This window comes from Salvelinus namaycush, chromosome 22 (genome assembly GCF_016432855.1).
Source record: "Salvelinus namaycush isolate Seneca chromosome 22, SaNama_1.0, whole genome shotgun sequence".
NCBI lineage: Eukaryota > Metazoa > Chordata > Actinopteri > Salmoniformes > Salmonidae > Salvelinus > Salvelinus namaycush.
In genome coordinates, this window is record NC_052328.1 from 17184935 (window position 1) to 17302318 (window position 117384).

Consider the following 117384-nt stretch of genomic DNA (forward strand, 5'->3'; position numbering starts at 1 on the left):
GCCTAACACTAGCACATCTTTACCACCTAACACTAGCACATCTTTACCACCTAACACTAGCACATCTTTACCGCCTGACACTAGCACATCTTTACTGCCTAACACTAGCACATCTTTACCACCTAACACTAGCACATCTTTACCACCTAACACTAGCACATCTTTACCACCTAACACTAGCACATCTTTACCGCCTGACACTAGCACATCTTTACTGCCTAACACTAGCACATCTTTACCGCCTAACACTAGCACATCTTTACCGCCTAACAGTAGCACATCTTTACCGCCTGACACTAGCACATCTTTACTGCCTAACACTAGCACATCTTTACCGCCTAACACTAGCACATCTTTACCGCCTAACACTAGCACATCTTTACCACCTAACACTAGCACATCTTTACCACCTAACACTAGCACATCTTTACCGCCTGACACTAGCACATCTTTACTGCCTAACACTAGCACATCTTTACCACCTGACACTAGCACATCTTTACCACCTAACACTAGCACATCTTTACCACCTAACACTAGCACATCTTTACCACCTAACACTAGCACATCTTTACCGCCTGACACTAGCACATCTTTACCGCCTAACACTAGCACATCTTTACCGCCTAACACTAGCACATCTTTACCGCCTAACACTAGCACATCTTTACCGCCTAACACTAGCACATCTTTACCGCCTAACACTAGCACATCTTTACCACCTAACACTAGCACATCTTTACCGCCTAACACTAGCACATCTTTACCGCCTAACACTAGCACATCTTTACCGCCTAACACTAGCACATCTTTACCACCTAACACTAGCACATCTTTACCGCCTAACACTAGCACATCTCCTCTCGCGTTCCTTTCCTCTTCCTCGCTCCTCTTCTCTCCCTCTCCTTTCCTCTTCCTCGCTCCTCTTCTCTCCCTCTCCTTTCCTCTTCCTCACTCCTCTTCTCTCCCTCTCCTTTCCCAGCCCCACAATCTTACTGTAGCTTGTTCCCCTCGCACAAAAGCTAATTCATCGAACCAACGGCCTTAATTCAATAGTATAATTTATTACAGCCAAGGCAGTCTGGTTGAGAGGGGCTGGCAGCAAGTGAATATGGTATATTCTGAGAGAGGGAGAGACGGGCTGGGAAGGCAAGTTTCCAGGGACAGTTCCTGAGCACCAGTCTGGAAATGTCTTCAATTAGTGGATCTGTTAGCACAGCTGATTGTGGTCTCAGTTGCAAACACCAACGCCCAACCGACGGCACACACAATGAAGAGGAGAGTACTGTAACACAGAACTGTTTGTTGATGGAGTTTTTCTCTAAGCCTCTCCGGGTTTCATCTCATTAAAGCGTTGAGTTGGCCTCACCTTTCCAGAAACATGAAGAGTAGAGACTGTTTGAATACTGGAAATTGAGTAGTATTGGTGTTCCTTCAGCTTTAGTGGCGAAGTAACAGCATTTTTACATTGTTATCTCAATAGCAAGAGATTAACTAAAAATGTCTCTGTGGTTATCTCTGTGGCTGTCTCTGTGGTTATCTCTGTGGCTGTCTCTGTGGTTATCTCTGTGGCTGTCTCTGTGGTTATCTCTGTGGCTGTCTCTGTGGTTATCTCTGTGGCTGTCTCTGTGGTTATCTCTGTGGCTGTCTCTGTGGTTATCTCTGTGGCTGTCTCTGTGGCTGTCTCTGTGGTTATCTCTGTGGCTGTCTCTCTGGTTATCTCTGTGGCTGTCTCTGGTTATCTCTGTGGCTGTCTCTGTGGTTATCTCTGTGGCTGTCTCTCTGGTTATCTCTGTGGCTGTCTCTGTGGTTATCTCTGTGGCTGTCTCTCTGGTTATCTCTGTGGCTGTCTCTCTGGTTATCTCTGTGGCTGTCTCTCTGGTTATCTCTGTGGCTGTCTCTCTGGTTATCTCTGTGGCTGTGTGGGCTGTTATTAACACTCTGTTGTCCTCTCCCTCCCAGATGCAGATGAGTGTGCGTTGTTTGGCCAGGAGATCTGTAAGGATGGCTTCTGCTTCAACAGCCCAGGAAGCTACGAGTGTTACTGTAAGAATGGCCTGTACTACGACGAGGTCAAGTTGCAGTGCAGAGGTCAGTGGGAAGGTCATTCACATTAGTTAGTATTAATTCAACCCAAACATAATTGATTTACTCACAACATGATGCCATTTTTTGCGACAATCAAAAGATTGGAATCAATAGCCCTCAGTCTACTAATATAACATTTCCACAGCTCTATGTCATTAAACTGTCCACACACATTAAAAGTAGTTAGTCCTACTGTACCACAGCCTGTGTGTTGGCTGGCTGGGCAGGGGTGTGTAGGTTGGGGCCCCTCCCTGGGTTACGTAGGGTCAGGGCCTGGTGAGAGGCAGGGCGGGGACACGGGACACTCTGGGGGTGACGCAGAGCCAGACTGCGGTGACCTATGTGCCAAACCCAGCAGGCCCAGGCAGCAAGTCGCAAACCACCAACCGGCCCACACTGGAGGGACCCTGGCCCTCTGCCGGGCCCCACACCGCATCCTTGGCCCCGGGACACAAGCGCAGGATGCCTGTGGTCCGCCTGCGGAGTTCCGCCACATTTGTGTTGGATTATTTGGACAGGCTGGGACTGGGCGGAGGCTCCAGCAGAGGTTTGGCCTGTACCCCAGACGGTCCTGGTTTTACCCTGTTACGCGTGGACTAACCAACCACTACAACCACTAGTCCTATGGCCGTGTTCTATTTGGGATATGTGGATATTTCTTAAAAGGGATGGAGGGGTATTTTTGAAAGTGTAGAATATTGAGTGGATGTGTATTTCAGTTGTATCTCTGGATGGATATGATCGTCAAAGTAGTTTTTTTCCCATTCATTTCCTCAGCAATTATGAAACCACAGGCCTGATGTGTATCTAATGCGTTTGCTGTGGCTGCACATTTCAGAAATACATGTCTTTCCTTTTGGGGCTGACATACAATCCAAATACTAGGTTTATTTTTCACAACACCTGCAAATAATCCCCTTGAAGCTGTATTAGTTGAGCTATCATTCACAAAAACAGGTTTACTGTCTCTGCCACCTACTTTTCTTTACTAACACAGGGAAAACGGATTTGCCCTCTCATCAATAGGAAATAGAAAATGATGTTTATTAGCCTGATTCCTAAATTGAAGTCAGCCTTACCTGAGTGTTTTTGTGTGAGCAAGCATTTTTGTCTCTGTTCTATGTAAGTGGATGCTTAATTAGATAGGTTAATGAGTGTAAATGGCTGTGTGTTTGTGCGGCATGCCTGCGGACTGCGTTTCATTAAGAGAATCGGGCTGAGACGACAGAACTCCCAACAGCACCTTTTCAAATATTTGTCTCCGTCTCTCTCGCTCTCTAACTTGCTCCCTCTCTCCCCTCTTTCTCTTCCCCCCCCCCCCCCCCCCGGCAGATATTGATGAGTGTCAGGAGGAGTCTAGCTGTGTGGAGGGAGAGTGTTTGAACACACAGGGCTCCTACATGTGTTTCTGTACACACCCGCTGGTGTTGGACTCTGACAACAAGAGCTGTGTGATCGCCTCTGAAGTGGCAGGTAAGAACCCTTGTGGAGGATGCTAATATAAGCATGGTGTAAGGTTAGCATGCTCTTATATTGTCTCTGTTGTCGTAAACATGTTTTTAAAAATGTCTTTCTCGCGGAGATTGTATAACTTGTCACACCACATGGTGTGTTTCATAGTGAGATAACGATTGTGATTGAGATGTACTGTGTCTGTTGCAGAGCAACATGGTGAGCAGACTGGCTACCAGGGTGTTTGCTGGCAGACGGTAACAGACAATCTGACAGACACTCTGACAGACACTCTGACCTGCACCAAGCCCCTTGCCAACAGAAAGACCACATACACAGAGTGCTGCTGTCTGTTTGGAGAGGCCTGGGGCATGGACTGTACCCTCTGCCCCCTCAAGAACACAGGTACTACAAACCTTCCACACCAGCATTCATGTCCATCTATCAACGCTACTGTTATAATGACTTTATCCATTGTGAATAGAGCTAACTTTTAGGTAAATGCTTCTTCATCCAGTCTCGTGTGAGGTATATTATAGAACCCCATACAGCTGGTCTGAGAGTGATTATGGTGGTCAGTGCTTGAACCAGACGTGGTCCTTCCTGTGGTGGACCAGGCCCTTTCAGACCTCATACCCAGGACTAGTGACACCTCATTAGGCTTGGCCTCTGCCAGCTGCCTGCTAATGCTCCTGTCCCCTGGAGGCTTCGAGGTCTAGCCTGCCCTGGGGCCTATCCTCTACCACTCCCCCTTTCCTGTTTAACCCCCCCCCCGATCCAATACCCAGAGTGTGTCTAGGCAGGGCTGGTTGCTAATGCATGTCCCCACTACGCTGCCAGGGTGGAGGGCTGCGATGTGTAGTATGGGGACTTGCGGACTGGGACATGTGGGGACTTCCCTCTGATTAAACATGACTGCTATTCCAGCCCACTGGAAGATGGAACTGGTAGATATGGGGATTTTTAAATGTGATTTTTGAGTGATTTCCCAGCAGTTTGTCTTGGAATTCGTATCTTCATGTGAGAATGATGTTGAACCGACAGTTTAGTAAGTGCAGTTGATAAGTCACAAGAGCTAGGTTTGAACATTGTAGCTGTGCGACATTGTGGTCTACAGCTGCTCTTTCTGCCGGTTGCACGCTTTACAGAAGCTGTTTATATCTCATTCAGAAACATTGACAGAATCCAGAATTAGACATTTGCGAAACACCCTTTGGTATGTAAGACTTCTCGTCCAACATCCGATCCCACTCGGATCTTTACTGAATAACTCTGATGCAGGTGTGTGAGGTGAGTGAGCCCACCGCTGCTCTCCATAGAGAGACCAGAACAGAACACACACTCGTTTGTTCTCATCAGGTCCATCCAGATCTCTCTGCGGTCCCTCTCTGATGCGTCTCCTGTGTAGACGTTCCTGTGGGAGAGAGCGGAGGCAGGCAGGTGCGTGGGATTAGCAGGGGACTGTAGGGGCTGGCTGGCCGGGGTGTGCAGATGAAAGACTCTGGGTTAGGTTCCCACAGTACAGTAACCAGGAAGGAGGGAGCTCAGAGCAGGTGCTGTGCTGTGTGTTGAAAGACACATTCAGGAGGGAAGTGGGCCGCTAGCCACAAACCAGAGTATTCACTTTAGTCAAATATCCCTCTGCCTTCTAAGCCAAGTGATAATGGCAATGTAATTACTTGGAAGAACCATGGAAGTGTTGACATTTTGGATGTCCTGCAGTTCTTAGAATGACAGAAAAGAGTTGTATTTATCAAACGTATTAGCTATTTGTCATGTATTCTCTCTTTGCGTTGGAATAGAAGTGCCGGCTGCAGATATTCTTCTCTGGCTCCTCATATCTACTGTGGTCAGAAGGCTACGCAGTCTCTCTCTTCTCCTATCTCTCTTTGTTTCAGATAGCTATGCCTCGATCTCTTTCCATCTCTTTTTTTCTTTTTCTTTTTCTTTCTCTCTCTCAGAGGATATGTATGTCTCTCTCGTTTCCGTCAGATTGGTCATGTCTCAGTCTCTCTCTCCATTATCTCACAGAGGACTATGCCTCCATGTGTAACGTGGCAATGAGTGGAGGACAGGGGCATCCGTATGGTCGCGATGCCCTCGTGGCCGGCCCTGTCCAGGAGTACGAGGTCAGCCTGGACTACGAGCCTCACCCCGACCAGCCTGGTGCCCTGCCCCTGTACGAGGACGAGGAGAGTGAGTGAACCAGTCCCCACCACACTAAACGCACTGATGAAGCTCAAACAGGCAGAGAAAATAAGGAGCTGATGGAGATGTTGGGACAAGCTGCCTATTCTCTCAATGATAGCTCGTTGCTGCCATCATGTGTCCATATGAATTACTACATGTCATGACCACAATCATTTTTCTGTAGGTAGGCAGAAATAGTAGTCATGTTAGTCTGTATTTTCAGTGTAACCAAGGTCTTCCAAGATCATAAATACATTATTAATAATGATCAATTATTGTATCTAATCAAGCAAGTTAAATCTCGATATTTTACTTAAAATGAAGACATTTCTGTCATACTAATGTGAGTATACATTTTTAAGTAATTTCACTGCATTCACATCTTACATAAGTCAAATCAAATCAAATGGTATTTATCACATGTGCCGAATACAACGTATTATCAAACAGTGAAATGCTTAAGTATAAGCCCTTAACCAACAATGCAGTTTTAAGAAAAATAAGTGTTAAGTAAAAAATAGCTAAGTAAAAAATGTAAGTAACAAATATTTTAAAAGCAGCAATAAAATAACAATAGCGAGGCTATATGCAGGGGGTACCGGTACCACTTGCCGTGCGTTAGCAGAGAGAACAGTCTATGACTAGGGTTTCTGGAGTCTTTGACAATTTTTAGGGCCTCCCTCTGACACCGCCTGGTATAGAGGTCCTGGATGGCAGGATGTGCTGCTGTGCTGGGCCGTATGCATTACCCTCTGTAGTGCCTTGCGGTCGGAGGCCGAACAGTTGCCGTACCAGGCAGTGATGCAACCAGTCAGGATGCTCTCGATGGTGCAGCTGTAGAACCTTTTGAGGATCTGAGGACCCATGCCAAATCTTTTCAGTCTCCTGAGGGGGAAAAGGCTTTGTCGTGCCCTCTTCACGACTGTCTTGGTGTGTTGGACCATGATAGTTTGTTGGTGATGTGGACACCAAGGAACTTGAAGCTCTCAACCTGCTCCACTACAGCCACGTCAATGAGAATGGGGGCATGCTCAGTCCTCCTTTTCCTGTAGTCCACAATCATCTCCTTTATCTTGATCACGTTGATGGAGAGGTTGTTGTCCTGGCACCACATGGCTAGGTCTCTGACCTCCTCCCTATAGGCTGTCTCGTCATTGTCGGTGATCAGGCCTACCACTGTTGTCATCGGCAAACTTAATGATGGTGTTGGAGTCATTATCATTCATTATAAAACGGGTAGTTTCGCTCCTGGATGCTAATTGCTTGAAAGACGTAGTATATAATACACCACGGGTATGATGCAAAACGACTTGTTTTCTGTTCTATTTATGTTGGTAACTTGTTTATAATAGCAATAAGGTACTTCAGGAGTTTGTGGTATATGGCTTAAGAGCTGCCCATAGCCGTGGTATATTGGCCATATACCCTACCCCCTTGGGCCTTTTTGCTTACTTATATCCTCATCTGACTTGGGTGAATAAAACACCTCTTTCTTACCCACTGTCCCCCTTCCTCCATCCTGCAGACCTGTCCGATGCGTTTGAGGGCCTGAGAGCGGAAGAGTGTGGCATTCTGAACGGCTGTGAGAACGGGCGCTGCGTGCGGGTACAGGAGGGCTACACCTGCGACTGCTTCGACGGATACACCCTGGACATGTCCCGCATGGCGTGTGTGGGTAAGTGACAGGTGGAGGACACACACACTAAATGGACTAGAAGAGAAGTAGTCAATCTCTCCTCAGCCCTCAACCAGGAAAGGCTATCATGCATGTTGTTGATGTTAGATCTGCATGTGCAGTGAAGTGCAGGGCGTGCTGTTCTGTTTTGAGATAGCTGCAGCTTTGCTAGGTCTGTCTGTGCTACACCTGACCATATTACCGGACAGTCATCAAGATGGGACAAGACCAGAGCCTGAACAACTGCTGTCGAGCAGTGCATAATAATACATAATAATAAATAAATAAAACATTTTATAACAGAGGAACAAACCTCTCCCCATCTTCACAACAACTTGACCATAATAACTGACCATCCAATGTTGATCCTACGAGTTCAGCTTCCTCAACTTCCACAATAGGCACACCCTTTATGCTCAACTCCAGTTCAGCGTTAGGTCTTCGAGAATGTTTTGAACAAATTGCAATGATTTTGGTATTATATGTAATGAAGACCAGTGTATTGTTAGTTGGTATCAGAAGGGGTGATTAAGTCCTTGTAAAGAGTCAGTGAGCTCGCTGGCTGTGGGGGCTGACATGTAGATTGTGGAATCAATGATCATCAGCATACGTAGTCATTCTAGCTTCTTGTAAGACAAGTGGCAAGTCATTTGTAAAAAATAGAGAAGAGTAATGGCCCAAGGCAACTGCCCTGAAGGACACCTCACTGTACATATCTGATGTTAGAGAAGCTTCCATTGAAGAACACTCTCTGGGTTCTATAGGATAAGTAACTCTCCAACCATGTGATGGCAGGTGATGTAAAGCCCATAACAAAATGATGATCAATAAGGCTGCACTGAAATCTAACAATACATCTCCAACTATCATCTTCTTATTCATTTATTTTAACCAATCATTAGTCATCTGAGTTAGTGCAGTACAACCTAAGTGCCCTTCCCTATATGCATGCTAGAAGCATAGCAGCGGGAAGATGTTGGGGGTCTTGAGGAATATTATTTTGTCCTGTCACAGAGGAGTAATAAAGCCCTAGTTCACACAGGAGTAATATAATTAGTGATTTTTAAAATATTTTTTCAATTTATCAGGGGGTGCTGCAGCACCCCTACTACCGCGACTATGGCTGGAAGTCAGTAGTTAACTTCTTTGAAAATAGCATTGTGTTTGGTCAAACACAATTTTCTCCATCAGTTTACTAAGAACAGGAAGCAAACTGAATGGGCGGCTTTTAGAGCCAGCAAAGGTTGCTTTTTAGAATTTCTTATGCTTCCTTCTACGCATGTGGGCACACACTCCTTCGGACTTTGATTAAAGACATGGCAAATACAGGGGTGGCAATACAGTCTCCTACCATTCTCAATAGTTTCCCATCTAGGTCGTCTATACCAGGGTTTCCAAAACTTGGTCCTGGTCCTGTTTTCACCTTTCATTTATGCACTTTCTTGCACTATGATTTTTTAGACCCCATGATATTTTAATAAATTACTTTATTTTGCATTCAAACCTAATTTTGGGAACTATTCATGTTTTTGATAGTGTCCGGGTCTCAATCTCTTCCAGTATTCTTATTTTGACTCCTACCCACCTGGAACAGACACTATCCAGTAGTAAGGACTAAAAGAGCACAGACGGGCTCTTATCATTTATATGTTATTAATATTTAATGTCATAATCTAGAATTTCCTCACTATACGCACTATATGAGCTCTTTTGCATTTCACCGGTAGAAATGGGCCATCTACTGTACATTTCCTGGTTGTAAGCACACCACAATATCCAGAATTCATAGTGATTTCAGGGCGGGGTACCGCCCGCCGAGGTGGATTAACAGGTAGCTAACGTTACTCACTGGACCAGCCACACCTTCATAGAACATCAGCTAGAAGCAGAGTGGAGCCAGGAAGGAAGTACGACAATGCGAAGGCGAAACAATGGCGTTAAGTATAAACCTATGTTCCCGGAATACAAGCCAAGTGGAATTAGTTATATGTCTACTTTATCGCTTGAGAACCTTGAGATTGAGTCAGATAGTGGGAGTTCAGAGATTGAATTTGACAAAAGTGGACAGGAAGAACTTGCGTTGACAGGTGTGGGGAAGGCTGTCTATTCTTTTGAATTTTGATATTGAGTGTTTGCCTGATAAAGTCATGCTAGGATATGAGTTATCCCGTAAGTGTTTGTTCCAAACCTGCTACGATGTTTCAGGTGCCAAGGTTATGGTAATGTAGCAGCAGTATTGTAGGATGAAGGCCAAGGTGTGAGAAGTGTGCATGGGACAAAGGAGTGTGTAGTTTTGGAGGCAAATTAGTGTTTCAATTGTGGATGGAGCCCATGTTGCTGGGGATCAGACATGTCCTGTGCGAGTGAGACAGGTTGAGGTGGCCAGGGTTCGAGCAGTGAAGAGTGTCATATGCTGAGGCAGTGAGGAAAGTGCAGGATGGTGGGCAAAGGGTGAAGGATCATGAGAGGATACCAGTAAGTAGTTGGCCAGGACTGAGAGACCCAAACAGTTTGTGTTTTAGCAAGGTTGGTTTCTTGGCGTTCATTGCTATGGTAATTAACTATACATCACAGATGGAAAGGAAGTAGCAGAAGCTAATAGTAGTAGTAGCAGCAGAAAAGTTAGTGGGAGTGAACGATTTTACAGCAGAAGAGATACAGGAGGTGTTGAAGGAGGAAGGAGTCCCATCCGACTAGGCCGGTGGCCAGGAGTAGGAACGGTTAGGGCAACGATGGGATAAGAGGGGTGTTTGGGGTTTTGTAGTTGCAGGGTTATGGGTGGTGCAGTTTTTATATTTTTCCGTTTATTTTTTGTTTTGTCACAATCAGTGGTGTAAAGTACTTAAGTAAAAATAATTTTAAGTTCCACTTAAGTAGTTTTTATATGTATTTTACCATTTATATTTTTGACAACTTTTGCTTTTCCTCCACTACATTCCTAAAGAAAATAATGTACTTTTTACTCCTTACATTTTCCCTGACATACAAAAGTACTTGTTACATTTAGAATGCTCAAGCAGGACAGCATTATGGCACCTATCAATATAACACTTTGTCATCCCTACTGCCTCTGATCTGGCGTACTCACAAAACACAACTACTGTGTTTGTAAATTAGGTCGGAGTGTTGAGTGTTCCCCTTTCTGTCCGTAATTAAAAATAATACGAATATAGTTCCGTCTAGTTTGCTTAATATAAGGAATTTGATGTATAGCATTTACTTTGTACTTTTATGACAATTAAGTAATTTTTCTACCACTGTACTTATGCACATTTAAAACCAGATACTTTTAGACTTGTAGTGTTTTACTGGGTTACTCACTTTTACTTGAGCCATTTTCTGTTAAGGTATCTTTACTTTTACTCAATTATGACAATTGAGGACTTTTTCCACCACAGGTGACAATGTGGAATGCGAACTGACAAAGGCGGCAATATGGCAAAAAGCGTCTAGTATGCCAGAAATTCACATAAAGAAGAAGTAGAACATCAGCTGCGAATAACTATTTATTTTTATTTTTGTGTCGACAACAACTGTAAAGTTTAGTCATGGTGTGATGCACAGTACCTGGATGTGCACACTACAAGCAAGCACAGGCTGCTGGGTGGGGTAACATTTCATCAGTTACCTTACTAAGAAGTCGGGCAGAGGTAATGTAGCTAAATTAGCTAGCTATCTAACTTTTAAACTACATTTGTTTATGTAAACCAAAACCTAGCTAGCTAGCTTTCATAATACGCTGGCTAGACATTCCAAATAAAATCTATTATTAGCCAGCTGTTATCTGCCAATGTGATTTGAAAGGTAGATTTAGCACCAAGGTAGAATCTGTTTTATATAGAATATTCTGTGGGTATTTGGTTCTCTCATCAATAGCTATTGAACCAAGCATGTCATGACTATGAAGATGGTATATTCTGAATCGGGTGGATGGAGAAAAATCCACACTTTTTATTATTATTATTATTAATTTATTTCATGATAGGATTTTGGAGGGGTGCATTAAATCTTCAATAGCTCTTACACAAAGGGTACCATGACTATGAAAATGATATATTCTCAAACTGTGGAGGATGGACAAAAATCCACAGCTTTTTGTTGTTGTTTGAAATGTGGTTTATAAAAAAATGAAATAGCTTTCAATCTTCAATAGCGCCTACACAAAGTGTGCTATGACTATGAAAATGCTATATTCTGAATCGGGGGAAACTGCCCGGAAACTGAAGATCTCGTACAAAGCTGTGTACTACTCTTTCACAGAACAGTGCAAACTGGCCCTAACCAGAATAGAAAGAGGAGTGGGAGGCCCCGGTGCACAACTGAGCAAGAGGTCAAGTACATTAGAGTGTCTAGTTTGAGAAACAGACGCCTCACAAGTCCTCAACTGGCAGCTTCATTAAATAGTACCCGCAAAACACCAGTCTCAACGTCAACAGTGAAGAAGCGACTCCGGGATGCTGGCCTTCTCCAGGATGCTGGTAACACTGCTTTGCTTTATCTTGGCCAGGTCGCAGTTGTAAATGAGAACTTGTTCTCAACTGGCCTACCTGGTTAAAAAAGGTGAAAAATAAATAAATAGTCACGTCACGACAGTACCATGACTATCATTAATGTGATGACTGCTATTTATCGAATAATTACAAATCAAATCAAATGTATATATATAGCCCTTCTTACATCAGCTGATATATCAAAGTGCTGTACAGAAAGCCAGCCTAAAACTCCAAACAGCAAGCAATGCAGGTGTAGAAGCACGGTGGCTAGGAAAAACTCCCTAGAAAGGCCAAAACCTAGGAAGAAAACCTACTACATTTAATTGTTACTCGATTAAATTAATAATGTAACAATTAACTCATTAGGAATTTGGGGCACCACGGGAGAAGTTTGTTTAATGAGTTACCATTTCCAGAATTAACTCAAGAATATATCGATATCATACCAGTCATTAATTAATCATTTCCTCATGTCATGCTCATTCTTAACGTTGTTGACTTCGTAAATCTACATGAACCCTAACCTTAGTGATGAATCAGCGATACACAAATTGGCCTAATTATTTATTTACTAACTAAAGAATCACACAGAAATACATAAACACACACACACAATATAGGTTATTGAATACTAACAAAATGAAAACAGTCCCTAGTAGAATAACCTGATATGACGGCTTGTTACACAATGAAAGGGGTAGGGAAAGATAAAGAGCTGGAGAGACAAAGAGAGTGGACTTATCGTACATATTTACACTCACCATAAATATGATTATTTAGCACCCTAACAACCGCTCATTTGGATTAGAAATGCAACATATATTTACGTGTAGATGTCTTTCTCGGGCGTCTCTGTTGAAACCACTTGGTCCGTCTATGGGAAGTAGTTTGATGCAAGTCTCTGGTTGTCCACCAGAGGTCAAAATGTCCATCTTAGTTGTAGGCTTCTTTTGTTCTGGAGTGTTCTTGGATACTTCAGAGGTGTGCCACCCAGTGGTGAGTGGGATCTATCTTCCCTTCCATCTTTGGTCAATTGTCCTAGACTACTGCACATGCAGAGCTGCAGACGGTGCATGTTTTGGTCTAGTCTTCACCTTCGTCACTCGTCGAGAGTTTGAGGGTCTTACCATTTTCTGGTCTTGTAGTTTTAACCATTTCAACGTGTGGACCACGTCCTCACGTTTTCTGGTCTCACCATTTTCAGCCGTGCATCCACTGCTCCACGCTGTCTGGTCTTTATTTAAATGATCAGCGAGTCCTTTTAAGCACTCTGGCGTTCCATCCTGTTTACACAATGTCTGTGCTCCCATGGGCGTGGTTACTGACTGAGCCCAGGTTTATTTATATGAAAAGCCATTATCTCATTTAGATGGCTAAAATCAAATTTCTATCTTTTCAAAAGTATTCTTATACTTAATCATTTATTGTATACAACATTTAGATGCAAACCTGATAACTAGGAAGTGTACACTTTCAGAGTTAGTTATCTTGTTATACAGTCTTTCTGATCATTTATGACATCACAAAATAGACATACATTTTCCATATTCCATCCCTCATCCCCAACATTCGGAGGATGAAATATATTGTCCCGGTGTCCATTGTTTGATGTTAAAGTTCTTGGGCGGGTAAACTCTTCATAAGGCACACAGACATTCCGATCACCCAAACTAGGCCACAAAGGAAATCGTCTGCAGTCTATGATTTACGATGTATGAGGTGTCATAAAACCCCCACATCCATCCCTCTCCCCCTCTGCGGGACAGAGAGCGCTGTAGAGATGATTCACTGTAACCTGATCCTTTGGATCCTCACAAGAGAGTCATGACAGTACGCTTTGTGTAGATTTTTTTCCATCCTCCCCCGATTCAGAAGATATAATTTTCATAGTCATGGCACACTTTGTGTAAGAGCTATCAAAGATAATACAATGTTTAAAAAAAAACAAAAAACATTTCAACAAGAAAAAATCAGATTTTGCCATCCTCCCCTGATTCTGAATAAATCATTTTCATAGTCATAACACGCTTTTGTGTAAGAGCTAATCAAGATTGAAAGCAAAAAATAACAAAACATTTTCGATTTTTGTCCATCCTCCCCCGATTTAAAATATATAATTTCCATAGTCATGGCACGCTTTGTAAGGGCTATTGAAGATTGTAATCCGAAATCGCATAATTCATTTTTATTTAAACGGATACTTATAGCTAACGTTAGCTAGCTAGTTACCTATAACATTCGGATACAGTACATTTTGGGTATAGCTAGCGAGCTCAACTTGTAGTGGTACTAGCAAGCCCCGTTATGGCCGAATCGATCATGAAATTATACTGTACTGAACACTGCCTCGTGAAAATAGAGCTATATTGCTAGCTAGCTACCGATAGCAAAACAATTTACTTGTTTGTCATGTTTGTATGTAAAAGAACATCAAAGCGTGTTTTGTTGTCCAGCCCTGGAAAGAGGAATCATCACAAGCAGCCATTATAATTATTTAGCTAGCCATCTCTGATAGACAGTGCACGGTAACATAGCTCCCCGTGAACCGGTAGAAACTAGTACCGCCCTGTTTTGAAAATCCTCCCTTCGAAGGTCCGAAGAAGTAAGTCGGGCTCCCGTCAGGCTGTGGTCTTTACAAAGCCAGGGAAAATGAGTCAACCTACATATCCTGCAATGTCATGGCAGACAAGAACATTGTTGAGACAGGTCCAATGGCTCTATTGAACAAGGACAACCATATCTACTCGCTGCTAGAGTGATCATGTAATTGACGAAACACAAAAGCTGCTACAAAACATGACTCCATTCATTTTTTGATCAGACAGCAGACTTAATCAACCAATGACTTCATCATGGGATAAAAGATGATGCAATAATTTATAGTTTGAATTTGTAAAACTAGTAGCCTAGGTTGATGCAATAGTAGCTGTCCTATTCCAAACACAAAAAACTGGGAAATAAACACAAATACAAAACGTAGCAGAATATAAAGTGGATAATACAATGTGGGATGACGCTGCGCTTCTTTTGAATCTAAAATTAAGAAAATCATCCCAAAATTGTAGGAGGTGATCCTCCCACAGCTTAGAAGCATATCATAATATACAGTTGAAGTCGGAAATGTACATACACTTAGGTTGGAGTCATTAAAACTTGTTTTTCAACCAGTCCACAAATTTCTTGTTAACAAACTATTGTTTTGGCAAGTCGGTTAGGACACCTACTTTGTGCATGACACAAGTAATTTTTACAACAATTGTTTACAGACACATCATTTCACTTATAATTCACTGTATCACAATTCCAGTGGGTCAGAAGTTCACATACACTAAGTTGACTGAGCCTTTAAACAGCTTGGAAAATTCCAAAACATGATGTCATGGCTTTAGAAGCTTCTGATAGGCTAATTAACATCATTTGAGTCAATTGGAGGTGTACCCGTGGATGTATTTCAAGGCCGACCTTCAAACTCTGTGTCTCTTTGCTTGACATCATGGGAATATCAGAAGAAATCAGCCAAGACCTCATAAGAAATATTGTGGACCTCCACAAGTCTGGTTTATCCTTGGGAGCAGTTTCCAAATGCCTGAAGGTACCACGTTCACCAGTACAACAATAGTACGCAAGTATAAACACCATGGGACCACGCAGCCGTCATAATGCTCAGGTAGGAGACGCGTTCTGTCTCCTAGAGATGAACGTACTTTGGTGCGAAAAGTGCAAATCAATCCCAGAACAACAGCAAAGGACCTTGTGAAGATGCTGGAGGAAACGGGTACAAAAGTATCTATATCCACAGTAAAACAAGTCCTATATCGACATAACCTGAAAGGCCGCTCAGCAAGGAAGAAGCCACTGCTCCAAAATCGCCATAAAAAAGCCAGACTATGGTTTGCAACTGCACATGGGGACAAAGATCGTACTTTTTGGAGAAATGTCCTCTGGTCTGATGAAACAAAAATAGAACTGTTTGGCCATAATGACCATCGTTATGTTTGTAGGAAAAAGGGGGAGGCTTGCAAGCCGAAGAACTCCATCCCAACCGTGAAGCACTGGGGTGGCAGCATCAGGTTGTGGGGGTGCTTTTCTGCAGGAGGGACTGGTGCACTTCCCAAAATAGATGGCATCATGAGGCAGGAAAATTACGTGGATATATTGAAGCAACATCTCAAGACATCAGTCAGGAAGTTAAAGCTTGGTCGCAAATGGGTCTTTCAAATGGACAATGACCCCAAGCATACTTCCAAAGTTGTGGCAAAATCGCTTAAAGACAACAAAGTCAAGGTATTGGAGTGGCCATCACAAAGCCCTGACCTCAATCCTATAGACAATTTGTGGGCAGAACTGAAAAAGCATGTGCGAGCAAGGAGGCCTACAAACCTGACTCAGTTACACCAGCTCTGTAAGGAGCAATGGGCCAAAATTCACCCAACGTATTGTGGGAAGCTTGTGGAAGGCTACCCGAAACGTTTTACCCAAGTAAAAAAAAAAATAGACTAACACAGGGAATTTTTACTAGGATTAAATGTCAGGAATTGTGAAAAACTTGAGTTTAAATGTATTTGGCTAAGGTGTATGTAAACTTCCGACTTCAACTGAAGATATGATCAATACAAGTTGATGTCAGAGATCCAATACTATTGGTATACATTCTAGTTGGTTGAGTGATAATCATAGTTAAAGCTTTATTTTGAGAGGACAACTCAATGATAACCAGTCAATGTTCAGATCACCAAGACCAAGGTATGTTAGCATCAGAGACCTTATTTAACATCACACATTTATTCTTCAGATACTGACAGTTTGCACTTGGTGGCCTATAGCAGCACCCTAAAAGAAGAGGCTTCAGATGAGGCAGGTGAACCTGCAACCACAGCACTTTAACTTAATTTGACATGGTGCCACTGTATTTTCTTGCTAACCATGACGGTTGGACATACGCACACACAGCACTCTGTAGCCACTTCAGACTACACACCCAGTGGTCCATGCTCTCCCTAAGCCCTGAGTACTGCCCCGAGGTGAGCCCAGCCACTTAGCTCACAAGCCCCAAGGGCTCTTTATACACATTGCACTCAAATGTACCATAACAACGCGGCACAGTTGCTCTAGGAGACCAAACTAAACTACCAGGCCTCGCAGCGTTTCTAGGAATTCTGCCAACCCTTTAACTTGAGTGCTTGTTTGATATTCTTTCTTCCGAAATGTATCACTCTGGACATGCACACAGAGAAAAGAGAGAACACTGTGGTCCCCTTGAACCAGTTGCCAATCCCTCCAATAGACCATGAAGATATGATTATATTGCTATAGTATCTGGTTGTAGTATATTCAAGAGGGATTTTTAAAAAATTAAATCAGATGCTGTGGTCATATGTTTGGTCTTTATGTATAGAGGATGGAATAATTTACCTTATTGCATTTACAGTATCTGCTTCTTAGTGTGTACAGTGCCTTCAGAAAGTATTCCTAACCCTTGATTTATTCCACATTTTGTTGTGTTACAGCCTGAACTCAAAATGGATTAAATAAATACAATTCTCACCCATCTACACACAATAACCAATAATGACAAAGTGAAAATCTGTTTTTAGAAATGTTTGCAAATTTCTTGAAAATTGAATACAGAAATATCTCATTTACGTAAGTATTCACACCCCTGAGTCATTACTTTGTAGAAGCACCTTTGGTGCCGATTACAGCTGTGAGTCTTTTGGGGTAAGTCTCTAAAGAGCTTTGCACACCTGGATTCTTTACCGTTTCTAGACAGCCATTTTCAAGTCTTTCCATAGATTTTCAAGACGATTTAATTCAAAACTGTAACTAGGCCACTCAGGAATATTTTATGTTGTCTTGTTAAGCAACTCCAGTGTAGATTTGGCCTTGTGTTTTAGGTTATTGTCCTGCTGAAAGGTGAATTAGTCTCCCAGTGTCTGTTGGAAAGCAGACTGAACCAGGTTTTCCTCTAGGATTTTGCCTGTGGTCAATTCTATTCCATTTATTTTATCTTTAAAAACTCCCTTGCCGATGACAAGCATACCCATAATATGACACAGCCACCACCATGCTTGAAAATATAAAGAGTGGTACTCAGTGATATTGGATTTGCCCCAAACATAACGCTAACGAAATTTTTATTTATTTTCTGCAGTATTACTTAAGTGCCTTGTTGCAAACAGGATGCATGTTTTGGAATATTTGTTATTCTGTACAGGCTTCCTTCTTTTCACTCAGTCATTTACCTTAGTATTGTGGAGTAACTACAACAGTTTTCTCATATCACAACCATTAATCTATGAAACTGTTTTAAAATCACCATTGGCCTCATATTGAAATCCCTGAGCAGTTTCCTTCCTCTCTGGCAGCTGAGTTAGAAAGGACGCCTGTATCTTTGTAGTGACTGGGTGTATTATTGATACACCATCCAAAGCCTAATTAATAACTTCACCATGCTCAAAGGAATATTCAATGTCTGCTTTATTTTTTATTTTTACACATTTATCAATAGATGCCTTTTTTTTTTTTAAACCTCCCTGGTCTTTGTGGTTGAATCTGTGCTTTAAATTCACTACTCAATTGACGGGACCTTACAGATAATTGCACACTACATGACCAATAGTATGTGGACACCTGCTCGTCGAACATCTCATTTCAAAATCATGGGTATTAACATGGAGTTGGTGCCCCCTTTGCTGCTATAGCAGCCTCCCCTCTTCTGGGAAGGTTTTCCACTAGATGTTGGATCATTGTTGCAGGGACTTGTTTCCATTCAGCCACAAGAGCATTATTGAGGGCGGGCACTGATGTTAGGTGATTAGGCCTGGCTCGCAGTAGGCGTTCTAGTTCATCCCAAAGGTGTTTGATGGGGTTGAGGTCATGGCTCTGTGCAGGCCAGTCAAGTTCTTCCACACCGATCTCGACAAACCATTGCTGTATGGACCTTGCTTTGTGCACGGGGGCATTGTCATGCTGAAACAGGAAAGGGCCTTCTCCAAACTGTTGCCACAAATTTGGAAGCCCAGAATCATCAAGAATGTCATTGTATGCTGTGGTGTTAAGATTTCCATTCACTGGAACTAAGGGCCTAGCGCGAACCATGAAAAACAACCCCAGACCATTATTCCTCCTCCACCAAACTTTACAGTTGGCACTATGCATTCGGGCAGGTAGCGTTTTCCTGGCATCCGCCAAACCGTCGGATTGCCAGATGGTGAAGCGTGATTCATCATTCGGGGGAACGAGTTTCCACTGCTCCAGAGTCCAATGGCGGTGAGCTTTACACCACTCCAGCCGACGCTTGGTGATCATAGACTTGTGTGCGGCTGCTCGGCCATGGAAACCCATTGCATGAAGCTCCCGACAAACAGTTTGTGGCTTCCAGAGGCAGTTTGCAACTCGGTAGTAGGTGTTACAGATTATTTTTACGCGCTTCAGCACTCGGCGGTCCCGTTCTGTGAGCTTGTGTGGCCTACCATTTTGCGGCTGAGCCATTGTTGCTCATAGACGTTTCCACTTCACAATAACAGCACTTACAGTTAATGTTGTAAATGAGTATTGTAGCTGGAAACGGCAGATTTTTTATGGAATATCTACATAGGCGTACAGAGGCCCATTATTAGCAACCATCACTCCTGTGTTCCAATGGCACGTTGTGTTAGCTAATCCAAGTTTATCATTTTAAAAGGCTAATTGATCATTAGAAAACCCTTTTGCAATTGTGTTAGCACAGCTGAAAACTGTTGTGCTGATTAAAGAAGCAATAAAACTGGCGTATCTGGATCATCAGCATTTGTGGGTTCGATTACAGGCTCAAAATGGCCAGTGTTGACTGGTGTTTTGCGGGTACTATTTAATGAAGCTGCCAGTTGAGGACTTGTGAGGCGTCTGTTTCTCATGGTAGTGTATGTAGACTGCTAACATGATTCCCCTCCTCTCTTTTACACAGATGTGAATGAGTGTTCTGAGCTCAACAACCGGATGTCCCTCTGCAAGAACTCCAAATGTATCAACACGCAAGGATCCTACAAGTGTGTGTGCCTGCCAGGATACACCCCATCTGAGCGGCCTAACTACTGTGTGGCCAGGGAACAGGGGGAGGCAGCAGTGGCCACAGAGAGGGAGTGAGCCCCCACAGCCACTAGAGGGAAACACAAAACACAAAAAAAAATACACTTATTTAATCCAAGCCCATATACTCTGCACTGTATAAAAACACACTAAATAAAACAACAAAAATAATTTACTTGAGACAAAGATCCAATTTAACCTACTATGTGGTGCCTGTGTGCAGCGGAGAAACACAGCATTGTATAAAATGTATGTTTGTTTTGTCCGTTTTTTGTCCGTTTAATTTTTTATATTAAAAGGAGTTTATGCGCGCTAGAGGAGCATTCGCTCTCCTAATGTAACGACAAACCCTATCAACTCCTACTGGGGGATAACGTTTTATTTTCTACCCAGTCCAAAATGCCTTGTGTGTGGATATTTAATTGAGTGAAGAGGCCAGCCATCATTTCGCTTTCCCCGTTCTCCCGCCTCTTTCCAGCCCTTCTCTTCCTCCTCCTTGTATGTTGACTGTGGAGGACTGCTTGCCTGGCCATGGATGGACAGCCATCTGATCTTTGCTCTGTGGCTTCACACAAACATGCAGTATGCACATTACTGTAATAGAATGTTGTTCATGTAAATTCTTTGGAATAAGCTTTTTTTCTAGGCATTTTTTGTATTAATTATAAATGCAAACACAAAACTACTTCTGTGTCTGGGACATTGGACAATAGCAGGTTTTTATTTTTTGTTTTATTTTTTGATTTGTTTGGTTTTATTCTCTTGCCTGCCCTGTGGAGCAGTCATATTCCCTACTCTTTCATTTATTTTCTTGAGATATTGTTTTATTTCTTTGAACAAAAATGTAATGCAGTTTTGCTTAATTTTTTTCCATACTTTAATTAAATATTTTTCGGCATTTTACTGCAATGTCTAAAAGTCTTGCCAGGTTGCAAAGCTGCTATGGGACAGCCGTGGGATAGATTTTGTACATTTAAACAGAAGAGTTGAGAAACCAGTTTATGTATTTGTAATTTGTACATGAAAAATAGCTCTTGTATGAATATTCATATTACTATGTATATTAAACCCCTGGTAATAAATCACAAATGGTGATATTTATACTGGCTGGTATGTGATGGCCTTTATTATTAGAAGTGACAAAGACCTATTCACATTGTGCACAATAGCTGCACCTAGAAGAATCATATAGTCGTGACATATGACACATGCGCGATTAGATAAGCTCGACTACAATGGGCACAAAAGAAATGTGTGGTCTTTACGACTTCACAACTGTGGTTACTAATTAACTGTGGATACATACTAACAAGACATACCTTTCCAACACTAGTCTTTGCATATTGTAAATTCGTATTATATTCATATTGTTCATGTTCATTATTTTAGTCACTCCATATAACCCTCAGACCAGTGCTATTATTAGCATGTGTAGACTCAGGCTCAGGGTGAGACCACACTTCACTTAACATTAACTGGTTGATCTGTAGAGAAATACCTAGGTCAGAGTTGATGCTTGCTCCTCCCTGTTTTCTGCATCATATAGAATATGAATTGGCCTGACATTATGGTGTCAAGACCCTTCTCTAATCAGAGCAAAATAGAAGAGACGCATGAGTGGCCTCAACTACCAATGACCTCGCTGCTGTTGCATTCTTGTTGCTCACAGATCTTGATCTCAGCACATGCCTCTCACCCCCCACCCTCCCTATTGCCCCATTTTCCAGTGTCCCCTCTGTCATTTTTTCCATTGACACAGACAGTGATAGCGCCACAACACCTCTGATGTCAACACATCGTAGAAGACTTGACTAATCATTTTATTTTCCTGCTGCTGTTCTTAATATAGGCCAACAGCGACATGACAAAAGCTCAGTTGTTGCATCTGGTCATTGTGGACCTGTGTGTTTGTGATTATGGATCTGATCTAACCAATAGAATCTGAATGGCAGAGTAAAGGACACCACAGCCAGTTAGGTAATACATGTTTAGTGTTACTGTTGCCCTCCTCCTGGCTGGCTAGCTACCCAGTGTTACCCAGATGGGGCTTTTCCCACAGTGACAAGGGGCCAGCAGAAACCTTTGACGAGGGACTCAAACGGCATTAAACTCAGCTTAGCACCTCCAGTGTCAGGCTTGACCATACTTTCTGCCGAACAAAAGAGAGCGACCCGGGTGGCAACCGATAATTCACCCTTTTTAAGTGATTTGGAAGAGATGGGCCATTTCCCAATTTGCCTCTCGATCACATCGGAATCCCACCCTGTATGACATGTTTAACTGCAACAGTAAGAGTATTCTGACTTCTACCTTGACCACTGTAGACTACCACTTTAAGAATATTGTGTGTTTAATGCTTATTCAGATGTATTCGCCAATAGCATGCAAATTCTATGTTTTTTCCGTCACCAAGCCCTTTATCTATGTGGCATCACTTCCTACGTTGCTAAGCCTGTGTTGTTTTGGAGGGCTTGGTTTCTGTTGTGGGTTTGGGATCTTTTCTGGTGTCAGGACCTAGATCGGCTCAGCCAATGGTCAGGGCTGACTTTAACTAGTCACTCCAAGGTCAAAAGTCCAGCTTTCTAGTCCCCTAAGTCATGTCTCACTGGGCAGTCCGCTAAAGAACGAGTGAAGAGAAGAGCCATGTCAGAGGGATAAGTTGTACCAAGTAGTACATGTACTGCATTTAAGTAGTAGCCTTGATTACAGCAACCTTACACTGAGTCTAACATAAGGAGAAGGTAAGAGACAGCTGTTTGCATATGTAAATATGTTTAAGAATTTTCTCATGTTTAAATTTGTTGTCATTTAGCAGATGCTCATATCCAGAGCGACTTACAGGAGCAATTATAGTTAAGTGCCTTGCTCAAGGGCACATCAGCAGATTTCTTTCATCTCGTCGGCGGAGGGATTCCAACCAGCGACTTTCTGGATACTGGCTCAAAACTGTTAACCAATAGGCTACCTGCCGCCCTGTTTGTATGCTTGTTATTGGTTTTGATATGTTGCAGTGGAACCCTTCTCTTTGGTCGAATTGCACCGTGTTAGCCACTGACCTGTAGGGCAAGACTATCACAAACAGCTCTCTTCTGTATTAGGGTTATGCTCGTTAGCTCTGAGAGCCACCTGCAGTAGACAGGTCTTGGTCGCCTTCCCCTGCTCAGACAACCAATGGTTGCGTGCCACATCGTCAACTGTGTCACAGATTGCTATAACATATGATGTGGTTTGCTGATAAGTAAAATACCTATCCAGGCGTTGTAAGATCTGGCAGGTGTCGGCATTGCCTGGGCAGAGGAATGTGCCACTTGTCTGGACTGTACACCTGTTCTCCACCTGTCTCTCCGGTGCTGTACCAGGGCATGGTAAGGGAGAGAAGTACAGTATCTCTTTTGATTTATACAGCTCCTATTTGAACAGAACAGACCCTCTTCTTCCACTTCAGGATTTGTCTTAAATCCATACCACATGTGATTTTCAAGCAGATTTGCGATGAAGGGACGAGAGCTTGGCAGGCGTGTGTGTGCGTGTGCATGCGTGCGTTTGAAAAATATACTTAAACGTGTGAGCGTGTGTACGTGCATGTATGGAGGAATTGTTTTATTGGCTGATAAAACTCTACTCTTGCAGCCAGAACTGCTTCACATAGCTTCAAATGACATTAGAGGAGAGATAGTTGCATCAGCCCCAGAGAGGAGCGTTCTGAGGGAAAGTAGGAGAGAGCACTGATTGTAAGAAAGAGAGCGAGAGGAGAGATTGTGTGTGTGAGAGCAAAAATAGTGTGCAAGAGAGAGAGAAGAAGAGAGAGCTCAGAGGCTAGAGAGAGAGGGCAGGCACACAGACGGCTGTGGTCACATGCTCCTCTCCCCTCTCTCTTCAGGCGTGATGTTTTTGTTTAGCCTCTCCAGAGCAGCTGGGAGTGAGAGCCGTTCGCTCGGTCAGAGAGCCTCGCACAGCACACAGTGTTGTCTAAGCATGAGTGGACAGTTCCCCACAGCATGACCAGAGTCGGTACGCAACTACTCCTGTCCCGCTGAGACTAACACTGAGAGGAAACGATACTGAAGAAGAGACAGAGGTAAGAGCAATATGCTAATCAGCAAATTCAGCTGTTCAACTGAGACTGGAGACTATCACATCACCACTGTGTCTGTCGTACTGGGCATATGCACATCATCGACAAATCTCTTTTCACCTGAATGTTGGATGAGACAGGAGTGCGCTGTGCTGTTATTGGAGGATGATTGTTTGAGTGAGAGTAGAATGGGATGTACTGTATATATATATGTGTGTGTGTGTGTGTCTATCCATCTGTCCTGAAGACAGTAAATCTAGCTGGGCACTGTGTCAGCATTCCCGTGGTGTGTGTTTGGAGCGTGACAGATGACATCACAGAGGAGTGGCTCCCTGACAGCCTGTCATCACTCATTGAGATTTATGAAAGGAATTTCATTTATTAAAAGGCAGTACATTTGGGGGTTGTGGGGGGATGAGGCAACTTAGTTGCAGTAATGATGATCACACATCTTGCACACAAGCTGTCCTTGTGTAATCAACATAGAGGATGCTTATATAGTAGGGATGTGCATCTCTCCTTTCATGAACGATTCGATACGCAACTAGATACATGGGCTCCGATACAGGAACGATACGTTTTAGTTTGAAACGATTCGGAGCGATTTAGTTTGATTAGGGGAACGATTTGATGCTATTCGATACGATTCAATTAACTTTTTTTGTATGAACACATTCATTTTCCATTTTAATTAAAGTAATATCTGCTGCTGATGGGAGCTCAGGAGCTGGGCCTCTCTGAGCTGGATCTGTCTGAGATGACTTCTCTAAGCTGAGTGGCACTCTTTTAGTGTGTATGTCTGTGTGTCAATTTCAATGGTGTGTGTAGGCACCTGAGCATCTACCACCCCACTATCAGATTAGGGTGGGTGTCAATTTATGCTTTTTGTTCCCCCATCTTTTAACTGAAATCACCACCACCTACTGATTAACTTGTAATTTTTGCAGATTATTTTTTTTTGTCCTAGTACTGTCAATATTTATCTTTCGAAATTAGCATGACATTTAGCCAATTAATAAAATGCAACTTTTGATTTTACCCCTGTCTCTAAAGCAAATGGTTTGCTTTTCCTGTCCTGACCAGCTTGTAGTCCTAAAACCCGGAAATGAGTTACCTCTGGTTCGTTCAGCCATCCCTACGGGGAAATGAATGGTGAAAGAAAAGGGTTTTGGAATAAACTGTGAAAATATGGTCTGAGGTTAACACAGGCTTAAAATATCTTATATATTTTGTTCTATGAGATAATAGCAGTCAGTTAACATGACCTTTTTGAATTTTGAAGCCTTTATGTGATTTATGTTTTTTATTATTACATAAATTCTTCAAATTTCACAAAAAGTGACGTTAGCTGATTATCTCATAGAAATAAACGTGTAAGATCTCCTAAGCCTGTGTTTGCTACAGACCTTATTTTCGGCATTTATCCAAAAACCCAACAAAAACCTGCATTAATTTTCCTCATAGGCTTTGTCCAGTGAACCATGGCGGAGTTGGTGCCTACAAAAAGACGCCATTACTAATTCTCTCTATGATTGCGACCATACACATCTCTAAAAAATGATTGATGCCCTTTATGAAATTACCCTATTCATGTAAAAATTACCAAATACACTGACTGTTTAAAGCATGTTTAAAGCCTTCTGGATGATAGCGGGGTGAACAGGCAGTGGCTCGGGGTGGTTGTTGTCCTTGATGAACTTTTTGGCCTTCCTGTGACATCGGGTGGTGTAGGTGTCCTGGAGGGCAGGTAGTTTGCCCCCGGTGATGCGTTGTGCAGACCTCACTACCCTCTGGAGAGCCTTACGATTGTGGGCGGAGCAGTTGCCGTATCACCGCCTGGTATGGCAACTGCTCCGTGCATCAAAGCGGGGACCGAGAGACTGAAAAACAGCTTCTATCTCAAGGCCATCAGACTGTTAATTAAACAGCCATCACTAACATTGAGTGGCTGCTGCCAACATACTGACTCATCTCTAGCCAGTTTAATAATGAAACAAATTGTGTAATAAATGTATCACTAGCCACTTTAAACAATGCCACTTTATATAATGTTTACATGCCCTACATTACTCATCTCATATGTATATTCTGTACTCTATACCATCTACTACATCTTGCCTATGCCGTTCGGCCATCACTCATTCATATATTTTTATGTACATATTCTTATTCATTCCTTTACACTTGTGTGTATAAGGTAGTTGTTGTGAAATTGTTAGGTTAGATTACTTGTTAGATATTACTGCATGGTCGGAACTAGAAGCACAAGCATTTTGCCACACTTGCATTAACATCTGCTAACCATGTGTATGTGTCACGTTCCTGACCTTATTTCCTTTGTTTAGTCTTTGTTTAGTTGGTCAGGACGTGAGCTGGGTGGGTATATTCTATGTTATGTGTTTCATTGGTTTAGGGTTGTCTAATTGGCCTGATATGGTTCTCAATCAGAGGCAGGTGTTTTACGTTGTCTCTGATTGGGAACCATATTAAGGTAGGCTGTTCTCACTGTTTGTTTGTGGGTGATTGTTCCTGTTCGTGCGTTATTTGTGTTTTATATATTCTCAAGTTCAGGACTGTAGCGTCGTTGGGTTTCGTTTTGTTTATTGTTTTGTTCGTCTTAAAAGAAGTATTCAAATAAATATGGATACATACCACGCTGCGATTTGGTCCTCCTCTCCTTCAACCAACGACGAGAGTCGTTACAGTATGTGACAAATAAAATTTGATTTTGATTTGATAAGTATTTATGTTGAACCTGAACCATCAACATAAAATCTGAATGATTGAATACATTTGGTTATGGTAACAATCAGTAGCGGTGCTAGTGTAAAATCACTGAGCAAGCCAAGCCAGTAAAAAAGCCATATTACAACTTAGGTTGTGATAATTGCATTGTTTGCTCTATAACCCATTCGTTCATATGCCACCGTGATATACAATAAGGCCACTATTCCAGCCTCATTTAAACTTCAAAATTTAAAAATCAAATCAACAGCCCTATATATATGCTTAGTTTAATACACTGAAAACAAACTTAAAGATACCCAAAAAATGTATTCCAATCAATGTTGCTAAATATCATGTGGCTGTCCATGGCACTGATGTGTTGGTGCATGCGCAAGTAAAACACCCTACTTGTAGACTAGTTGAACGCCAATGCCATCCTCCTCTTTTTCATGTTGGCAAACGGTCTATAGCTCTGTCATACAGTACACTTTTAGTTTTTGTTGTCATAGGCTACCTAGCTAAAATGCTTGCTAGCTTGAGTTCCTCGCATGGGCAACAATGAACCGGTTAAGTTAGCTAGCTAGTTAATGTGAGCCTACTAGGCTACATCTAGGCTAAATATTCTACTTTAATCATCTCAGGCCAGTGGCACCACATATTCATTTATAATTTACAGCATTATAATGATTGGCCTGTACAGAGAATTAAGTCAAAACCACAAGTCCAAATCCCCATCTACATCCATGGCTTAGGAAAGGGACAATTTAGCAAGCTAGCTTGTGCAGGACATCAACACAAGCAGACTGGAAACAGAATAGTTTTTCAGAAAATTACGTTTTACAAAGGAAGGGATTTGATTGGTCTGAAGCCAAATCCAAACTGCCCTCCCTTGGGAGGGTGTTTTGCTGCACCGGGACAACCCACAGTTGTGCTCAGCTCAACGCTGATTGGCTAATTATTATCAAGGCAGGTCAAATGCTTGCTGGCATCAATCAAATGCTACGGCGGCAACATTTTGGTCCAGACAGCATCAGATACATGCGCTACACATATGAGACAGTCGTGCTGTTTCCCTCGCTTGGGTGATTTATCCGGTGAGATTCAGCCACTTGCGAATTAACGGAAAATTATGAAAACACAGAGAGGAAAGATACATTTTAAATGTTAATGTATTTATTGGTCAAATATTTGGGGAAGGCTGGCTTTCCCTTGGCATCCATGAATACACCCAACTAGTAACAGTAAACCCAGCAAATTACATTGGCTGTCGCTCAACTATTAAAGCCTATGATTTGACATTGCAACTGTCATTTTACAAGCATCTGAATGCTGAAGTTGCCGAGCAGATGTATGAATAGCCTAGAACAGCGATAGGCCTACCTCTCATTTGTATGAGAGGCTGTCTGTCACGGCCGTCAAAAGGAGGAGACCAAGGTGCAGCGTGGTAAGCGTACATATTCCTTTATTTATTATGACACCGACAATAACAATAAACAATCCAAAACAACCGTGAAGCTAAAGGGCTATGTGCCACAAACAAAGTTAACTTCCCACAAAGACAGGTAGGAAAAAGTATGGTTCTCAATCAGAGACAACGATAGACAGCTGTCCCTGATTGAGAACCCTACCCGGCCAAAACATAGAAATACAAATAATAGAACTAAAGAACATAGAATACCCACCCCAAATCACACCCTGACCAAACCAAATAGAGACATAAAAAGGATCTCTAAGGTCATGGCGTTACAGTACCCCCCCCCCCCCCAATGGTGCGGACTCCGGCCGCAAAACCTGAACCTATAGGGGAGGGTCTGGGTGGGCATCTATCCGCGGTGGCGGCTCAGGTGCGGGACGCAGACCCCGCTCCACCACTGGCTCACCCCACTTTGGTGGCACCTCTGGTGCAGGGACCCTCGTCGCGGGCCCCGGACTGGGGACCCTCGTAGCTGGCCCCGGACTGGGCACCCTCGTTGCGGGCCCCGGACTGAGCACCCTCGTTGCGGGCCCCGGACTGAGCACCCTCGTTGCGGGCCCCGGACTGGGCACCCTCGTTGCGGGCCCCGGACTGGGCACCCTCGTTGCGGGCCCCGGACTGGGCACCCTCGTTGCGGGCCCCGGACTGGGCACCCTCGCTGGAGGCTCCGGACTGGAGGCCGTCGCTGGAGGCTCCGGACTGGAGGCCGTCGCTGGAGGCTCCGGACTGGAGGCCGTCGCTGGAGGCTCCGGACTGGAGGCCGTCGCTGGAGGCTCCGGACTGGAGACCGTCGCTGGAGGCTCCGGACTGGAGACCGTCGCTGGAGGCTCCGGACTGGAGGCCGTCGCTGGAGGCTCCGGACTGGAGGCCGTCGCTGGAGGCTCCGGACTGGAGGCCGTCGCTGGTGGCTCCGGACTGGAGGCCGTCGCTGGAGGCTTCGGACTGGAGGCCGTCGCTGGAGGCTTCATGCCATGGATCATCGCTGGAAGCTTCTTGCCATGGATCATCCCTGGAGGCTTCTTGCCATGGATCGTCACTGGAGTGAGAAGACATATGGGCAGTCTGGTACGTGGAGCTGCCATAGGGCTCACCAGGCTGGGGAGACATACAGGAGGCTTAGTTCTGGGCACAGGCACAGGACTCACCAGGCTGGAGAGACATACAGGAGGCTTTGTCCTTGGCAGAGGCCCCGGATACACTGGGCTGTGGAGGCGCACTGGAGGTCTCGAGCTTAGAGCTGGCACAACCCGTTCTGGCTGGATGCTCACCCTAGCCCGGCACTTGTGGGGAGCTGGGATGTAGCGCACCGGGCTGTGAACGCGCACTGGAGACACCGTGCGCTCCACCGCATAACACGGTACCTGACCAGTACGACGCTCGCCATGGTAAGCACGAGGAGTTGGCTCAGGTCTCCAGCATGACTCAGCCAATCTCCTCGTGTGCCTCCCCCCAAAATGTTTTTGGGGGGGCTGCCTCTCGGGCTTCCTTGCTAGCCGTGTTCCCTTGTAACGCTGGGCCCCTTTACCCGCTGCCTCCGTCTTCCTCAATGCTTCCACCTGCTCCCACGGCAGGCGACCCCTTCCGGCCAGGATCTCTTCCCATGTCCAGGATCCTTTGCCGTCCAGGATGTCCTCCCATGTCCAGTCCTCCTTACCACGCTGCTTGGTCCGTTTGTGGTGGGAAGTTCTGTCACGGTCGTTGAATGAAGAGGACCAAGGTGCAGCGTGGTGAGCGTACATATTCCTTTATTTATTATGACGCCGACAAAAACAATAAACAATCCAAAACAACTGTGAAGCTAAAGGGCTATGTGCCACAAACAAAGTTAACCTCCCACAAAGACAGGTGGGGAAAAAGGGCTACCTAAGTATGGTTCTCAATCAGAGACAACGATAGACAGCTGTCCCTGATTGAGAACCCTACCCGGCCAAAACATAGAAATACAAATAATAGAACTAAAGAACATAGAATACCCACCCCAAATCACACCCTGACCAAACCCAATAGAGACATAAAAAGGATCTCTAAGGTCAGGGCGTGACATTGTCTCCCGTACTGTGCGGCGTGCACACAATTATTTGACAGTCATACACAGTTACATGCATAAAATACGCATTAATTCTGTCACAACAAACAAGGTATTTTCTGAATGAAACAATATGAGTAAAAACATTAATGATCTGGCGATTCGTACATTTTGAATCGGTTTTGCCATCACTGCAAAGGGTGGGTACTTTGAAGAATCTCAAATATAAAATATATTTTTATTTGTTTAACACTTTTTTGTTTACTACATAATTCCATATGTGTTATTTCATAGTTTTGATGTCTTCACTATTATTCTACAATGTAGAAAATAGTAAAAATAAAGAAAAACCCTTGAATGAGTAGGTGTGTCCAAGCTTTTGACTATCAGGTCCCAGTCAGATAGCAGCCTGGGATAGACAGCCTGTTAATACAACTTTTCAATAATGAACCTTTACTAACAGGTTCTCCTCTCTTCCTTCTCTTCCTTTCCTCTCTCTCGCTCTCTCATCACCGCTGCCACTATCTGCTCCACCTGCATCTCCCAACTGATGTTAATTATGGCCAGCACTGCAGGCGACTAAGAGGGAGAGATAAATCACTACCATGGGAGAGTTCTCTCCTCCTCCTAACCCTCCTCCTTTCCCCACGTTTATTTTTCTCTCCTCTCTTTTTTTGCCCTCTCTCTTACACAAACACAATCCTCTCTTCTTTCTATCTCTCTCTCATTATTATCTCACTCTTTCCCTTTCCCTCCCTCTGAAAGAGAGAGATGTTGCTTATAAACAGGGCAAGGTGATTGGCTAGTGTACTGTTTGGTTATACAGTACAAATATGACTTGAGATGGCGAAAGACAAGTATAGGGACAAAGTGAAGGAGCAATTTGGCAGATCGGACACAAGGCGTATGTGGCAGGGGCTCTTAACGATCACGGATTACCAAATGAAAGCCAGCCACATCACGGTCACCTACGTCACCATACCAGACGAGTTAAACACCTTTTTCTCAAGATTCGAGCACAATGACCCTGAGCTGCAGAGAGCCCCCGATGACAACGTGGGCTAAACACTCAGTCTCCACTGAGGACGTATGTAAGTCATTCAAACGTGTTAACCCTCACAAGGCTGCCGGCCCAGACGGCATCTCTAACCGTGCCCTCAGAGCATTGCAGACCAGCCGGCTGTTGTACTAGGCTAGTCAGTTAAGAACAAATTCTTATTAACAATGACGACCTACCCCGGCCAAACCCGGACGACGCTGAGCCATTTGTGCTCCGCTCTATGGGACTCCCAATCACAGCTGGATGTAATGCAGCCTGGATTCGAACCAGGGACTGCAGTGACGCATCTTGCCCTGAGATGCAGTGCCTTAGACCGCTGCGCCACTCGGGAGGGCTTCAAGAGGCAAGTCAAAGACCATATCACCTCCTCCCTCCCCGACACACTCGTCGCTCTCCAATTCGCCTACCACCCTGACAGATCCACGGACAACGCAATCGCCATCGCCCTTACCCACCTGGACAAAATGAATGCATATATGAGGATGCTGTTCATCGACTACAGCTCGGCCTTCATTACCATAGTGCCCTATAAGCTCATTACAAAGCTCACAGCCCTGGGCCTGAACTCCTCCCTATGCAACTGGGTCCTGGACTTCCTGACGGCCGCCCCCAGGTGGTGAAGGTAGGCAACATTACCTCCTCGACACTGATCCTCAACAAGGGGACCCCACAAGGGTGCGTCCTCAGTCCCCTCCTGTATTCCCTGTATACCCACGACTGCGTGGTCTCACACAGTACTAACTCCATCATCAAGTTTGCTGACGACACAACAGTAGTAGGCCCCTTACTTTTTTCAATCTTTACTAACGACATGCCAATGGTTTTGAGTAAAGCCAGAGTGTCTATGTATGCGGATGACTCAACACTATACACGTCAGCTACTACAGCGACTGAAATTACTGCAACACTCAACAAAGATCTGCGGTTAGTTTCAGAATGGATGTAAAGGAATAAGTTAAGTTAAATATTTCTAAAACTAAAAGCATTGTATTTGGGACAAATCATTCACTAAACCCTAAACCTCAACTAAATCTTGTAATGAATCATGTGGAAATAATGCTTGGAGTAACCCTGGATTGTAAACTGTCATGGTCAAAACATATTGATACAACAGTAGCTAAGATGGGGAGAAGTCTGTCCGTACTAAACCTCCATGCATACCCCACAAGAAATGCCACCAGAGGTCTCTTCACAGTCCCAAAGTCCATAACAGACTATAGGAGGCGCACAGTACTACACAGAGCCATGACTGCATGGAACTCTATTCCACATCAACTCACCTCAGGGAACTGTGTGGACTGTGAAGCAACACTAACATAGGCACAGACACATGCATACACACACGATAACATACACACACATTTTCTGTTGTAGATATGTGACAGTAGAGTAGGGGTCTGAGGGTACACACTTAATGTGTTGTGAAATGTATTGTAATGTTTTTAAAATGGTATCACTGCCTTCATTTTGCCGGACCCCAGGAAAAGTAGCTGCTGTCTTGGGAGCCACTAATGGGGATCTATAATGAATATAAATACAAATCACCAACAACGACGAGACAGCCTACAAGGAAGAGGTAGGCACTCTGACGGCGTGATGCCAGGTAATCAACCCCTCCCTCAACGTTAGCAAAACAAAGGAGTTGATTGTGGATTTCAGGAGAAACCAGACTGGACACGCCCCCATCCTCATCAACTGGGCTGCCTGTGGAGACGGTCAATAACTTCAAATTCCTCGGCGCACACATGTCAGAGAAGCTGAAATGGTCTAACCACACAGACACCGTAGTGAAGAAGGCACGACAGCGACTCTTCGGCCATTACCTGAGGGCACTCAGTGTTCTACAGGAGCACCATCAAGACCATACTGTCGCAAGGCTCTTCAGAGGGTGATACGTGCAGCCGAACACACCATTGTGTGCACACTGCCTGCCCTACAGGACACCTACAACACCAGGTGTCGCAGGAAGGCCAAGAAGATCATCAGGGACCCCAACCACCCAAGCCATGCCCTGTTCTCCCTGCTTCAATCACTCAGACACGGGCAGTACAGGAGCATCATGGCAAAAACTGAAAGACTGGCCAATAGTTTCTACCCTCAGACCATCAGACTGCTGAATAGTCACCGCTAGTCAGCTACCTGCTCCCCCTCCCCCCTGCTACTCCCCCTATGGACTCCCCCACCCCCCTCAACTCTCACTTACCTGCTGCTCACCCTATGGACTCCCCCACCCCCCTCAACTCTCACTTACATGCTGCTCACCCTATGGACTCCCCCACCCCCCTCAACTCTCACTTACCTGCTGTTCCCCCGATGGACTCCCCCACCCCCCTCAACTCTCACTTACCTGCTGCTCCCCCTATGGACTCCCCCACCCCCCTCAACTCTCACTTACCTGCTGCTCACCCTATGGACTCCCCCACCCCCCTCAACTCTCACTTACATGCTGCTCACCCTATGGACTCCCCCACCCCCCTCAACTCTCACTTACCTGCTGCTCCCCCTATGGACTCCCCCACCCCCCTCAACTCTCACTTACCTGCTGCTCCCCCTATGGACTCCCCCACCCCCCTCAACTCTCACTTACCTGCTGCTCACCCTATGGACTCCCCCACCCCCCTCAACTCTCACTTACCTGCTGCTCCCCCTATGGACTCCCCCACCCCCCTCAACTCTCACTTACCTGCTGCTCCCCCTATGGACTCCCCCACCCCCCTCAACTCTCACTTACCTGCTGCTCACCCTATGGACTCCCCCACCCCCCTCAACTCTCACTTACCTGCTGCTCCCCCTATGGACTCCCCCACCCCCCTCAACTCTCACTTACCTGCTGCTCACCCGATGGACTCCCCCACCCCCCTCAACTCTCACTTACCTGCTGCTCCCCCTATGGACTCCCCCACCCCCCTCAACTCTCACTTACCTGCTGCTCCCCCTATGGACTCCCCCACCCCCCTCAACTCTCACTTACCTGCTGTTCCCCCGATGGACTCCCCCACCCCCCTCAACTCTCACTTACCTGCTGCTCCCCCTATGGACTCCCCCACCCCCCTCAACTCTCACTTACCTGCTGTTCCCCCGATGGACTCCCCCACCCCCCTCAACTCTCACTTACCTGCTGCTCCCCCTATGGACTCCCCCACCCCCCTCAACTCTCACTTACCTGCTGCTCACCCTATGGACTCCCCCACCCCCCTCAACTCTCACTTACCTGCTGCTCACCCTATGGACATTCTTTCTCCTGCTGCCCCCCCCCCCCCCCCAACAGACTTTTACTCTGCCCCCACCCCGACGACATTCGTCACTGTTGCAGTTGCTAATATGTATATTATAACTTTTTTCATTACAATATTTATTGTTTTTATTTCACTCAATGGTCAGGCTCCCCTTATGGTCATTCCCCCACATCCCCTAAACAGTCTTTACTCTGCCTCCACCCAAATGGACATGTACAGTTGAAGTCAGAAGTTTACATACACTTAGGTTGAAGTCATTAAAACTTGTTTTTCAACCAGTCCACAAATTTCTTGTTAACAAACTATAGTTTTGGCAAGTCGGTTAGGACATCTACTTTGTACATGACACAAGTAATGTTTCCAACATTTGTTTACAGACAGATCATTTCACTTATAATTCACTGTATCACAATTCCAGTGGGTCAGAGGTTTACATACACTAAGTTGATTGTGCCTTTAAACAGCTTGGAAAATTCCAGAACATGATGTCATGGCTTTAGAAGCTTCTGATAGGCTAATTGACATCATTTGAGTCAATTGGAGGTGTACCTGTGGATGTATTTCAAGGCCTACCTTAAAACTCAGTGCCTCTTTGCTTGACATCATGGGAAAATCAAAAGAAATCAGCCAAGACCTCAGAAAAAAATGGTAGTCCTCCACAAGTCTGGTTCATTCTTGGGAGCAATTTCCAAATGCCTGAAGGTACCACGTTCATCTGTAAAAACAATAGTACGCAAGTATTAACACCATGGGACCACGCAGCCGTCATACCGCTCAGGAAGGAGATGCGTTCTGTCTCCTAGAGATGAACGTACTTTAGTGCGGAAAGCGCAAATCAATCCCAGAACAACAGCAAAGAACCTTGTGAAGATGGAGGAAACGGGTACAAAAGTATCTATGTCCACAGTAAAACGAGTCCTATATCGACATAACCTGAAAGGCCGCTCAGCAAGGAAGAAGCCACTGCTCCAAAACCGCCATAAAAAAGCCAGACTATGGTTTGTAACTGCACATGGGGACAAAGATTGTACATTTTTGGGAAATATCCTCTGGTCTGATGAAAAAAAAAAAAAAAAGAACTGTTTGGCCATAATGACCATCGTTATGTTTGGAGGAAAAAGGGGGAGGCTAGCAAGCCGAAGAACACCATCCCAACCGTGAAGCACGGGGGTGGCAGCATCATGTTGTGGGGGTGCTTTGCTGCAGGAGGGACTGGTGCACTTCACAAAATAGATGCCATCATGAGGAGGAAAATTATAGATAGATATATTGAAACAACATCAGTCAGGAAGTTAAAGCTTGTTTGCAAATGGGTCTTCCAAATGGACAATGACCCCAAGCATACTTCCAAAGTTGTGGCAAAATGGCTTAAGGACAACAAAGTCAAGGTATTGGAGTGGCCATCACAAAGCCCTGACCTCAATCCTATTGAACATTTGTGGGCAGAACTGAAAAAGCGTGTGCGAGCAAGGAGGCCTACAAACCTGACTCAGTTACACCAGCTCTGTCAGGAGGAATGGGCCAAAATTCACCCAACTTATTGTGGGAAGCTTGTGGAAGGTTACCTGAAACATTTGACCCAAGTTAAACAATTTAAAGGCAATGCTACCAAATACTAATTGAGTGTATGTAAACTTCTGACCCACGGGGAATGTGATGAAAGAAATTAAAGCTGAAATAAATAATTCTCTCTCTACTATTATTCTCACATTTCACATTCTTAAATAAAGTGGTGATCCTAACTGACCTAAGACAGGGAATTGTTACTAGGATTAAATGTCAGGAATTGTGAAAAACTGAGTTTAAATGTATTTGGCTAAGGTGTATGTAAACTTCCGACTTCAACTGTATTTATTCATCACTGCTACAGTTGTACATAGTTATATTTATATCATTTAAAAAAAAACATTTTCATTATTTTATTTCACTTAGTCCTGCATGTTGGAGCTCGAAGCCTAAGATTTGCACTGTACCCTGCAATCACACCTGCAACCCTGTTCATGTGACTATTAAACACTATCTGAATCTCTTTCTCCAGCAAGGCTACACAGATTGTTTTTTGCAGAGCGGCCATGGGCCGGGGCTCTTGTTTCCATTAAACTCTGGGGTTATTTATAGTGTGTATGTGTGTGTGTGCCACCGGCCTCACCGCACGTCACTAATACACACAAATACACACACCAGAGGAGGCTGGTGGGAGGAGCTATAGGAGGACCGGCTCATTGTAATGGAATAAATGGAACGGCGTCAAACGTGTGTCAATATCATAACTAGGGCTACTGGTGGGGGTTAGGGTCAGGAGTAGGATATGTGTGTGTGTGTGTGTGTGTGTGTGTGTGTGTGTGTGTGTGTGTGTGTGTGTGTGTGTGTGTGTGTGTGTGTGTGTGTGTGTGTGTGTGTGTGTGTGTGTGTGTGTGTGTGTGTGTGTGTGTGTGTTAGTGACGTGTGGTGAGGTCGGTGGCTGGGTATGTACTGACTATTATCAAAGACAGGTTTACTTACAAATAAACCTTGATGAATCCCAAGTTCACCATACAACAGATAGCTCCAACAACCAGAGTGATATTAACCTAAATTTACAAATATTTTCCCCCAAATGCAAATACCAATATAGCCATATGGCGGCATATTTCATAGCACCCGACAAAATGACACACTGCTAAACTCAGCACAGCTATTGACCAATGTAGCATCCAAAGTTACAATCAAAATTACTGAAAAATGTAGTTCATAACATTAAAAAAAGGGACTCATCAAAACAACATTCTAGCTTGATAAATCAAATGCATCAGAGGGATATTGTCTATTGACCCTATTCCCATGTTCATGAGGATTTTGGCTGTTCTCATGTTGTCTAGTCTCATGTTCACCCCCTCCCCCCAACCCACAAAAGGAAAATGTATTTAGGCCTAGCTTTAAGTGTAAATGAAGTCCATTCGTCTGTCCTTCAGGGTGAACCTCTGGGTTATCAAACTGATCATAGAAAGTGTCAAACTCTTGTGGATGGGGAGGAAGTCATGTACCCCTGCTGCCTTTCCTGATGTTTTGATGCAGTTTTAGCACATTTTTTGACTTTGAGCATAGAAAACACCAGGATCATTGTGGAAAAACATTAGATGACATTAGATAACAACACATTAAAAAAAACGTATAATACTTTTTTGGCGTGCATGTCACTGCTGTGTGTGTGTGTGTGTGTGTGTGTGTGTGTGTGTGTGTGTGTGTGTGTGTGTGGATTGGCAGTGCTCACTTGCTCCACACTTAAAGGGGTGTCTGTGTTTCACTGACTGTGCCGAAAGAGAGTATGATAGAGGGAGAGAACGACCACGTGAAAGACAGGTTTGTGATGGTGAGGGCTCTGTTTTGGGCAGAAGAGGCCAGTTGGGAGCAGTGTAGGTAGTACATTTGAGGCTGTCAGGGGAGTGGTCTGTTACTCTGGAAGGCTGGGTTAAAGGATGTGTGAGTAGTACTATACTTCCTGGACAGTATTAAGAACATGCTAGAAGGAATAAGAATGTTAATGCTTAGTAGACAGGTAGCTTGAAGTTGTGGCTTTGCACACTGTCTCTTTGTACTTGCTGATGTCCAGTTTGACTGGCCTCTGACCTATATACTATTTTTACTTTACATTTATCGTTTTATGTGTAATTGTCCAGTCAGACAGGGCTCTTCCACAAACTTTTTTTATTTCAGTTTTCTTCCCTGCTTGTTCATGAATACCACTTGGAAATTAATTGACGCTCACTAGAGTCTGGGCCCCCCTGGTTGAGAATCCCTTTTCTAGGAGTATGTTTGTGCACGTTCCAGTTCTGCCACCATTTGATTGGAGGAGAAAGGGAGAAATATCCCATCCACTGCCCCCTACCACCACCGCTTTCCTTAATAACAGACGTATGACGTCGGTGTAACAGCAGAAAGCACTTAGCAACCATCAGAGGGTCCATGTGCTGTAGCCCCCCCCCCCCCATGTCCTAATGCCCCACCGCAGACCCCAGCGGCCCATGTGTAAGCGCCTCTGTTTACAGGTAACTGCTCACAACAACTCATGTGGAATAACCAGATTTCCCACAATGCAACATATTCTACTGTATGTCGTCCACCTCTATCTGAGACAATTGTTCTGGATCAGTAAGCAAACTCCCCATTGCTGGAAGCACATAACTGTTTTGTTTTCTGTTTGTTTGTCAAACGCTCTAAAAATGAGCGAGTTTGAATCATTGACTTCTATTGACAAGAGGACCAAATACAGAATGAAGACCTGCATGCATGAATCATACCCTTGTAAGTCAAAGATCTTACATAATAGATGAAGTGAACTGCGTGACAAAACAGTGGGACCTACAGTACCACAATGCTTTCCAAAACAAGAAGAACTTATACTGATTCAGAATACAGAATGAGATGGGAAAGGGAGGACAGATGACAACATTGTTGTTGGAAACATTTTGAAAATGTCAACAAACCATTCACAATAAGTGTTGCGCAAATCCAAAACTGAGACAAATCTATTTGTCATATAGACAATGTTGCGACTTTTTTGATTTAAGGAATGATATTCTGTTGGACCAGACTAACTGCATTGGAGGGTAAAGACCTGAATCATTAGTAATCATTTTATCAAGATTTCTAGTCCCAAGAAAACCATAGCCATCAGTACACTCTTCTTGGAGTAGTTGAAACTGCTACCAACATCTTTTTTTCTCCATATATGAATGGATGCTAGTGTGGAAAAGTCACACATTGCCTCAATATTGTCTCTTTATGTCAAAAGGCTGCATACCATATGTCACCAGTATCATTGGAGTAAGAGTAACATCTTCATATGAGAGCAGACATTGAAAGGAAGACTTCTCCTGAGAAGTGGTAATGCAGTGTTAATGGGCGCGGATGTTCTGTAGAAGCCCATGGTCCATTGTTGCTTGTTACTTGCACGCCCAAGCGACAGGATATGCAGTCATTGTTTTTGTTTAGTTTTTAGTTTTTAGACTCTGGAGAAGACAAAACGATGTGTGCAGCGTCAGAGGGGGCTGGGTTTGCAGCATTCTCACGCATGCGCGCGCACACACACGCACACACACACATACACTGAAGTTGACTGAACACGGATGGGCTCCCTAAGTGTCTGGTACATGCTAACTCTCTCTTTGCTGCTCCAGAGAAGGGGAATTGATTGGGATTCTATTGCTGAGGGCCAAATAGTTTCAGCCCCGTCGCTTTGAGTGAAAGCAGACATCTGTTAGCCAGGGTTAGTTCTCTGATGTATCTCTGGATATTTTCACTTGGTTTAAATTAGTGTCTTTGGTGGAGTGACCGCAATCCTTGAGAGAGAGATTGATTTGGTGAAAGAGAGAACGACAACAACCCCCTCCTCTTTAAGGTATTGTGACACATTTCCTGCCCTCCTCTTTTCCACTTTACCTTGTGTTGGCCCTATTTTTAGTCCAGCCCAGGGAAACAGTCAGGTAGAGGCAGGAAAACTAAGTTGGGAAAGAATAGGAGGAAGTCTACTTGCCATTTAGACAAACAATCAGTGGTCTAGCAGGAGTGAGCTGCTGCGCTTTACGAGGAGAGAGAGAGAGGGGACAGCGAGAGGTACAATAGAAGTGGGTCAGCCACAGAAAATACCAGAGAAGATACACAGTACTGGAGCAGTATGCTGGTGTTTCCAGTGAATGAGTATGAGTAGGAGCAGGCCATGCTCTTTAGGTGGATTTGAGTCTCCCAATCAGAGGCCATGTGTGGAAGGTGGTGGATCCAAGTCATCTACTGGTAGGACCTGACTGTTCTTCCTGAGGTAGGTGAGGCCGTGCTAAACAAAAGTTACATCTTCAGCTCTAACACAAGCTCTTCACTTTGTTTTGGGCAGTTGAGGCTGCTGAGTGGAGGACGGTTCATAATAATGTCTGGAATGGAGTCAATGGAGTGGTATTAAAACGTGATTTCCATGCGGTTGATACCATTCCATTGACTCCATTCCAGCCATTACTATGAGCCGTCCTCCCCTCACCAGCCTCTATTGGTTTTTGGGTCTGGTTGTAGCCAGACCCCAACATAACCATAAACCTTTTGCTTTGTGACTGTTTTCAGTACCTATTTGTCCCTCTGCTTTTCTGACAGAGTTTGAACGTTCTTGCACTGTCAAAGTGACATTATGTCAGTGTAATCTGGCGAAACATTGTGATGGTGGTTAGCAAGGTGCGGAGAAGTTGGAGGACTCTGCAAAGGTTTATGCTTTCAACATGGTGGGGTTTTCTTTATGGATTATCTTAATTGGCTGCTATAATATGACTCCATTTGAGCATGTATGTGGGTTGAGCATTAGTTAATGTTTGAGCCCTGTTAGAATCCGCTCAAGCTGAGAAGTCAAGCTGAGCGTGCGCTATGCTCAGAATGTAGACCCCGATACCAAGGGAATGACGTTGCCTGAGATAAGAAGGGGACGCACTTCATTGAAATGACATCCATCTGACGCTTCCTCGCTCCCACAATGCATACCTGCAACAAGAGAGCCCTCTTCAACAGACCCTGCCTGATTAATTCACAGATCACAATGTTTCTTTTAATTGTATACACCAGTCTAAAAATTAGGGCACAATCAGAGTGTGGACAAGATCAGGACAAAGGACAGATGTTAGAACCAGGTATTAACAGGGCTTTAGTGTCTTTTCTCTCTGTATTCTGTTGGAACATTTGCATAATGAACCCTTTGAACTTCTCAGATCTCTTAGGGGCGATTCCACGCCAGGATAGTCCGAAATAATTGAGGTATTTCAGATTGTTCTGGCAATTCTCACATAGAAAAGTAATTGGGAGAAAGGATGTTTGACATGCTTTTTACATGTGTATCACAAACCATCTTTCTGAAAATCCGGATGTAAGCGGGCATTTTAGACACTATGGTCCGTTGTACCATACATGATACAGACAACATCTTGGTATACTACTTATAGTGTGCTCTACCTTATGGAGTATGTCTAGATTCTGAAATACAATTTTATTAATTTATTCAACATTTTAAATATTAATATCTGTTTAAAATTAAAACGTTTTTCTTGAGATGTTCATATTTTTAATGTTTTTAAATTATTGCAAATGTTTTTCTTCAGAATCTAGACATACTTCGTATGTTAGCGCACACTTTGAGGAGTATAATGATACCAAGATGTGGTCTGTGTCCTGTACGGTACCACGGATCATAGGGTCTTACAGGAGACATGTTTAGGTCTAAAAAGGTCCTCAAATTGCCACTTTCATCATGAAAAAAATGAAATGTGTGATACAAATGTAAAAAGCATGTCAAACATCCTTTCTCCCAATGAAGTTTATATGTGAGAATTGCAAGAACAATATTTTCGGGCTATCCTGGCGTGGAATCTCCCTTAGTCCAGAGTTAATGCAAAGCGTGTTATAGTACAGCGCACTATATAAACAATTATTTAAGGTAATTTAAGTTGGGCAGACATGCGCATCATTTACCATAACGTGCGGTGCTATAACACACATTACATTGAAACATCCCGATAGTGTATTTCAATGTGTACATATGGGTTTGTTATTGTGTTGTTATTATGACCTCAGCCACTTCAGAGACATGGTTGGGTTGAGGTGTTTGAATCAATACAGTGGTGGTCAGGCGATGGTGATGGTGGTTGTTGTCAAGGAGGGATTGTAGAGATGTGTGTGTGTGTATTGAGGTTACTTTAGAGGATTCATCATATCCTTCTGAAAATAATAAATAATGGCAAACTGTTCCATATTTCTATAGTGGTCTTAAACCTGCTATATGAAGACACCCTTTGTGTCGAAATATACTTTTTTTTTTTGTACTGCAGTGCTAATCCTCAGCCCAAATGCGCCCACATTCATATACTGTAGCAGTGTGTCTAGCTGAGGGATTGCCAGTAATGACCATTGAAGTGTTTCATAGCTGTGTAGAGAGTGGTAACAATGGTAAACTTCCTGGAAAACACACAGAGAGGACCTCCTGTCAATCAGTGAATCAAAGAACAAGACATTACTCACTGGGCACAGACGTCAGTTCAACGTCTAGTTTTGATTTAGTCTTGAAAAGTTGGGTAAAAAAATATTAAATGCCCTTACATTGATGTCTTCTTGCAAATCCATCAGTTTCCCACGTTAATTCAACGTCATCACATAGATATTTTTGATTGAAATGACGTGGAAACAACGTTGATTTAACCAGTTTTTGCCCAGAGGGTACACACTTTCTTGGAATACGAACATTTATCATAGGCAAAACAATTATAGCCATTCTCCACCCAAGGCCAATAGTATGGGATCCATGTCAGTAGGATTAGGAAAAGCCATGCAGCTCTGTGAAAAGAAATGACTGTTTTATAAACTGCTAAGGCCTTGAATCCATCAAGGATTCTGATCAATGATTTGTGTGACAACGTTACAGAGAGACAAAGATGATACTCCCATAAAAATGCTAATCTTCCCTGTTATTGCTTATGATGAGAGGTTAGCATCTGTTGTTATAGCTTAACTTTCATACTTGTCATTATTAATGATCCGCTCATTCATTTTCTTAACCATTGCAGCATTGAGAAAATTCTAACCTGCTCACTTTGAAAGAAAATTACTTTTATGTCTAAATAATAAACATATGTATGAAAATACCCTCAAACAAAAGGTGATTCTGTGCAATTGAGTCGTATTGCTTATTTGATCTCAAATCCCATATGCTGGAGAATAGAGACAAAATACAAATTCTAGCTTCACTGTCCAAATACTGTACATATGTTAAAGACTGTATTAGTGTTGCCATAGGTTGCACAGTATTATGGAAAAGGTGCAGTAGAGTTAAGCACAGGTGATGTTGTAACGGGTTGAGTGACTGGTTGCCGGGAAGTCAGGCGCAGGAGAGCAGAGATGGGGGATAACAGGAGAACTTTCATGTACACCCTGGCCCAAAGGCACAGGCGAGGCAGCACAAAGCACAAACACGGTAACATGAACCGGATTAAACAAAACAAACTAACCTAGGTTTGAAACAAAACCTAGCTCAAGCCAGCCTGTAGTGTAACACCCTACACAAAGAACAATTCCACACACAGACATGGGGGAAACAGAGGGTAATATACATTTAGTCTGATGAGGGAATGTGAACCAGGTGTGTGGGAAAACAAGACAAAACAAATGGAAAATGAAAGGTGGAGCGGCGATGGCTAGAAGACCGGTGACGTTGACCACTGAACGCCGCCTGAACAAGGAGAGGGACCGACTTCGGCGGAAGTCGTGACAAATGTCAATTAAATCCCCGTCCTCTATAAGTGATGTCAATTAAAACCCCATCCTCTATACGTTATGTCAATTAAAAACTCCATCCTGTATACGTTACGTCAATTAAAAACTCCATCCTGTATACGTTATATCAATGAAATACTCCATCCTGTATACGTTATGTCAATTAAAAACCCCTCCTGTATACATTATGTCAATTAAAAACCCATCCTGTATACGTTATGTCAATTAAAAACCCATCCTGTATACGTTATGTCAATTAAAAACTCCATCCTGTATTCATTATGACAATTTAAAAACCCATCTTGTATACATTATGTCAATTAAATATTCCGTACTGTATCGATGTCAATTAAAACCCCGTCCTCTATAAGTGATGTCAATTAAAACCCTGTCCTCTATAAGTGATGTCAATTAAAACCCCGTCCTCTATAGGTGATGTCAATTAAAAACTCCATCCTTTATAAATGTCAATTAAAACCCCGTCCTCTATACGTGATGTCAATTAAAATCCCGTCCTCTATAGGTGATGCCAATTAAAATCCCATCCTCTATAGGTTATGTCAATTAAACCCCCCCCTTAGAGAGCCTTTTTATTTCTCTATTTGGTTAGGTTGGGGTGTGATTAGGGTGAGCATTCTAGTTTTTTTATTTCTTTGTTGGCCGGGTATGGTTCCCAATCAGAGGCAGCTGTCTATCGTTGTCTCTGATTGGGGATCATACTTAGGCAGCCTTTTTCCGCCTTTAGTTTGTGGGATCTTGATTTTGTATAGTTGCTGTGTAGCCTGCAGAACTTTACGTTTTGTATTTTTTATTTTTTTTGTGTTCATCAAAATAAATGATGTACGCTTACCACGCTGCACCTTGGTCTGATTCTTCCATCAAGGAGCGTGACACATCCTCTATATGTGATGTAAGTTGAAACCCACATCCTCTATACGGGATGTCAATTAAAACCCCATCCTCTATACGGGATGTCAATTAAAACCCCATCCTCTATACGGGATGTCAATTAAAACCCCATCCTCTATACGGGATGTAAATTAAAACCCCATCCTCTATAGGTGATGTCAATTACAACCCACATCCTCTATAAGTGATGTGAATTAAAACCCCATCCTCGATAGCTGATGTCAATTAAAACCACATCCTCTGTTGGTGATGTCAATTAATACCCCATCCTCTATAGGTGATGTCAGTTAAAATCCCATCCTCTATAAGTGAGGTCAGTTAAAACCCCATTCTCTATAGGTGATGTCAGTTAAAACCCCATCCTCTGTAGGTGATGTCAGTTAAAACCCCATCCTCTATAGGTGATGTCAGTTAAAACCCCATCCTCTATAGGTGATGTCAGTTAAAACCCCATCCTCTGTAGGTGATGTCAGTTAAAAGCCCATCCTCTATAAGTGATGTCAGTTAAAACCCCATCCTCTGTAGGTGATGTCAGTTAAAAGCCACGTCCTATATAGGTGATGTCAGTTAAACCCCTATCCAGTATAGGTGTCAATTAAAAAACCCATCCTGTATGCGTTATGTCAATTTTAAAAATCCATCCTGTATAGATGTCAATTAAAAACCCCATTCTATATAGGTGTGTAACGATCGTCGTAATCCTCCTCCTCGGACGAGGAGGAGAGGCGAGAAGGATCAGACCAATATGCAGAGTGGTTAGTGTCCATGATTATTTAATGAAAACAGACTGAACACTTAACATACAAAAACAACAAACGTGACAAACCGCAAACAGTCCCGTGTGGTGCTAACACAGACACGCGATACAACCACTCACAAAAACCACGTGAATCACCGGCTGCCTAAGTATGATTCTCAATCAGGGACAACGATTGACAGCTGTCTCTTATTAAGAATCATACCCGGCCGAACACCAACATCCCAACATAGAACAAACACATCGACAACCCACCCCAACTCACGCCCTGACCAACTAACATAATACAAGAGAAAGGAAAAACAGGTCAGGAACGTGACAAGGTGATGTCAATTGAAACCCCTATCCTGTGTACAGTGCTTTCGGAAAGTATTCAGACCCCTTGACTTTTTCCACATTTTGTTACATTACAGCCTTATTCTAAAATGGATGAAATAGTTTTTTCCCCTCATCAATCTACACACAACAACCCATCATGATGAAGCAAAAACAGGTGTTTAGAAGTGTTTGCAAATGTATTAAAAATAAAATACTGATATCACATTTACATAAGTATTTAGACCCTTTACTCAATACTTTGTTGAAACACCTTTGGTAGCGATTACAGCCTGGAGTCTTCTTAGGTATGACGCTACAAGCTTGGCACACCTGTATTTGGGGAGTTTCTCCCATTCTTCCTTGCAGATCCTCTCAAGCTCTGTCAGGTTGGATGGGGAGCATCGCTGCACAGCTGTTTTCAGGTTTCTCCAGAGATGTTCGATCAGGTTCAAGTCCGTGCTCTGGCTGGGCCACTCACAGACATTCAGAGACTTGTCCCAAAGTCACTGTGTGCTTAGGGTTGTTGTCCTGTTGGAAGGTGAACCTTCGCCCCAGGTCCTGAGCACTCTGGATCAGGTTTTCATCAAGGATTTAATTTAAAAATATATATATTTTACCTTTATTTAACTAGGCAAGTCAGTTAAGAACAAATTCTTATTTTCATTGATGGCCTAGGAACAGTGGGTTAACTGCCTTGTTCAGGGGCAGAACGACAGATTTTTACCTTGTCAGCTCAGGGATTCGATCTTGCAACCTTTCGGTTACTAGTCCAACGCTCTAACCACTAGGCTACCTGCCACCCCTCTGTACTCTCTGTACTTTGCTCCGTTCATCTTAGCCCTCGATCCTGACTAGTCTCCCAGTCCCTGGCGCTGAAAAACATCCCAACAGCATGATGCTGCCACCATGCTTCACCATAGGGATGGTGTCAGGTTTCCTCCAGACGTGATGCTTGGCATTCAGGCCAAAGAGTTCAATCTTGGTTTCATCAGACCAGAGAATCTTGCTTCTCATGTTCTGAGAGTCCTTTAGGTGCCTTTTATAAAACTCCAAGCGGGCTGTCATGTGCCTTTTACTGAAGAGTGGCGTCCATCCATTTCCACAGAGGAACTCCGGAGCTCTGTCAGAGTGACCATTGGGTTCTTGGTCACCTCCCTTACCAAGGCCCTTCTCCCCCGATTGCTCAGTTTGGCCGGGCGACCAGTTCTAGGAAGAGTCTTGGTGGCTCTCCCATTTAAGATTGATGGAGGCCACTGTGTTATTGGGGACCTTCATTGCTGCAGACATTTTTTGGCACAATTCCCCAGATCTTCCCCAGACGTACCTCATTTGCACTCACTGTATATACACTTTTTGTTGTCTTTTGTTCTACTGTATTATTGACTGTATGTTTTGTTTATTCCCTGTGTAACTCTGTGTTGTTGTATGTGTCGAATTGCTATGCTTTATCTTGGCCAGGTCGCAGTTGCAAATGAGAACTTGTTCTCAACTAGCCTACCTGGTTAAATAAAGGTGAAATAAAACCATTAAAAAAAATCTGTGCCTCGACACAATCCTGTCTCGGAGCTCTATGGACAATTCCTTCCACCTCATGGCTTGATTTTTACTCTGACATGCACTGTCAACTGTAGGACCTTATATAGACAGGTGTGTGCCTTTCCAAATCATGTCAAATCAATTGAATTTACCACAGGTGGACTCCAGTCAACTTGTAGAAACATCTCAAGGATGATCAATGGAAACAGGATGCACCTGAGCTCAATTTTGAGTCTCATAGCAAAGGTTCTGAATACTTATGTAAATAAAGTATTTCTGTTTCTGTTTTTTTATACATTTGCAAAAAATTCTAATAACCTGTTTTCGCTTTGTCATTATGGGGTATTGTGTGTAGTTTGATGAGGATTTTTTGTTGTTGGTTTAATCATGATTAAATCAAAATGATTTAATCATTTTAGAATAAGGCTGTAACGTAACAAAATTTGGAAAAAGTCAAGGGGACTGAATACTTTCCGAATGCACTGTAGGTGATGTCAATTAAAAACCCTGTACTCTATAGGTGATGTCAGCAGGTATTTAGTGTCACTCATTAGGGCTGCTGTAGGTAGGATTAGTAAGGCTGCAGGCCACTATTCAGGCCATTATCTGCTCAGTGATCAGAAGAGACATTTGACTGGCTGGGGCGTGCATACACAAACTCTCTCTCTCTCTGTCTGTGTGTCTCTCTCTCTCTCACGCCTAACAGCAAACGGCTGTGGTGGGCAGCTGTTGCTCTCTTCCTGCCAAATCATTGAGCAAGGCTCTAGCCATGTGTGTCTACAACAACATCTGCCCTTGCCTCATCCTCTGTGTGTGCCCTGACTGTCTGCTGCATGGGCTCTGTTCAAATACTCCAGGTCTGGATGCCATACCTTATGTCTGCTGTGTTTTTCTCTCCTTTTTGATGTGTGTGTGCGTGTGTGTGGGCCTGTGCGATCGGTGTCAAAGTGTGTGGATGTATGTGTACGTGCGGTATTGGGGGGGGGGTGTTGGTTTTCTGAGCAGAGCTCCTTTGATTTTTTGGCGTGTGGGGTCACATGGGGGCTGTGTTACACTGCTGCAGGCTGTGTTTACAAACAGGAGGAGGACCAGGGTACCGTACTGCACTCTACCGTGGGACTCTACTGCAGCCAGAAGCAGCCTGGAGCACTGGTCTGGTCGACTATATCTAAGATTGTGTAGCCTTTGGGAAGAATGATCTTTGCCCTGGACTTACTAAAGGCTGACATTGTTGCCATGCCTTTTGGTGGTAAGACTGCACATTGATGTATTAGGACATTTTCAGTGTTTATAATATGTTAAAGACAATGACTGAGATGCTTGTGGCACTGTTAACAGAGCATTTTGAAACAGACAGAAAAGGCTTATGTAAAACCTTATTGTTGTTGTACATCTTACTTTGCTCTCTGTATGTACTATCTATTTGTTGTTGGTGGCTAAGAGACTGCTTGTATTGTTGTCTGACTTGGGGTTGATGTGTGCTGTATTTTGTTTTTGCCAGAGGTCAACAGGGCAATGTGCTCTCGCTTCTCTGTGTTACAGTTGTCTGTCAGAGCAGAGGAAGAGAGTGGTTCTTTGATGCTGAGCTAGTGACACTAGTGGTCTGGCTAGTGACACTAGTGGTCTGGGAAGTGTGTGTGTGTGTGTGTGTGTGTGTGTGTGTGTGTGTGTGTGTGTGTGTGTGTGTGTGTGTGTGTGTGTGTGTGTGTGTGTGTGTGTGTGTGTGTGTGTGTGTGTGTGTGTGTGTGCAGAGGAAGAGAGTGGTTATTTGATGCTGAGCTAGTGACACTAGTGGTCTGGCTAGTGACACTAGTGGTGTGTGCGTGCGTGCAAACCCCAGGCAGAAACACTTGCTTATTGTTGAGGGGACAGTACAAGTCATGCAGAACTGATCCCAACAAGGCAGAACTGATCCCAACATGGCAGAACTGATCCCAACAATGCACGGCTGTATTCAAACCAGCATGAGTGAGGAAACTTCAAATGCATCAGGGTATCCGTTCTTCTCATATGGATATTGAGGAGTAGTGGACCCTACTGCTGGTAAAGCTGATGCAGAATGTGACTGTAATGTCATATCATATTTGTCAAATAACATGTGTAAGTAGCTGATAATTCTTTGTATTTTCCTATGCTTTATACGGCAGATGGAACCATGTAATAAAAGGCAGCAGAATTCTAATACTGAGAAACAAAAGGTTAAAGCAGAGATTTGGCTTGGGGATTATCTAGGAAGAGGGAGGGATCATCATATTTTGGCTTGGGCTCATTATTTTTGGACTGTAACTGTTAATTACACATTCTCCAAAGAAGTATATAGAACTTTTCCTTATTCAGATCCTTTGTCTTTTCCAGTTGACAGGTGATGATTGTTGTTTCTGTCTGACTCTGAACTGTGTGGACAGAACAGAATGTACAGCAGAGAGTCATTCTGCTGACTGATGCTTCCTTCTAAAAGCTGAGGTTTGGGTTTAAGTCAGGATTCTACACTGTAAAAATGTTCTGTTGTTTTTACGGTAACTTACTGGCAGCCAGTTACCTGCAAGAAAAAAAGGTGCAGTATGTTACCGTACGGTATTTTACGGTATCCAATACTGTTACTATAATTGATTTACAGTACCAATAATGCTACTGTAGTCATTTTACGGTAACAAATACTTATTGTAATCTTTGGTACCGTTGTTTTACGCTAACTTACAGTTAACTGCACCGTTATCTGACTTAGGATTTTGGCTCCCAACCTATTGGTTGGTAACTACTTGAATGTCCTGCTGCGCCACCAGGCCAGTGATAATACAAGAGAAAAATAAAGTATATACTGTATACAAGAACGTGAAAGTGGTATTGCTGTAAAATGACAGTATGCTGCTGTTTTCTCATTACAATACACTCTTGTAAATTATATTGACTGTATTTTTGCGGCAACTCAGTAGCCGGTAAGCTATTATAATTTGACATGCTGTACAATCTTGTAAAATGGTCTACTGTGAGCACACTTCGGACTCAACATCTCCTGGGACTTGAACTCACAACCTCCTGGTTGCCAGCAACCGGAAATGTCATGCGACACCACCATATCTGTGGGTGTGATGGAGATTGGCCACAGACTTATTGGCAACAATACATTTCTGCACTTTGCTAAAAGTTTCCCTAAATCAAGTCAATAATTGTGTGACTATCTGATTACACCAACGTAAAAATAGTAGTGCTCAAGGACACAAAGTGTGCATGAATGCTCTGTGGATTTGAACTTGCAACCTATAGGCGGGGAGTGTGTCAGTATTTCTGCAGTAGCACCAGGTACATATTTATTACCTTTAACATATTTTCACACACTCTCAAAATAAGAGTATAGTTTAGCAACAGCGTTGTTCCCTGGGGTACGAAAAGGTCAAAGTTACACATAAGAACTCACATGGCATTGGCTGTTCAGTATCTTTTAAAGTATTTGTGTTAACAATCTATTTTTATAGTACATTTTCTACGTTGGGGGCAATATGCTGGCGGGGCTCATTAGCGTATTTGGGGCATGGTCTAAAATATGTTGTTTCTGTGCCAACCGTTAGTGGAAGTGTTGTACCCGTTGTAGTGGTTTTATCGATATGTTGAAGGTTGATCACCTCATTTGTCCCATTTCCAGTTCTACAATCTAACACAGTTCCACCTCCGACAGTGTCAAAACAACCGCTATGCGGATGTTGGCTAAAGCGGATCTGATTTAATAGAGCCATAAATCTAACCATGTATGAACTTTTAAGAAATATTCTGTTAAAGTAATGAAATACCAAGATTTTTTTTTTTTGTCAAGTTCCTTAAATGTGCTAAGAATGTTCCAAAGCCCATTGAACTATCCTGCACCATTCCCAGAAAGTTGCTGGGAATTTAGTGTTACCTAACTGGCAAACAGCAAGTTATTGTTAAATGTACATTAACTTCCAGTAATTTACTGTACTGTAACTGGAATTTTCAGATGACAACATTAGGCAAATTGATCAATAACCCACTTGCAACTAGCTGACAGTAAGTTACTGAAAATTAAACATTAACTTCCTGGTGACCAGCTACTATTAAGTTACTGTGAAATGCCCATTAATCTCTTAACAGTGCAGCAAGCTCTTACAAATAGTGCTTGTTTCCTTTGAAATGGGGTCTGTTTGAATAGACTAAAATGAACAGCTTTGTGAATTAAAAAAACATGGCATGCTAGCTCCATCCTGTTGGCGCAGGGGACTAATTCTATATATAGAGAACATAACATTATAGGTTTGAATCTCACTGATGCCGTGCCACAATAAAAAATAGGTCTGTTTGGGTACATCTGTCGTGGTGTCCATTTCGGCTCCAGGCATCAGCCGTTTCGTGCGGAAAATGCCTTTAAAAGCTGCATTGTTGGTTGTATAACGCACCTTGCGTTGAATCCTCGCCCTAGTCTATTTCAGTGTGTACATATGGGTTTGTTATTGTGTTATCAGTTGTTATTATGACCTCAGCCAGTAACCTCAGCCAGCAACCTCAGCCAGCTCAGAGACATGGTTGGATTGAGGTGTTTGCATCAATACAGTGGTGGTCAGGTGATGGTGGTTGTTGTTGGGATTGTAGAGATGTGTGTTTGTATTGAGGTTACTTTAGCGGATTCATCCTATCCTCCTGATAATAATAAATAATAGCAAACTGTTCCATATTTCTTTAGTGGTCTTAAACCTGCTATATGAAGCAACTATTTGTGTTGAAATAGCTATTTTTCTTAGTACTGTGCAGTGCTTTTCTTTAGCCCAAATGCACCTATACTCACATAGCATGACCATTGAAGTGTTTTAATGTTGTGTAGAGAGTTGTCTCAATGGTAAAGTTTCCTAGAAAACAAAGAGATGACCTGCTGTCAATCAGTGACTCACAGAAAGAGACATGAAACACTTTCTTGGAATATGAACATGAGGCAAAAAAATTATAGACATTCTGCACCCAAGGCCGATCGTATGGGACCCATGTAGGATTAGGAAAATCCTCGCAGTGCTGTGAAAAATAGAATTGTTTGGTTTAAAAAACTGCTATGGTTTTGAATCCACAAAGGACACTGAGCAATGATTTTGTTCGATAAAACATTTTATTTACAAACAAGCACCGTCCCACAGGGGACAAAATGGTTGAGTCAATGTTGTTTCCACGTAAATTCAACCCATCTATGTGATGACGTTGAATTAAAGTGTAAAACTGGATTGGATTTGCAAAAGTTAATTTCGTCTAATTTTCACCCAACTTTTAACATAAATACAATGACATGGTGAATTTTTTTGTTGATTTCACATTTAATTCACGTTAGTTGAAAACTCAACAAAATGTCAATCAAAACTAGACATTGAACTGAACTCTGTGCCCAGTGGGATGCCTTGGGCAAGTGACTTTGCAGTCCAAATCCAAACAATCAATCAAGTGTAGGAAACAAGTCAAACATGAAAATACAATAATATATGACCCTTTCCTGCTCCGTTGAGGCTTATTTGTTTCTTATAGGAAGTCATTCTGTTAAATTTGAATGGACATTTTCAGAACAAGCTTCTTTCCCTCTTATTTCCCTACTACGTGTTTCACTTGTGGTATGGATGGCATTATAGAATAGTGATACAGATTTAAGCAAGGCTGCTTTTCATTCCAGAAATGTTTTCACTTCCCTCCCATCTGCCTTCATTCACTCACATTCACATATACAATAGTACTAGATATGACTAAATAGGTGTCAATACCTAGTTTCCGCCATATTGCTTCCACCTATCTGCTCCTATCAGATCTGGACAGGGGGAGTGACTAAGGTGGTATAGAAGGGAGGAATTATCTGTGGAATGAGATGCAGCCTGAGCCTCGTATTCCCTGACTTCCTGTTATCTGGCATCTCGTTGGCTGTTTGGGGTTAAGCTGTGGAGGAATCATTGGGTGTCCCTTTGGAGAGTAGGGATGCCTGATTACCACCTAACAGACAACTAATCCATTCATTGATTCATATCCTCTTAGAGGTGTGGAAGCACAGGGCAGCAGACTCTTCATGTAAGGAGCCATGTTGCACGGTTCTGTACATCACTGCCCCTGTGAGGCTAACCAATCAGCCCTGGATGTCTCTTTCTGGTTGGAGAAGACGTTTGGTTACAGAGAGGTTTTGGAAGGAAATTTGGTTGAAGACAGGTTGTACAAGGTATTTAGTTGAGGAGAAACTTTAGAAGGTATTTTTGTGGTAATTTCTTGTTGATGTATTTTAGCATGTCATTGAGATACCATACTGCTGTACAACAATATACTGCTCACATTTGATGCTGTTGATCTGAGCTCAGAGCTTAGGGCTCTGTGACATGTAGCATGTAATCTAAGCACCCAGAGGGTGCTCTTAACACTCTATGCTCTATGTTTTACATCACAATTCAAAGACCAATAATATCATGGGTGTATATAGAAGACACAAGGGATGTTTACCCCTGGACCACAAACTAAACAGTAATTTGGTGTCATGTAACTACATCATGTTAGATAGTCTCAACGTCAACAGTGAAGAGGCGACTCTGGGATGCTGGCCTTCTAGGCAGAGTTCCTCTGTCCGGAGTCTGTGTTCATTTGCCCATCTTAATCTTTTCTTTTTATTGGCCAGTCTGAGATATGGCATTTTCTTTGCAACTCTGCCTAGAGCGGCCAGCATCCAGGAGTCGCCTCTTCACTGTTGAGACTGGTGTTTTGCGGGTACTATTTAATGAAGTTGCCAGTTGAGGACTTGTGAGGCGTCTGTTTCTCAAACTAGACACTCTAATGTACTTGTCCTCTTGCTCAGTTGTGCACCGGGGCCTCACACTCCTCTTTATATTCTGGTTAGAGCCAGTTTGCGCTGTTCTGTGAAGGGAGTAGTAAACAGCGTTGTATGAGATCTTCAGTTTCTTGGCAATTTCTCGCATGGAATAGCCTTCATTTCTCAGAACAAGAATAGACTGATGAGTTTCAGAAGAAAGTACTTTGTTTCTGGCCATTTTGAGCCTGTAATCGAACCCACAAATGCTGATGCTCCAGATACTCAAATAGTCTAAAGAAGGCCAGTTTTATTGCCTCTTTAATCAGCACAACAGTTTTCAGCTGTGCTAATATAATTGCGAAAGGGTTTTGTAATGATCAATTAGCCTTTTAAAATGATAAACTTGGATGAGCTAACACAACGTGCCATTGGAACACAGGAGTGATGGTTGCTGATAATGGGCCTCTCTACGCCTATGTAGAGCATCCATTTTCAGCTACAACAGTCATTTACAACATTAACAATGTCTACACTGTATTTCTGATCAATGTGATGTTGTTTTAATGGACAAAAAATGAGTTTTTCTTTCAAAAACAAGGACATTTCTAAGTGACTCCAAACTTTTGAATGGTAGTGTATATGATTTGACCATAACAGTTTACAGGTAACACCAATAATTTAGTTTCAACTTGATCAACTGCCATACCGTTCATTACCAGATTCAGCTGAGGTCTAAAACTTAGGGAATGATTTGCACTAAATACAATGCTGTTAGTTTTAGAGATGTTTAGGACCAGTTTATTACTGGCCACCCATTCCAAAACAGACTGCAACTCTTTGTTAAGAGTTTCAGTGACTTCATTAGCTGTGGTTGCTGATGGGGTTGAGGTCAGGACTCTGTACAGGCCAGTCAAGTTCTTCCACACCGATTTCAATGAACCATTACTGTATGGACCTCGCATTGTGCACGGGGGCATTGTCATGCTGAAACAGGAAAGGGCCTTCCCCAAACTGTTGCCACAAAGTTGGAAGCACATATTGTGTATGCTGTAGCGTTGAGATTTCCCTTCACTAGAACTAAAAGGCTTAGCCTGAACCATGAAAAACAGCCCCAGACCATTATTCCTCCTCCACCAAACTTTACCGTTGTAAAGCTCTTCTGTAAGTCCATTCTACTGCCGATGTTTTCCCATGGAGATTGCATGGCTCTGTGCTCAATTTGAATAGACCTGTCAGCAACGGGTGTGGCTGAAATAGCCGAATCCACTCATTTGAAGTGGTGTCCACATACTTTTGTGTATACATAGTGTGCATTGACCCAACTTGGAATAGATGTTGAATTGACGTCGGTGTCCAGTGGGAGGTCATGTGGTCCTCTAACTCAGTTGGTAGAGCATGGTGCTTGCAATGCCAGGATTGTGGGTTTGATTCCCAGGACCACCAGTCCGTAAATTGTATGCAAGCATGACTGCAGTCGGTTTGGATAAAAGCGTCTGCTAAATGGCATATCATGTAATGTGTCTGGAAAAAAAATTATTTTCCATTTGACAGGTGATTATGTTGGTTCTGTCTGTCTCGGGACTTTGTAGTCAGAATAGAATGTACAGCAGAGAGTCATTCTGCTGACTGACGCTTCCTTCTAAAAGCTGAGGTTTGAGTTTATGTCAGGACACTACCGTACAACTTTGTGTTTACAACAGTATTGACCAATAAGCTCATCACATGCTTTGGAAGGTTTTCTGAAGTTGACAATGTGAACTTCAACTCAGAGTCACAGATGAGCACAACATGTATGGTATATCTGGAGTCAGAGCAGTAGTGGAGTTGCAGACCTTTGGTTGTTAATTTATCAGTGCCCCTCTCAACTTATTGAAGTGTGACCCTCCAAGGCTGCATGGCTTTTTCCATTTATCTGAACGCTGGCTCTGTGCCCAGCTGTAGAGGGGCAAACTGTGTGACTGCACAGGGAATTTGAGGTTTAATAAACAGAATAAGAGGTAGAAATCTTCTCTGCACAAAAAACAGAGGATTTTAGACCAATTTTTATGGCTTTCGTAGTTGCTTCAATACATACAAGTCCATGTAGTGGAGATCACGTTGCAAATCATGAAGGAAAACAGTGGTGCTTTAGAAAGATCTAATCTGTGAGGAGTGCTGCTGTTAGGGCCTTTAACGCTTATTAATCAACTGTAATTGCTTGAGCTAAACAAGCTTGGGCATATCTGCCATGGTGTCCATTTTGACACCAGGCATCAGCTGTTTCGTTTCAGTGCAGTGATACACTATTGGCTAGGGAATAACGTAACAGATACTGTACACACTTAATTTCCACCGAGTTGAATGTTGATCAAATCTTCCTCATGCATTTGCTCTTCCCTCTGCATAGACTATTGACCTACACTGAGTGTGTAAAATATTAGGAACACCTTCCTAATATTCAGTTGCAACCCCTTTTGCCCTCAGAACAGCTTCAATTCGTCAGGGCATGGACTCTACAAGATATTGAAAGCGTTCCACAGCAATGCTGGCCCATGTTGACTCCAATGCTTCCCACATTTGTGCCAAGTTGGCTGGATGTCCTTTTGGTGGTGGACCATTCTTGATGCACATGGGAAACTGTTGAGTATAAAAAAAACAGCAGTGTTGCAGTTCTTGACACACTCAAACCGATGCGCCTAGCACCTACTACCATACCCCGTTCAAAGGCACCTAAATCTTTTGTCCTGCCCATTCACCCTCTGAATGACACACATACACAATCCATGACTGTCTTAAAAAATTGTCTTAAAAATCCTTCTTTAACCTGTCTCCTCCCCTTCATCTACGCTGATTGAAGTGGATTTAACAAGTGACATCAATAAAGGATCATAGCTTTCACCTGGATTCACCTGGTCAGTCTGTCATGGAAAGAGCAGGCGTTCTTCGTGAATTTGTGTATTCATCAATATATCAATGCACATACAGTATGTGTACATCAGTTCGTTAAATTTCAAATGCTCAAAATGTGATAGGTAGGAGGCTTGAGATAGGATTGAAGTAGTTAGCTGGACATGAATTTGCATTGCAGAGTTTGTACATTTTTGGGTACTATGCCTTGATTTATGTTTGTCCCGAGTATTAATTAAGGCCTAGATTCAAATCGATCAAGCGTGAACTGGCGATCGTCGACCCCCGCATAGCTGGTGTTTCGGAGATGTAACTGTGTTGGAGCTGCGAAATCGGTGAGCAGCTACTCTTGATCATTGTCACGAAGCCACACCCGTCCCACTCCCAGGCTATATAGAAATAATGACTCTCAAATTGAAAATCATTAAACAAAATAATGAGGATTTACATAAGCCTCATCGATGTCCAGATTACATCTCACATTCCAATGTTTTTTTGTAGACATTTGTAGACAAGGTTGCATGGGATTTCTCTTAATGCGACTCAGTGCAGCCAATGGCAATGGCAAATCTGATTGAATAGAGCCTTAAGAAAGGTTGCCTTCAGTCAAGGCCATGGACGTCATTCATTTTAACACTAACAAATATGAATCATACCTGAGGGATACATACTAGTCAGTATGGTGACACATTCAGCATCTAAGATATTATCAACTCCGTCTGCAGATAGAGCTCACTAATCTCCTTACAGTCAAGAGACAAGGGCTTGATTCATTTCCAGAAAAGCATGTGCACACACATGCCCAAATGCGCGCGCACACACACACACACACACACACACACACACACACACACACACACACACACACACACACACACACACACACACACACACACACACACACACACACACACACACACACACACACATATCCTACTCCTGACCCTAACCCCCACCAGTAGCCCTAGTTATGATATTGACATAAGTGTCGCACAATCAATTACAAGGCTTGTGGATGACGTCTTGTTTGCATCTCACCAAGGTGACAGCAACAGATTACACACAAAACCATTAACAAGTTCCAAATCAACAGGGACTTGGTCCCCTGCTCCCACAAAGCACCTCTAATCCTTATTCACTGGTTAATGATTTGTTTTGCTTCGAGGCTTAGGCCAATCTCAACCAATCCCAATCAGCAACGGTTTCCAAAACAACCGACCAAACCTACCGATGACGCCACCTCTGATGTCATCACTACAGACAACTCGCTCTGCTATTTCAACCTTTATTGTTGTGTTGTAAAATCTAATCTGGAAATCTAAAACCCTAGAACAACATCCTGAAATGTCCTTTTCTGTACTTAACTTACTTTGTGTTGGCATCAGTGGTGATATTGTATGAACTGACAATCACTGATATTCATCAGGCAGAGAGAGAAACCACTGTATCCAGATTACATAAACCCAGTCCCATTGTAGACAGATATAGTCTTGTCCGGCTTACTGGGCCAGAAATTATGCAATTTGTATGGAATCATGAGCTGTTACAGTGGTACCACCCACTACATAAAAATGTATGGCTGCCATGGGAGTTCTCAGAAGATGGTCCCACTCCTGCAGATGTGGGGATCAGAAACCTGCTGTGGGAGATGGTGAGGGGGTATTGAGGAAGTGAAGAGGATGGAGGAGAGGAGCATGACGCTGGAGAAATCACCTCTTTTCACTAGCCACTGTAGTTTATTGAAAAACCTAGTATAGCATCCATGTAGTGGTAGTATGTATTGTAAAAGGAAATATGCCTGGTGAATTTAGTATGTGTCCACACAGTTAGAACACAAATTACGATTGTGTGCTTTATGAATAAACAACATCCACAACCATATCTTATATGTGTTTACAAGAATCTTAAAAAGAGATCTAAGCAATGTTTGCTTAGCGTAAGCTGACATCTAGATGCATCCCTGTGTCTTCTCTCCTCATAGAGAGCTTCTAAGCAGGCTTTGACTCCTGACCTCCAGGTGTGGAGGTGTACCATGTGTTCTCCTGCTCCGGGGGCGTGAACCCGTATCTGTGAGGAGTCCCCCCGCGGAACCATGGGATCATCAACCCTGGGGAAGGCAGCCCCCCTCAACACGCTACTGGATGCCTGCATCCAGGCTTTTGGTGAGTGACCAATCACAGAAGCACAGTGGGGAAGCTATCTCAGTGGTGTGTGATGTGATCCATAGAGATATAGATACTGTAGGTGTTCTAATTGTTCCTCTTCTATGGTGTGATCACTCTCCACAGATGACAATGGTGAGTTGCAGTCTAACCAGCTCCCTCGCACCCTGCTGCTGATGCACCGCTGGTATGTCACGTCCAAAGAGCTGGCTGGGAAGTTGCTCATGATATATCCTTTATGTGGATTCACACCAGAACAACAAAGAACAATGGTTATATGCCATTTTGAGCCTTTCTGGTAGTGTTTAGATATGGCAGAGTATACAATATGGACGCTATGGAATGCTGTGTTCCCTGACTGTGCCAAATGTATTTTCTGGGTGGTGCGACACTAACTAACCCTGACTGACTTTTCCTGAGTATACAAACTCTTGTTTATTTTAAGGGACAGTATATCAGTCAACTCTTTGTCATTTCTAACAACCAATTATGATTGGTTGATCGCACAGCTCTGGGTTAATGCAGATTGTCCGAACAAAACATCAGGAAGAATTAGACATGTTCCTTAAGTGCAAATGCATTTGAGAGCAATGTTCGAGATAAAGAACCGCTTCAAAGGAAGTGCAACCTGGATCGAATCGATAGCTAATAGTGTTCCATTTCTCTGTATGATTTGTACCTAGTGCGTCATGACTGCATTTGAATCTGATTCAGTTAGCAAGGTTCTGGACGGTGTTTTCCTGGAGACTCCATGCCACTAAGTGGTTTGAACGCCTTTTTCTTTGAACTCTTTGCTTCCATCATACATCATGACCCTGAGATATTACTTTGCCTGGTGTCAGGCCCCTCCACTGATGACTGATGAACCCCCCCATCTTTTCCCTGCTGTTGGTTGGAGTAATGGCTGTGGTGCTCCAGATGGAAGTTGCCCCTAAGCGCAGATCTAGAATCAGATTAGAGATAAGCCAACCTCCAATCTTAATCTTAAAAATATGTGACCCGGGACCAGTTTGTGGCAAATTCTACATTTTCCATGCAGTATGAAGCTGCCTCAGACGAGAGCCAGAGCAGAGAGTCTCTTCCATGTGACAGAATACAAAGGCACTATTCTGCCTTTACTCTCACTTTTTGCTTTTACTTTAACCCAACAAAATATACAGTACTTATCTTTGTCCTTCAGTACTTAATATACAGTACTTATATTTGTATCTCTCATGGATTCACCTCATTGTTTGTGAGTTAGCCCATGAGAGTATTTCTTCGGTCTTCTTGAGAGAAGGAGAGCAATTGATTGTGTATTTTTCACAGTCATGTATACATCCAATATGCATCCATCGTGACACTCCCTGCTGGGAGAGTTCCAAAGTACTACAGAGAAGGCAGGGGTCTGTCTGCTCTGCTGCATGCTTGTGACTGGATCCTGGGCAGAGAAACAGCTGTGTTCGTTTGAAGGTGATAGCAGACAGGCTACGCAGTATACATGGCTCCCTGCCCAAAGCCTCTCCAAAGCTACTTCTAAGATCTCTATTTCAATGGTTCGAGGAGGGAAAACTTTGGCCCAGGAACAGTTATTTAGAGAATGCACACATGCAGTGGTGGAGAGGTTCATCACATGGCCTGAACTTCCATTGTTTTTATTTCCAGATACTGGGCATTCCTCTCTGAACACTTTAGTTATTCTTCATGAGTGGAGACCTTTTGTCCAACTAATAAATCTACAGCTGCTTCTCGTGAAAGATGTTTTATTGTTGTGTTTTTTGGGAGGGGATGGGGGTTGTTGGAAATGGGAGCTGGTGTCCACTTGTAATGGGGCTTCGGGCAATGTCTCCAAAAACTGCTAAACTGTCCTTGACACAACCTCACATACCGTGACTGCCAGGGAGATGAGTGCCAAAGAACGAGACTGAAGATCTGCTATTTAATGAGGTAAATAAACACTACTTCATACCCAGGAGCTTCTCAGCTCTTTATTAGTATTGAAGATGTATTGCTAGGCAACCCGCCCCCTCGGCTGAAAATGTGCTCCTCTCTCGGGGCTCTGTGACTGACTGGCTGGTGCAATGAGGGATGAGATGATGTCATTGGAAGTGACAGCCAGTGGCTGTCCTCATGTGACGTGGGCCACTCCCAGCCATCTGAAGTGGAGATATTGTTTGGGGCGAAAGCGTTCAATGAATCAGGAGTCTTGTGATCCATTACTTACCCAGAAAAGTCCTCAGGCAATCTTTAACAGAATACTCAAACTCTCCTTTCACTGGTAAACTCCTTCACCAATGTCTGCCAATTCATTATATCTGTCCCACTATTTTGTGTGCAACCTTGATATGAAATTCAAAGACTAAGTAAATCATCTGAATTTAATGTTAACTACTGTAACGATGGCCATCCTAAAGTTCATGTTATTTTGCAGTTAATTTTAATCTGAAGGGGGAATACCACAATGGCCATTCACTTGTTAAAGGAGCATAATGCTATTGGTTCTTTGTATTCATTTGTTGTTTCCAGATTAAGAAAACATGATTTGTTGGCTTGATAAAAATTTTGGCCACATTTATGACTATTTGCTGGACTTGTCCATCTCACTACATCGCACTACTACTACTCACTGCGCAAGGAGCCCCCAGCAGTCCTTGTGCAGGGTCAGTCCCCCTCAAGTCTGCCTTTGCCCTCTGAGAGAGACTATAATATCATTGTGAATCATTAATTTACAACAGGCACTGGTGCTTGGGGCTACACACTATGATGTTCAGCCATAATGTACACATGCAAACAGTCAACATATTGTATATGTTAAATCAGCCATTCCGCTGTGCTGTGTGTGTGTTCTCAGGTACTGGATTACGGTGTTCCCTGCAGAGTTTAATCTGGACCTGGGCCTTATCCGCCTCACTGAGGAGTTCAGAGATGTGGCGGCTCAGCTGGGCTGTGAGGAACACTTCAAACTCATTGACATCTCCACCATGTGAGGGACTACCCAAGGACGGGCGGACACAAACACACACTCACACTCACACTCACACTCACACTCTTACACTTACACACACACTCTTACACTTACACTTACACTTCAACTTCAACAGATTGTGTGTATTTCTTTCTAGTCCATCATATGACTGGATGAGAAAGCTGACCCAGAGGAAGAAGCAGGCCAAGAAGGGCAAAGCCTCACTCCTCTTTGACCACCTAGAGCCCATGGAACTGGCTGAACACCTCACGTTCCTGGAGTACAAGTCAATCAGGAGGATATCAGTGAGTGTCCCGGTGGAAAAAGACACTTGGCCTGAGAACCCATCCACCTGCTGAGGCCCTTTCTTCCCTATCTAACCCCTGTGTGTGACATTCCTCAAGACTCTTTCCAAGAGTACTTTTTCCACAGAACTCTTTTTAGCCCCTCTAGTACTGTTACTAAGTACAAGAACAAAGCTTTGGCTGTCAACTAACCTCGTCCCCAGGCTAATTGCGCACCACCACAGAGTATGTTCTTAGATACGTTTGCTCTACATTTCAGTTAGTTTTATTTGCTGGGTAGTTCACGTGTAAATTCACCAGTTATGTAGGGCACAGTATATGCCAATGACGTCTGTGTTATCTACTCAGCCGACTGTACATGCCATGTACACTAACTCTCCCTTTCTCCAACCCCCAAACCCAGTTCACAGACTACCAAAGCTATGTAATGCACGGATGTCTGGTGGATAACCCAACACTGGAGCGCTCCATCGCCCTGTTCAACGGAGTCTCCCAGTGGGTTCAACTCATGGTGCTCAGTAAGCTGACACCTCAACACCGTGCTGAGGTCATCACCAAATACATCAACGTGGCCCAGGTAGGAAGAGAGGACTTCCAAGTTGTAGGTTTCATGGTAACACTTTACATTACAGTGCACTTATTACTGTGTAATTATTCCTGTGTACCAAGTATTGTTACTTACCCCATATTTAGGGTTAGGGCAACGGTTGAATTGGGAATAAGGATGCAGGGAGCATAAAGAGTGTAGATGGAAGACTTGTCCATTATGTTGCATGAATAGATAAGGGACACAGCATTGTCTTACGAGACACTCGTCCCTCAACCGTGCTCATGCATTTCCCTGTGTAACTGCCCAAGAAGCCTGTCATGACACAATGTGACAGCCTCCTCAAAATAAACTACCAACTAAATGATAACAAGCATTTAAATAAATAAAAAATATATCTGTGGAGTCGTACAGGACAGTGCCATTAGAGGGCCCTAAAAGGTTCAATCTGAACATTTGTTAAAGTCTGCTCCTTCATATTACCACAGCGTTTATTAGTGAGTGGGTGGGGTTCTTTCTTCTCTCGATCTCTCTCTCTCTCTTTTTCTATCTCTGTCGCTCTCTGGCTCTTTCTGACAGCTGGGGCGTTGCTGGTTCACGCTTCTTCACTCTCCCCACCTCTCCACTTACATCCTATATTCCATAACTCCTCACAATTTAATTTCTCTGGTGAGTGTAAAACCCGCCCACTCTGACACAAGCAACTGTAAAAGAGGTCGGGGCAATTTTTTGAGGCATAAATTCTCATTAAATGTACAACATTGTAACGCTTGAAATGGTTTCTTTCGCCTCCATGTTCAGAAAATCTCTCATTATAAGTATGTGAACATGCCGAAGGAGAAGGAACGACAGAAGAAGCTAGAGGGACTCACGGTTCAATATGAAGCACCGTATATTAATCAGACAGTTAGCTGAGCCTGACTTGCATTAAATCGTCTGTATCAATGAAACTGGAACATTGTCAATTAGATCACAAACACCCTCCGCTCATTAAAAGCTACTGCTGCCCACACATGCTTTTCTTTTCTATTATAGAAAGGCCTCCTCTATATGCTTTCCTCGTGTAGCTTTATCAGCAATTTAAGTCTTATAGCTTATGGTGAGAAATGGTATTTCTTAATGTTGTTTAACAAGCTGCGTATCATAACGTTTCTCAACATTAATCCACAAGAGCTTTCACAAGATTCATTACACAAGTAAGCTTACAACTCGAACGCACCCAGTATTTTTGAAAAGTTATGATATGATGGCACATTGTAGTTGAATAACTTTTGATCCATCCCCTTGCTCTTTGTGAGAAACGAGACGGATCAATGCAGGAGGAATCGTTGCGCTATCTGACATAAGAACAGGGCTTCCCTCTAGCAATAACACTGTCTCATCTCGATTCATGCGATTCTCCATGTCTAATTGCTGGGGGGCAGAGGGTGACATTAAGCATCATGCATGCTGTTGGGCCTCTTAATCTGATCAGATACCAGGGGCTTCTCCCTCCATTATCATCTACAAGGAATTAGATAAAGGAATTATTCAGAAGACTAATGACTAGCACTCATGCTCATGCCTATTTATGAAGGCATTTTCTCAGCTAATGCAGAAGCGAGTCTGTTCAACTCAAGAGGGTTCTTTGCTTTTAGATTTTTACAGGCAAAGCTTCTCACATTTTTAAAATAAGATGTTACAGCATGTTACCCTGATGTAAAGAGAGATTAATTGATGTTGGTGTATGTCGCTTTAGATACTGTATTGGAATAAAGTTGTTTTTAGGTATGTTAGTTTTTTTATTGTAATTTGTATTTCTCTTCCTCATTTGCTCTCCCTCTATCTATCTCTTCCCTCTCTCCATCTCACTCTACCTCCCCTCTCTCTCCCGCTCTTCCACTTTGTTCCATGCCACTCTGTCCTTCAGAAACTCCTCCAACTGCAGAACTTTAATACGCTGATGGCCGTGGTGGGAGGTCTGAGTCACAGCTCCATCTCTCGTCTGAAGGAGACTCACTCGCATCTGGCTCCCGAGGTCACCAAGGTCAGCACGCAGGCCTGCCTCTGCTCTGTTACAGCCTCACTAATATCATCTGATGGGATTATACATTTTAGTTTACTTTAGATCATGGTCGTATTCATTTAGCATCTGCTAAAGATACATTTAGACCAATTCATCAACTACCATGTAGGGATGGTTTCAGAAAGCACACGACACAGAATTGATACCGTTCTAATTTCCTGGCATTTGATGTTACATTTGATAACATCTGTATCGTATCGATTGCTGTCATGTCACTCTCGCTGTATCTTTCCGGTGCTGTATTTAATATCAGAAACACTTTAGTTGACACACAGCATCATAACTGTTATAATATGTCATAACAGCCAACATAACTTGTCATAACCTGTTATAATATGGTCATAACAGTGTCATGACACATATTTAAAACTGTTGTGACACATATTGTGTTATTTTATGGCTGGTTATGATACCTACATATAAGTGTCAAAACCCACAAAATCTATCACACAAGGCAAAACATTCCATTACACCATAGCCTGCGTGTCAACAGTATACTTATGTTATATATGTTTCTTTAATTGACCATGTGAAATTATCATTGTAATTGCGCAAACATTGATGTCAGACATGCACGTACCCCAATGCTCTGTTGCTGATGCCTGGGATGAATGCAGGAGCAGATTTCAGGAGCAGGACAATTCACCCACTTTTTGACTGATGACTGCTATAAGGGCATGTACGTGATAGGCCTATCTGGCTTATATGATTATGATGGTCATAATGCTTCTTAACAGTGACATAAAGTGTATTTTCTTAGTCCAAGTAAAGTGACACAGGATGGTCATAATGCTCCATGAGTGTCATAAAGTTATTTAAGATATGAGGAAAAAACACGACTCTAAAGAATTAGTTACAACAACAACAAAAGATATAAGAAACAAACTTTCTAATGAAGGAAACTTTTGGCAGGGAAAAAACGAATTTGAATAAATGTGGGGTTTGACACTCTGATGTAGGTGTCATAACCAGCCATAAAATATCGCAATAAATGTCACAACAGGTGTAAATATATGGGTTGTGATAGCAGGTGTAAATATATGGGTTGTGATAGTGTTATGACCATATGACAGGTTATGACAAGTTATGTCAGCTGTTATGGTTATTACCCTAATATCTATGCTGTCCACCACTTCCTGACATCTTACCCCTCCCATCAGATCTGGAATGAGATGACGGAGCTGGTTTCCTCCAATGGGAACTACTGTGCTTACCGCAAGGCGTTCACAGACTCCGAAGGCTTCAAGGTCCCCATCCTGGGAGTCCACCTGAAGGACCTGATCGCCGTGCACGTGGTCTTCTCTGACTGGGTGGACGACGACAAGGTGAACATCGTAAAGATGCAGCAGCTCTACCTCACCTTCAACGAGCTGGTGTCCCTTCAGAGTGCTGCAGCCCAGGTGGAACCCAACATGGACCTCATCTACCTGCTCACCGTGAGTGTCCCGCCCTAAAAGGTTCCCCGTCAACAGGAAATTTACTTGTTTATCATTCTGTCACTCAATTTGTCATTTCAGTGGGTATCAAACAACATTTTGTAGGATCATACAAAAGAGTAACATGATTATATATGTGTTTGTTATTGCAGAAAGGCTGAATCTATTTTCATGTTTAATCATAAACAATTTCCTCCAGCTCTCTCTAGACCTGTACTACACTGAAGATGAAATATATGAGCTATCTTTACTAAGGGAACCACGTAACCCAAAGTCTTTGGTAAGACTTCTTGTTGTGGTTTATAGGCTGCATTGTTGGAGCTGTAGTTATTAGAAAACTGAAATGTATGAAAATATAAATAATACTGTATACCTGAGGGTTCCTATATTAACTCTCTATCTTTTCAATCCCCACAGCCTACCTCTCCGACAACCCCCAACAAACCAATGGCCCCTCTGGACTGGGCGTCAGGTGTGACAACCAAACCTGACCCCAATGTGGTGAACAAGCACATCAGGAAGGTGGTGGATGTAAGTTGCTTCCATTACAGTAACTGATCTGTGTCTTATCTTGAATAAAGTCCAGGTGGACATAGCTTAGCTGTGGTCTGAACGCTTGAAAATGTTACTATCTACAGGATGGGTAATCCATCTATAAATATCTCATACATTATTTCAAGAATCAGTTAGTGGCTTTTCCTGTCACAGTGCCAAATATTTGAGTATGTATATAAACCAAAAATATGACTCAAAAAAAGACTGGTGCTTGTAAATCACTTACAGTATTTTGTTCATGTCTTTTTCTGGGAAGTCTGTATTCAGGAACTACGACCATGACCATGATGGCTACATCTCTCAGGAGGACTTTGAGAGTATTGCTGCCAACTTTCCTTTCTTGGACTCCTTCTGTGTGTTGGACAAGGACCAGTGAGTGACCTGTCTACCATTGAAATATGACGGGTTCAGAGGTGTCGCAAATAAGCCACCTCATCCTCCTCTTCGATTTCCCTCTTTCTGTCACCAACAAACACCCTCTCCCTATTTCTCACTCACTCACACATGCGCACGCACATACGCACGCACATTCCACACATTTGCCTTTAAAGCAGCTACGAGCATCCAAGATGCAATAAGACTGCGATTGTGGGTAGTCTAAACATTTCACAGCGAGATACAGTAACTGGCCAACAACAATCGTGTTTCACCACACCAAGCTACAGTGAAAATGAGGTCATTGGTAATGTCAAACATCCTCTCGTAAATCTGCAGGAAAACCCTGTGAAGTCACAACAGAGTCATATCTGCTTTTAGCCTTGCCCTGTCTTGACTGGGAGTGGTGCTTTGTCGCCATGGTTTGAGGAGGGGGGAGGTGAAGGTTATGGCAGCCCGTGAAGGACACACAGTGCCACACACAGTGCTCTGCCCTCGTGTCCTGGGCGGTTCATCTGTTCACTGGAACGCTTCAAATCACATTTAGGCTCGCCTGAGCAGCTCCATGACTCAGAAAATAGGTCTGGGAGGCTGAGCTCCTTAGGAGGGAGACTGGAGATATGCAGGGGCTGGAGTTGTCACAAACCACCTGGGTGTCTAATTTAGAGCACTGTTGTAGATCTCTTCCTGTCTGGATAAAACAGAAATAAGGGATGGGAGTTACTGTAATGTTTGCATAACAGGAGCTGTCATTCTCTCCATCTGATTATTCTCTTATCTGTATTTATTTTTCTCTCTGTCTATGTCTCTCTTTCTCGCTCCTCTTCTACAGGGATGGTCTGATTAGTAAGGATGAGATGATGGCTTACTTCCTGAGGGCCAACCCCTTGCTCCAGTATAAAATGGGCCCTGGCTTTATCCACAACTTTACGGAGATGACGTATCTGAAGCCCACCTTCTGCGAGCACTGTGCTGGATTTGTATGTATCCTGTGCACTTTGTAATGCACACTAATATAAACTAGTTGTTTATGCTCAGAGAGACAGCACACTTTTGGTTGGAAGAAAAGTATCATGCTTTCTGGTTGTTTATGTCAGCAATATACTGCCATCAAATTAGTGCAAGACAGCTACCGAATCATACAGTGCTGAGAGAAGATGTCTATCTTTACTCCTTGAAGAAGTTGATTAATGACCTTCTGAGACAGAGATGATTCACAGTGCAAAGAGGGATTCAAAATACAGTGATGCAATATGTTGACATGACTTCAGGATACATTGGTTTATTAAAGTTGATAAAACAACACCGAGTCATGTCGACGGAACAATAATGTGATTTATATGGTAATGCCACCACTCACATAGTCAACAATGAAAGGATGCACATCTTACGTGACAGAAAAGTTATTGTTGCGTGTCAAAATATGTACACAAATTATGTTCCCTCTATCTTTCTATTTTGTGTTGTTTTGAAAATAAAGGAGAATTTCTACAGAGAAGTCCTCCTATTCTCAAATGAACACACACACACACACACACACACACACACACACACACACACACACACACACACACACACACACACACACACACACACACACACACACACACACACACACACACACACACTCACACACAGAGTTTACAGGAAGGGTGTTGTGAGAGATTGTATCCTGTTTATTACACAATGGTTTACACTGAATATGCTTCCACCATTACAAATTCTAACATTCCTTTGTCTTTTTCCCACTCCCTCCAATTCCTGCCCCTCTGGACTTGTTGCTATTAGCTCTGGGGAATAATCAAACAGGGATACAAGTGCAAGGGTAGGTTCTATGGACTGTGCGCATATGTATCAGCCTGTTTTCTATTATTCGGAGAACTGCACATTTAAGACATTTGGGATTTTTCATTATACATGCACTGTGAGGGCTAAGGTCTGACAGCAATGTTATATGTTCCATTTCAGATTGTGGGGTGAACTGCCATAAGCAGTGCAGGGAGCTGTTGGTGCTGGCCTGTAGGAAGCTGCCGCGCTCCACCTCTCTGCGAAGTGTCTCCCCTGGGAGCTTGACCCACAGCTCTCTACCCAGCAGCCCCGCCATGCCCACCTGCAAAGGTACTTTACTGACATACTGATATACTGTAACCAACAGCGTTTCAACTATGATGGTTGGTCAGTGTATTTCATTCCTGTCATATTGTCCTCTCTGCAGATGAGGACGAAGTGTTTGAGTTCCCCTCGGTGACACCTGGCAGTTCTGACCTGGAGCATAAGTCAATCACCCTGATGACGGGCTCGGCCCAGCGGATCTCTGTGCGTCTGCAACGGGCCACCACCAGCCAGGCCACACAGACAGAGCCTCTGTGGCCAGAGCACACCTGGGGGGCTGGGGACGGGGGCTCCCACACCTTCCCCAAGATGAGATACCGACCACACAGGAAGGCCTCCAAGAGCAAAGGCTTTGCCCGCTGGGAGAATGAGGCCCAGGGGCAGCCCAGGGGTCGACGGGATTCCCAGGAGCAGACGGACGGACCTGCAGAGGTGGTACAGAACGGGATAACACCACACAGAGAGAAGGTGACTGCAGCTAAGGTGTGTGTGTGTGCTTGTATATGTGTGCTTGTATATGTGTGCGTGTATATGTGTGTGTATGGGTCAGGGGATCTCTGTATATTGAGAACGGTGCTGTATTGCATAGCAGACGTTTTACGGGCTCCTGACCAATTCTGCTATTTTGTGTGTTTTATTTTGGGCTGATCTTAACTGTTTTTGGACATGATGTTTCCGCCATCGTCTCCTATGACCGAAAAGAGCTAATGAGCATCAGAACAGCAATCACTGACCTCGATTTGGATGAATATTTCTACTTCAACGAGTCGGAGGCGCAGGACATACTGTTCACCCTGGACCAGGCCCCGATGAAAATACGTCAGCGAGTACATAAACCTCTTCTACCCTCTGTTCTATTGGTGAACATACAATCACAGGAGAACATACAATCACAGGAGAACAAACTGGACGAGCTCCGTTCGAGACTATCCTAGCAACGGGACCTGAAGAACTGTAATATCGTATGTTTCACAGCGTCTTGAGTGCACATGGACATGGATAATATAGATCTAGCTGGTTTTTCTATCCATCGGCAGAACAGAACGGCAGCGTCGGGTAAGCTCAAGGGAGAAGGTGTGTCTCTTTGTTAACAACAGCTGGTGAGCAATCTCTAACATTAAGAAAGTCTCGAGGTTCTGCTCCCCTGATTTCAAATACCTCATGATAAGCTGTACCCCATACCAAAAGAGTTGAATCTATATTTTTTGTAGCTGTCTATTTACAACCACAAACCAATCCTGACACTAAGATGGCACTCAACGAGCTGTGTAGGGCCATAAGCAAATAAAAAAATGCTCATCCAGAAGCGACAAGCTTTGTGGCTGTTGATTTTAATGCACTGAAATCTGTCTTACCTAGTTTCTTCCAGCCTGTCACATGTGCAATTAGAGGCTAAAAAACTTCACCTTCACTCCACACACAGAAACGCATACAAAGCTCTCCCTCGCCCTCTATTTGGCAAATCTGACCATAACTCTGTCCTCCTGATTCCAGGTTACAAGCAAAGATTCACAGGAAGTACCAGTCATGCACTCAATATACAAGTGGTCCGATGAAGCGGATGCTAAGCTACAGGACTGTTTCGCTGGGGCAGACTGGAATATGTTCCGGGATTCATCCGATGGCTTTGAGGAGTTTACCACATCAGTCACCGGCTTCATAAATATGTGACAAAGTTGCCCCCATAGTGATCGTACATACATACCCATTCAGAAGCCATGGATTACAGGCAACATCCGCACTCAGCTAAAGGCTAGAGTTGCCACTTTCAAGGAGCAGCACACTAATCTGGATGCTTAAAATAAATCCCACTACGCCCTCCAATGAACCATCAAACAGGCAAAGCATCAATACAGGACTAAGATTGAATCCTACTACACTGGATATGATGCTCGTTGGATGTGGCAGGGCTTGCAAACTGTCATGAACTACAAACTGAGACCCAGCCACGAGCTGCACAGTGACACGAGCCTACCAGAGGAGCTAAATGCATTCTATGCTCGCTTCAAGGCAAGTAATACTGAACCATGCATGAGAGCACCAGGTGTTCCGGACAACTGATCACGCTCTCCGTAGCCGATGTGAGTAAGACCTTTAAACAGGTTAACATTCGGATTACTAGGACTCATACTCAGAGAATGCGCTGACCAGCTGGCAAGTGTCTTCACTGAACTTTTATACCTCTCCCTGACCCAGTCTGTAATACCTACATGTTTAAAGCAGACCACCATAGTCCCTGTACCCAAGAACGCCAAGGTAACCTGTCTAAATGACTATCACCCTGTAGCACTCACATCTGTAGCCATGAAATGCTTTGAAAGGCTGGTCATGGCTCACATCAACACCATCATTTCAGACACCCTGGACCCGCTCCAATTCGCATACTGCCTCAACAGATCCACAAATGACGCAATCTCTATTGCACTCCAACCTGCCCTTTCCCACCTGGACAAAAGGAAGACCTTTGTCAGAATGCTGTTCATTGACTACAGATCAGCGTTCAACACCATAGTGCCCTCCAAGCTCATCACTACGTTAAGGACCCTGGGACTAAACACCTTCTAAACACCACGGGGGCCCCTCAAGGGTACGTGCTTAGTCCCCTCCTGTACTCCAGGTTCACCTATGACTGCGTGGCCGCACACGACTCCAAAACTTTCATTAAGTTTACTGACAACACTGTTAGGCCTGATCACCGTCGACAATGAGCCTATTGGGAGGTCAAAGACCTGGCAGTGTGTTGCCAGAACAACATTTCTCCCTCAGCATCAGCAAGACAAGGGAGCTGATCGTGAACTACAGGAAACAGAGGGCCGTCGACAATGAGCCTATTGGGAGGTCAAAGACCTGGCAGTGTGTTGCCAGAACAACATTTCTCCCTCAGCATCAGCAAGACAAGGGAGCTGATCGTGAACTACAGGAAACAGAGGGCCGTCCTGCACATCGACGGGGCTCGTACCCCTGCACATGACTCAGTACTGGTACCTCGTGTATATAGCCAAGTTATTATTACTTATTGTGTATTTATTATTACTTTTATTATTACGTGTTTTACTTTTCTCTATATCCTTTCTCTCTGCATTGTTGGGAATGGCCTGTAAGTAAGCATTTCACTGTTAGTCTACCTACACCTGCTGTTTACGAAACATGTGACAAATAACATTTGATTTGATTTGATTCGTCTCTGTGTGTTGGAATGTGTGAGTCGCTGTGTGAGTGTGCATGTGTGTATTGTTGTGGCTTTATGGGATGATTATGCTTTAATGCTCTGTGACACAACATACAGATAACTGTCCAAATAAATAATTTTGGCAGTTACCTGTGTCACATTGAGACTCTCATTATCACTCCTTCTCCCTCAAGTGGTTGTTATCCACATTCTGTTTGTTAATGGTGATCCTCTCTCATGCATGTTAAAACACTTTGTCTTTTTTACTTCTAACAATAGCCCAATAACAGCATTACAGTTATCATTGTGTTATGTGTTTTCTTATCAAGCCCAAAATGGATGACCTGGCAAGGTCAGATTCAGGGACGCAGGACAATACAGTGAAAGGTCTTTTCTTTGTCTTTGTTGTCAGAGTCTGTGTCCTTCACCTTTTACCTACGGCCTCACCACCGCAGAAGGTTTTGTTATTAAAGCCTCAAATATTTTCATACCCATGGAAACAAGGGATTCAGTAACATGGGAAAGAGGGACTTTTTCTCTTCCATTCACTGGGAGATTATCTAGATCAAGGGAGCATAGAGGCCACAGAGGCATTCAGATTGATGGTGGCTTGTGTCAAGAAGTTGATTTTCATCAGCCTAAGAAGGCTAAATAAAGACCATTTAGTTTGGCTCAAAAGCAGAGCGTTGAAGATTTTATCGAGACAAATCTTGCTTTTACAACCTAAGGCACTAATGGTATTATTGGGTCATCTACCTTGGGAACATTTGGATCAACATTCAATCTAACGTATTTGCAAGTGGTTTCCATCCTCAGAGCCTCAACGAAACTCACATATATTTCTTGATCCCATTACGAGATGGACGTAATCCATACTATTAGCCAATTTGTTGCCACTGTAGGCAATCTACAAAAACTGAACATCTCTCTACAGTTGTGACTTCTTCTGAATGACTGGCAAGGGTGTTCCTGTCTTCTCTCCTCTGTCGTGAGCTCTAAATATGTGACGACAGTATGTGTCTCTCTTCTTACCCTTAGAACAGCTGACATGGCGACACCGAGGGCCGGACCCAGGGCCCCAGGAGGTCCTCGGCAGCCCGCATCATGAAGCTGTCCTTACTGGGGGAAGTACTTGGCTGCTTGAGGCCCCCATTTGGTGACCTGGAGTAGGACGGACCTCCTCTGACCTAGACGGACATGTATTCAGTGAACCACATGTGAATAGTGATGCTGAATCCCAAACCAGTCTCTTCCCGGGTCCTTTCACCTTCCCTCACACTAAGCGAGTTGGTTCGGGCAAAGGGCTGGTTTGGCATTCACCGTGAGAGTTCACATGCCATAAGTGAGTGAAGGGGAGTGAGAGGATGTGGAGTGGTGGAACTGAAAAAGCCCTTGTTTGGTAGGGTACAGACACTCCTGAATGCTCCCCAGCTCTACACACCTGCCTTTCCACCCCATCAGTGTCATGGGGAAAGGATCCTGGACTACCTATAAGTGATTTAGGTTTGTTGGGGCTCAAACGGGGCTCACCAGTGTTTGACAGACTGACCGGGTGTCCACCTGTGCCTGTATGAATGTCGGAGCATGTACAGTACATGCTTACTATTTACAGTGTGTGTGGTCTGTGGTGCACATACACTATATGTGATATCTACTGTTGATTTGCTGAAGAAATCATTAAGGGCATGTATAATACCATGAAATGAAGTTATTTGGGTCACGTGACTAAGTTGCAATAACGTTTTGAGAACATAGTGAACGTTTTTGAATGGACTAGGAGAGGGATGCAAAGTGAGAATGCAATTGGAGATGGGAGAATGCATACACGGATCGAGATGTAAAGCAATAGAAAGTTAAAGATGAAGTGAAAGTGATGAGGGAAACAGAGGCAGGTACATTGTTTCTAAAGGTAAGTTTATTGTAACATGACTACTGATGATCGTTTATGTGCCAGTTCTGTATCTTACTCTGGAATCCAAGAAATGGTACTTGCTGTGTGAGCATGAGATAAAGAACAATATAACCACTGAGACTTGTTTTATAAATCAAGGAATAGTTGTGTCTTTTGGTTAGTCAAGAAAGCTTTATTGTTTTCAGCCTTATTATTTCAAAGGGATTTGAACTCAAAAGATGAAATCTAGTCTTTGTAATATGTGCCCACTCAGGACAATAAGGTGAACTATGTATACTGTACACATATTTATGGGTTTAGGCATGTGATATTTCATACAGTCATGCGATACTAGTGAAGCTGGTCAGTGTTCAACCTATTCTGGATATTTCAAAGCAATGCAGGTTAAATATGTGAATATGGGTCAACGTTGTTGTCTCACTGTCCACAGAAGCCATTGAGTGACCTTTGACCTTTTTTAATCAGCTGAAGGATCAAGCCTGTTGACTTCAGGCAGAGGTAATGGAATCTCCACTAAGCCCTCAGTCAGTGGAGCACTGATTACTAACTTGCTTACAGTGGCACCAGATGTGAGCCCAGGTGCTCATTGTGTTGTGGTTGCCAGGCATCAGTTGAGTGAGCAGGTCAGTTCCTCCATCACCAAGGATACAGCAGGTTACGTAAGAGGAGATAGTTTATTTTCATCTGTAGAGAGACTGCTTGCAGGGACTCCACCCCCTTCAGGGTAGGGATAAGTAGGTATGGGCAGGTGAGTTTGACATGGATCTCTGTAGAGACAATAGGGTCTGACCTTTTGTTCGACACAGTAGGACAAGAACAGGGCCTCAGGGTCAGAGCACTCCGTGTTGGAGGAGGGGCATGGGGAAAAGATAGTGTATATTAGCAAGAGATATCCAAAGCCACATATACAAGAGTTAGGGGATGGAAATTAGTCAGTGCTTAGTGCGTCAGAGCAATATCACTCTCTTTGCTACTGGACCACTCATGGATAATGTGGTGTTCCTGCAAGGTCTTAAACCCACAATATCCTCATACCTGGCTGAAATCAAAGACAGCAAAGTGTTGTGATGCCACAGAGGTTCTTTTCTAAATGGCTGAGCTGCTTTTAGAGTACATTGGTCTGCTTGAGTTCTCATTGATCTTGGTGCCAGATCCTACAAACAGTAGCTCTATTGGGGTTGTTACGTGTTGGGTATTGAGAACATACAGTACAAGTGCTTGTATAATATTACACTAATGAAGACCAATAATCTGATCTTTGAAGGTTCTGAAGTCCCTGCTTGTCTCACACTCACATACAGTAGTTACCACACTTGACATCAAATGACTTTATTGTTTGTTCTGAAAACGGTTGAGTTATCATGTTGATAAGGGATATTAAGGCAGTGGCAACTTCACTTCTACAACGACATACTTTTGTTTGTATTTGGGACACATTCCAACAAGACTTTATATTTTTTCAGTCAGATTATTGTCAACAATATTGATGACACTATTATCAACATTATTATCATTAACTGGTCTACTTGAGAAAAGTGTGTTATCTCACTTGATTGTGTTTGTCATCTATTTTATTTTCATTCTATCTATTTGTATTGTTTATGGAGAGAATTCTGTAGCATTGTTTGTTTTGTCATTGTGTGCCAATGTTATTTTATTATTTGTTGATGAGTGGCAAATTGATACACATTTTGATAATGTACAGTATTAAACAGATTTTTCAGCGCCGAGTTTAATCAGTTCAGATTTGTCAAATTGTTATTGAAGGCTATCACAGTAAACTACTATCTCGGTCAAATTTTTATAAGTGCATCCTGTAACCAACCATATGGCAATGTTTTTTACTCCTTGTGTATTTGTGAAACAGTGAAATGTACCATCTCTAGCCTGTTACCTGCTGACCCAGTAGACATATAGTCTATTTATGTTTATGAGGGAAAAGTAAAGCCAATACATATTCTGAGGCCAGAAAACTCACTCCAGCCCAATATCAGATGTATTATTAGTGGGGGGAAATGAACCAACTAATCATAACCTGAAAACTGGATTTATGTATGTAATATGAATGTATATTTACCCATAGAATCACAATTATTTTATTAAGGGACAAATCTCTCAGCAACGTGATAGGCTACATCCCAAAATATATACTGAACAAAAATATAAACGCAACATGTAAAGTGTTGGTCCCATATTTCATGAGCTGAAATAAAAGATCCCAGATATTCTCCATATGCACAAAAAGCTTTTCTCTCAAATGTTGTGCACAAATTTGTTTACATGCTGTTAGTGAACATTTATCCTTTGCCAAGATAATACATCCACCTGACAGGTGTGGCATATGAAGAAGCTGATTAAACAGCATGATTATTACACAGGTGCACCTTGTGCTGGGGACAATAAAAGGCCCCTGTAAAATGTGCAGTTTTGTCACACAACACAATGCCACAGATGCCTCAAGTTTTGAGGGAGTTTGGAATTGGCATGCTGAATGCAATAATTAATTTCTCTACCATAAGAGAAAACATCGTTTTAGAGAATTTGGGAGTACGTCCAACTGGCCTCACAATTGCAGACCACGTGTAACCATGCCAGCCCAGGACCTCCACATTCAGTTTCTTCACCTGCAGGATCAACTGAGACCAGCCACCCAGACAGCTGATGAAACCGTGGGTTTGCACAACCAAAGAATTTCTGCACAAACTGCCAAAAACCATCTCAGGAAAGCTCCTCTGCGTGCTCTTTGTCCTCACCAGGGTCTTGACCTGACTGCAGTACAGCGTCGCAAATGCTCACCTTTGATGGCCACTGGCACGCTGGAGAAGTGTGCTCTTCATGGCTAAATCCCAGATTCAACTGTCCCGGGCAGATGGAAGACAGCGTGGATGAGCGGTTTGATGATGTCAACGCCCCATGGAGGCGGTGGGGTTATGGTATCGGCAAGCATAAGCTATGGACAACGAACACAATTGCATTTTATCAAAAGCAATTTGAATGCACAGACATACCGTGATGTGATCCTGAGGCACATTGACGTGCCATTAATCCACCGCAATCACCTCATGTTTCAGCATGATAATACACGATCCCATGTTGCAAGGATCTGTACACAATTCCTGGAAGCTGAAAATCTTCCAGTTTTTCCATGGCCTGCATACTCACCCATTGAGCATGTTTGGGATTCTCTGGATCGACGTGTACAACAGCGTATTTCAGTTCCCGCCAATATTCAGCAACTTCGCACAGCCATTGAAGAGGAGTGGGACAACATTCCACAGGCCACAATCAACAGCCTGATCAACTCTATGCAAAGGAGATGTGTCGCGCTGCATGAGGCAAATGGTGGTCACACCAGATACTGACTGGTTTTCTTATCCACGCCCCTACCTTTTTTTGAAAGGTATTTGTGACCAACAGATGCATATCTGTATTCCCAGTCATGTGAAATCCATAGATTAGGGCCTAATGAATTTATTTCAATTGACGGATTTCCTCATTTGAATTGTAACTCAGTGAAATCTTTGAAATTGTTGCATGTTGCGTTTATATTTTTGTTCAGTGTACTTATTACCTTGATCAAAATGCCTATCTTTATGTGTAAAAATGTTTTTACTACCTTGATGGATTATTTTGGGGTTATGATATTTAAAAATATACTGTGTATTTTTCTACAAAATAAAAAATAAAGACAAATATAAGTGATAACACATTTAAATAAGTTTTACAGGAATCTTATGAACCATACGCTGTTAGTACCCATTTCCCATATCTTTCATATTTCACTATTATGTATAAATCTGCTCGATACTGTGTTTCAATACTGTTGTCCTGCTCCATCTTGTCGACCATGTGCTATGGGTTGATTTGCCAATTCTGTCTTCGCTAGGCCTATGTTTGTTGTATCTTCACTGGGGGGCACCATGCCATAAAGATAAACAGCTGTAAACTGTTTACACTTTAAACCGCCAAATAAAAAAGATAATCCTGTTTATCAGACTCTTTGTACACAAGCTCATTGGGGCATTGCCCACATTTCTATCTCATAGAAACAGAACGATGTTTTATCTTTTTAAGGAGAATGGAGAACCAAGATTTTTTTTAGGACTTATTGATACAGTGGGAAGTAGAGAAGGAAGATGGAGTGACATGTCCACAACAGGATATCTCCCACAGAGAGCAGGTACAGGTGCATTTTTATCTAATTTATCTTGAAGATATGTATCTTTAGTCTTCAAAGAATAAAGGGTAGGTAACATCTGGAAAAATGCCTTTCATGTTCTATTTAGATATCTGAAATCGCTGACATCTAAAGTGAAAGATGAAACCTTTCTCTAAACTGGGAAATGTAAACATGGAAATATGTTGTCAAACACCACCCCCTAGTGGCGGTCAAGTGGCACAGACCATCTACAATTTACCATTGCCTGGTGAGGATAGGTTGGATAGCTGACCTTAAGTACTTCAGGGACTTCACAAAGACTGAACATAAATATTTATCAAATTTAAATAGACCCCATTGATAGCTAGATTTATATCACATATTGCAGACGAAAGCTATCTCTGTATGCCTGTTAATTAATTGTATTTTTTCTCCAGTGCATGTCAAATGATTCGATTTGTACGGAGGAGTATTAGGGCCAAGTGAAGAGAAGAAAAAAAATGGCAAAGGGTGGTGGAACTTGGATTAAAAGTGGCAATATTTCGAGAATAATGTCGCAGTTATATTTCAAGATTAAAGTATGGGATTTGGTTAACAGCATGTCTCCCTGGCTTCTTGTTGCTTTGCGCGCCACCATTGAAATTGCCAGCAGTTATATGACCTGGTGAAACTATACTTAGGAAATCCTTTCTCTTTTAGCACATAATAACCATATTATTATAAAATAGGCCTATTAGGACCTGGAAGAGGTTGTGCCACAGATTATTTTCAGAAGGAGGAACCACACGGATTTGGATGAGGTATGCTGGTTTGTGCATGCAGGAGTGGAGAGTTGGTCCTTTAGTTGCCTCTCCTCCCACAGACACTTGGTTAAAATCCTTGCTGCTTCATTGGTCATTCTTCCCTCAACCATTGGATAAACCTATAATTTACTTTCACTTGCCCACTGTAATGTACGATTTGCCTACAGGTTAGGGTACTCAATCTAGTGGGCAGCTATAGTTTTATAATTGGCTGCAAAATAGAGGTGTAGTAGCGAATTTGGAGAGCAGCTTGACATGGGACATACATACACACGCATAGCCCCCGGTCTCCAGCATCCTAAAATGAATCGTTTTATTGGGTGTGCTCACGTAGCCTACTAGCCGTTAAAAGCATAGTTGTCATAAGAGGGAAAACCTCAGTCAGTAAAGTACCATGGATAAAGTTGTTAATAGTGACCATTATGCATAGATTTTTTGCAAGGTGTTCTGCTACGCAGCAGAACGTTGTAGCGAATTCCGAGGGCAGACTGACAGGGACTCAACTCCAGTTCTCTTCGCATTGAATGACAGCGCCAAGAACGTTTGTCGTTTGTGCTCATAACGCACCATGGCCATTAGAAGAGTGTATTCCTATAGTCTGAAACTGCCAGGGAGAAACTTGGTGTGTGTGTTTGCGAGTTAGATCATTAGATTGATTAGCGTGAGTGCGCAGTGACGCCTGTTTGATTGCGTGTATTAGATCACTAGATTGATGGCCATGTGTTTGTTTTTCCCCTACTTTTTATCGCCCACACACACACACACACACAACCTGCATACCACAGGAGTTTGGTGGCACCTTCATTGGGGAGGACTGGTTCGTGGTAATGTCTGAAGTAGAATAGTATCAAACAGGTATTTTTGGGGTCTGTTCCGGCCATTATTATAAGCCTACTCAGCTCAGCAGCCTCCACTGCTAATAACACTAATGTATGTAACCACGGTTCCTCCTTCTGAAAATAATGTGGCACAACCTTTTCCAGGTCCTAATATATAAGAATAGGATTATTATGTGCTAAAGGAGCACGGATTTCCTTCTAACTAAAGCCAATTATCAAGTATTGTTTCACCAGGTCCAGAGTGGCACAGCGGTCTAAGGCACTGCATTGCTAGAGGCGTCTTTATAGACCCTGGTTCGATCCCGGGCTGTACCAGGGGGTCCTGTGATCGGGGTCCCATATGGCGGCGCACAATTGGCCCAGCGTCGTCTACGTTAGGGAAGGGTTTGGCCGGGGTAGGCCGTCATTGTAAATAAGAATTTGTTTTTAGGTAATTTTACTCAGGCATTTCAACGGTGGTGGCGCACAGTAATAGGGAGCCAGGCAGACATGCGTTTAACCAAATCCCCAATGTTAATCTTGAAATATAGCCCAACTGCTACCTTATTCTCGAAATTAAATGTAGAGTTTACTTTCGAAATATTGTCACTTAATTAACTACATTTAATTTCGACTTTATTCTCGAAATATTATCATGCAAAAAATTATCCAAGTTTCACCCCATGTCGCAGTTTTTTATTTTTCTCTTCACTTGGATTTGATACTCTTCCGTAGATTAGAGCACACCTCTAATACTTTGTAATTGAAATCTTACTCCGGGAGGCAGTCTGCACAGGCATTGTATCGGGCAGCCCTATCACCGGTAAGAGGTTGAGTTAGGACCCAGCATGCCAACCCAGCAGAAGTGTTGTTCTTTAGTGATATTAGATTATTCTTGCGGTTTAATCAATTGAAGTTTCATCACAGAAATGGAGACAGATATTATTGACTCACTGGAAGATCTGGGGTAGGTTTAAAAAGTTTTCTATGAGAATAGTCTTTATTTAGCTTATCTGATTATGTTTTAACTAGCTAGCTCAACTGGTTAATTTAGCTAACGTTAGCTGATACGTTGACTGCCTGTCATCGGACGACTGTCACAGCCAGAGACAGCTGACAGTAATCTAAGCTCTGCAGGCTCTTTCATACATTTTTGTGGCATCTAGCTAGCTACTATACATACGGCCTTATGATTTACTTTAGATTATATTGTGAAAGTGACCTATTTAGTCTGAATCTACCTATCATGCCAACCGTTTGATGTTTATTCAGCGGGCACAAACAGAGGGCAGGCACCGCCTCAGTGTTTTGAATACACTGAAGCTGGAAAAGTCCCACTTATCTCATGACTGGTTACTATTCACAGTAAAATCAGTTCATTAGAGCTCGCCGGTTTGTAGTCGTAAAACCGGAAATGAATTAGCTACCGCTGTTTCGTGCAGCCATTCCTATGGGGGAAAAAAATGGGTTTTGGGGATAAACGCCCGAAAATAAGGTCTGAGATTAACAGAGGTTTAGGAGATCTTGTACGTTTTGTTCTATGAGATAATATCAGTCCGTTAACATGACCTTTATCAATTCTGAAGACGTTAGTTATGTGCTTTATGTACCTATTTTTTTAATTACTTATGTGCTTCAAAATTCACAAAGTGACGTTTGTTGATGCTGATTATCTCATAGAACAAAACGTATACGATCTCATAAACCTGAGTTTACCACAGATCTTATTTTTTTAAACATTTATAAAAAAAAAACATTAATTTTCCCAGAGGCTTTGTCCAACGAACCACGACGGAGATAGTGCCTACAAAAAGACGCCATTACTTGTCAATTGAAGCAGGGCATTTCCATAGAAAAGGACCCATGAGCACCAACATGTGAAGTTCATTTAAGTGTATAAAATTAGGTGTCAAATGAAAGGTAAGAGTCGCTATATTTTTGGGAAATGAATGCATAGATACATTTTTCAGGCATAGATACATTTAGTCATAAGTAAAATACTATTCTTTCTGGATAAGGTATCAGAAATACATCAAATCACAAAATTGTTGAAGTAAAGACCTATGCCAACTACTATCAACACTTATATTTAGTTTGGGAAAAACTGTTCTATTGTACTGTGTTCTACTCTGTAACGCTGTGATGTCAAAACTTGTGGAGAATGACATTCATATCCATAATTATACATTTATGTGTAGTACAGATTATGGGACACATGATGCAATTCTGTTACCGGGTGTAAATCCACTTCACATACTGTAGTTCAATAATGAAAATAGATTTCTTCAAACTCAAGGTGCCATGTCATAGCTGACACCCCATTCTTTCTGCAGACATCTTTGAATCTTAATTCGGAGCAGATATTTAAGAGTTTTGGGAAAATGTGGTAGCACAAGAATCTGAGGGAGATTTTACTATTATCCTGTTACCAAAGTTTTAATTTACACAATTCTTCAACTATATTTGTTTTTGTAAAATTTTCAGGGGAAATTGTTAAAAGTCATCTTTGTGCACAGAGTTGTATGGTTTGTTAAACTTTGAAATCAATAGTTTTTTGTTTGGCATACATTTTTTAAGTGAAAAAATGGAGTCAAAGCGTAATTCTGTGAACGTGGAATTGCCCAGCACGCACAGCTCCTTTTGATAAGTACATTTTTGGACTTATATGTTAATAATAATATCTGATGGGGTATGACAGTTGAACTAAGCTCATTATGTACCCATTGATTCTTGAAGAATATAACTTGAACTAAGCTCATGCGGCATTTACAACTGTCGTACCCCATCAGAACCCCAAATATAACTTGTTTTACTCCAATGTTTCTAACAAAGTAAATGTAAACAAATAATAAATACCCTCAAAAATGATTTGTTGGTCTGATGTGATTAATGAGGAGCATCCAGATGCTGCACTTTGATGAAGTTATGAAATTGCTTCTTTCAACTATTGATAAACATGCACATGTTAAGAAACTGACTGTTAGAACTGTTAAGGCTCCATGGATTGATGAGGAATTGAAAAACTGTATGGTTGAAAGAGATGGGGCAAAATGAGTGGCTAATAAGTCTGGCTGCACATCTGACTGGCTTACTTACTGAACATTGAGAAATGATGTGACTGAACTCAACAAAAAGAAGAAGGAACTGTATTATGAAGCCAAGATCAATTTTAAATTAAATTATGGGCAGAAAGACATTCAACTCCATCTTTCATTAAATCAGATGGCTTATTCATCACAAAACCATTTGATGTTGCCAATTATTTTAATTATTATTTCATTGGCAAAGTGGGCAAACTTAGGCAGGAAATGCCAACAACAAACAGTGAGCAATTGTATTCATGCATAAAAAAAACAAATAATGAAAGAAAAGCATTGCAAGTTAGAATTTTATAAAGTTAGTGTGGGATAGGTGGAAAAATTGTTATTGATCAATAAGGACAAACCTCCTGGCATTGACAACTTAGATGGAAAGCTACTGAGGGTGGTAGCTGACTCTATAGCCACTCTTATCTGTCATATTTTTAATCTGAGCCTAGAGGAAAGTCTTTGTTAGGCCTGAAGGGAAGCCAAAGTAATTCCACCAACCAAGAGTGGTAAAGCGGCCTTTGCTGGTTCTAACAGCAGACCTATAAACTTGCTGCCAGCTCTTAGCAAACTGTTGGAAAAAATAGTGTTTGACCAAATACAATGATATTTCTCTGTAAACAAATTAACAACAGACTTTCAGCATGATTATAGAGAAGGGCACTCAACTTGTACTGCACTGACACAAATGACTGATGATTGGTTGAAAGAAATTGATAATAAGAAGATTGTGGGAGCCGTACTGTTAGATTTCAGTGCAGCTTTTGATATTATTGACCATAACCTGTTGTTGAAATTACTTATGTGTTATGGCTTTTCAACCTCTGCCATATCGTGGATTCAGAGCTATCTATCTAATAGAACTGAGGGTTTTCTTTAAGGGAAGCTTCTCTAATGTCAAACATGTAAAGAGTGGTGTACCGCAGGGCAGCTGTCTAGGCCCTCTACTCTTTTCTATTTTTACCAATGACCTGCCACTGGCATTAAACAAAGCATGTGTGTCCATGTATGCTGATGATTCAACCATATATGCATCAGCAACCACAGCTAATGAAGTCACTGAGACCCTTAACAAAGAGGTGCAGTCTGTTTTGGAATGGGTGGCCAGTAATAAACTAGTCCTGAACATCTCTAAAACTAATAGCACTGTATTTGGTACAAATCATTCCTTAAGTTCTAGACCTCAGCTGAATCTGGTAATGAATGATGTGGCTGTTGAACAAGTTGAGGAGACTAAATAACTTGGCGTTGCCTTAGATTGTAAACTGTCATGGTCAAAACATATAGATTCAATGGTTGTAAAGATGGGAAGAGGTCTGGCCGTAATAGAGATGCTCTGCTTTTTTGACACCACACTCCAAAAAGCAAGTTCTGCATGCTCTAGTAGTGTCTTATCTTGATTATTGTCCAGTTGTGTGGTCCAGTGCGGCAAGGAAAGACCTAGTTAAGCTGCTGCTGTCCCAGAACAGAGCGGCACATTTTGCTCTTAATTGTAATCAGAGGGCTGATATAAATACTATGCATGCCAGTCTCTCTTGGCTAAGAGTTGAGGAGAGACTGACTGCATCACTTCTTCTTTTTATAAGAAACATTAATGTGTTGAAAATCCCAAATTGTTTGCATAGTCAACTTACACACACACTTGTCCCACCAGACATACCACCAGGGGTCTTTTCATAGTCCCCAAATCCAGAACAAATTCAAGAAAGCATACAGTATTATATAGAGCCCTTTTTGCATGGAACTTCCTTACATCTCATATTGCTCAAATAAACAGTAAACCTGGTTTAAAAAAACAGATAAAGCAACACCTCGCGGCGCAACGCCTCTCCCCTATTTGACCTAGATAGTTTGTGTGTATGCATTGATATCTACGTGTGCCTTTTTATTTTTATTATGTAGTTCTGTCCTTGAGCTGTTCTTGTCTATTGATGATCTGTATTATGTAATTTTGTATTAAGTTTCATGTTTTGTGTGGATCGCAGGAAGAGTAGCTGCTGCTTTTGCAACAGCTAATGTTGATCCTAATAAAATACCAAATACCTAAGCATGGTTAAAACTATAATTTTTATATCAATGTTGATATCATTGATGGTCAGTCCTTGTACCATAGCTCTATGAGTTTGAGTGGTTACATTTCTCCAGCTCCATGCCTCAGCTTTTTACCAAAACAGGGGCGGGGGGGGGGGCTTTATTCTTTCAACTGTTGATTGCTGCTTTAATGACTAGCTAGATAAACTGGTAAGTATAGGTTTTTAGTGAAAGTCTTATGAGGTTACTGTCTTTGTTTTCTCAGGTACCAAGGCCCTCTGTTGGAGGATGGAGCACTGGAGGCTGCGGTGAGCGGGGGAGCAGCAGCACCAGAGTTCACCAAGGTGTGTGCCTGGATCGTCTCAGAGCTCAAGCTCTACTGTCAGCTGGAGGAGAATGTCCATGCCACCAACTGTGAGTCGGTTTTAATCGTAACTCATCTCAGTGTTTGTGAATTGAATAATAAAATAAAATGGTAGTTCTCTGGGTTGTCATTGCACCAACTCTCCATCTACCCCACCCAGGTCCCAGTGAGGCAGAGGGGTTCCAGCTGGAGATGAGTGGTCTTCTGTCTGAGCTGGCCTGTCCTTATAATGTCCTCACCACAGGAGATGTCACCCAGAGGCTGCTCAACAAGACAAACTGCCTACTGCTCATCAGTATGTGAACAGCATAAGTCAACCTTCTCCCTGTGTTGTCAGTTTCCCTATCATTTATAGAATTCATATTAATACAGTATGATGATTGCCGTTTCAATGATATGCTCTCTCTCTCAGCCTTTCTGATCTCGGAGCTGGAGGCCTCCAGGATGATCCTGGTCAACAAGCCTCAGAAGGCAGCCCAGGAGGCCGGGGGCAGTGTTGTCTTTATGGAGCTGAAGGGGATCTGTGTGTCCCTGGGCATGTCCAAACCCCCAGCCAACATCACCATGTTCCAGTTCTTCAGTGGGATCGAGAAGAAGGTCAGTCCATGTCACACCAGGCTATGTCAGTATTATGTTATGATAGGTATGTGTCTTTTTGTTGAATGCAGCTATACTTTAGCTAAGGTTTGGTTCTCTCAACATTAATATTCTCTCCTTTTTTCCTCAGCTGAAAGAAGCTCTAGCCAAAGTGCCATCAACTCATGTTGGGGGTCCTCTGATGAAGAAGGCACTTGGACCAGTTCACTTTGTAATACCCTTAAAAACAATAATAGCGGAATAAATTTCCCACTTTAAACCAAAATATGTTACATTCTTAAGCAGCGTACTATACTGTAGTACTATACTGCAGTCCACTTTGTCCTACATTGTTGGAGCTTGAATCTCCAAGAATTTCACTGTACCCTGTAATTACATCTGCAACCCTGTACATGTGACTATTAAACTTTCTAATCTAATTTACATTTCTCTTTTACAGGAAAAAATCGAAGCCATCAATCAAGCACTTGTGAATGAGTATGAAGTCCGAAGGAAGATGTTGTTGAAACGTCTTGACGTGACAGTTCAGTCCTTTGGTTGGTCTGACAAAGCTAAGGTGAGAACTCTGTACTGGGAAGATTGTTACAATAATTCAAAGTGTAACTGGTTGTGGTTGTAGTCTGTGTTATTCATTTACAGCATATTTGCAATCACAATGCATTTGTACTGTAAACAATTGAGTACTGTATGTAGAAATGGATGTATTTCTATCGTTACACAGAAACATGCTGAAAAGCTGGCCAATGTATACCCGCCTTTGCGTTCAACCCTCGCCACAAAGAGCAAAGTCTCGGTGGCTCACCTCTTTGCTGCACGAGAGGACCTCTCCAAGATTATGCGCACAAGTAGTGGCAGGATAAGGGAGAAGACTGCTTGTGCCATTAACAAGGTAGGGAGCAGATTTGTAATTCTCCACTTGCTAACATTTATCTCAATGCTACCTTGAGAGCTGCTGTCACATTCTGTTTTTTCATACTTCATGTCAAGAAAATATTTTAAAACTATTTTGGCTGTGCTGTCAGAAAACACCCCTTGGCTTGTACACGTTCTGTTGATTAACAATTTTTTTATTTTTTTGTTGTGTCTTGTTGAGCAGGTTCTGATGGGACGCGTGCCAGACAGAGGTGGGCGACCCACTGAGATTGAGGCCCCCCCACCAGAGATGCCCACCTGGCAGAAGAGGCAAGACGGTCCACAGGGAGGTGGAAACTATGGCGGGGGTGGACGAGGAGGCAGCAGGGGGGGCTACGACCAACACTCTCAGGGGGGCCGAGGGGGTTACGAGCGAGGAGGGGGTTATGAAAGGGGCGGGAGGGGTGGAGGAGGGGGTGGCAGAGGGGGCAAGGTGCAGGGAGGCTGGTCGGACGGAGGAGGAGGAGGAGGAGGTGGTGGTGGTTACCAGGGTCATTACCAGGAAGGAGGTGGCCACCAAGGGGGTGGGGGGAGAGGAGGTTACGGGGGTGGAAAATTTCAAGGGGGCGTCCAGGGCCCTGGTTACCCTACAGGAGGGCATCAAGGCGGAGGAGGTGGTTACCAACACGACAACCACAATCAAGATGGAGGTCGCCACCAGGACAGGGGTGGCCGAGGGGGTCGCGGGGGTAGGGGAAGAGGTGATAGTAGAGGAAGAGGTGATGGTAGGGGAAGAGGACAGGGGGGAGGTTGGGGAGGGCGAGGGGGTCAGAATTTGAACCAAGGAGGACAGTTTGAACAGTTCTTCCAGCAGGGTGGCCAGCAGTACAATCAAGCAGGCTTTAGCCAGGGGAGCAAAAACTACACTAGTTGAAAAGAAAGTGCAGGCCACTGAAGCAGAGATCATGCAAGAGCCATGAAGTGAAAACGCCTTATTTTCTAAATGTGAATATTAATATAAAGCATGGTTATTATAATTTCTTCCCTAAACCGAATAAGAATGTGGAGAGTGACCATGTCTCCAACAGAAGAGAAAAAGTCCAAGTCATGCATGACATGAGAGCTCAAACAAACCAGACTTTTCCACAATTCCATGGCTGTTAACAAATGACTGTTCCCATGTGTTCTTTTGCATATGTGAGTGCTTTTGTGTTTATGCTGTGTACCACTATCTTGCCACATGAAAGTTAAAGCCAATGTTTGCCATTGTAACACCTAAATTATAAAGCCTTATTTTGAAGATTATTTGAAAGAGGAGTTGAATGTCATGTAACTACATATGATAAGGTGACAATTGTGGAAGTATTGTAGTCCATCCTTAGTTAATTTAAGTAATACTTGAAAAGAAACAAGCTTTATTTCTCCAGTGTTTTTTTTGTAAGCTTTGGTTTACATTATTGTTACTAGGAATGGGTTAAAAATAAGCTTGAGCCTCAAAAATGTTTTGCTGTTAAATAGTTTTGACTGGTATCTCTATTACTTATTTAAAATATGCCACCTAATGATGCTTATAAACAAAATTGTGTACATACTTGGATGTAAGAAAGACTACTTGGAAGTGTGAATGAATGAGAGGTGAGCAATAAAATCTAATTGATTTAACATGCCTGTCATCTTTATTTGGTCATACTTTCAGCTTTAATTGTGACCACCAGTATTTTGTACACAATTTGACATTAGCTCCACATATCAATTCATGCTTGATCATAATGTAATCAAAGATTATAGTTTAAAAACGTGCTGTAATGCTATTGCTAATCCTTGGTCCAGGGTGGGCTTTTATTTTGAAATGCAGGATACCGGATGTTGTACACTTTACAGCTTGAAGTTCTTCCGCTTTCATTCACCCGCCAGCTACTTCAAAGCAAGCGAACTAACGAGTAAATGTTCGTTTTGACATTCGGGGTTTCCCTGATAAGTATTGATATCTAGCATTAATTTAATTGCCGTCATCATTTGACGGCTACAATGTTTCGTGGTTTTCACCATCCCGGAGAACTTCCCCGGGGCCCTGCTCCCTTAGGCCACCCATCCCATGTACAGCCACCCGGTCCCAGCTACGGAGGGCCCTTTGGCCCGCCACCCCACGTTCCACTGCCTGGACACTTACCTCCTGGATCTTGTCATCCTTTCTTACCTCCCGGATCGGGAAGTGAATACCTCCACAGGCCCATGAGGGAACATTATATCAATGTACGTAGCTAACGTTGTCAGCTAATGTGCTTCACCACAAATCCATAGCTAGTCGATATATTCTTTAGTTTGTTTCTTGATAAAATGTATTAATGCTTAAACTAGGATACTGGGAGACATGGTGCACTCAGCCAAAACACCATAATGTTAATGATTACAATGGTCAGCTATCTAGTATGCTGATGTTTACATGTTGTTTGTACCTCAACCAGACTCCACACTGCAGCAGTTACTCCATTGACCGGAGCACAGTGATCAGTCTGGGTAGTCAACAGATTCTCCCACCAGACACACAGCATCTTCAGATGCCACAGTGGCTCGCCAATCCTTTGGAATCATGTCAAAGAGACAAGAGGTGGGGAAATGTCAAGTTTCAAGGATTTTGTGATGCATAGCCTAGTTCACAACCTCTTTCAGCTATGGCTGCTTGCAATGAACAGTAATCTAAGCAGTTTTTACTTGTATTTCAGTGAGAACTTGACAGCTGGTGAAGAATTCCTCAGATGCCTTGCAGCTAATAAGCCAGTCCCTGACTTCCTCAAAGGAGTCAACCTGTTGGACGCAGGGAAGGCATTCAAGGCACCAGGTGTACCAGAAGACCGGGGTTATGAGAGGCAGAGACTCCGGAGCAAATCTCGCAGTCCAGCGAAGGAAAGCAGGGGCAGGAGCAAGAGCCGAGCAAAGAGCCAGGTAAGAAGCAAGAGCCGGGCAAGAAGCAAGAGCTGTCCGCGTAGCAGAAGTCGTACCCGAGGGAAAAGCCGGGCAAGAAGCAAAAGCCGACCACGAAGCAGGAGTCGCAGTCGTGGAAAGAGCCAGGTCAGAAGCAAGAGCAAGGCTCGTAGTAGGAGCCGGAGCCGAGGGAAAAGCCGGGCAAGGAGCAAAAGCAGATCAAGGAGTAGGAGTCGCAGCTATGGAAAGAGCCGGGGCAGAGTGGACCATCATTCAGACCACAGGGACAAAAGGAGCCCCATTCGGAGCTGTAGCAGCAGGATCAGTAATCACTCCTCCGCACACAATGACCTGCTTGAGGGCCTGAAACGGGTTATGAACAGCAAGCAACTGGAGGACAGTATGCCTTCCATCAAGAATGCCATTCTCACAATACAGGTATAGTATGAGAAAGTCATGGGTTGTTATGGGGTATGTTTAGTTAATGATGTTCTACAAACATGGCGAGACCCATTTTTAAGTAATTTTCTAATTTACATCTGCAGTGAAGACTAGACAATCTAACAAATGTAAAATCAAACCTCAATAAAACCCATTGATGTATTTTCTGTTTGTTCCATAGGCCAATAACTTTAGCAGAGATATCCAGACCAGCAGAGCAATCCAGAGCAACTGTCTTCCATGTGAACCAGTCTTGGCCAGCAGACAGGAATTTCTTCAAGCCTCAGATGGGCCTAAGCCAGTCAGTAGACAGGAGGAGACCGACAGCAATCTTCTCCCCCACGAGAGAGTGGGCTGTGACTTCTCCTGGCTGCAGGGCACCAGGGAGGTCTCGCCTGTTCAGAAGCCGGAGGAGGTCGAGGATGAGGAGAACTTCCTCTATGGGAATGAGGAAAACCAGTCAAAACAACGCCCTGCCACCATGCCTTTTGCACAGTCCACATCCATTACCCAGCAGAGCGATGCAGAGATCTCCCCAGCAGACCCACCCTACTATCAAAGCCAGCCTCTGTTCGGGAACCATGGTGAAGTCCAGGAGTTCAAGATGCCTCCTCAACCGGTCCAGTCCAGTGTGAGGCCTGAGCAGAGGGTGCAGCCTGTTCCTGCTCCTGATGTGAAGCCCGCCCCCACTGTGAAGGAATGTGAGGAGTTCAAGACCATGTTGAAGAACATTGGGCTGAATCTGGGCACGTCAGAGATCAGTAAGATGATGGTCAAGCTGCAGCAACAGAAGGAGGGGAAGATGCCAGAGCAGAAGAGGGAGGAGAAAGTGCCATCACCAGCACCAGTGCTGCCTCTTCCTCTTGTAATTGGGGCATCACAGGAGCCCAGACTGGCCTCGCCAGCACTCGGGGCAGCACCAATACGACAAGCATTGGAGTCATTACAGTTCATTATTAAAGGTTAGAGCAGTCATATCTACATATTTATATATGTACAGTGGGGAGAACAAGTATTTGACACATTGCCGATTTTGCAGGTTTTCCTACTTACAAAGCATGTAGAGGTCTGTAATATCATAGGTACACTTCAACTGTGAGAGACGGAATCTAAAACAAAAATCCAGAAAATCACATTGTATGATTTTTAAGTAATTAATTTGCATTTTATTGCATAACATAAGTATTTGATACATCAGAAAAGCAGAACTTAATATTTGGTACAGAAACCTTTGTTTGCAATTACAGAGATCATACGTTTTCTGTAGTTCTTGACCAGGTTTGCACACACTGCAGCAGGGATTTTGACACACTCCTCCATACAGACCTTCTCCAGATCCTTCAGGTTTCGGGGCTGTCGCTGGGCAATACGGACTTTCAGCTCCCTCCAAAGATTTTCTATTGGGTTCAGGTCTGGAGACTGGCTAGGCCACTCCAGGACCTTGAGATGCTTCTTACGGAGCCACTCCTTAGTTGCCCTGGCTGTGTGTTTCGGGTCGTTGTCATGCTGGAAGACCCAGCCACGACCCATCTTCAATGCTCTTACTGAGGGAAGGAGGTTGTTGGCCAAGATCTCGCGATACATGGCCCCATCCATCCTCCCCTCAATACGGTGCAGTCGTCCTGTCCCCTTTGCAGAAAAGCATCCCCAAAGAATGATGTTTCCACCTCCATGCTTCACGGTTGGGATGGTGTTCTTGGGGTTGTACTCATCCTTCTTCTTCCTCCAAACACGGCGAGTGGAGTTTAGACCAAAAAGCTCTATTTTGTCTCATCAGACCACATGACCTTCTCCCATTCCTCCTCTGGATCATCCAGATGGTCATTGGCAAACTTCAGACGGGCCTGGACATGCGCTGGCTTGAGCAGGGGGACCTTGCGTGCGCTGCAGGATTTTAATCCATGACGGCGTAGTGTGTTACTAATGGTTTTCTTTGAGACTGTGGTCCCAGCTCTCTTCAGGTCATTGACCAGGTCCTGCCGTGTAGTTCTGGGCTGATCCCTCACCTTCCTCATGATCATTGATGCCCCACGAGGTGAGATCTTGCATGGAGCCCCAGACCGAGGGTGATTGACCGTCATCTTGAACTTCTTCCATTTTCTAATAATTGCACCAACAGTTGTTGCCTTCTCACCAAGCTGATTGCCTATTGTCCTGTAGCCCATCCCAGCCTTGTGCAGGTCTACAATTTTATCCCTGATGTCCTTACACAGCTCTCTGGTCTTGGCCATTGTGGAGAGGTTGGAGTCTGTGGACAGGTGTCTTTTATACAGGTAACGAGTTCAAACAGGTGCAGTTAATACAGGTAATGAGTGGAGAACAGGAGGGCTTCTTAAAGAAAAACTAACAGGTCTGTGAGAGATGGAATTCTTACTGGTTGGTAGGTGATCAAATACTTATGTCATGCAATAAAATGCAAATGAATTACTTAAAAATCATACAATGTGATTTTATAGATTTTTGTTTTAGATTCTGTCTCTCACAGTTGAAGTGTACCTATGATAAAAATTACAGACCTCTACATGCTTTGTAAGTAGGAAAACCTGCAAAATCGGCAGTGTATCAAATACTTGTTCTCCCCACTGTATATATATATACACACAACGCATTCACTCTTGCAGGAAAAATGTTAATCTATACTGAACAAAAATATAAATGCAACAATTTCAATGATTTTACTGAGTTAAAGTTCATATGAGGAAATATGTCAATTAAAATATATTCATTAGGCCCTAATCTATGGATTTCACGACTGGCCAGGGCAATCATGGCTGGGCCCGGGAGGTAATAGGCCCACCCACCGGGGAGCCAGTCCCAGCCAATCAGAAAGTGCTTTTCCCCACAGAAGGGCTTTATTACAGACAGAAATACTCCTCAGTTTCATCAGCTGTCCGGGTGGCTGGTCTCAGACGACCCCGCAGGTGAAATTAACATTACATTCTCTGGCAACAGCTCTGGTGGACATTCCTGCAGTCAGCATGCCAATTGCAAGCTCCCTCAAAACTTGAGACATCTGTGGTATTGTGTTGTGTGACAAAACTGCACATTTTAGTGGCCTTTCATTGTACCCAGCATCTGTGTAATGATCATGGCTTTTAATCAGCTTCTTGATATGCCACACCCGTCAGGTGGATGGATTATCTTGGCAAAAGAGAAATGCTCACTAATAGGGATGTAAACAAATGTATGCACTTTTTTTTTTTAAATAAGCATTTTTTGCATATGGAACATTTCTGGGATCTTTTATCTCAATTCATGAAACTTGGGACCAACACTACATTTTTGTTCAGTATATATTAATGATGCGACTAATTGCATTTCTCATCCTTTCTTTAGCAACAAGGGAGAAAAGGGCCAATAGTGATCCACATGATGGCAACCATTCCCAGAGGAATTCAGTCAAACAGAAGGTAACATTTACTCGGCAGTGTCATTCCAATCACTCTTTTTTTCTCTGAGACAAACCTTACTATTACTGATGATAATTAATCCTGATGTTTGTTGTTGTTACAGCATGTTGTGATGTCTAAACTAGAAAACACTGCATTTTAACATTGTGATGAAATTGGACTTTCTAGAGCAAAGATGACGAGGAGAGTCAGAGGAGATCGAGACATGACCAAATGAAAAGGAAAGAAACTCTTGTGAAGGAACTGGAGGAATTGCTAAAGCAGGATGGTATAGTGTTGTTCATTATAGACCTGTCTTTCTACCCAGTCTTTCTCTATCTACATAATATAAATGACTGGTAGGCCGTCATTGTAAATAAGAGTTTGTTCTTAACTGACTTGCCTTGTTAAATATAAATAAATATAAGCATTATTTTTGTTGCCATCATTACTTGGTAATAGAATGACTCCTAAATGCCTTTTCATTCGTATATTATTCAGGGTCTACCTTTTTGATTCCGGTCATCGGGTTCTACTGTCAGAGGTGTGAGGAGTTCTTCGGAGACCTGACCACTGCTGAGAGCCATGCAGCAACCCACCGGCGGAATGAGCCTAGCACGGCAAGTACCTAGCTACATTCTCTCGCCCCACACAGTAACCCAACTGTATACACTGCATTGACCAAAGAAACAGCATAGTTAAACCATTGCGTTGTTCAACCTAGATCACCCCTCAGTATAAACTTTAGGTTCCTTTCCAGTCCACTTGTCTTCAGCATCCATAGAAAAGTCAAATTCCCCAAAAGATTTGTGGTATTAAAATCCCAAACTGTATCAATAGAATTCTTAGCTACTTGTTTCACCTTGTCTGTAGCAGCAGCATGGAGACAGACGACCTGGAGAGGACAGAAGACACCCTAGCCATTACATCGGGCACCCCCTGGGTCCAGAGTGGAGGGACCAGAGAGACCCAAGAGATCAGAGGTATCGCAAACTAGACGAAGGCCCAAAGGGTTACAGGAACGACAGGGAGAAGATCTACGTGAAAGAGGAACGACCTGGAAGCCCCAGGATAAAGATGACGATGGTCCGCGGGCACACCCCACCAGGTCTGCAGAAGGCCAGGGGGAGAGAGGAGGGGAGGGTGGATAAGGGCTCTTGTGCTGCTTCCTCTGGCCCTGCCAGTGGGAAATATGGTAGGATCAAACTGGAGGAGGTGGAGACCAAAGGAAAGCCCAACGTGGAAGTATGTGACAAAAAGGACAAAGATAAAGGAGAAAGCAGTTCTAACAGTGATGACGAGAAATGCAAATCTCCTAAAGGCAACAAAAAGAAAAAGAAGAAGGAGAAAAAGAAGAAGAAGAAGAAGAAGGAAAAGGGTTAGAAGTAATAGCTGCTGTACTGCATGCCCTGGTTTGATTGTACTGTACCTCTCTGGAGGACCTGGCCTTGGGTCATTGTTTGGCATCATTGCAGCTGTTTTCAGAAGTTGGTGCTTTTAATGTTAGAAAGAAGCAGTATTCCTCTGATTTGTTCTCTCCTTTTGGGGTTGTCTTTTTTCCCCAACAAACTGTGTTCCTCTGTGTTGTAGTGGATAACAGCACATTTCAGGGTGCATATGCAGCATTTATGATGTCCAGAATCGTTTTGCTGCCAGCTACGGATCCTATTGTTCAGACCTTTAGTTACTGTAGATGTGTATTAAATAACCCTCCTTATATTGGGCCATGTTTATGTATATTTCACCCGGTACAACCTTGATTTAGTGCTTCAAGTATTATCAAATGTACTTTTGCCATTTAAAGGTCAACTGCCATTTGAAGCGTGTGCTATCTTTCTTCCTAATGTTAAACCGTTGAGATAGAATTATTCTGTAATGAAGAAATTCTTATACATTGTCCTCTTATAATCTAGGTCTCACCAATTGATGGCGCAAGGCTATTCGCAAGCGCACATGATCTTGCCAAAGTCATTGGATCCTATCAGGATGGGAACAGTTGACATGTTTTTGTAAGGTGATCACTTTTTTTGTGTGTGTCTGATTATATACATTGTTTTTGTCTGCTGTTGCTTACTCTTACTTCCTCTTTCTCACACACTAGGCATTTCCATTGATCCAGGTTTATGCGACAAAAGCAATGTCAGGGGAAAAAAATCTTCTGACGTGTAATAGAAACGGCAGATATAGGAGACATTTTAAAGCTCGACAACATTTTTATCCGTTCAATAGGGTTCTATTTTTCTTTTGTTGAACTTTCTTTACTGCAACGAATGAGGGAAACTGTTTTCGAATAAATGTTGATTGTAAAATACTTTTGAAGGTACGCTGGGCATGTGATATCATCACATAACTATAGGCTCCACTCCTAAAGCCTACGGCTTGCAAAATAAGTTAACATATGGAATTGTTTTAAGATGGCCATACCATGGATCATTTAGCTATTTGTTTTAGAATTTTATGACCCCTTTGGGTATCAAAAATATTTAGTGATTTGATCAAATATTTAATTTCACCTCTATTACTATATCCCATATGCATTGAATAACACATTAATAAATGGCATAAGACAGTCAAAAAATAGATCACATGGAATAAGGTTTTAAAGTGTCTGTCCTAGTAATACAAAAACTCAGGAAATAGTTTAGTTTAGAAAGTATTCATACCCCTTGACTTATTCCACATTTTGTTGTGCCTGAATTAAACAAAACAAAAAATAATTCTCACCCATCTACACACAATACCCCATAATGACAAAGTGAAAACATGTTTTTAGAAATGTGCAAATTAAATACAGAAATGTCTAATTTACATACACTACCGTTCAAAAGTTTGGGGTCACTTAGAAATGTCCTTGTTTTTGAAAGAAAAGCACTTTTTTTGTCCATTAAAATAACATCAAATTGATCAGAAATACAATGTAGACGTTCATATTGTAAATTACTATTGTAGCTTGAAACGGCAGATTTTTAATGAAATATCTACATAGAGGCCCATTATCACCAGTCATCACTCCTGTGTTCAAATGGCACGACTCCAGGATGCTGGCCTTCTAGGCAGAGTTCCTCTGTCCAGTGTCTGTTATTTTGCCCATCTTAATCTTTTCTTTTTATTTGCCAATCTGAGATATGGATTTTTCCTTGCATTTCTGCCTAGAAGGCCAGCATCCCTGAGTCGCCTCTTCACTGTTGGCATTGAGACTGGTGTTTTCCGGGTACTATTTAATGAAGCTGCTAGTTGAGGACTTGTGAGGTGTCTGTTTCTCAAACTAGACACTAATGTACTTGTCCTCTTGCTCAGTTGTGCACCAGGGCCTCCCACTCCTCTTTATATTCTGTTTAGAGCCAGTTTGCGCTGTTCTGTGAAGGGAGTAGTACACAGCGTTGTATGAGATCTTCAGTTTCTTGGCAATTTCTCGCATGGAATAGCCTTCATTTCTCAGAACAAGAATAGGCTGACGAGTTTCAGAAGAAAGTACTTTGTTTCTGGCCATTTTGAGCCTGTAATCAAACCCACAAATGCTGATACTCCAGATACTCAACTAGTCTAAAGAAGGCCAGTTTTATTGCTTCTTTAATCAGAACCGTTTTCAGCTGTGCTAATATAATTGCAAAAGGGCTTTGTAATGATCAATTAGCCTTTTAAAATTATAAACTTGGATTAGCTAACACAATGTGCCATTGGAACACAGGAGTGATGGTTACTGATAATGGGCCTCTGTACGCCTATGTAGATATTCCATAAAAAATCTGCCGTTTCCAGCTACAATAGTCATTTATAACATGAACAATGTCTACACTGTATTTCTGATCAATTTGGTGTTGTTTTAATGGACAACAAAATTGCTTTTCTTTCAAGAACATTTCTAAGTGACCCTAAACGTTTGAAAGGTAGTGTAAGTATTCACACCTGAGTCAATACATGTTAGATTCACCTTTTGGCACCGATTACAGCTGTGAGTCTTTCTGGGTAAGTCTCTAAAGCCTTGTTCACATAAAAAGTTTGAAGTGACTCAAATCATATTTATTTGCATTTCTGATTCAAATCTGTTCCTTTTCCTGCAGTCTGAACAGCCAAAAAGCACATGGAATTGGATATTTCAAGCCACACAAGGGTAGTATTAAGTCAGATACAAATCTGATTCCTGGCCATGTGCCTTATCTGAATGGTCAAATCTTATTCATTTGTGGTTTTTAGACTGCTATTCAGCATATCTTGTTGCTTGTTTGCTACTCTGTTGACCGTTTGACAAGAACATGTGGTAGCTAACTAGCTTGATAATTGTTTACAAACAAATTAGTGAATGTGCTAGAGAGCTAAACAGCTAGCTAGCTAGTTTACTACTGTGGCTAACCAAAAAGGACTTGTTTTGAAAGTTGGATCATCTTATCCTTTGAGGCTTTAAAAATGTTCCTACCCTATGACTTTGAAGATTCAAAGCAACTGGGAAATGTCCATGGCAGGCATTGTTGTCATGTTAACTTGCTGCATAACTTTTGAGTGACAGGAAGCAAAAGCACCACCACCAATCAGCCTGCACCACTGCACACCCGGCTTACTATGATAACTACCGTAGCCTTGTTTTTATTGAAAAAAATATTTATTTAACCTTTATTTAACTAGGCGAGTCAATTAAGAACAAATTCGTATTTACAATGATGGCATAGCAAAAGGCCTCCTGCGGGGACGGGGCTGGGATTCAAATAAAAAATGTAGTACCAAACACAAGAGACAACACTACATAAAGAGAGACCTAAGACAACAACAGTATGTCAGTAACACATGACAACAACACGGTAGCAGCACAACATGGTAGCAACACAAACATTGTTAGTCACAGACAACAGGGCAAAAAGGTAGAGACAACAATACATCACGTGAAGCAGCCACACGTGTCAGTAAGTGTGTCCATGATTGAGTCTTTGAATGGAGAGATGGAGATAAAACTGTCCAGTTTGAGTGTTTTTTGCAGCTCGATCCGGTCGCTAGCTGCAGCGAACTGAATAGACGAGTGACCCAGGGATGTGTGTGCTTTGGGGACCTTTAACAGACTGTGACTGGCAGAACGGTTGTTGTATGTGGAGGATGAGGGTTGCAGTATGTATCTCAGATAGGGGGGAGTTTTATAAATAAGCGTCAACCATTTGATCTTGCGTCAGGAATACAGACATGGCCAGTTTAGAGTATAGTGATGTGTCTATAAGGAGCATTGGTGGCAAATCTGATGGCCGAATGGTAAAGAACATCTAGCACCCTTACCTGCCTTGAGAGCACCCTTACTTGCCGATCTATAAATGACATCTGCGTAATCTAGCATGGGTAGGATGGTCATCTGAATCAGGGTTAGTTTGGCAGCTGGGGTGAAAGATGAGCAATTACGATAGAGGAAACCAAGTCTAGATTTAACCTTAGCCTGCAACTTGGATATTTGCTGAGAGAAGGACACTGTACCGTTTAGCCATACTCCCAAGTACTTGTATGAGGAGACTACATTAAGCTCTAAACCCTCAGAGGTAGTAAACCCTCAGAGGTAGTAAAAAAATATACATTTTCGCATAAACCTAGTCAAATAAAAATGTTGTGTTTGAAGTGTTTCCATTACTCATTTGGGCAAATTGCACAATAATAAATTGATGACAGTCTGTATGCCTTCCCACCTATCTGTTTCATGTCTCAGGTAGCCCGTAAAAGCCAACATGTATGGAATGCAATAATTTACTAATATTTGCCAGATTCTAATAATTCTCATGTGCCAATGTACTGCCACGGTCCGTGCCATGGTGAAACATTCACTCCTGTAGATCTGAAATAATTGGATGGTGAAACTTGCAGTGGTATGTATTCATGGATGCCAAGGGAAGCCAGGCTTCCCCTCCAAATGTACCAATAAAAATACAAATCTCTGGGTTTCATAGTTTTCCTTCAATTCTCAAGAGGCTGAATGTATCTCACCGAAGAATGCATCCGAGCGAGCGAAACAGTGTCCCTCTGTCTCTGTATGTGTAGCCCATCTATCTGATGCTTTTTGGTCAAAAATAATACGATATTGTTGCCGCCCGTAGCATTTGGCCTCCCTTGATATTTATTTTTATACATTAATAGCCAATCAGCGTTGAGCTAAACTTAGTGAGCTCAACTGTGAATGGTCCTGGTGCATCCAAAAAAAGAGTCAATAGAAGACAGTTTGGATTTGGTGTCACACCAAAAAATAAACATTTTGCATCTAGTATAGTGTTGTCCTCCGGTGACTAGCTAGCTAGCTAAAATTGGCCCTTTCCTAAATTAATCAACGGAGACAGCGATTTGGACTTGTGGTTTTACTTAATTCTCTCTAGTGGCCAATGATTATAATGGCGATTCTGATCCAACCATAAATTCATACATTGTGCCGCTGGCCTGAGCGGACGGAAGTTCTATATGTAGCTAAATGTAGTAGGCTAATGTTAACTAGCAGGCTAATCGTTGCCCATGAAAGGAAGTTAGACTAGCGAGCAAGCATTTTAGCCAAGTAGCCTAGGACAACAAAAACTAAAAGCTTGTACTGTATGACAGTCATAGACCATTTCGGCAACATGAAAGAGAGGGTGGCATTGGCGTTTCTCTCCAAGTAAGTTGAGTCAACATGTTATTTCTATTTATGCACAAACACACACACACACACAGAAATCCGTACCATTTAGTGGGGATTTTAGCATGTAAATCTTGATGGTGCTAACTCCCACTTTTTTTTTTTGTTGACGCATGCCAGCTATGCCACTACACAACATAACACTAAATACATTAATTGTACTATAATGGTGACAAACGGTGCCCACAAACTGTTAGGGCCTACATAAAGCTGTCTCAACAGCAGAGCTCTCTTTTCAGCACCATGGAGTGAATCCTTACCATCAATACACCTGGCTATCAGCGGAGCCTTGTCTGGCAGAAAAACAGTTAATTGAGTCTCATTTACTGCCTTTAAAAAAAATACATAGCTCACAGTATTCTCCCGGTACACCAAGTTAGAACTGTAGGATAAATAAAGGGGGCATATAAGCAGACAATAGTCGATGATTACGTTTCTCTCAAGACAACTGGGAACACGGAAAAAAACAAGAAGGTTGAATCATGACGTCAGTGATCTTCACGTCGGAGCTCTAGAAAGAGGCATGAGTACCCGACTTGGAATTGCGAGTTGGATGACCTTCAAAACGTAATTTCCCAGCCGGGGCTCGTTTTTTCAGAGTTCCAAGTTGTTTTGAATGCCCTGAAGTCTGAGATATCCCACTTCTGAGTTTCCAGTTGTTTTGAACGTGGCATGCTGGATTGACAGCATCGCCAATGTATTCAACCTTTTCTAGCCCATGGCATGTGAATGTTTATCATTTTAAGCTTGGAAAAGAGACCCATAAATTCAGACTTGGATCACACAAGCAGGCTAGTGATTGCTTTGCAACGCTTGCGGTTAGCCGCAGATTCCTTCCAAACCACTCATTGTTGAATTTGCGATTTCCAACTTGTGTAATGTTTATGTTCAATGCTATTGTTAAAAAAAGAGGATAGTCTTAAATTTGGAACAGTGCTAAGGTTGTCTATCAACTGTAAAAATGTAGCGCAACAGAACCAGTTACAACTGAAGTATCTGCTCATCAATGAATTCGAAAAAAATCCATTTGTTTTTTAACACAGCAGCCGCATATCATCAGGTAGGCCTTTATGCACTTGTAACCTTTTTTTCATTTGGGAAACTATCATTTTCTAATTTATTCTATTTTATTCCATGATATTGTAGTTAAAAAATGTATTTGTGTTGACTGTGATTAGGGCATGGGAATATATGAGCATCTGCTAGGCTAAATTAACAAACTAGGTATGCATAGCTCACCGCATGATCTTCAAACCAAAGACTGGCCAAACTCGTGTTTCTAAAATGTAATTCAAAGGCACTGTATAGCCTAATAAGGTACATTTCATTTCATTATGAAATTATTTTTAAAATGTCATTTTATACAGCCTAAATGCAATGTTGACGTGTTGTTGAGCGCTCCTGACAGCCTGTAACTTGTCACAAAGCTTCACAATTTATTTCTTAAATTGCAGGCTATAGCATTGAAATAATACTAATATAGCCTAAATAATTAATTTTAGGTTACCTGGCTTACTCCTGACTGATTTAGAGTTATTATGTTGTTTAATAGTCTGTTGAAATGTTGAACGTCATAGTGACAGAATCACACATTACTTTCCAAACATTATTTGTGTCCTCGGCTATAGAAGGTGGTAGCGCAGCCTCTGAATGTCTTAATGACAAACCAAAGATATCCCATATGCATCGGAGTTACATCGTTCCCCGTCAATTTACAGCTTCTATCTAGCATAAAGCATTGCGGTCAAAAGCGTCGTTATAGATATCTTTATATAATCAGGTCCATTAGATTTTTTTCAAAATCTTCAGCTAACACTGGATAGGCTGACAAAATCTATGGATAGTAGACTATAATTTTGACTATGAAGTCAAATAGGTAGGACTACCTCTTATTTCTTGAATAGGAAGAAATATGCTCCAACACAAAGCCCTCTTATTGTTAGTAGCCTAAAGTCAAATGAAAATAAACTGTTTAAATGAATTCGACCTTCTCGAATTAGCCTACTTTCAGCACCCATGCGCTGTCCATCTCCGCGGCCACCCGCGTCATGATAAAGTAGGTTATGTAAATGTCTCGAATATGACTTATTGTGAGGTCAATAACTCTGATAAATAGCTTCATTATCGGCAACAAAACATATTGTTTTTATTGAAAACAATTAAAGTAGAAGCAAGCTTAACTCCGGTCCTCATCTTCACGCTCTCCCTCTCAAACTGAACATGACATCATTAGGCGCGCACAGATATTGCATTTTGTTTTTACAAATATTTCGATTTTTTTCATTAGAAGCCTTTGACTTGCCTCCTGTAGTTCCACTGTACACAGAACAGCCATTGGTTAGACAAAAAAAAGGGTTTACATCATCAAGAACAGGGCAGGCCAAGGCCCATGATAGCCTATCAATTGATGTGTGTAATGCAGTGTAGCCTAGTTTTATATGCACCAGCAGTTCCCAAACTAGGGGTCGTGACCACATGTGGGGTCGCTTGATATGAAAATGGGCTGGTACAATTTTTTTAATTTATTATGATAGTCTTTGTCTCTCAAAAGCATTGTAATGTGGTTAACCTTAAAATCTAAATGAAAATTATAATAAAAGTTCAAACTCAACCAGAGAGCACCATTAGATCATGGGGGAAAAAACACTCTTGACCATTGCACTTGAATCATTCCCACGGTGAATGGAGAAGCCAGCTATGCTATGAAACCACACACTATTGCAGAGACTGATATTACCATCCGGAATTGATATGGTTAAAACAATGTGTGATGAGGCAGAGGCACAGAAACTCACATCAATACCTTTGTTAGATAACACTGTGAAACTAAGATTTGATGTTATAGCTAGAAATCAAGAGGAAGTGTTAGCTGTGAGGGCCGAGAAGCCTCTACATTTACTTTTTTTTTTCTCTCTACATGTCGGGGGATGCTATTCACGAGGAAATAAACTGTCTTTCAAAGATAATTCGTAAAAATCCAAATAACTTCCCAGATCTTAATTTTAAAGGGTTTAAACACTGTTTCCCATGCTTGTTCAATGAACTATAAACAATTAATAAACATGCACCTGTGGAATGGTCGTTAAGACACTAACAGCTTACAGACGGTTGGCAATTAAGGTGAAAACTTAGGACACTAAAGAGGCCTTTCTACTGACTCTGAAAAACACCAAAAGAAAGATGCCCAGGGGTCACTGCTCATCTGCGTGAACGTGCCTTAGGCATGCTGCAAGGAGGCATGAGGACTGCAGATGTGGCCAGGGCAATAAATTGCTATGTCCGTACTGTGAGATGCCTAAGACAGCGCTACAGGGAGACAGGACGGCCAGCTGATCGTCCTCGCAGTGGCAGACCACGTGTAACAACACCTGCACAGGATCGGTACATCCGAACATCACACCTGCGGGACAGGTACAGGATGGCAACAACAACTGCCCGAGTTACACCAGGAACGCACAATCCCTCCATCAGTGCCCAGACTATCCGCAAGAGGCTGAGAGAGGCTGGACTGAGGGCTTGTAGGCCTGTTGTAAGGCAGGTCCTCACCAGACATCACCGGCAACAACGTCGCCTTTGGGAACAAACCCACCATCCCTGGACCAGACGGGACTGGCAAAAAATGCTCTTCACTGACGAGTCGCGGTTTTGTCTCACCAGTGGTAATGGTCGGATTCGCGTTTATCGCCGAAAGAATGAGCGTTACACCGAGGCCTGTACTCTGTAGCGGGATCGATTTGGAGGTGGAGGGTCCGTCATGGTCTGGTGCGGTGTGTCACAGCATCATTGGACTGAGCTTGTTCTCATTGCAGGCAATCTCAACACTGTGCGTTACAGGGAAGACATCCTCCTCCCTCATGTGGTACCCTTCCTACAGGCTCATCCTGACATGACCCTCCAGCATGACAATGCCACCAGCCATACTGCACGTTCTGTGCTTGATTTCCTGCAAGACAGGCATGTCAGTGTTCTACCATGGCCAGCGAAGAGCCCGGATCTCAATTCTATTGAGCAAGTCTGGGACCTGTTGGATCGGAGGGTGAGGGCTAGGGCCATTCCCCCCAGAAATGTCCGGGAACATGCAGGTGCCTTGGTGGAAGAGTGAGGTAACATCTCACAGCAAGAACTGGCAAATCTGGTGCAGTCCATGAGGAAGAGATGCACTGCAGTACTTAATGCAGCTGGTGTCCACACCAGATACTGTTACTTTTGATTTTGACCCCCGCCCTTCGTTCAGGGACACATTATTCCATTTCTGTTAGTCAAATGTCTGTGGAACTTGTTCGGTTTGTCTCAGTTGCTGAATCTTATGTTCATACAAATATTTACACATGTTAAGTTTGCTGAAAATAAACACAGTTGACAGTGAGAGGACATCTCTTTATTTGCTGAGTTTATTCATTGTTCTGTCTCACAGCGGATGTTCAGTGTGCTGCGTGGCTATATTGACGAAAAACAGATTCCATGGTATCGAATGGTGGGCTTTTGCACAGATGGGGCTCCTATCTATGGCGGGATGGTGGGCAGGCCTTAGTAATCGTCAAAAGAGCTGAGCGCAGAACTCGGAGATATGCAGCAGGTAACTTCGATTGTAAACTACATCACGCACGCCTGTTCGCAAAACTATGTGATCAGAGCATGGCAATGTTCTATTTCACACTGAGGCTTGGTGGTTATCGAGGGGGAGTGTTAAAAATATTTTTTGATTGGAGAGAGGAACTTTTGTCATTCGCAATCGATGTAAACAAAAGACTTCGTTGACTTTCTGTGTAATGAAAAGAAATGTGTATCCTTGCCTATGTAACAGACATATTTGGGAAACTGAATTTACTAAACGCAAGCATACAGGGGAAATACAAAAATATATATATATATGAGTGACCGAATCAGCAAAATTTGTTTGACTGTGATCCTGGCTTAGTTGACATGATGGTAATTGAAATCAAACAGCTGATCGAGCTGTCATGTGACCGAATACTGAAAACAACATTTACGGGTCACGATGGAGGAGTTTTTGTTCCTGACAAAGGAAATACTGCGTCGTCTACCTCCGAGCATTACAAGTCATGGTACGCGGATTCAGTGCTCTCATCTGCATTAAAAACAAATATCGATCCAGGTTTGATGTGACAGGAGAGATGAGGTGCACACTGTCGATCATGCTCCACTTCTTCCATTTAAGAATGATGAAGGCCACTGTGTTCTTGGGGACCTTCAATGCTGCAGAATTTTTTTGGTGCCCTTCCCCAGATCCGTGCCTCAGCACTATACAGACGATTCCTTTGACATCATGGCTTGGTTTTTGCTCTGAAATGTACCGCTAACTGTGGAACCTTATATAGACAGGTTTGTGCCTTTCCAAATTAAGTCCAATCAATTGAATTTACCACAGGTGGACTCCAATCAAGTTGTAGAAACATCTCGAGGATGATTAATGGAAACAGGATGTACCTGAGCTCAATTTCGAGTCTCATGGCAAAGGTGCTTAATACTTATGTAAATACGTTTTTTCTCATTATGGGGTATTATGTGTAGATTGCTGAGAAAAAGTTATTTCAATCCATTTTAGAATAAGGCTGTAACGTAACAAAATGTGGAAAAAGTCAAGGGGTCAGAATACTTTCCGAAGGCACTGTATAAATGTGAAGAAATAGTTTATCAACATTTAAAGCTAAATGTTCTGATCTGTTTGTCACACCCTGGCCTTAGTTATTCTTTGTTTTCATTATTATTTTAGTTAGGTCAGGGTGTGACATGGGGAATGTATGTGTTTTGGTTTGTCTAGGGGTTTGTACGTTTAATGGGTCAGTGTCTTGTCTAGGTGTTTATGTCTATGGCTGCCTAGATTGGTTCTCAATTAGAGGCAGTCGTGGTTTATTGTCTCTGATTGAGAGCCATATTTAAGGCAGCCATAGGCATTTGGGTTTTGTGGGTAATTGTCTATGTTTAACGTTTGTTGCTTGTCTGTGCACTTACGTCATTTAGCTTCACGGTCGTTTGTTGTTTTGTTTAGTTTGTATTCAGTGTTCGTTTCGTGTTTTCCCTTCTCTCAATAAAAGAGAATGTATTTTGCACACGCTGCGCCTTGGTCCTCTCTCTCACCCATAGACGATCGTGACAGAATTACCCACCTGAATCGGACCAAGCGGCGTGTCAAGCGGCAACAGGAGCAATACACACAGGATTTATGGCAAAGGGAGCAGGATCTGGGCTACACTACGTGGGAGGAGATCGACAGGTGGGCGATCGACCCAGGGCGAGTGCCGGAGCTCTGGCGCAGTGCGAGGAGGGATACCGGCGAATGGAGGCAGCACGAAGACGCGGTAGGAAGCCTGTGAGTCAGCCCAAAAAATTTCTTGGGGGGGGCTTAAAGGGAGTGTGGCGAAGTCAGGTAGGAGACCTGCGCCTACTCCCTGTACTTACTGTGGAGAGCGAGAGTACGGGCAGACACCGTGTTACGCAGTAGAGCGCATGGTGTCTCCTGTACGCGTGCATAGCCCGGTTCGGTACATTCCAGCTCCACGTATCGGCCGGGCTAGATTGAGCATTGAGCCAGGTGCCATGAAGCCGGCTCAACGCGTCTGGTCTCCAGTGCGTCTCCTCGGGCCGGCTTACATGGCACCAGCCTTACGCATGGTGTCCCCGGTTCGCCTACATAGCCCGGTGCGGGTTATTCCACCTCCCCGCACTGGTCGGGCGACGGGGAGCATACAACCAGGTAAGGTTGGACAGGCTCAGTGCTCAAGGGAGCCAGTACGCCTGCACGGTCCGGTATTTCCGGCGCCACCTCCCCGCCCCAGCCCAGTACCACCAGTGCCTACACCACGCACCAGGCTTCCTGTGCGTCTCCAGAGCCCTGTTCCTCCTCCACGCACTAGCCCTATGGTGCGTGTCTCCAGCCCATTACCACCAGTGCCTACACCACGCACCAAGCCTCCTGTGTGTCCCCAGAGTCCTGTGCGTCCTGTTGCTGCTCCCCGCACTAGCCCTGAGATGCGTGTCCCCAGCCCGGTACCACCAGTGCCGGCACCACGCACTAGGCCAAATGTGCGTCTCCAGGGTCCAGTATGCCCTGTTCCTTCTCCCCGCACTAGCCTTCAGGTGCGTGTCCCCAGCCCGGTACCACCAGTTCCGGCACCACGCACCAGGCCTACAGTGCGCCTCAGCCGGCCAGAGTCTGCCGTCTGCCCAGCGGCGCCTGAACTATCCGTCTGCCCAGCGCCATCTGAGCCATCCGTCTGCCCAGCGCCATCTGAGCCATCCGTCTGCCCAGCGCCATCTGAGCCATCCGTCTGTCCCGAGCCATTAGAGCCGCCCGTCTGTCCCGAGCCGTCAGAGCCGTACGTCAGTCAGGAGCCGCTAGAGCCGCCAGTCAGCCAGGATCTGCCAGAGCCGCCAACCGGCCAGGATCTGCCAGAGCCGCCAACCGGCCAGGATCTGCCAGAGCCGCCAACCGGCCAGGATCTGCCAGAGCCGCCAGTCGGCCAGGATCTGCCAGAGCCGCCAGTCGGCCAGGATCTGCCAGAGCCGCCAGTCGGCCAGGATCTGCCAGAGCCGCCAGTCGGCCAGGATCTGCCAGAGCCGCCAGTCGGCCAGGATCTGCCAGAGCCGCCAGCCGGCCAGGATCTGCCAGAGCCGCCAGCCGGCCAGGATCTGCCAGAGCCGCCAGCCGGTCATGAGCAGCCAGATCCGTCAGCCGGCCATGAGCAGCCAGATCCGTCAGCCGGCCATGAGCAGCCAGATCCGTCAGCCGGCCATGAGCAGCCAGATCCGTCAGCCGGCCATGAGCAGCCAGATCCGTCAGCCGGCCATGAGCAGCCAGATCCGTCAGCCGGCCATGAGCAGCCAGATCCGTCAGCCGGCCATGAGCAGCCAGATCCGTCAGCCGGCCATGAGCAGCCAGATCCGTCAGCCGGCCATGAGCAGCCAGATCCGTCAGCCGGCCATGAGCAGCCAGATCCGTCAGCCGGCCATGAGCAGCCAGATCCGTCAGCCGGCCATGAGCAGCCAGATCCGTCAGCCGGCCATGAGCAGCCAGATCCGTCAGCCGGCCATGAGCAGCCAGATCCGTCAGCCGGCCATGAGCAGCCAGATCCGTCAGCCGGCCATGAGCAGCCAGATCCGTCAGCCGGCCATGAGCAGCCAGATCCGTCAGCCGGCCATGAGCAGCCAGATCCGTCAGCCGGCCATGAGCAGCCAGATCCGTCAGCCGGCCATGAGCAGCCAGTCCGGAGCTGCCGTCCCTCAGTCCGGAGCTGCCGTCCCTCAGTCCGGAGCTGCTGTCCCTCAGTCCGGAGCTGCTGTCCCTCAGTCCGGAGCTACCCCTCAGTCCGGAGCTACCCCTCAGTCCGGAGCTACCCATCCGTCCGGTGGCGCCCTCTGGGATGGTCTTCAGTCCGGGACTTTCTACAAGGGTCGCCGCTCCAGAGGCGCCACCAAAGCGGGTATTGACAATGGTGGAGTGGGGGCCACGTCCCGCACCCGAGCCGCCGCCATATTAAGGCCCACCCCGGACCCTCCCCTTCAATGTCAGGTTGTGCGGTCGGAGTCCGCACCTTTGGGGGGGGGGGTACTGTCACACCCTGGCCTTAGTTATTCTTTGTTTTCATTATTTTAGTTAGGTCAGGGTGTGACATGGGGAATGTATGTGTTTTGGTTTGTCTAGGGGTTTGTACGTTTAATGGGTCAGTGTCTTGTCTAGGTGTTTGTATGTCTATGGCTGCCTAGATTGGTTCTCAATTAGAGGCAGTTGTGGTTTATTGTCTCTGATTGAGAGCCATATTTAAGGCAGCCATAGGCATTTGGGTTTTGTGGGTAATTGTCTATGTTTAACGTTTGTTGCTTGTCTGTGCACTTACGTCATTTAGCTTCACGGTCGTTTGTCGTTTTGTTTAGTTTAGTTTGTATTCAGTGTTCGTTTCGTGTTTTCCCTTCTCTCAATAAAAGAGAATGTATTTTGCACACGGTGCGCCTTGGTCCTCTCTCTCACCCATAGACGATCGTGACACTGTTGCATGAGCCTTAATGCTTTTTAAAATGTTTTCTGCATTTAGCCTATAGGCCTACTGGTTGTAATTTGGGATTCATCATCCCACAACTGACCCAGAGTCACTAATGTGATGATTAGATTGGATTGTCATAATTTAGGTTAATATTACTTTTTCACTGTTAGCAAATAAGACTGTTCAATGCAGCGCTTAGTGGCGTGGAGTAGGTCTAGGCTATAGGAAAATGTTGGCCTTTCTTAAATGCATTTCATGCTACATTTTTTTATGACTGGAGACAATAGCAACATCTTTTTTAATATGACAAATTACAGGATAACCTACTTTGCATCTACAAAAAGGGGAGACACAAATACAATATGACATCCATCTAACCTGGAGGAAGAAATGTATTGTCCAAAAACAAACAAAAGTGGCACAGACCCAATGATTAAGACAGTGAATATGCACACTCACTGCGGATATGGCCGATGTTCTCCACCTTAACAGCACTATCAACAAGGCAAGTCCCAAGTCCTATAGTTTTGTCGCACCTGGACTACTGTTCAGTCATGTGGTCAGGTGACACAAAGAGGGACTTATGAAAATTGCAATTGGCTCAGAACAGGGCAGCACAGCTGGCCCTTGGATGTACACAGAGAGCTAACATTAAAAATATGCATGTCAATCTCACCTGGCTCAAAGTGGAGGAGAGATTGACTTAATCACTACTTGTATTTGTGAGGGGTATTGACATGTTGAATGCACAGGCCTGTCTGTTTGAACTATTGGGACGCCTATGCATACCCCCACAAGGTCTCTTCACAGTCCAAGTCCAGAACAGACTATGGGAGGCGCACAGCACTACATAGAGCCATGACTACATGGAACTCTATTCCACATCAAGTAACTGACGCAAGCAGTAAAATTAGAAAAAAAACACCTTATACACCTTATGGAACAGAGGTGACTGTGAAGCAGCACAATAGATCAGCTTGCCCGAAGCACCTTAACACAGGAGGCATAAAATGAACAAACCAGAAGCAGTGGTTGTGGTTTGTTTTCTAAAACAGGTCTTCTTTCGCCCCACAAAATATCTCCAGTACAGGGAACGTCCTACGCTGAAACACCAGCGTAAGAAAAGAAACAAACAAACTAAGCCGTTGACCAAAAAGCAGTGGCCAAAAAGGGAAAGCATAACAACAAATGGCTACTCCGGGCTTAGACTACCGTCTACCCATGACAGTTACAGGAGGAACACTTCTCTCTACCTGTCTTAGACTACCGTCTACCCATGACAGTTACAGGAGGAACACTTCTCTCTACCTGTCTTAGACTACCGTCTACCCATGACAGTTACAGGAGGAACACTTCTCTCTACCTGTCTTAGACTACCGTCTACCCATGACAGTTACAGGAGGAACACTTCTCTCTACCTGTCTTAGACTACCGTCTACCCATGACAGTTACAGGAGGAACACTTCTCTCTACCCAAAGCCTGCCTTGATTAACAGAGAGACAAGGTGCCCAGTCACATAAGCTTTCTCTGAGGTAGGAAAAACCAACATCCTCACAGGTCTCCGTCTCTACTTCCAATCCTCCCCCAGCTCCTCTCTTGGCACATCTAAAAAGAGGAAGACACAAAGCAATTAGTGGGCCCAGCTGTATACTAATTGGCTTTACACTGAGTACCTTTCCCCAAAGGAGGGTGCTGTCGTGTCGTCTTCTTCCGGGTGGTCACTGAACTCTCACAATACGCACTGTACACACACACGTAAACATGTATTTTGTATTGTAGATATATGGTAGTGGTGGAGTAGGGAACTGAGGGCACACAGTGTGTTGTGAAATCTGTGACTGTATTGTAATGTTTAAAAAATTGTATAACTGCCTTCATTTTGCTGGATGAGTAGTTGTTGCCTTGGCAGAGGCTAATGGGGATCCATAATAAATACAAGTACAAATACTGGTGCAAATAAGATGGGCTACTTTTCGCTCAATGAAGTTGAGATTTTATTTTATTGAAAGACAGATTGGAGTCTTTTCATTGTCTTTTATTTACAGCAATAGCCATTTTGCTTTCCAAACGGTTTTCCCGTGATTGTATTTTTAAATATTGCGTTATGCCTGGCTGGGTCTCTGCTTTTCACTGACAGTCGCAACTCAACATGAATCTATTTGGTATTTGCTGCTCACTCTGCCCAAATTGTAGGCCCTTCCAACTGTAGGCTATGGGATTTAAACAATCCATAGCTTATTCTTTTTAATAAGCTAATTATCCTCTGTGATCAAATCATGCTTTCTGGTGAAGTAGCCTATTTTGAATTATTATATTTATTTCTGTATAGACAGGAGAAAGCTATTTAGGCTATATACAGTAATTTTGGAAAATTACTTTAGGGAAAGCTTCCCTTGGCCTTATGCACGCGCCACCTATTGTTTTTGCCTCATTGAAAATGTTGATAAGTGTCTGAGACACTTTTGCCAACTGCCACTGATTCCATCATAAATAGTTCTTTGTGTTTTATAATTAGGTTCTGAATTTCTTCGACAAGTTGATGGGACAACTGTCCCCTGGGCCATTCCTCCAGTCTCTTGAAAGCAGAATCAGTAGGAACCTGACAGCTGGCTTCTTATGCTGAGAAACAAAACCCCCCAGCATTCTCTGTAGACGCTTGAAAATAGTTTGTGCTACAGACCAAATCTTCATCTCCGACACAACAATAGTTTGTGAGTCTGTGCATGACGTCGGTGAATCTTTTGAACCCTGGAGAAGCAGAGTGACTGTAGGCCTTAACCTGTTTGGGCTGCAGGGGCAGTATTGAGTAGCCAGATAAAAGGTGCCCATTTCAAACGGCCTCGTACTCAACTCTTGCTCGTACAATATGCATATTATTATTACTATTGGATAGAAAACACTCTCTAGTTTCTAAAACCGTTTGAATTATATCTGTGAGTCAAACAGAACTCATTTGGCACAAACCTCCTGACCAGGAAGTGGAAAGTCTGAAATCGATGCTCTGTTCTACTTCCTGCCTATAAATGGGCATGATACGTATGAGTATACATGCACGTCATACACCTTCCCCTGGATGTCAAGAGGCGGTGAGAGAAGAAATTTAGTGTTTATCTTGGTCTGAAGTGGAATACAAGCTCTTTGTATGACGTGTCCCCCATTTCCGGTTTTCTGGAGAGCGCGAGGTGGTTCCTGGATTTGCCTTCTGTTTAGCTGCCGTTATAGGCGACTACTATCTCCGGCTTTGATTTTATTTGATACATGTGACCATATCATCGTAAAGTATGTTTTTTCAATATAGTTTAATCAGATTATTGAAATTTTTTCGGGAGTTTTGCCGTGTTCCGTTCTCTGACTTTGTTGACGATGGAGCGATTCGTGCCACTTGGCTAGTGCGCTTGCTAAATCGAGAGGGAAAGTGGCCGTTCTAAATCCAAACAACGACTGTTCTGGACAAAGGACCCCTTGTCCAACATTCTGATGAAAGATCAGCAAAAGTAAGAAACATTTTATGATGCTATTTCATATATCTGTCATGCATGTGAACTAGTCGTCGGCGCCCAACGTTTGGGTACTCTAGCTATACCGAAGCTGGATGTCGTAATGAAGTTATTTTTTAGAATTCTAACACTGCGATTTCATTAAGAACTAATGGATCTATCATTTCCTATACAACATGTATTTTTTAGTTATGTTTATGAATAGCTATTTGGTCAGAATATGTGTGTCATAAAAAGTGTCAGAAAAATATCCGAACGTTGTGGGAAATAGTAGCTACGTTAGCAGAATGTATAACCACTGATTTCAGCTCTAAATATGCACATTTTCGAACAAAACATAAGTGTATGTATAACCTGATGTTATAGGACTGTCATCTGATGAAGAATATCAAGGTTTGTCAAAAATTATATATCTTTTGCTTGTTTGTTACGATCGCTAACCTTTTGCTACTGGGAAATGGCATGTGTTTCTGGCTATTGTGGTAAGCTAATATAACGCTATATTGTGTTTTCGCTGTAAAACACTTAATAAATCGGAAATATTGGCTGGAATCACAAGATGCCTGTCTTTCATTTGCTGTACACTATGTATTTTTCAGAAATGTTTTATGATGAGTAATTAGGTATTTGACGTTGGTGTCTGTAATTATTATGGCTGCTTTCGGTGCAATTTCTGATTGTAGCTGCAATGTAAACTATGATTTATACCTGAAATATGCACATTTTTCGAACAAAACATAGATTGATTGAATAACATGTTATAAGACTGTCATCTGATGAAGTTGTTTGTTGGTTAGTTTGGTTGGTTCTTGGTTAGTTAGGTTGGCTTTGTGCATGCTACCTGTGCTGTGAAAAATGTCTGTCCTTTTTTGTATTTGGTGGTGAGCTAACATAAATATACGTGCTGTTTTCGCTGTAAAACATTTTAAAAATCGGACATGTTGGCTGGATTCACAAGATGTGTACCTTTCATTTGCTGTATTGGACTTGTTAATGTGTGAAAGTTAAATATTTAAAAAAAATATCTTTTGAATTTCGCGCCCTGCACTTGAAGTGGCTGTTGTCATAAGTGTACCGACGCCGGGCTGCAGCCATAAGAGGGACCAGAGGACTCTGTGGCCTAGAACATTCTTTTCACACCATCCACTATGGTTCAAACAATGGCTGCCTTTAATGGCTGTTGTGTCTGTACTCATAGAGGAAGTGGTGGGGGTACCCTGCAAGATATGAAAATCAGATTGTCTGCCTCTGACCCAACTAGTTGAGAAAATGTTTATTGACTGATGAGGACTTCGTCCCACTAGTTGAGTGGCCTTCCTCTGAAAGTCCTCATTCGAAAGCGCACCAATAACTGAATTTGAGGAAACACAGAAAGTCTGTAAAGAGGAGGACCTAGATGCAGATATATTCTTTAGCCAGACCATGATACACTACACAGCCAAAAGTATGTGGACACCCCTTCAAATGAGTGGATTTTGCTATTTCAGCCACACTCGTTGGTGACAGGTGTATAAAATCAAGCACACAGCATATAAATCGTCTGTCCTTGATTGCAATACTGAGTTCCAAACTGGAACACTTGAGTTCCAAACTGGCTATGGAAGCAACATTAGCAAAATTACTGTTCTTTGGGAGCTTCATGAAATGGGTTTCCATGGCCGAGCAGCCACACACAAGCCTAAGATCACCATGCGCAATGCCAAGCGTCGACTGGAGTGGTGTAAAGCTTGCCGCTATTGGACTCTGGAGCAGTGGAAACTCGTTCTCTGGAGTGATGAATCACGCTTCACTATCTGGCAGTCCGACGGACGAATCTGGGTTTGGCGAATGCCAGGAGAAAGCTACCTTGCCGAATTCATAGTGCCAACTGCAAAGTTTGGTGGAGGAGGAATAATGGTCTGGGGCTGTTTTTCATGGTTTGGCCTAGGTCTCTTAGTTCCAGTGAAGGGAAATCTTAACGCTACAGCATACAATTAAATTCATGACGATTCTGTGCTTCCAACTTTTTGGCAACAGTTTGGGAAAAACCCTTTCCTGTTTCAGCATGACAATGAACCCCGTGCACAAAGTGAGGTCCATACAGAAATGGTTTGTCAAGATCGGTGTGGAAGAACTTGACTGTCCTGCACAGATCCCTGATCATAACCCCATCGAACACCTTTGGGATGAATTGGAACGCAGACTGCGAGCCTGGTCTAATCACCCAACATCAGTGCCCGACCTCACTAATGCTCTTGTGGCTGAATGGAAACAAGTCCCTGCAGCAATGTTCCAACATCTAGTGGAAAGCCTTCCCAGAAGAGTGGAGGCTGTTATGGCAGCAAACGTGGCGACCAACTCCATATTAATGCCCATGATTTTGGAATGAGATGTTCCACGAGCAGGTGTCCGCATACCTTTGGTTATGTTGTGTATAATCCACAAATTCAGTTACTACTAGCGACTCCTCAGATGTCCTCTTCCCAGCAGAGGACGACCACCCTTCTTCCTTCGACACTTCTGACTTATGATGTAAGAGTAGAATCTGGCTGATGGCCGCTTTGGTGCTATTCTCAATAAACGGACTCATCACAGGGTCTGTAATAGCCATCATTGGTCTGGAACTCTCACGTTGACCTCTGCAAAGAGTTACAACACCAGAGCAGCTGTAGCATGGGCTCACCGCCTGTAGCTGGGCTCACTTTTACTGGAGCCAGGAGAGCTTCGGATCAAAACAGGAGTACCCATGGTTGCACCTCACTCTGAAGGGTCTTCTGCTTGACATGTGGCTTGACCTTTGTCTGTGAGATGTAAAAGTTGTGCATCTTATCCTGTAATCTTTGCTTGATTCTGAGCACAACGGGTAAAGACTGTGCCTTTGTTGCGGAATGCTCTGCGGACTGTACAATACATTTCATATCGGTGACAAATGTCTCTACCATGTCAGTGGCTTCAAATTCCACATTCAGGGAAATGGTGAAAGACAGTTGCTCTGAGGTGAGAGAGGATATTGATGTGGGTAACCTGGTGGCAGATGTAAGTAGCACATCAGTCACAGCCTCAGTGTCCTGGGACTTGGAAGTCTTCACTGGAAATCCTCTCGATAGTTGCAATTATACTTGTAGAGGTCGCACTGTTGGTACTCTGCTTTGCAGGAGAGAGTTGCAGAGAAGTTTCCGAAGAATCTTGAGATCGAAAATGCATCCAGATTTGTTAACATGCCATCCACGAACAGACAAGCTGCAAGGGACTCGTCAGAAGACCTCGTACCAATACAGGTTGAGGACTCAACTTTTGTCACTTCGGCCATAAAAGTGGTCAGGATCTCATCAGTGACCTCCTTGGTACTGGTGTCGCAGTTGATTTGGCTTACCTGAGAGTCACTGGGACCTGTATGGAGGGCCTCAACTTCCCCAGAGCTGACCTCCTGTAGGGGTTCTTCTTGAGATGACAGTGACTTGGTGATCTATTCCAGAGTAAAAAACTCTGCAAGTTTACTCCACATGTCCACACTCCTCCCACAAACACAGCGAGACAGACTACCGAAGGGAACGCTCGCAATAGCACAATCTAAAGGAAAGTGCTTATTTCCAGTGTGTGAGTGAGTGTGATTCCAATTTGTGATCAGTAGAGCCCCTTATTGTGCTTCTTGTGTTTCCCCGCCAGCTGCTGGCAAGTCAGTTAAGAACAAATTCTTATTTACAATGACAGCCTACACCGGCCAAACCCTAAACCGGACGACGCTGGGCCAATTGTGCGCCACCCTATAGGACTCCCAATCACGGCCGGTTGTGATTCAGCCTAGATATGAACCAGGGTCTGTAGTGACACCTCTAGCACTGAGATGCAGTGCCTTAGACCACTGCGCCACTCGGAGGGACACAGACTCGACGCTGAAAACTTTGGAACTCAAGATCTCGGATACCTGTCTCAACACCTGCTACCAACTAGCCAGCTAGATAGGTTGCAATGGAGCCCGTGTCGCCTGGAATAGCTAACAAATGTTTCCAGCGCTGTAGAAGCTGTGTTTATTACGCTCTTGTCCGGGACAATATTGACAATCCGGAGTTCCAATGCATCAATTGTTTGCTTGCGGAGAATTACAGGAATAAGGTGGCTATGCTTAGCAAACAAATCTCAATTCTGTGTGAATTTATTGGGAAAACTCAAATTTGAACTTTCGGTTTCCCAACATAATCCAGGTAGAATCAGGAATTCCCCAGTGCAGCTGTCCAGG

At 43.3% G+C, this 117384-nt stretch overlaps 3 protein-coding genes across 3 annotated transcripts; all 3 read left to right on the plus strand.

Annotated features, from left to right (window-relative positions):
* Window positions 1-59011: 59011 nt before the first annotated feature.
* LOC120017621 (ras guanyl-releasing protein 3-like) lies at window positions 59012-76800 on the plus strand. The gene is made up of 16 exons (XM_038960505.1): window positions 59012-59164; window positions 59291-59393; window positions 61028-61090; window positions 61995-62126; window positions 62266-62413; window positions 62817-62990; window positions 64870-64986; window positions 66186-66461; window positions 66661-66741; window positions 66879-66992; window positions 67273-67388; window positions 68224-68371; window positions 69180-69216; window positions 69360-69509; window positions 69607-69986; window positions 73711-76800. Exons 1-16 carry the CDS (start codon window positions 59095-59097, stop codon window positions 73717-73719), a joined length of 2118 nt encoding a protein of 705 aa, XP_038816433.1. The 5' UTR covers window positions 59012-59094; the 3' UTR covers window positions 73720-76800.
* A 4400-nt stretch (window positions 76801-81200) lies between these two features.
* fam98a (family with sequence similarity 98 member A) lies at window positions 81201-88956 on the plus strand. Its single transcript, XM_038960878.1, has 8 exons — window positions 81201-81331; window positions 85747-85895; window positions 86006-86140; window positions 86258-86442; window positions 86573-86653; window positions 86882-86998; window positions 87164-87331; window positions 87539-88956. The coding sequence occupies exons 1-8, from the start codon at window positions 81294-81296 to the stop codon at window positions 88226-88228; spliced, it is 1563 nt and encodes a 520-aa protein (XP_038816806.1). The 5' UTR covers window positions 81201-81293; the 3' UTR covers window positions 88229-88956.
* A 238-nt stretch (window positions 88957-89194) lies between these two features.
* si:ch211-195b21.5 (serine/arginine repetitive matrix protein 2) lies at window positions 89195-96357 on the plus strand. The gene is made up of 8 exons (XM_038960506.1): window positions 89195-89547; window positions 89760-89902; window positions 90018-90654; window positions 90839-91619; window positions 93994-94067; window positions 94236-94335; window positions 94548-94666; window positions 94920-96357. Exons 1-8 carry the CDS (start codon window positions 89323-89325, stop codon window positions 95427-95429), a joined length of 2589 nt encoding a protein of 862 aa, XP_038816434.1. The 5' UTR covers window positions 89195-89322; the 3' UTR covers window positions 95430-96357.
* Window positions 96358-117384: the final 21027 nt, after the last annotated feature.

Coding starts and splice junctions, on each gene's coding strand:
- LOC120017621 (XM_038960505.1), top strand. CDS start 59,095: ATGGGATCATCAACCCTGGGGAAGGCAGCCCCCCTCAACACGCTACTG. Junction 64,987..66,185: donor TGGCTCCCGAGGTCACCAAG/GTCAGCACGCAG, acceptor CCCTCCCATCAG/ATCTGGAATGAGATGACGGA. Junction 69,217..69,359: donor ACAGGGATACAAGTGCAAGG/GTAGGTTCTATG, acceptor GTTCCATTTCAG/ATTGTGGGGTGAACTGCCAT.
- fam98a (XM_038960878.1), top strand. CDS start 81,294: ATGGAGACAGATATTATTGACTCACTGGAAGATCTGGG. Junction 86,141..86,257: donor AAACTGCCTACTGCTCATCA/GTATGTGAACAG, acceptor TCTCTCTCTCAG/CCTTTCTGATCTCGGAGCTG. Junction 86,999..87,163: donor GTTGGTCTGACAAAGCTAAG/GTGAGAACTCTG, acceptor ATCGTTACACAG/AAACATGCTGAAAAGCTGGC.
- si:ch211-195b21.5 (XM_038960506.1), top strand. CDS start 89,323: ATGTTTCGTGGTTTTCACCATCCCGGAGAACTTCCCCGGGGCCCTGCT. Junction 89,903..90,017: donor TCATGTCAAAGAGACAAGAG/GTGGGGAAATGT, acceptor CTTGTATTTCAG/TGAGAACTTGACAGCTGGTG. Junction 94,667..94,919: donor GGCGGAATGAGCCTAGCACG/GCAAGTACCTAG, acceptor CCTTGTCTGTAG/CAGCAGCATGGAGACAGACG.